Below are 109871 nucleotides of genomic sequence, written 5' to 3' on the forward strand. Positions count from 1 at the left end.
GACTCCTCTGAACCCAGGAACACCAAAGTCCACACCCACCAGGTCCACACCCAGAAGTTCTAACTCAATTGCTCTGCATAGGGCTCAAGAACACCATTTGTAACATTGACTATTGTAGTGTGTAGCATCATGGGAAACACGAGACTCCTTCCTCATCCCACTGCCCTTGACTTCTCTTTCCCTCCTGCTAATTGATGGGTGATAGGATTCTTCCTGAGATGCCAGGGCATGGGTTTGTTAGCATTTCTTTCTTAAAAAAAAAAAAAAGAAAGAAAGCATCATTTGCATGTGTATGTCTCGTGGGTGCCGGAAGGATGTCACACCCTGGGAGCTGGAGTACAGGTAGTTTTGAGCAGCCTGCTGTACTGGGAAGTGAGCGCTGGTTCTTTGGAAGAGCAGTAAGTGCTCTTAACTGCTCCGCCCTTTCTTTTTATGTTGGTACTGGTGATTGAATCAGGGCCTCTCAGCAAATGCTCTACTTTTGAGCTATAGGCATCAAAAATATATTCTATATATTTTTTTTGTTCTTCATGTTTTTGAAACAGAGTCTCGCTAGCCTATAACTAACTCTGTAGCCTTAAATTTTCAATCCTTCTGTGGAAACTCCCAAGTAGATAGGATGACTGACGTGTGCTACCAGGCCTGATTTTGTATTTCTAATCAAAACAAGCAATTGTGTTTAATTCATAAGTAAATGTGCTGGCTGGTTTTGTATTAACTTGATACAAGCTAGAGTCTTGAAAGGAGGGAGCCTCAACTGAGAGAATGTCTCAATAAAGTTGGGCTGTAGGTGAGCCTGCAGGGCATTTTCTTAATTAGTGACTGATGGGGGGGGGCAGGTCTGCCATGGGTGGGATCACCCCTGGGTGGGTGGTCCTGGGTTGTATAAGAAGCCAAGCCGAGCAAGCTAAGGTGAGCAAGCCAGTAAGCAGCACCCCTCCATGGCCTCTGTATCAGCTCCTGCTTCCAGGCTCCAGCCCTGCTTGAGTTCCTGTCCTGGCTTTCTTCAGTGAAGGAAGCCAAATAAACTCTTTCCTCCCATACTTGCTTTTGGTCATGGTGTTTCATCATAGCAATAGAGACCCTAAGATTTTATATGTGTGTGTGTGTGTGTGTGTGTGTGTGTGTGTGTGTGTGTGTGTGTACATATACATATGTATATATGGCTGCTTTTCCTGAGGACTTGGGTTTGACTCCCAGCACCCACATGGATGATGGCTCTAAATTGTCTGTTTAACTCCAGACCCAGGAGATCTGATGCCCTCTTCTGGCCTCCTTGGGTACCAGGCACCTACATGCTTCTCAGATACTCACACAAACAAAATATCCATACACATAAAATAAATCACATTTTTTAAAATAAATAAAATAAAATTCTAATTGGAGGAAAATAATATAAGATATATAGTTATATATGTGCAGACTATTTAATTGTGCATAATTATATAAACAATATATAATGCATACATATTTATAATTTCTATCTAGATATAATCTCTACATATCACTCTTTTTGTTTGTTTTGTTTTGTTTTGTTTTGTTTTGTTGTTTTGAGACAGGATTTCTCTGTGTAGCCCTGGCGATCTTGGAACTGCTCTGTAGACCAAACTGGCCTTAAACTCGGGGGATCCTCCTGCCTGCATGCATGCTTCTGTCTCCTGAGTGCTAGGATTAAAAGCGTGTGCCAATATCTCCCAGCGTCATTCACTTTTTTTTTTTAAGATTTATTTATTTAGTATATATAAGTACACTGTCATTCTCTTCAGACACACCAGAAGAGGGCATCAGATCTCATTACAGATGGTTGTGAGCTACCATGTGGTTGCTAGGATTTGAACTCAGGACCTCTGGAAGAGCAGTTAGTGCTCTTAACCGCTGAGCCATCTCTCCAGCCCCGTCATTCACTTTTAAAAGGATCTCAGAAAGCACTGTTCTTACCACAGCCTTCACATTTGGGGAAACTGAGGCCCAACGAGAGGAAAGGACACATCTGAGCTCAACTCGGAGCCTCAAGGAAAGCCTTGGTCCTCTAGAATCAGACTCTTCTAAAAGGACTGTGTCTCTTACTCCTGGCTACACTCAGGCTCTGCTTGTGTGGAGGTTCCCAACTAGAATGCTGCTCTTTAAACGCCCCCACCCTTCTACCTTCCAGGTAGCTGTCAAGAATCCTTGCTGGAGGTGACCTTGAGTGGGAGCTCAAGTGGCAGGAAAGATTTTGATGGATCACGATAAGGTAAGACATGTGGGCCCCAGAGGCAGCCACCTGAGACTATCGCATCTATAAAGTAGCCTGCGGGCTCTCTCCTGCCCTGAGCAGGAACAGGGCAGAGAGAGGAGAAGGTGGAGAGGTCAGAGGGGGAGGAGGGCCGGGAAGGGAGGGAGTACGATGGGGAGGCATGGTCAGTGTGGAGGATGGGGCAGGGTCGGGAAATGCCCAGTTGTGTTTTAACTGGGTGACCTGGAGTAGCAGAGCCTTTGGGTCAACTTCCCTTCTAGGAATCAATCAGTCAGCCATGGGCATTCAGTCCCAGCTCCCTTGCTACCTTACTTACTACTCCTCATTCTGACACAAGGGATTCAACACATTCTTCCTTCTGACCTCCATGGGCACCGCACCCATGCTGTGCACAGCTACATGAGCAATCAAACATTCGTACACATAAAATAAAAATAAATACATCTTAGTGGGATGGCGGTGGCACACGGATAAATAAATAAACCCTTAAAACTGTACAGCTCTGAGCAGGCCTCTTGGTCACTCTGACAACCAGGTCTAAATGGGCGCACGGGTGTATGACAGGCAAGGTGCTATGCTGGCCTGCTTGACTTGCCACTTAGATCAAAGATGTGAAGATAAAGTGGGTTCTTTGCCCAGAGGACCGAGGGGAAGAGATGAAAAGGCTGTAGGTGAAGAGAGAGTGTGCCTGTTACCTGAAGCATGTACAAGGCAGACTCCCAGAGCATCGCTGGACCCCACTCAACCTGTTAAGGGTCCCCGAAGGAAAAAGGGTGTTAACTTTGAACATGGCACAGAATTTCCTACCTTTAGGGAATAGGCTGCCTGAGGTGGGAGATAGGTACCTGGCCAGTTCTCTGGGCTACATTTGATGTGTGGCCTTGTTTCACTTGAGGTCAAGAGCCAGGGTCAAAAAGGAGATCCACATCCCCAGCTCTGGAAAAAAAAAAAAAAAAAGGAGATCCACAGTCAGGGCTACCTAGTGAGACCCTGCCTAAAAAAGAAAGAAAGTTAGAAAGCTTGGAGCTCCTGAATCCACCCACACACTCCTGGCTGTGACTAGCAGGGCAAACGTTTCCCATACAAGTCCTATCCTCATCCAGACATGGGGCAGGCTGGATGCTGAGGACTGGGATATGGGGTCATTTGGCTCAAACAGAGGACCTGCTATGTAAAACACATCCATATATGAAGGCTTTAAAACCAGTGAGGAGTAAGGAAGTCGTTAAGGACAAAGCTCTCATATGACAGAATTGGTGTCTTTATGAGAGAAGATGCCCGAGAACTAGCTGCCTCTCTCCATTGTGGGAGACCAACTACTTCCATGACACCTGTCTGGAAGCCAGGAGGAAAGCCCTCACTGAGGAACTGGACAGACTGACACCAGCTGTAAGGCATACACGGACGTTGTTTAAGCTACCCAGTCAGCAGTATTTTACTATGGTCGCTAGAGGAGGCCGAGACAAAACCAGCTGCTCAATGGCCAGAGATGCTGACCAAATGAAGGAAGGGATCTCTTTCTGTGGACTGTTGTTCTGCTCAAACTGCCAGGGCTAGAAGATAACCAGAATAACCATCATCATTACCACCAGAGTTGTGATGACTATTCACTCACAGTAGCCACGGCTACTGGCAACAGTCATAAGACAAAAGATAATAAAAGATACTTAGACTGGTGGAGCCGCCCCGGACCTCACACCCTCAGTGTAAACACCTCATGAGAAGACAGCTGCACAACAGGTACTGTCCGCTAACTTGCACGTACGGGCATGGTGAGTCTGCATCCCTGGGAACATATAATGAATCCCTGGCCCCAAAGCTTAGTCAAGCCCCTGGTAGCTGGTGGTCCATGGCAAGTAGGACTATGTGAGAGGCTCTTTTTTTTTTTTAAAGATTTATTTATTTATTATATGTAAGTACACTGTAGCTGTCTTCAGATACACCAGAAGAGGGCATTGAGATGGTTGTGAGCCACCATGTGGTTGCTGGGAATTGAACTCATGACCTCTGGAAGAGCAGTCGGGTGCTCTTAACCGCTGAGCCATCTCTCCAGCCCCGTGAGAGGCTCTTAATAAAAAAGTTGACTGTTGGGGCTGAAGAAATAGCTAAGTGGTTAGGAGCACTGAATATAATTCCCAGCACCCACATGGCGGCTTACAACAGCCTGTAACTCTAGTTCCATGGGGTCTAAGGCACCAGGTATGGACTTGGAGCACATGTATGTATATATACATGCAGGCAAAATACCCATACATATAAAATAAGTCTTTAAAAAACACAGAAGCTGAGTGTGTAAACCCAGAGCTAGGGAGGCAGAAGCAGGCAGATCTCTGAGTTCAAGGCCAGCCTGGTCTACAAAGCAAGTTCTAGTACAGCCAAGGCTACATAGAAATCCTGTCTTGAAAACAGAGAGAGAGAGAGAGAGAGAGAGAGAGAGAGAGAGAGAGAGGGGGAGGGAGGAATGAGGGAGGGAGGGAAAGAGAAGGAGGGAGAGAGAGGGAGAAGAAAGAAAATATTAATTCTTTTATGGCTTCAACAAGTAGTACAAATGGTGGCCTGGCTGAGTCCTCTGCCACAGTCTAGTTGTCTAGTTGTGCTAAGAGCAACTCTGGCTCTGCTAAAAGTCAGTGACCCAGACCTCTAAAGACAAGCCTCCAACTATGCTGATGACAGACGGCAGCAACAGAAAGAAGCAGGGGAAGCTGTTTAGACTAGTACTTCAACTAAGTACAAATCAGAACTCAACCAGGCTGTAGAAAATCTTTGTTCCCATAAGATTTCTGCAAACTTGTATAGGAAGCTGAGACAGATCTGTGAAGATCACAGCAAAGCAGATTTATCAGTTTAGAGGGGATTCGTTGGCCAGGGTTCTTTTTCTGAAAACAATGAACAGATGCTGGGGAAAATAATCATCATAAGCAAGTGATTGTGACTGGGACCATTTTGTGGTTGTTCCTGATAGAATCTATGTTCTTTAGAATTCAGTGCCACTCTCTATTTGGGACACAAGATTGGAGTTATTTAGGGCTCATACTCTAAGTGATCAAAAAGTCAAGATGAAAATTGATGATGTCCTTGATTCAGAGACCAGAATGGTGGAACAATTGATGGAAGGTTGCTAACAAACTAACTGGATCTAGGCATCTGAAGGTCAGGAGTAAATACAAGGAAGAGGATCCCGAGTGTCTTCGACCTGTTAATACACACCTAGCAGAAGCAGACACAGACTTCTTACTTAGATCAGACCACCCAGAAGTCACTATGAGCTTCTGTTGAACAACTTCTAGGTGAACATTTAACAGTGAGTCTTTAGAAAGGGTTAAATAACCTTGACAAAGACAAAATTCAAGCTTCGTCTCTCCTCTGTCGGCTTTTCAGTAGAGTTTGAGGGGCATTCAGATTCTCTTGCAGCAGTGGGTTGAGTATATCAAGGCCTTGGAAGTACTATTGCTATTAATCCCTCAAAAATGGTTGGACCTTAAAGACAAAGATGAGCAGACACATGGTGGTGGTGCACACCTTTAGTCCCAGCATTCTAGAGGCAGAGGCAAGTGGATCTCTGTGAGTTCGAGGTCAACCTGGTCTATAGAGCAAGTTCCAGGACAGCCAAGGTTATACAGTGAGACCCTGTTTTGTAAAAACAAAACAAAACAAAGAGATAAAGTTGATCCTATAACTCATACTTGCTCTCTGAATAATGAAAATGTTATCAAGGGTATGTTATCATTAGGGGCTGGAGAGATGGTTCAGTGGTTAAGAGCACTGACTACTCTTCCAAAGGTCCTGAGTTCAATTCCCAGCAACCACATGGTGGCTCACAACCATCTGTAATGGGATCCGATGCCCTCTTCTGGTGTATCTGACAGCTACATTGTACTCATGTATATAAAATAAATAAATCTTAAAAAAGGAGAAACCTTTACCAGTCAAAGACCAAACAAACCAGCTGAACTGATAGCAAAGTGTGCGGAGTCAAAACCTCATGCAGACAATAAAGAAGTTACAGATGAAAAGCTTGAGATAATGGTCAGTCGTATTCAGATATGTCTATAGATAAGATGTTTTTGAGGCCTTCTATAAGAAAGATTTAGCCAAACGCCTGTTACTAGACAAGACCCCATCTGTTGATACTGAAAAATCACTGCTGCCTAACAGAAACAGGGGGTGGGGCTTTCACCACTTGAGGGGGTGTTTAAAGACATGGGGCTTTATAAAGACATCATGATTCAGTTCAAACAGTTGTGGAGAGCCAAACATGCCTCACAATATCAGTTAACTGTGAATATCCCAACATTGGAATACCGGCCAACATATGTGTCCATTTGCTACCGGAGATAGTAACGCTTCCGGAAAATGTGAAGACATTTGACTTAGGCAAACATGGTGGCCAGAAATCCAATGGCAGTCAACTTTGGAACGCTGTGTGCTAAAAGCCATATTTAAAGAGGGTAAAAAAGAAGTTCAGGTCTCTCTTTTCAAACCCTGGTCCTTTGATGTTGGATGAAGGGAGGAGTCAGTGTAGAAAAGATCAAGCAGGCTGGCAGCATAGAGAATGGAGGATTAGGGAGAAGCCTGCAGTTGCTAGCCTGCGGCAAAGGTAGAGTTCTCGCTAAAAACCCAAAGGGTAAATATATCAAAGATGGTGACAAATTGGTTTGTAATGATGGTTTCAAACATAGCGTATTCAGGATAGAGATCAACCAAATCCACTTGAAAGAAATAGCTGACGAAGAAGCAAGCAGGACAGAAAGAACATTTCAACATAGTGTCAGATTGAGGATGTGACTGTCCCAATTACAGAGAGGAGAAAATCACTCAGTCTCCTTGTTTCAGAAGTCTACAACCAGCTAAAACTTCCAGTAAGACCTGCCGATCTAAAGAGGAGAACAGGATCCCTGACTGACTGAGACTTCATGGAAAGAGAGAAAGAAAACACAACCTAGGACAACTGTACTGCAGAGAGCATTGGTTGTGGATCATCTGTTGTCACATGCTACAGCCAGTGGATAAACGTAACTTGAAGTTCATTTTACTTCATTTCAGCTTTCCAAGACCAAATGAAGCAGTGTAAGGGAAAGAGTTGTGTGGATTTTTGATATATTTGTTTCCAGCTCCCCCATGACTTCCTTATAGGAGCTCTTCTGAGAAGGAAATGTGGCCGCCATGTTTATTGGGCCATCAACATCTGCTCTAGCCCATCCCTGTTAGTCTCTGGGACATGGAAACTATTTCATCCCTCACTGGTTGCTCTTAAGAAATCTTTAGGGGGGTTGGGGATTTGGCTCAGTGGCAGAGCCCTTGCCTAGGAAGCGTAAGGCCCTGGGTTCGGTCCCCAGTTCTGAAAAAAAGAACCAAAAAAAAAAAAAAAAAGAAATCTTTAGGTAGAGTTGTTCCTACTAGGGGGCTCTTGGTACCATCCTCATTATCTTGAAAGAGGATACCTTTCCTGAGATCCTTAATTCCTTGAAAATTTGATGCTGTTTCAGCTGAAAACTTAGCCACACTGTGAAGGGAAGCTTGTTAACAAACTGAAAAGTAACAGCAATCTACCCTGAATAGTTCCAAGTGTTGGTTATTGTGTAAGAGTTGAAGCTCTGAGTTCTTTTCCCTGTGTAGGCGGTGGTTCTACTTCTCTCCTATAAAATGTTTATTTATTAAGAGGCTGGGAGAGATATATCAGTGGTTAAGAGCACTGACTGCTCTTCCAGAGGTCCTGAGTTCAATTCCCAGCAACCACATGGTGGCTCACAACCATCTGTAATGGAATCTGATGCCCTCTTCTGGTGTGTCTGAAGACAATGACAGTGTATTCACATAAACTAAAAGAAAGAAAGAAAGAGAGAGAGAAAGAAAGAAAGGAAAGAAAGGAAGAAAGGAAGAAAGGAAAGAAAGGAAGAAAGGAAGGAAAAAAGTTTATTAAAAGCAAAAGCTAAATTCTGGATTGCTAAATAAAACATTAAGCAAAGTGTGTGTGTGTGTGTGTGTGTGTGTGTGTATGGTTTATTTTTTAATTTCTCATGTATATGTGTGTGCATGAACATATGCCATATGTATACAGTTGCCCTTGGAGGCCAGAAATTGGATCCTCTAAAGCTGAGTTTCAGAGCCCACTGTCAGTGCTAGGAACCAAGCTCAGGTCCTCTGGCACAGCAAGAAGTGCCCTTAACCTCTGACCCATCTCTCCCACTCTGAAAAGTGTGTGCGTTCTATGTTAATACTTATTCTTATTTATGTGTATGTGTGTGTAAATGCTACATGTGTGTAGATGCTCTGGAGCTACAGACAGTTGTGAGTCACTAGTTGTGGGTGCTGGGAATGGAACTCCAGGCCTTTAGAATGGCAGGAAGAGCTCCAACTCCCTGTACAAGCCATCTCTCTAGCCTTGTAGCCCTGGCTGTCCTGGAACTCTCTGTGTGGACCATGATGGCCTTGAACTCACAGAGATCCACCTGCCTCTGCCCCCTGAGTGCTGTAAGGTGTGTACCACCACATCCAGATGGAAAGTTATATTTTTAAATGTCTCACTGAACTGACACAGAAATACATCATCCCCTGATTTCACAGTTCGGGGCAAAGGAGCCCAATCCAGCTAGTCAACTAAGGATTTGACAGAATACCGGAGACCTTAACCTTGCATTTTGATGAATGCCTCAGATGAATGGGTCCACCCATGACATGAGGGGAAAATATGTGACAATGTACACACAGATATAAAGCCATTGGACATTGCAAATAATACTGATAAAATACATGGAAAATTGATTATTGCAAATATACTTCTATTTACTTATTGTGCAACTCTTGTACCTGCAGCCAACCCCTGCTTATTCATCTTCATTCTCACACAAATATTGGTTGACATTTTTATGTTAGGGAGGAAGAGGAAATAAGACAGCTGGACAGGTTGGAGCTTCATTAGCTATAATGGAAGACACACCTATGCTGAGTCAGAGTCATTTTCGATCAGGAAAACACTTCACCATGCATGGATAGCTAGTCATGATGTCGTGATTACAGAATAGCACAATTTAAAATTGAATTTGAGTGATTAATATTTTACCATCACTTAACCCAGCCAATGAAGAAACAAAGAAGCCAAGACTTAATTTATAGCATTTGCTATGAATGCTGCCACCGTGGCTGATGACAAGCTTTCGAGAAGACATCAGCTGGAGAAGGATGTACACCAGCTATGACTCGGTATGTCCATCTCCACATGGAACAAGAGCCACATCACGTTGGCACATAAAAGTAGTGGAGATTAAAAATGGAATGAATGACCATGGTGACCAGATGCCTTATGGAGCAGAGATGAGACCTGGTCTCACTGAAACCGGCTATGAGGAAGATCTGTCAGCAAAACCACGCCTCGGCTCTTCTTGGAGCTGATAAACGTTGGGGTGTTTTCTTAAGAAGCAATTAGGTAGCTGGAGCATATTCTGAAACACTTTCTTTCCAGATGAGGTGGGGAAGGGAAGGGTGGGGGGCCTGTGAAGAGTGGCAGAGGACACCCTAAGAGATCATGCAGTGAGTATTCAATGGTGGTGATGATCCGTGGGTTCTTGTCAGGCAGCAGTTAGGGATTTACTAGAATATGCTAGCTGGGTGTTACAGAGCACACCTCAGATTCTTGCACTTGGGTCTTTGAAGGAGGATTCTGAGTTAGCCACCACCTTTGGTTATACAGGTGTTATATATAGCTTTTGTGTGTGTGTGTGTGTTTGTGTGTGTGTGTGTGTGTGTGTGTGTGTGTGTGTGTGTGTGTGTGTGTGTGTGTGTGTGTGATATAGGACAAGGACAAGTTTCACTCAGTACTTGTGACTCCTCCAGCGCTTCTTGCCCCGCCCCTATCCTAACCTCCCTTTCCCAGGGGCTGGACTTCTGCTTCCCTTCCCCTGTTTTGGAGGTGATGGGTTTCTTGGCCCGGGCCACACCTCTCTTAGTCAGCAGCTCTACTCTTTTTTTTTTTTTTTTCCTTTTTCCTTTTTTCAGAGCTGGGGACCGAACCCAGGGCCTTGCGCTTGCTCGGCAAGCGCTCTACCACTGACAGCAGCTCTACTCTTGCTGTCCCTCCTCCTCTCTCCTCTCATGGTCCAGTTTAGTCTGATGGCCGTATTCAGCCCGGAACCTTCCTTCTGTCGGTTTTCTCCCTACTACCTACAACAAAAATCCCCACACGTTAGGAGTAGTCACGGCTTCCTCCCTTTATTCCACTTTTCATTTCTCTGATACCAGAACCATGGGTTCCTTTCCAAGGGATGTTGCCTTTCTGAACCAAGCTGCTGATTTGATTCTTCTAAGGTATCTGTGGGTCATTTGTTTCCTTATTTGATTCTAAATTCTAGAGTCTGCTTCTTCAGGGGCTCCCCTCCGTTTGCTCTAACCATCCTGTTCTCTTCACCTACTCAGTAAGTGTTCTCTGTCTGGCTCCTGGAACTTACTTCATCCTCCAGGGATAGTAGGCCTTTCACTTGGCCATTTCTCTGTCTCTCAAGCTCCTGGACCCTGCTATGCCTTCCAGGATGCCTTCCTATGACAGAGTTCATTTCACAGCCCATCCCCCCTTTCTCCTCCTTCCCGCTGTTGCTGTCCTCAGACACACCAGAAGAGGGTGTCAGGTCCTATTACAGATGGTTGTGAGCCACCATGTGGTTGCTGGGAATTGAACTCAGGACCTCTTATAAACTCCTAAGGGTATAAAGGTCTACTCAAATTAACAAAAGCTGCTTAGAGATGTATATCTAATTACTTATGTCTTTGCCAACTGTTCTCAACACCAGGCTTTAAGAAATTTTAGGTAAGAAACAACGTATGTTTGAAAATAATATATATTTGAATTTTTTAAAAAAAGGGTTTATAAATTCCTAAAGTCTAAAGTATAAAAAAAGGATTTATAAATTCAGGTTAACAGTAACTGACTTGAAGATATATGTCGGGCTGGAGAGATGGCTCAGCGGTTAAGAGCACTGACTGCTCTTCCTGAGGTCCTGAGTTCAATTCCCAGTAACCACATGGTGGCTCACAATCATCTGTAATGGGATCTGATGCCCTCTTCTGGTGTGTCTGAAGTTACAGTGTACTCACATACATAAAGTAAGTAAATAAAATCTAGAAGAAGAAGAAGAAGAAGAAGAAGAAGAAGAAGAAGAAGAAGAAGAAGAAGAAGAAGAAGAAGAAACATGTTTAGCCTCTTCGTCTTTGATAACCTTGTAAATGTTTTCAAGGCTAAGCCTAAATAAAGCAAGAAACTAAAAACAAATAATGGTTGCTTACAATCTTGTATACTTCCTAGATAATGGTCCACAAACTCTTCCGAGATCTGCTGAATATGTCATTTAACGTGTTTAGTAAAAAAGCTTCACAGAGGGTGATGGCCCATACCTTAATCCCAGCACTTGGGAGGAAGAGGCCAGCCTGGTCAACAGCTCAAGTTCTAGGACAGCCAGGGCTACACAGAGAAACCCTGTCTTGCAGGGGCAAGTTGGGGGTGATGGTGGAAACTTCCCATGATAGACAAGTACTAGCTCTAAGCGGCAACTCTAAGATCTCCAAAGAAAACAGGTGGAGCACTGAAGACTTCGCCTGGATTGTGGTGATGCTAACCCTGGGGCAAAACTGCCCATGCCTCCCCTGCCACCAGAGCGCTGCTCATCCTGAGGACATTTTTGGGTTGATTATCCCACCTTGCTTGACCAAGGTAGCTCAATTTTCCCAAGTTCCTTTTCCACAGGAAAGATCTCTGAGATCCTCTGGGTCCGGTAGCCAAAGGCCAATGTTGTCCTGTGCAACAGCTGAAGTCAAAATGCCGTCTGGCATGAAAGCCAAAGACAGTCTTTCCCTACCAAAGCCGCCCAGGCCATCCAGGAGCCTAGAGTAACTGTCCAGTAATGCCAGAATGGTAGTAAGTCTGCCATTCTAACTGATACAGGCCATTTGGATAATAGTTTATAATTTATATATTTATATTTATAGTTTATAGTTTATAATTATTATTGCTATAATTTATCCTCAGATCTCTGATGATATCGACGGCTGACTGTACCTTTATATTAACAGCGGCAAGCAAACCAGCTCCTTCCCACAAGGCCATGGCCACCTCTTCAGGCCGTGTGTAAACTCAGGGCTCAGGCTGCTCTATCCTAGAACCACTAGGTCTTCTGCTGAGATCATGGTTAACTTGCTTGACAAACTTCACTCTGAAAGAGATAGACTCGCTAAACAGGTTTAAAATGTTTCAGGCTTATTTCTCTCTGTGTGCTATGGTTATACCAAGACGTTCAGACTTTCAACATTAATCAAGGGAGTGCTGATAAACCCTTGAGTTCTGGTAAAGCACTGCTACTATTGTGGAAGTCACAAATTTTGAATTTCCTTTGGTTGTCTTCTAAGTACAGACTTAAAATTGCTTCTCATTGTGCTGAAATGAGCGTTCAGGTTTTCAACCCAGAATCAGTTCTTTGGGTCCCCAAGCTTTTACTGTGACTCAAATGTTTGACTCTTGTTTTTTTTTTTGTTTTTTTTTTTTTTTCTACAAGGTGGATTTCAGTACAGATTAGAAACAGTGGTAATACTAATCAGTATTTTTTATCTCTTTTTATAAACTTAAAAAAATTCATGTAAGTTTCAGGGAGTCAAACTTGGATCTGCCTTTCCCTGGTCAAATGGATTCCAGATAAGTACTTTGAAGTCCCCCCTCCCCCACCCGAGGGTAGCATCTTTCCTGAGGGTGGCAACTCTTACTCCTCCCCTGCTCTTGAGTTTCTCTTGGACCATGGGACTAAAAGTGTCAAATGTACACCCAAGATAAAAAAAATTTTCCTAAATTGCTTAACTTTACCTTTTCTCCCTAGTCTCTCTGTCCTGGGTGAAACTGCAGACGGTTCCAAGGCTGCTACAACATGCCAGCACCAGGTGTTCCTTCAGACTCTGGATCCTTGGTGACTCCACAGCAGCTAGCCACAGGTGGTCCTGCACCGTAGACTGCTCCAAAGTGGCCTGCACTTCACTAGCCCCAGGTGGCTCTGCAAAATCTGGCGTTTCGTAAGCAGATACCCCGAAGCCCGTATTCCTCTCTCCCTTCCTGTATTACTTCAGGTTTCATTGCTGTGAAGAGACACCATGAACAAGGGGACTCTTATAAATATTGTCTTATAAAGGACAACATTTGGTTGGGGCTGCCTTACAGTGTCAGAGGTTCAGTCCATTATCATCATAGCAGGAAACGTGGCATTATGCAGGCAGATGTGGTGTTGAAGGAGCCAAGAGTTCTAGATCTTGATCTGAAGGCAGCCAGAAGGGGACCTCTCTTCTGCAGGCAGCCAGAAGGAGGGTCTCTCTCTTCTGCTCTATGCAGAGCTTGACCAGTAGGAGGCCTCAAAGCCCACCCACACAGTTCCTCCAGCAAAACCACATCTATTCCAACAAGGCCACACCTCCTAACAGTGCCACTTGCCATGGGCCAAGCATATTCACACCACCACAATTCTCATTTTTGAACATCATTCCAGCTTTTCTGGGACTTTATAACGATGCCCCAATTTCAGCAGGAAATAGTTACAGAAGAGATTACATCAGCCCTCATAGTCAACAAACTTCTGGACAAGTCTTACTCACTACCCATGGCTCCTCCCAGCACTTCTTGCCCCACCCCTTACCCTGACCTCTCCCTCCCAGGGGCTGGGCTTCTGCTTCCCTTCCCCTAGACTGACCCTATACCTCAGCCATTTGGTCTATGCAGGTCTCTTGGCCCCTCTCTTGGTTGTCAGCTTCTCTCTTGCTCTCCCTCCTTCTCTCTCCTCTCACTGTCCAGTCTGCCGGCCATGTTTAACCTTGACTCTTCCCTCTGCCAGCTTTCTCTCTTAAATCTACAATAAAAACCTTCTCCACACTTTAGGAGTAGTCACATCCTCCTCCTTTTCTTTCTTTCTTTCTTTCCTTCTTTCTTTCTTTCTTCCTTTCCTTCCTTCCTTCTTTCTTTCTTTCTTTCCTTCTTTCTTTCTTCCCTTCTTTCTTTCTTTCTTTCTTTCTTTCTTTTTTTATTCAATAGGGAAGTGGAAGGTAACCTGGGGTACACTAGACTGAGACCCCTGTGATGGTTTACATATGTTTGGCCCAGGGAATGGCACTATTAGAAGGTGTGGCCTTGTTGGAGGATGTGTCATTGTGGGGGGTTGACTTGGAGACCCTCCTCCTAGCTGCTGGAGGATGCACAGTCTGTTCCTGGCTTCCTTCAGGTGGAGATGTAGAACTCAGCTCCTCCTGCACCAGGCCTGCCTGGATGCTGCCATGTTCCCGCCTTGATAATGGACTGAACCTCTGAACCTGTAAGTCAGCCCAATTAAATGTTGTCCTTATAACACTTGCATTGGTCATGGTGTCTGTTCACAGCAATAAAACCCTAACTGAGACACTCCCTCTCTCTCAAAAAAAGAAAGAAAAAAAAAAAAAACCCAACAAAAAGGCAAACTGAAAGAGAAACAATGTTTTCCCTGCCTGCAATGCTGAGGACTGAATGCAGGCCTGAAGCAACTTCCTTCACATTTCTTCTTCAGGGACCCTCACCAGCGCCCCAGCCCCAACTCTGTCAGTCTCTACTTTAAACCCTATGATTTTGTTTGTATATCTTGGATGCTTTCCCTCCCTCTCCCTCACCCTCCTCCCTCCTATTTTCCAAGTTCTGAGAATCATACCCAGGGCCACAGGCATGCCCAGGTGCTCTGCCGCTGAGAAAAACCATCAGCACCATAGTTTTGAAATTTCAATAATATGAAGTTTACACTTTTTTTTTTTTTTTTTTGGTTCTTTTTTTTTTTTGGAGTTGGGGACCAAACCCAGGGCCTTGTGCTTCCTAGGTAAGCGCTCTACCACTGAGCTAAATTCCCAGCCCCGAAGTTTACACTTTTAATCGTTTGTTTTGTTTTGTTTTATTTTTTAATTATCTTTATCTTTTTTTAACAATCCAGTTGTAATTGCCACCCTCGCCCTCCCCCCTCCCCCTCCCCCCTTCGACAGTTCCTTATCCTACTCCTCCTCCCCCATCTTCAAGATGATATCCCCACCCCACCCCACCCCACCCCACCCAGCCAGACGTCCGCACTCCCAGGCCTCATGTCTCTCAAGAGTTGGGTGGATCTTCTTTCACTGAGGCCAGGCCAGGCATCCTCTGCTGTTTATGTGTCGGGGGGGCCTTGGACCAGCTCCTGTATACTGCCTGGTTGATGACTCAGTGTCTGAGACATCTCCAGGGTCCAGGTTAGTTGAGACTGCTGGTCTTCCTATAGGGTCGCCCTCCCCTTCAGCTTCTTCCAGCCTTTTCCTAATTCAACCACAGGCGTCCCCAGCTTCAGTCCATTGGTTGGGTTATTAGTAACTGCATCTGTCTCAGTCAGCCGCTTATTGGGTTTCTCAGAGGACAGCCATGCTAGGCTTCTGTCAGGAAGTACATCAATCCCAGTGTCAGGCCTTGAAACCACCCCTTGATCTGGATCCCAATTTGGGCCTATCACTGGACTTACTTTCCCTCAGACTCCTCTCCATTTTTGGCCCTGCAGTTCTTTTAGACAGGAGTAATTCTGGGTCAGAGTTTTGGACTTTGGGACAGCAACCCCATTCCTCCACTTGATGCCCTGCCTTTCTACTGGAGGTGGACTCTACAAGTTCCCTCTCTCCACTGTTGGGCATTCATCTAAGGTTCCTCCCTTCGGGTCCTGAGAGTCTCTCACCTCCCAGGTCTCTGGTACATTCTAGAGGGTCCCCCCATCTCCCACCTCCTGTGGTTGCCTGTGTCCATTCATTCTGCTGGCCCTCAGGGCTTCACTCCTGTCCCCCAGCCCCAATACCTAATCATTTTAAGGGTATCCCAGTTCAGTGGCAATAAGTATATTCACACAGTTGTGCAACCACCATCCCCATCCACAGTCAAAACAGCTCCAGCATTCCTTATCACGGTTTATCTGTGTACGAGCTTGGCTCGTGTGTGTGTGTGTGTGTGTGTGTGTGTGTGAGTGTGTGTGTGAGTGTGTGGTGTGTGTGTGTGTAGAGCACATATTTTCTAAGATGAAACTGATATCAAAGGCTGAAGTAGATGGAAGGAGATTGTACAACAATGTGACTGTGTATAGTGTTTTGGGGGTTCATGCTGCCCTTGAACTCACTACATAGCTAAGAATGGCCTTTAACCCCTTTTCAAGTGCTAGGATCACAGACTAAATGCAGTTTGTGGGGTACCGGGGTGCTGGAGAGTTCATCAGGAGGAGGGACAAAGCAGACCAAACCCAGGGCTTTCTTGCAGGCTTTCTTGCAAACTGAGCTATATCCCCAGTCGGCTTTGTCTATGCTTTTGAAGAATGAATTTGAAAGGGATTTTCCAACCCTGCTTCCAGACCACCTGGTGGCCATGGGATTCAGACTTGGATGACAATTGGGTCTCAGGGCCCTCGGTACTGATTCAGCCCTCACTGGCTGGGCCCCCCCCTCCCCCACACATCCACACAGGGATTTACTCTTGAAAGGGGAGATGTGGATTCCTCTGCACCACACTAGGATTTCCGATTTACTCAGCCCTTCCTCAGGCTCTGGCCATGGCTCATTAAGGGAGACTGCAATTCTGCCCAGTCTCCAACTATCTGAGGTATCCGTTCCTTTTTGTTCCTGCACTCAATACCTGACTCATTCTCTACAGGGAAGGACCAAGGGCCGATGAGAACCAGGCTGGGGAACCTTGCAGTACGGTCAGCTTTGGAGGGGTCTGGCCTCACAGAGACTTTCAGTTCTGCTCAGGGGTCCCATGTTGCCCGTCTGATCTGGCTTCTCTCGTGATGGGCTCCAGAAGGAGATGTCGCCCCCCCATTCCACTACCTTTAGCCCTTGAATTTCCACATCTGTAAACCAACACTGTGTTCCAGGCCATGGTTATAGCACCTGATATGAGGGGTTTCTGGGCTCTGTGCCATCCTGATAAAGCAGGACTGGGCCATGCCTCACTGCCTTCAGTCACAGCTTGCTCCTCTGGCCAGAGAAGGGAGGGGTAGGCCCACAGAAGTCTGGGGCCACACCAGCCTGTAGACGACAGGTTGTACAGTGAGTACTGCTGGGGTCCGAGGGGTTGGGGTTGAAAGAAGAGCAGGGTCTTTGGCCTCTAGCTTGCAGGAATGTCCCCCAGGCTGCCCTTCACAGCATCTTTAAATCACACACACACACACACACACACACACACACACACAGAGTCCATTCAATCAGGTATGAGACATTCAGCAATTTATTTAACCTTCTTGAGCTGTACAAATGGGGAATCAAAAGAAATCACCCTGAAAGCTTTTTGGAGAATTAAGTATAAATATTCTTGCCCTTAACCCCCATGTTCAGAAAGTGTTCATTTTAAAACAGTTCCTCAGCTGGGTGTGATGGTGCACACCTTTAACTCTAGCACCCTGAAGGCAGAGGCTGGTAGATCTCTATGAGCTAGGGGCCAGCCTGGTCTACAGAGCAAGTTCCAGGATGGTCAGGGCTACATAATAGAGAGACCTCCCCAAAACAACAACAACTAAACCAAAATGCTGTTTCTTGTTGCTTTCTTCTCAGGTTTGACAAGTAAGAAGTGGGCCGGAGAAGCCATTGTCGTCTCTTCATGCCCCTAAATATTACCACAAACAATGGCTTCCCTGACACCAGATACTCAGCACCAGATAATCATACAGTGCAGAGCTGCTAGGCTGGGTGGAACCTTGGACAAGCGGCTTGCACAGGGTGAAAGTTTTCCCAGAAGACCTCCCTTTTCCAGAATGTACTAGGACTCATTGTCTGCATCTGCCAGTTGAACATCTCACACGGGAGGCCTCCTCAGAACTCCTTGCTCAGCTGCGTCCCCCATGTAGAAATGACCCCTACCTGGGTGGCTTCTTCAGAAGAGGAGGGCATTTTCATTCATGTCTCACTTGTATAGAAACAGAGGCTCAGAATGAGGGGTAATGTTCTACCAGAGGTAATGTTCCCAAACCTATGGGGTTGGAATCTGTGGGGGTGGGGCAGCTTTAAACACTCATCTAAACATCTGGAGGATTTCTAACTTGTAAGCAGGGTTAAGCTCAGGCTGGAGAGATGGCTCAGCCATTAGGGGCACTGACTGCTCTTCTGGAGGTCCTGAGTCCAATTTCCAGCAACCACATGGTGGTTCACAACCATCTGTAATGAGATCGATGCCCTCTTCTGGTGTGTCTGAAGACAGCGACAGTCTGAAAAATGAGCTACAGCATACTCATATAAAATAATAAAATAAAATTAATAAGTGAATCTTAATAAAAGAACTATTGCTCTAATCCTATTTGTTTGTTTATTGTTTTGTTTTGTTTGTTTGTTTGTTGTTTGAGACTAGGTTTCTGTGTAGTCCTGGCTGTCCTGGAACTAGCTCTATAGACCAGGCTGTCCTTGAACTAACGGAGATCTCCCTGCCTCTGCCTCCCCAGTGCTGGGATTAAAAGTTGTGCCACCAACCTTTAGTTTAGCTTTTGTGTATGTATGGATTTGTGCATGTGAGTGCAGTGTGTTAGAAGACCAGAAGAGGGCATCAGATCCCTTGGAGCTGGAGTCACAGGCATTTGTAAGTGACTGGTGGGTGGGTGCCGGGAACAGAGCTCAGATGCTGTCTTAGTCAGGGTTTCTATTCCTGCACAAACATCGTGACCAAGAAGCAAGTTGGGGAGGAAAAGGTTTATTCAGCTCACTTCCACGTTGCTATTCCGTCACCAAAGGAAGTCAGGACTGGAACTCAAACCGGTCAGGGAGCAGGAGCTGATGCAGAGGCCATGGAGGGATGTTTCTTACTGGCTTGCTCACCATAGCTTGCTCAGCTTGCTTTCTTATAAATCCCAAGACCACCAGCCCAGGGACGGCACCACCCACAATGGCCTGGGTCCTCCCCTCTTGATCACTAGTTGAGAAAATGCCTTACAGCTGGGTCTCATGAGGGCATTTCCACAGCTGAGGCTCCTTTCTCTGTGATAACTCCGGCTTGTGTCAAGTTGACACACAAAACCAGCCAGTACAGATGCTCTGTCAGAACTGTGCACTCCGCTGAATCACCTCCCCAGCCTGAGACCAATATGCTTAGAAGGAACCAGGGCTTAGTTAAACAGTCCAGTGGCTCCACCTTGAAATGCTCAAGCTTTACTGCATTTGTCGTTGTTATTTTGGAGGTTTTCAGACAGCATCTCGCTCTGTATCCTAGGCTGCCATCAGCCTTCCCAGTGCTGGGATGCTAGGTGTGAATCATAATATACATGAAATACTTGATTTTATTTTGATTAACTAATGAAGCATTTAAAAATTGCTTTTACATGTATTTGTCTTGTGTGTGGGGGTCTGTGCATGTGTATGTATATATGTGTACCAAGCTTTGTGTATGGCAGAGGATAACTTTTGGGAGTTGGTTTTCTCCTCCCTCCGTGAAGATCCCAGGGATCAAGTCAGGTAGTCATGTGTGGTGGTAGGTAACTTTACCCACGGAGCCATCATCTATCATATCTGTCTATCTGTCTATCCATCCATCTATCAACTATTTCATTTGTTTTTTTTTCTTTTTTTCTTTCAACTATTTCGTATGTATGTATGTATGTATGTATGTATGTATGTATGTATCTAACTACCTCCCCATGTATCACCTATCCCCATCCATAGGCCTATCTATCCATCCATCAATCTCTATCTTCTATCTATCTACCCATGTATCATCATCTGTCTGTCTATCTGTCTAATTCTCTACCCTTGTATCATCTATTACTATCTATCAATCCATCCATCAATCTCTATCTTATCCATCTTTTTATCTATCCATATCTGTCTGTCTGTCTGTCTCTCTACACATACACACACACACTCACTCACTATTTCACTGTACCATATTAACCTGCATCTCACCCTGTATCACAGCCCATAAGGATCTGCCTGCCTCAGCTTTCCAGGCTCAACCTGAATTTACAGGTGTAGAACATGATGTCAAACTGAAATTCTTTTTTTTTTTTTTTTTTTTTTTTGGAGCTGGGGACCGAACCCAGGGCCTTGCGCTTCCTAGGCAAGCGCTCTACCACTGAGCTAAATCCCCAACCCCTGAAATTCTTAATTAAAAAAGTTTAGCCTCATTTTATTTTTATGTGTATGAATATTTTGCCTCCAAGTGTGTATGTATCTGTGGAGGTTGGAAGAAGCCATCAGACCTCTTGGGACTGTAGTTACAAATGGTTTGAGCCACTAGGTGGGTGGTGGAAACCAAATATGGATCCTCTACAAGAAAGCCATCTCTTTCACTCCACTGTAATAAAATATTTATTTTTATGTGCATGGTGTTTCACCTGCATGGAAGTCTGTGCACCACATGTGAGCCTGATAACATAAGGAGGTCAGATAGCCCGGGACTGGAGTTACAGACACTTGAGAGATGGGAATGTAGGTGCTGGGATTTGAACCTGGGTCCTCTGAAAGAGCAGCAAGTACTCTTCAATGGTGAGCCATCTTTTCATGCTCCCCTCCCCACTTTCTTAAAGGGGCTTGGCACTTTATTTTGCACAGGTGTGTGCAAGTTCCACAGCTAATCCTGGCCCCTGACTACCCAGCTGTTAGAGTAGCAGAGTGAATAATCCTCCATTAAGGAAAGGCAGAGATATGTGTATGGTGTAGGCTTCCTGGCTGTCCAATCAGGAGGGACAAGGCACAGTTTCCCTGGCTAGTATCCACAGCCAGCCCCTCCAAGCCTCTGGAGCACCAGTGCTGGCTGGGTGGTGGTGGGAGCATAGAGACTGGAGGGGAGGCTGTCCGCACGTTTTGAGGGAAGCAGTGAGAACTTTGGCGGAGACTAAACTCAAGCCTGGGTCTCTCTTGCTAGCTACGGGAATTAAACCGAGCCTCAGTTTCCTCATTTGTAGAACAAAGAAAATAATGCCTGCCTTGCAGAATAACCATAAGGCACGCCCAACTTCCTGACTGTCTGGCTAGCGCTAGAAATACTTCATTTCTCTATTTATGGGAGAGAAAAGGAAGTATCCATCTTTCTCCAAAAGAAGGGGACTCACGTGTCCCAAGTGCACCCAATGTCTTTTGAGGTTGTATGAGGATGGGTTGGGGGACTTAAATCTCCCCTCCCCCTGTTTCTGCTTTTCGCAGGCAAACTAAGGACAAGCAATTCTTTGGAAAGCAGAAGTCAGAGCCCTTAGTGGAGGGCTGCCACCGCCCCCTGCTGATACTTTATGGTATTGGCCTGCACTTCTAACCGGAGAAATACATTCTAGAATATGCATTCTGCTGGGTCCTGAGGATACAGAGAAAAAGATGTTGCTTCTTACAGTTTGAAAATGAAGTGTTTACCACAGTCTCATGTGTGTGAACACTTAGTCCCCTGTTCAGTGGTGGCTGTACTTAATTTATTTTTTGAGTTGTAGAACAAGGTGGGTCACTAGGGCCCATCTCATTTCTTCCCAAGCACACTGCTTCCTGATTCAGTGAGAGGCAAGTTTCACCCCAGCCCCTGCTGCCAGGCATTGAGCTGCCCCAGCCTCCAAGTCCTCTCCACTGTACAGATGTGTGTGGGCACTTGTATCGAGGTTTGAGAACAACTGTAGGGAGTTGGCTCTCTCCTTCCACCTTGTTGAGGATGGGTGTCTCTTGTGTCCACCTTGCTGTGTATTCCAAGCTAGCAGTCATTCAAGCTTCCAGAGAATTCTCCTACTCTGCCTCCCATTTTGCTGTGGGAGCACCGGGATTGTAGATAGAGTCACGGCTTCCTGCTGGGAAGGGATTGAACTTTGGTCATCAGGTTTCCCATACACTGAGTCATTTCACCAGATCAGAAAAAAAAAAATGAGTATTTCTTTTTATTTATTTATTTTAGATTTTATTATTCTTAATTTTATTTCAAAACTCAAGTTTACCCTAAAGCATTGTTGCAATAGTAGTTTGTCATGCACAGTTGTACCCCATTTCTCAGAGCAGCACTGGGAGGCCAGCAGGCCCAGTTCACCCCACAACCAAGAAAAACTCAATGTTTATCCGCACTGCTGATAGGATGTGCTGTAAGACCCCGACCCTAGGTCAGTGGTACTTACTTCAAGATGTCTCCAAGTGAGACACTGAGACGCAGATCAACACAAAAGCAAGAGGTTTATTTTCCAGCAAGTTAGGGTCAACCTTCAATTAGTCCCTCAAGGTGAGTGACTAGAAGGTGACTGCAAACAGCTATTACAAGCAGTTTTTATACTTTTTAGGGACACAGGTTAACTCAGCAGGGTTACAGTTCAAACTTACTGGCTAAGCATTTTGACCTTTAAATCTATGGGCTAGGAAGCATCAGTCAGTACATTCTGAGAATTTCTACTCAAGAATGTTCCTGCGGTTTGGAGAATGGAACCTGAGGCGGGTGGGTATAAGGCTGGCCCCTCGGGTCCTTCAATGCCAGTTTACTTTCTAACAACGAGAAATGGATACGTACCTATCTCACCTTGGTTTTCTGAAGTTGGCCAAGGGAGCTCTTCAGCATAGACCCCTGTTACCATGATATACCTTGAAAGGAGGCAGACTGAGGATTTATTGTACTGGTCATCAGAGCCAGCAAGTCTGAGTCAGCCATGGTGGTTGTGCAATCAGCCTTCTTATCTGAGTTATGGAGCCTTCCTTCACTCCCACCGTCAGGTGGGAGCTACCCCCACTCCTCAGCCCTGGTGTGATGGTTTGTATATGCTTGGCCTAGGGAGTGGCACTACTGTGATGTGTAGCCTTGTTGAAATAGGTGTGTCTCTGTGGGCGTGGGCTTAAGTCCTTCACCCTAGCTGCCTGGAAGTCAGTCTTCCACGAGCAACCTTCAGATGAAGATGTAGAACTCTCAGTTCTGCCTGCACCAGGCCTGCCTGGATGATGCCCTGTTCCCACCTTGATGATGGTGGACTGAACCTCTGAACCTGTAAGCCAGACCCAATTAAACGTTGTCTTTTTTAAAACGTATACTGGTCATGGTGTCTGTTCACAGTAATAAAACTCTAAGAGTCTGGGCTACCCCCACTCCTTATCCCTGGCTGCTCCTACCCCTTACCATGGGTTATCTCACCCCTCATTCCTGATTAGCACCCAACCCCTGGGTATCCTCACCTCTCACCCTTGGTTAACCTCACCCCTAGGGTCATCCTTCACCTTGAAGTGGGGGGCACTTTTTTTTTCTCCTGTTGTTTTCCAAGCTTCTTCCTATCACCCGCAGATCTGGCGGGAGCAGCCTCAATCTGGGGTATTCTAAAGGAGTGGATATGTTGGGTTGGTTTTAGTTTGTTTGTCTGTCTGTCTGTCCAGCATGACAACTGCAGCCCCTACAAGACTGAAATAATTTTTTCTTGCTATTCTGGAACTCACTATGTGGACCAAGCTGACCCCAGACTCACAGAGATCCATTTGCTTCTGTTTGAATTAAAGGTGTACACCTACACCCTGATAGAAAAAGTATTTTTTTTAAGGAAAAGGAGTTTGGTCTGGTGGCTGTAATGAGCAGAACAAATGCCTTTAGACAGGTAAACACAGGTTAGTCAGGATCCCCACTACACCCAAGGCTGGGTTCATAACTAGAATTCGGTGACATCACTCACTCAAGACAACCAGGCACAGGCCTAGAACATCATGATGCCCACTGGACAGATATAAGCAGAGACCAAGAAAAATACTTTATACATCTGAAAAGACGCTACCTTGATTTGCTCTGTGGCTGGAGTCTCCCCCAGGACCGTGGCCCTTGAATTGAAGACTTCTGTTAGAGACTAGTCCTGACCTTCAGCTAAGATACATCCAGCCTTAGGGAGATAGGCTTAGGACTATGGTTAGGAACTTACAGCATGAATATTATGTGATGACCCTCCAGTATAATAAAATACAACTTTTGCTATACTCACTACACGTACCTACTTTCTTGCTCACAACAGTGGTGCATACCTTTGATCCCAGCACTCGGGAGGCAAAGGCAGATGGATCTACATGAGTTCAAGCCCAGCCCGAAAGCGAGTTTCCGAACAGCCAGGGCAGTTACACAGAGAAACTCTGCCTCAAAAAAATGACAACAACAAAATTATAGTGGGGTCATATACACACACACATAAATAAATAAATAAATAAATAAATAAATAAATAAATAAATAAATCTGAAAAAAACCCACAGACTTCTATTTTGTATAAGGTAAGTGCATATAGAGGAGCTGGAGAGATAGGTCAGTGGTTAAGAGCCCTTGCAATTCCCAGCACACTAGCCCACAGCTCACAGTAGGCCCAGCTCCAGAGAATCTGAAGCCTCTGGACTCTGTGGGTACCTACACTCACCTGCACACACCCACATGCAAGCGTATACACCTATTTGTGATTAAACATAATAAAATAGATCTTTAAAAAATACATACAGAAAGGTGTTGAACCTGCATCCCCAACAAATGGATATTTCACCAGCAAATTATGTATACTTTAAAAAAATATTTATGGACTGGAGAGATGGCTCAGAGGCTAAGAGCACTAACTTGTTGTCCTAAGTTCAATTCCCAGCAACCACATGGTGGCTCACAACCATCTGTAATGAGATCTGATGCCTTCTTCTGGTGTGTCTGAAGACAGCTACAATGTACTCATATATAATAAATAAATAAATAAATCTTTAAAAATATTTATTTTATGTGTACAAGTGTTCTTCACACATGTATGTATATGCACCACAGGCATGCCAGGTACTGAGGTCAGAAAATGGCATCAGACTTTTTTTTTTTTTTTTTTTTTTTTTTTTCCGGAGCTGGGGACCGAACCCAGGGCCTTGTGCTTGCTAGGCAAGCGCTCGGCATCAGACTTTCTGAAGTTATAGTTGTGGTTGGTTGTGAGCCACCAATGGATACTGGGTAAGAGGAACAACTGATCTTAGCCATTGAATGGCTACCATCCTACCATCCAGCCCTACCACCCACCTTTTTGAGACAGAGTCTCACTATGTATCCCTGAATGGCCTGGAACTTACTGTATAGAGCTAGTTAGCTTTAAAGGCGAAATGTAACATGCCCAGCTCTTCTATTACCACTGCCACATTTAACCAAGTGAAAAACAGAAACTTAGAAACAACGACATAAACAGGTAGTAAGAAGGTTTTGCATGCTTAATTGTTATCTTTTTTAAGGCACAGTTTTATAATGTAGCCCACCTGTCTCAGACTGACTCATAAGAACATGCCAATGTGACCGGCTTTCATATTATCCCTAAAGCTAATATTTCAAACTACAATAAACATTTAGGTTAAGGCCTATGGTTCTTTATCCTTATTTAAAAAAAAAAAATCTGTTTCAGATAACCTCCCGTGGCGTGGTGGTACATACTGTAATCCCAACACTTTGAAGTTTGAGACAGGAGGACCTAGGAGAGTTTAAGGCCAACTGGGCTACATATTAAATCCTTTTATTAAAAATAAAACAATGACGACAGAAATCTAATAATTCTCATTAATTCTGAGATTTATCCAGACAACTAAAGTGTAAGATTTGATCAAACTATTCTCTTTTAGGGGGCTGGAGAGATGGCTCAGTGGTTAAGAGCACTGATTGCTTTTCCAGAGATCCTGAGTTCAAATCCCAGCAACCACGTGGTGGCTCACAACCATCTGTAATGAGATCTGATGTCCTCTTCTGGGGTGTCTGAAGACAGCCACAGTGTACTTATATATAATAAATACATAAATCTTTAAAAGACTTGTTCTTTTTATTTCAAAATATGGCTGACAAGGTATCATTCTGGAAATGGTGTCATCTTCATTATTTCTATGTGTTATGATTACATTATTAACATTAATAATATGTGGCTTTATTACAGGAGTTTTATTAAGGCCATAAGCCTTTTTAAAGTCACTTAAATTAAAACTCAGATAATCCAAACTCTCCCTAATCTGGTATCAATATAAGAAACACATATGAGGGGCTGAAGGGATGGCTCAGTGGCCTAAAGAACTTGTTCCACTTGCTGAAGATCTGGGTTCAATTCCCATCATTCAGTGCTGACTCACAGCCAGCTGCGACTCCATTTCCAGGGATCCTATTCCAATCTCTGAGCACAGTATGAACATATGGGCAAAGCACTCATACACACAAAATTTAAAAAAAAAAAAAAAAAAAGTAAAAAAGCCACTGGCCAGAGATGGGACTAAAAGGGAGCATGCTTGCCAAGAACATGCCAGGCTGGGAGTTCCATCCCTAGCAACACTCCCATGATCCTACATACAATAAAGTTAAAAGGAAAGTGGTGGGGTGGAGGAGTGGGGGTGGGGGGCACATATGAGTGTTGGAGATGTTGGTTCAGCGCTTGGCTGTCCAGCATTCAGGAAGCCTTGGGTTTGATCCCCAATACCCCATAAACCAGGTTTGGGGGGGGGATGTCTACAGTCCCAACACTGGGAAGGTGGAGCAAGGTGATCAGAAGTTCAAGGTACAGTTTGAGGCCAATTTGGAATATAAGAGAAAGTCACAAAAACAAGCACGCAACAAAATCAAGTAAAAAACAACCCAATATGTCACAAAAATACTAATGTCTATTAATGGATGAGATGTAAGAAGGCAGGTGCTGGGAATCGGACGTTCTAGTGTGATTTTTCAGTACCCATTGAACTGGCTTAGGTACTCTCTGGTGTGTTCACTCCTTAGTTTGTAAAACAGCCTCCCAGGTGCTCTGCAGACTCCTGGTTTACCTCGCTGCTTCTGTTTTAACTCTTTTAGGTATCTTTAATATTGCATTTTCCCACCTGGGACCCACAGTGCTCTTTCTGAAACATGAGATCTGTTACTTCCCTTTCTTCCCTACAACTCCTCCCTGCCTTCCCGTCCTTTACAATAGAATATCCGAGTGCTAAGTAGCCTTGCTAAGTACGCCCCCGCCCCCCGCTGGCCTGGAATCCACGAGTCTCACCTCCGCCTTCTGAGTTTGGGGATTTTTGAAATGTATTTTTCGTCTTTTTACAGAAAAAAAATTAAGCCCTCGGTTAAAGGATTCTGTTCCCTAAAAGGCTTAAGAGTAGTTAGTCTAAAGCGAGTTTGACTCATCCCAAACCCCTTCCTGTGCACATCCCAGGCTTCAGGGTTCTAGTAAACATGCCCCGCCTCTGGCAGGCGACTTATACTCTCACACGCGCGCGCGCGCGCACACACACACACACCCCGACCAACGCGCACTCACACGCGCACACACACACAGACACACAACTCTCCCCACCCCTCCATATACATTCACACACTCACACACCTCTGTGCACAGTGGCCCAAACGCGGGCTTCCGTGCCCACCGCCACGCCCCCGAAGTACCGCCTCTTTAAATTTTAAAACGAAGGCTCAAGCCAATGAGAACTAAATTTCTCCCGGAACTCAGCGCCCCGCCCACCGCCACACCCTCCACCAATCAAGCGGAGGCTTTCCACACGCCTTCCAGTTAGGCTTAAAAATGGAAGTGCTTACGTAACTTACGTTCAGCCGGCAGCCAATAGGAGCGGAGCTTGGAAACCAGCTCCTCCAATAGCAGCAGTTGTCGGAGAGCGCGGGAGCCTTCGGAGCAGGGCCTCAGAGGAGCGGGCAATGGCGCTGGTTCTCTGAAGAGAGTGCTTTACCCCAGGAAGGGCAACGCGGGGCCGGGCGGAGGGAGTCCCGTGGCGGCCGAGATGGCCTGCTGTCACAAAGTGATGCTGCTGGTGGACACTGCGGGCGACGCTGCTCGCCATAGCTCCGCCCGGCGCGCCGCCCTCCGTCTCCTAACTTACCTGAGCTGCCGCTTCGGCCTGGCCAGGGTCCACTGGACCTTCAAGTTCTTCGACTCTCAGGGGGCGCGAAACCGGCCCTCCCGCGTGTCCGACTTCCGCGAACTGGGGAGCCGCTCCTGGGAGGACTTCGAGGAGGAGCTGGAGGCCAGGCTCGGGGATCGCCCTCCCGGAGCTCACCTGCCCGGCCCCACGCCCAGGGCCACCCACACGCACGGTGCCCTGATGGAGACGCTGCTCGATTACCAGTGGGACCGGCCGGAGATCACGTCGCCCACTAAGCCGATCCTGCGAAGTAGCGGGAGGAGGTTGCTGGACGCCGACAGCGAGGCCAAGGAGGCCGAGACCGCGCTCGGGGGCTTTGGGAACGCCGTCTTCCTCCTGGCGCCCTGTCCGCACTCACAGAGGGAGCTGCTTCAGTTCGTGTCCGGGTGCGAGGCCCAGGCTCAACGCGTGCCGCTCACCCCCAAGCAGCTGATGGAAAAGGTGTTGCCCAAGAGAGTCCAGGAGGTCATGATCGCCCGAAATATAACCTTGTACTGGGTGGACACCACCGAGCGATCTAAGGTAAGGGGAGAGCAGTCTTGATCCAGTACACAGCTCCTCGACAGCTGAAATTGTCAGGCTCTGTAAAGTGCCATAGACCCAGAATGAACCCTGTGTTCTTTCCGAAGGAAACCCTTGCGGGTCACAAAGGACAGATTTTCCTCCACCCAGATCTCCATGGGTAGATTCTGGGTACCTACTAAATATAAGTGGAAGAGCTTCTGCGCTTTGGTACCAGTGTGCTTTTGCGTACTTAGTTTTACACAGCATTTGTATTCCAGCATGTGGAAGCCTGGTTCAGCCAGGCTACAGGGCTTGACCGATTGTTTTGTCTTGTACTGCTGTGTCTTCCTTGACCTCTAATCCTCTCACTCTAAGGCAATAGAAACTTCTCTTAACGTTTGTTGTTGGCTCGCCCTGATGGCCACCCAGCCCCCCACCTTTAATCCCAGCACTCAGGATGCAGAGAGAGTCAGGTGTATCTACCCCCTAGGTCTATGCAGAGAGACCCTGTCTCTAAAACAAAAACAAAACCCCTTTGTTGTTGTGGCTGGCGCTCTTTCTCTATTCTGTTCCAGTTGGACACACCTGTCATTTTCCATTCATTCTAAAAATGCTACCTCAATGGTAGTGGCCCATGGAAAGCTGAAGCAGGTTAGCCACAGTTCAAGCCAGGGCTGCAAGGTCTTGTCTCAAAAAAAGCAAACAACAAAAATCTCAAAGCCAGCTACCAGGTCTTAACTCCGTTTTCTGTTTCCCCACAATTGAACATTGTGAGTGTTAAGTAAATATTTGCTGATTAAATTAATCACTGTTCTACAAACTTAGTCTTAAAACAGCTAATAGTGTGTGTGTGTGTGTGTGTGTGCGTGCGCGCTTGTTAGTTTTGAAACAGACTGGTGTAGTGTAGTGGCCTGGAACTCTGTGTAATGGAGGATGACTTTAAACTCTTGGTCTCCTGCCTTCATATGTATATAAATTTTTCTTTCTGTTACATCATTTGGTAAAGATATATGCACTAATGAGCTACTCCATTAGGTACATCCTACCCTGTTTTAGGTGCTAGAGATATGGTGGGTAAATAAAGTGTATTTTCTAGTTCGGAAGATATATTAGGCAGATGAGCAAATCAGTGACGATTTCAAAACTTGTTCCAAAGAAAGGCTGGGTGAGGGGAGGGAGCTGGTTCTCGTACTTAGAGGTGTATGTAGGGGAAAAGGCCTTTCTTGCATGCTTGGATAGTGAATGAGGAAGAATGTGAAGCTGGGAAAGACTATTCTAGACTTAGAGAAGGTGTGTGTAAGGGTATGAGCTAAGAGTGAGCTTCGTATTACATACAGAAAGGCGAGGAGCCCAGAACCCAGAAAAGCAATGGGGAGATCGGCGAAGTTAGAAAGAAGTGGCCAGTCCCCCAGGCCAGGCTTGAAACGTTGGTTTTGTTCTGATCAATGAGAAGATTTAGAACGTGGTTTAAATGGGTGAGGAGCTTCCAGTTAATAGAACTGCGTAGCTCTAAACCAGGAGTTGGTTATACAGCAAGATTACAGATGAGAAATTAACAGTAGTCATACAGAATGTTAAAATTTAGGGCAAGAATTGGGGGTAAGAACATTTCCAAGAATTAATTTAAAACTTTAATTTTATTTTGCATGTGTGGGTGTTTTGTCTGCATGTATGTCTGTGAATTACCTGCAAGGCTGGTACCTATGAGAGCCAGAAAAGGGCCAGATTCTAGGGACTGGAGTTATCTGTGGTTTTGAGCTGCCATGTGGGTGCCAAGAATTAAACCTAGTTCCTCTGAAAGAGCAGACAATACTCTTTAACTGCGGAGCCATCCCTCCAGCTGTAATAAAAATATGTTAAAGCAGGTTGTTTGATCCATGCCTTTAATCCCAGCACTTAGGCAGAGGCCAGTGGATCTGAGTTCAAGGCCAGCCTGGTCTACATCTTGAGTTCCAGGATAGTGAGACCCTAACTTGAAAACAAACAAACAAATATTAGGTGTATTAGGGCTGGAGATGGCTAAGGTTAGGAGCACTGATTGCTCTTCCAGAAGACCTGAATTCAATTCCCAGCACCAATGTGGTGGCTTACAACCTTTTGTAATCCCCCCTTCCCCCACCCCGGAATTTGACACCCCCTTTTGGCCTCCGAGGACATCAGACAGGCAAGTGGTGCACAGACATACATACAAGAGAAACACCTATATACATATAATAAATTTGTACACATAAACTAAAGATTTCCAATATAAATTGGGTATGGTGGAGTGCTTGGGAGAATTGTGTATAAGTAACACAGGTAAGTGAAAAGTCCTCTGTTAACTTTGCCTTTTATCAACAGACAGCCCCACCCTACCCTTCCAAGCTGCTCTTCTGGCTGAATCAGTTTCAGTAGATTTGTGTCTAGTGACATCTGAACTAGTTTGCTGTTCTTTCACATAACAGTGAACTACATGGATGATAACAGATTAATCAATTGGTTAATTAATTTCTATTTACTGTTTCAGCACTTCGAAACTTCCAAGATTGCTGTGCATGACTGAAAGAAAACTTTGAGACCAATACATCCCTGGTTTTTTGTTTCGTTTTGTTTTTAAAGACAAGGCCTGTGGTATATATAGCTCAGGTTGTGATTTAGCCTCCCAAATGCAGTGGCATTTAATTGACCTATCAAGGTTCATGAAAGTGTCATTTTTAAAAACATCAAGTCAGTTTCATTCTTGGTGGATGTCTCTGTCATCGTCTTGCTTGTATTTGTGGTCAAGTCCTGCTCCTCTTTGAACTTGGATATAATGGATGGTTGGGGGCTGAGTGGGATGACCTTGAAGACCCTTCCAGCTCGTATCCTCACATGTCTATGGCAGTTATAGTTTAGAGTTACTAACGGTGGTGTAGGGTAGTTGATCTGATTTCATATCCCATAATGGTATTGCCATGTTACACAATGCTACCAAATAGTTTATGTTGCTGCTGTTTAATTCCACCAGTCTGTTTTCCTTCTATTTCCTGTGTAGCCCGCCTGCATTATGTCTGTGCATTACTTGTGTGTTTGGTGCCCTGGAGGTCAGAAAAAGGTGGAACTGAGTTACAGACAGCTGTAAGCTGCCACGTCCGTGCTGGGAATTGAATCTAGGTTCTTTGGAAGAGCAAACAGTGCTCTTAAGCATTGAGCCATCATCTCTCCACCCCCAAGTTCACCAGTCTTAAAGGAACTAGAAGACACTGTGTCTCAACCATTCTTTGTCACACAGAGGTGGCACAATAAAAGTTTGTTGGAAAATGTTGCTTGATTATCAGCATTCTCTGAGTGAAGCAGAGAGGCAATGTTTTGACAAAGCAGGAGTTTCCACTGATAGAGAAGTATAATAAGCACCCAGTTGGTAAAGAGGCACAGGAGGTACAACCGGAAAGACATTTCGATGTTACACATTTCCATAACATAAAATGTGACTTGTTTAAGACACAAAGCTTTATGCACCAATGGTTGATGGAGAAGTTGCTGAGTTTGGTTTTAAAGGGCTTTATGGCAGTGCTAGAGTTATTTTTCCCCAAAGCAGGAAGCGTAAAGGTTATTAGCATGATGAGATCTCTGATCCAGATGGATACACTTTAAGTCATAGAGGCAGGAGTTAGAGGCAATCTGTGTAAGACTTCATCAAGGCCAGGTGTTTTCTTAATTCCAACACTTGGGAAACTGAGGCAAGAGGACTTTAAGTTTAGGCCCTTTTGGAGTATACGGAGAGATCCTGACTCAAATTAGCCTAAATAAATTAATATTAATTATTTTAAAAGATTTAGTTGAGCCTAATGGTATAGACCTGTAGTCTATCTAGGCTGTTTTCAAGGCAGATGGAAAGTTCAGATCCTTCCTGCTTTATATAGTGAGTTCAAGTCTAGCCTGGGTAACTTGATGAGACCCTGTTTAAAATGGAAAGTAGTTGGGCTAGAGAAGTGGCTCAGAGGTTAAGAATGTTTGCTGCTCTTCCCTGAGTTCAGGTTCTAGCACCCATGTTAGGCAGTTAATAACTGTATGTAATACTAGCTGGCCTCTGAGGATACCCACACACACTGCATACAGGTATTACATATAAATAAAAAATGAAGTCTTTTTAAAACATGAAAAGCAGTAGAAAGAGGGCTAAGTTTTGAAAAGCCAAGTTTTGTCTTTATGTGTATGTGCATACTCATTAGTGTATCACGTGCATGGGAAGGCACAAGACAACAGGGTGTCGTTCCTCAAGTGGAACTCAGCAAGTAGGTTAGCCAGCCAGAGCATATCAAGGACACATCTGTCTCTGTTTCTCAGTGCTTGTGTCCCTGTGCTTGGCTTTTTTACATGGGTTCTAGGGTTTGAATTCAAGTCCTGTGATTAAAAGCAAGCACTTGATTGATATGTCCCTAGTACTCTAGTTTCTTGAAGGTATATTATGTGGTAATTAAGTTCTTGAGCTATGTAGTAATAGATTATAGGTGTTATTTGTACTTAGGTCAACAGACACATTAATTGTGTAATTTGACCCTTTAATAATATTTCTCTATTTCCTCTAGTTTATTCATTAATTTTTTTCTGTAACTTATCTGTTTCTTTGTCATGTTTATTTTAGTTGTGGGCTTCCCCAGACCACACTGGATACTGGACAGTTTGTGAACTGCTCCACCACGGAGGAGGCACCATCTTGCCTGCTGAAACTTGGAACCTGGGTTTTACTAAAGCCAGGGAAACAGTGCTGCCATGTGGTGGCGAGCTGTCACCTGGACCTCACCTCTCCCCATGGATCTCAGCTCTGCCAATAGATGCCACTGTAAACTGTTTGCTATATAATTCTGAGTATGAAGCCTCATTTCCACGAGTTGAAGGAACATTATTTCTCCCTGTTAAAGGTAAGCATATAAATTCTTTTTTTTAAAATCTTTTTTCTTTGAGGCATACTTATCAATTTCTTTAGTATTTCCTATAGCCTGATACTCAATTAATGGTTATAATTGAAAGGACTAAAAGATCTGTAAGCAAAATCAGACACTACAGGAAGCCTAAACTGTGGTGCGACTGCCAGTGCATGCATTAAAAAAAAATGGGGGTGGGGGCTGGAGAGATGGCTCAGTGGTTAAGAGCACTGACTGCTCTTCCAGAGGTCGTGAGTTCAAATCCTAGCAACTACATGGTGGCTCACAACCATCTGTAATGGAATCTGATACCCTCTTCTGGTGTGTCTGAAGACAACTACACTGTATTTATATACATTAAATAAGTCAATCTTAAAAAAAAAAAATGGGGGTGAGGGTGATTACAGAGGATTTTTCAGTCTTTCCAAAAGAAGGGTAATATTGGTCAGATACCCAAACACATGGGTATTAGGATATCATTGCCTTGTAGAAGAAATTGATAAATTAGAGATCATATAGAAAGAGAACGATTACAGAAGAAAGAAATTATAAAGCCTCCAAATGGTACAGGAAAAGCCAGATCTTCACAGATTTGTTTGCCATGATTGCTGCATGGTGAGGCTCATTTCTGAGTATATCATAGATTCACATGGAAATACTGCATAGAGATGTAGTCTTTAAACTACGTTGTAATTATGGGCACCTTGAGGATTTTTAGGTTTGATGTTTTGGTTTTTTTTTTTTTTTTCCGGAGCTGGGGACCGAACCCAGGACCTTGCGCTTCCTAGGTAAGCGCTCTACCACTGAGCTAAATCCCCAGCCCTTTTGTTTTGTTTTTAAGGTCTCAAGCTGGTTTTAGATTCGCTAGCTTTGAACTTCTGGTCAAATTGCCTCCACCTCCCAAGTGGTGGGCTTACAGGTATATGATCTAAGAGTTGGCCAGTTTAAGAGTATTTTGGGGCTTGGTCTTAACTCTTCTAGAGGTCCTGAGTTCAATTCCCAGCAATGACATGGTGGCTCACAATCCTCTATAAAGGGATCTGATGCCCTCTTTTGGGTTGTAGGTATACATGCAGACACAGCACTCATACATTAAAAAAAAACAACAAAAAAAAAAAAACAAAAAACCCCTCCAGTTCCAGGAGATCCAATATCCTCTTCAGACCTTCAAGGGCACTAGGCACTCACGTGGTGCATATACATACACATAACATGCATGAACACTCATATACATAAAGGGGAAAAATTAAAGAGTACTTTTGTTTGAGTAATTTTCCATTCATCTTTAGAATATATCCTTTTTTTCTTTCTTTTTTGAATAAGATTTATTTATTTTATGTATGTGAGTACACAGTAGCTGTCTTCAGACACACCAGAAGAGGGCATCAGATCCCATTACAGATGGTTGTGAGCCACCATGTGGTTGCTGGGATTTGAACTCAGGACCTCAGGAAGAGCAGTCAGTGCTCTTAACCACTGAGCCATCTCTCCAGCCCCAATATATCCTTTTCATAAAATATAATAAATACACTGTCTTTTAAAGGATTATTTTTCTCATGGATCCCTTGGTACTTAACTCAGAGCCTACATATTAGACAATTACCTACCACTGAACCATCCCTAATCTTGCCAAAGTAGGTATTATTTCAGTTTTGTTTTTGAGTCTTTTCTGAGACAGGACCTCAGTGTGTAGCCCACATTGGCCTGAGCCACTCTCCTCTTCCCACCCAGGTACCCGAGAGCCACGATTGTGGACATTTACCACCACACTAATCAGAGGCTCTTGTTTTTTGTTAGTACTACTTGAGTACATATTTCCAAATCATAATTGATAAGTTCTGATACCATACCTATTTGTATAGTGCCTAATGAATCTTCTTTGATAGCTTGCAGACAACAGGCTAAGGGTTGATATGAAAACTGAGTGACAGTACCCATTGTCTGAACTAGAAATCTTGTTTCTTTGATTCTTACTCTGACATCTCTTTTAGAAATTTTCATATGTTAGAATTTTAATACTCTTTATTTCTAACAGGCAAAGAAATTCAAGAAACATGGGCAATCTGCCTGGAGCCTTTAGCTATGCATCAGAGACATTTTCAAAAGCCCGTCAGAATTTTCCTAAAAGGCTCAGTGACACAGTGGTCTCTCCCAATGAGCAGTGCTTTAGGCACTGACAACTGGATGCTACAAAGTCCAGAGGAACACAAGTCAACTCAAAGGCTGCTGTTTCAGGAGCTGGTAAGCAGGCTGACTGCTGAAGAATTCCATCTGGTAGGTGTCCACATGTCAGGGATTCTGTCTAATAGCACACTGGTGAGATGAGATGTACTTGTTCACAAAATGCCAAGGATCGCCTACCTAATACAGTCTCACTAAAACTGGTGGTGATTTTCAGATAATAGTGTTTTCACGGAAGCATATGACATGAAATCATTGTAAAATTGCATATACCATGAATCCAATTGAGTTAAAGACCCCCTGGGTTGGGGATTTAGCTCAGTGGTAGAGCGCTTGCCTAGCAAGCACAAGACCCTGGGTTCGGTCCCCAGCTCCGAAAAAAAGAAAAGGGGGAAAAAAAAAAAGTTAAAGACCCCGAATTTACATAGGAGAAAAGGTAGTTGGCCACACAGGATGGTTGTATGAGAATGAAATCATGGGTGCTTTCTCACTATTTAATAAATACTTTGATTTTAATGTATCTAAGAAAAAGCTGCTGCTGGGGCTGGAATGATGGCTCAGTGGTTAAGAACACTGACTGCTCTTCCGAGGTCCTGAGTTCAAATCCCAGCAACCACATAGTGGCTCACAGCTATCTGTAATGAGATCTGATGCCCTCTTCTGGTGTGTCTGAAGACAGCTACAGTGTACTCATATATAATAAATAAATAAATCTTTTTTTAAAAAAAGCTGCTGTCGTGTAAAAATAAAGAATAGTTACTCAAACTTGGAACTGTTCCGAAAAGGAACACAAGTGCACCCAGCTTTGTCTTTAAAATGATGGCTTGTGTGTTTGAGACAGGGTCTCAGCCCTATCTGGCCTGGAACTTGCTTTGTAGACAAGGCTGGCCCTGAATTCATAGGCCTGCCTTCCTCTGCCCCCCTGGGCTGGGATAAATGATATATAGGCACGACCCCCAGTTGTGATGGCTGTTTTTAAAGATGTATCTAGTAACTTCTTCCTACACCAATAGGTGCTCTTGAACACAGAGCTTTTTCCTCAATCTCAGTCCGTCCTCTGAAGTGGAAGTAACAATCATTTTAAACTGAGAGGTTGTTAAGATTGAACAAATGTGTAATGAGTGTATACTGTGCTTACTTGAGTTGCCATATACAAGATGGGAAAAAGGTGGGTGTGGATCTCTTTATTCTTTTCCCCACTGGAATAAATTTTGTTTTCCTGCTTTTCACTTTAAAACAAATACAGTTGGAAATATGCAGAGACAGAGCACGTGGTGGATGTCACCAGCAGTGTCAGCTTTTCTTATAGGCTGAGACTTGGGGACTCTATGGTTAGTAAATTTTCTTCTGTCTCTGTCAGACAACTGTTATTTAGTCTGCTCGTAGGCCACATTCTTTTAGGCATTTTGACCGTAAAATTTTCAGCTAATTAGTGTTTCTTTGTAGGTGGCCAGTGTGGATCCTGGTGACGGCTGGCCCCCCATCACGGGAATTATCTCCCCATTCTCTGCCAATGCCATGATTCTCACAGTGCTCCGAGCCAAAGAAGCTGAATTTCAAAGACATTTTCTCCAGACAGCTGTGACTGAAGGTTCCCAGGATGTAACTTCCCTGTTCTCAGATGCCGTGGATAGTGTACTGAATCAGGTTCATAATTCATTTGAAGATCCTGCTTCTTCTGGTACGTTTTTCCACCAGTAATTAGCATAGCAGGGGTAGTTTGCAATCCCTTCTAGCCTTTCCCATCATGTGTTTGGTGGAGTGCCAGCATGTTGTAAGTCAAATAAAAGTGAGCTGTAGGCAGTTCAGGTTGCTAGTTTTAGAAATCCTGGGGGTCTTCGGCTGAAGGTACTATGGAACACTGAAACTGGTGTAAGATGAGGCTAGCTCCCAGTACAGCTTATGACTATAAATGCAGATGAATGGATAGGACATAAACGGTGAAGGGAGATTTAAAAACCAAACAGGAAAAGAGGTTTAAAGAGAAGGGATATGGGTAATAACTGTACTAGGAAAGGATTAAAAGAATCCATATTTCTCTCATGTGGGATCTTTCTATATACAAGCATACATAGACGCATACATACATGCATGCATATGCACATGTGACGTGAAGGCAGGAGAACTGTTTGAAGGTGGGAAGGGACAGCAAACAGTTTAAGAAGGGAGTGATAAATATGAGCAAAGCTCAGTGATACATATATACAAGTGTCATAATGAAAACATTTTAAAAACTGAAAATACAGTGAAACCCATATTTTATACACTGAAGAATGAATTTCCTTTTCAAGATAGGGTTTATTTTTGTATCCCTAGCTGTCCTGGAGCTCGCTCTGTAGACCAGGATGGCCTCAAACTCACAGAGATCCACCCGCCTCTGCCTCTTGAGTGCTCGGACTAAAGATGTGCACCACCACTGCTGGGCTTGAAATTTTAATTTTAAAGCTTGGGGTGGAGAAGACTGCATGAGGACTGGAGTGATATGCTAGTGCTTGCTTAATAGCTGCCTACTCTTCTAGAAGATCTGGGTTTAATTCCCAGCACCCATATGGTGGCTCACAAATATATGTGACTCTAGTTCCAGGGGATGCAACACCTTCTTCTGGCTTTTATAGATACTACACAGAAGTGGTACACAGGCACATGCAGGCAAAAACACCCATATACATAAAATTATAGACACACACACACACACACACACACACACACACACACACACACACACAACTTCAGGCAGGGCTATGGACATCTCAGGGGTTAGGATGGTTTCTGCCAAGCCTGAGAATATGAGTTTGATCACTGGACCATGTACAGACAGAACTGACGTGAGAGCACATGCACATTGTCACATGTGCATGCATACATACACACAGTGATAATAATGAACAGCCTTTTAGAAAGGTATATTAAATTGTTAAGTAAACTGCTTTCTTTTGACTGAAAAGAATCACTTTATCATTCTTAAGAAATGAAAGAAGCTGGGCTGGAGAGATGGCTCAGTGGTTAAGAGCACCGACTGTTCTTCAAAGGTCCTGAGTTCAAATCCCAGCAACCACATGGTGGCTCACAACCATCTGTAATGGGATCTGATGCCTTCTTCTGGTGTGTCTGAAGAGAGCTACAATGTATATAATAAATAAATAAATAAATAAATAAATAAATAAATAAATAAATAAATAAATAAATAAACCTTTAAAAAAAAAGAACATTTAAAAAAAATGAATGAAGCTGTAATAGAAGGAAGTGAAAGCAAAGGTTGAGATTGGTTATTATAGAGATATGGGTGAATGACAAGAAAAAGAATAGTCAAACAGGCAGGAGTATGGGTAGGAAGAGTGTAGTAGATAATGCTGTGTTCTCTTGTATTTACATTAATTTGATTTAAATGTTACTGTTGCTTTTTGGGTAGGATAAAGTATTGGCATATTTAAAGCAATCACATATTAGTTTATTATCTTATTTGTCAATTGTGTATAGGCTATTTATTTGTAGAGTTTTGGAAACAGGTCAGAAAACTTTTGCAGTACTGTAAAACAGCACTGTGAGGTATTTTGCCAGTGTTCCATGCTCTAGTGTGGCTTGGTTTCTTGGAATATGTAAATCAGTTGATGACTTCATCCATACAGATGAGGTCCTACTGAGCTTATTCTGGTGCTGTAAACACTGTCTAACAGGCCTGTTCTAACAGAGTCTACGAGTCTGTAACTTAAGGTCGCAGCTTACTGGCTCAGATTTACCCACTTGATGCAGATGTGGCTCTACTCTGTTTTAGGCTGCTATTATGTTATTAGCACATTGTTTAGTAACTTTCCGAGAAGAGAAAAATAGTGTAGGATTTAGCCAGGTGATGGTGGTGAATGCTCAATCTCACCGTTCAGGAGGCAGAGGTAGGTGGCTCTTTCTGAGTTCCAGAGCAAGTTGCAAGATATCCAGGGCTACACAGAGAATCCCTGTCTTGAAAGAAAAAAAAAAAGAAAAAAGAAAAAGAGAAATAGTATAGTTCTAAATACATTTAGAGGAATATTTCAAAAATAAGATGAAGGGTTATGTTAGTGATCAGAGCAAAGAGCTTCAAATTATGTTTACATTCCCACCCTCCACTCCTGCCTCAGACGAGAGAGACCTGGAGGAGTTGGAAATGAGAATGGCAGATGTTGTAACAATGAGCATTTGAAGAGAGTCAGTCCAGGGGAAAGCATGAGCTTGGATTCTCTCCTTGGCTCTGATGTCTTCTTCTGTTTTCTGTTCCTTTAGTCTCCCGTGTTCCAGAATGGGTCCAGCAGGAGCTTAGTCGTACCAGTCCCTGGAGTCCAGCTCTTGTCGAAAAGTGGTTTCCTTTCTCCAATGTCTGTGGTGCCACTTCAGACTTGATGGAATCATTTTTGTAAGACTTTATACATCTCTTTGTAGATTGGTCTTTGAAGTCAATAGTCAGATGTCAACAGGCTTGTTCTAAAGGAGTAATCACATCCTATAACAGTGTCACTACTTACACTGCAGATTTACCAACTTGGCGCAGTATGATGGGACTCTGTGTCTTTAGACGGCTTTAACATTACTGCTTTATTTCTTTTCTTTTTTTTCTCTCTCTTTTTTTTTCTCTCTTTTTTCTCTCTCTTTTTTTTTTTTTTTTTCTTTTTGGAGCTGGGGACTGAACTGAGGGCCTTGTGCTTGCTAGGCAAGCGCTCTACCACTGAGCTAAATCCCCAACCCCTGCTTTATTTCTTCTAAAAGGCACTTTTAAAATGAAGGAGATCTCTGAGAATAGAGAAACAACATAATTTAAATGCATTTAGAGGATTATTTCAGTCAAATATAAATAAACACTTACATAGTATATAAACACACATCTCTCAGTTACTATTCTGTTGCTGTGAAGAGATACCAGGACCAAGTCAACTTATAAAATAAAGCATTTGCTTAGCGGTTTGTAGTTTCAAGAGTTATTAGTCCACGATCACCATAGTTTGGGAGTATGGTGGCAGGCAGGCAAGCCTAGTTCAAGAGCAGTAGCTAAGAGCTTACATGTGATCACAACTTGGAGGCAGATCGAGAGAGATGAGACCTGGTGCAGGCTTTTAAAGCCTCAAAGCCTACCCTTAGTGACACATCTCCAACAAAGCCACGCCTCCTAATCCTTCCTTAAAAGTCTACCGACTGAGTACCAAGCATTCAAATATATGAGCCTATGGGGGCCATTCTCATTGAAACCACTGTTGTTGTAAAATATAAAAAATAAACAGTCTTTTTTCCCACTCTAGGTCCGGCACTGCAGTGCCCCAAGATATCTGGTAAATATCTTAACTTCAGTCAGCAAATGGTCTCGCCCGCTCTACTCCATTCCATATCACTGCCAAAGGCCTCTTTCTGACCTGGCAACAATCTCTCTACCCATCCAGTTCCCAAGGCAGGTTACCATGCCAAAAGCACACATCCCAATCCAAGGCAGCCCAGACTCTAGCCTCACTCTCTCACAATTAAGTCGCTACATGAAAGAACACACAACACGATAACCTTTGATCTAATTGATAAGATATAGTTGTCCGCCTCAAAATACAAAGCCCGATACACATCCATCCCTCAAGAACATTCATAACAACCTGTAAGTATACAGAGCGGAATCTTAACGTCAGCCTCCATGTTCTCTCTGCTGTGGCTTCTCTGTGTCTCCTCTTCTCTCCTCCTCTTCCCTTAAACTTCTCCCACCCATGCCCTCACCTGAATTTTACAAATTAAATGGGGAGAAGGTTCTGGTTGTCACCTGAGTCCTGAGTATGTGACTAGGCAGCTGTCCTTGGGGCAGTGGAATTAGCATCAAAATACAGATAGCTCCAGGGCAAACCACAACAAACCACACTATTTATCTCTCTCTATAAATTATATAAGAATCAGGAAACATTTAGAACTAAGAATCAATTACAGCAGAAATTCAGCAAACTTGGATTGGTGAGATGGCTCAACAGGTAAAGTTATCAGCTGCCAAGCCTGATGATTTGAATTTGATCTTTTGTATCTACATGGTTGAAGAAATGGATAATTTCTACAAGTTATCCTCTGACCTTGATATGTGTGCTTTGGCACATGTACACACACACACACACACACACACACACACACACACACACACACACACACAAATAAATGCAAAGAAAATAAATATCAAACTGTAAAATAGGTGTGGTAGTTTGACTAAAAATGGCCCCTGTAGATTCATATATTTGAATGCTGGGTCATCAGGGAAGGGTACTACTTGAGAGGAATGAGGAGGTTGGCCTTGTTGGAGGAATTGTGTCCCTGGAGAGGGTGGGCTTTGGGGTTTCAAAAGCTCAAGCCAGTACCAGTGTCCTTCTCTTCCTGTGGATCTGGAGCACTCAGCTGCCATGTCTGCCTGTGTGTGGTCATGTTTCTCACATAATGGAAACCTCTCAGCTGTAAGCAAGCCCCGCCCCGATTAATTGCTGTCTTTTATAAGAGCTGCCATGCTCATAGTGTCTCTTCACAGCAAGAGAACATTGAGTAAGGCAATAGAATAATTTAAGAAGTATTTATAAATTCACTGGTTATTTCTCTAGAGAGAAAACTAAGAACTAATTAATAAGAATGAAGTACAAGCAGGGAGAAGGACCAGGTGGTGCTTTCCTGGAATCGCAGTACTTGCTGAGATGGAGCGTTGGAGGCCAGTCTGGGCTGCCTTAGCAGGGCTTGTCCAGAAGCAAAGAAAAAAGTTAAAACTACCTCCCACCTCAGATGTAGGAAGAGAATAATAGGGATGAGAACAGGTATGGATTACATAGAGAATAAATGACAACAAAAGATGGTCAACAGAGTAAAGTTGGTTTTTAAAAACGTCAGGCAAGGGCCTGCAAGGTGGAGGTGCTTGCTGCATAGACCTTGTAGTTGAGGTCACTTCTTGGAACCTGTGGAAAGGTAGAAAGATGGAACTGACTCCACAAAGCTGTCATCTGACCTACACACATCATGCACCCATGTCTGCATACACACACTCAGAAGTAAACAAAAGAGAAAGAAAAGCCAAAGTAGGCCTTAATAATCTTTAGTAATGTAGAAGATACAGTAGAAATTCAAATTATTATTAAAAGGTAAAGTTGAGGTATTTTTGCTTTTCCATATAGTTATCCATTTGTTCCGAAGTCATTTGCTAGAAGAATTCTCTTCCAATTGAATTCTTTCAGTCAGTTGACCACCATTGTTCAGATACCTTTTTAGATAGAAAGTCCAGAAACTGTTTATACCACATTGTCTAAAACATTGTGCCAAGATACCTACCATATACTGTAGCTTTATAGCTCCAGTCTCTAAATCAGATAGGTTAGGTAGTCTCAACTTTATTTTATTTTCTACTTACTTTGATTCCAGATTTCTTGATGTCTTTATGAACTTTAGAATCTGTCTATTGGGGCTGGGAAAATGGCTCACTGGGTAAGAGCACTTGCTATGAGAGTAGGAAGACTAGAGTTCAAATCCCCAGCACCACATAAAAGCCACGCATGGCCACACATGACACTGTCTTACATACAGTAAGGTGTAGAGCAATAGATAAAGGCACCAAGCTTTGTCCTCTGGTTCCTGCATGCATGTACACATGTGTATACATTCCATCACACACACTCTCAAATACTCTCAAAATACTAAAAGGCAAAGAATCTGCTTATTAACTTTTCTCAAAAAAAACCTTGGGGGGTTGGGGATTTAGCTCAGTGGTAGAGCGCTTGCCTAGGAAACGCAAGGCCCTGGGTTCGGTCCCCAGCTCCGAAAAAAAGAACCAAAAAAAAAAAAAAAAAAAAAAAAAAACTTGGAATTTTGGTGGAGTATGTATAGACTCATAGCTAAATTTGGGGAAGAACTGGAATGTTTAGTCTTTGATCTAAAAACTTAGTCTATCTGTTTAGACTTAATTTTCCATGATATTTTGTATTTTTCAGTGTACAAATTTACTCTGCATTATTTCTGAAAAGTATCTAAGTATTGAATGTACAGGTATTGTCATAGGCTAAAAGATTTTACAGGTATATAATGAAACAAGAGAACACAGCCATGTTGCTGCATACAGAATCAATGTATAAAGTTAATAGTATGCCCATCACAAACAGAAACTATCATTTATGAACTATAGACTTAATCCCTTGAGACTGTAGTCTTAAAGGAATGGATACAGAAAATGTGGTACATCTACATGATGGACTACTACTCAGCTATTAAAAACAATGACTTCATAAAATTCATAGGCAAATGGATGTAACTAGAAAATATCATCCTGAGTGAGGTGACCCAATCACAAAAGAACACACATGGTATGCATTCACTGATAAGTGGATATTAGCCCAAAAGCTCGAATTACCCAAGATACAATCCACAGACCACATGTAGCTCAAGAAGAACGACCAATATGCAGATGTTTCAGTCCTTCTTAAAAGGGGGAATAAAAATATTCATAGGAGGAAATATGGAGACAAAGTTTGGAGCAGAGACTGAAGGAATGGCCATTCAGAGCCTGCCCTACCTGGGGATCCAGCCCATATACATACAGCCACTAAACCCAGACAATATTGATGATGCCAAGAAGTACATGCTGACAGGAGCCTGATATAGCTGTCTCCTGAGAGGCTCTGCCAGAGCATGACAAATACAGATGCTAGCAGCCAACCGTTGAACTGAGAACAGGGTCTCCATTGGAGGAGTTAGAGAAAGGATTGAAAGAGCTGAAGGGGCTTGCAACCCCATAAGAATAATACCAACCGGGGTTGGGGATTTAGCTCAGTGGTAGAGCGCTTGCCTAGGAAGCACAAGGCCCTGGGTTCGGTCCCCAGCTCCGGAAAAAAAAAAAAAAAAAAAGAACCAAAGAATAATACCAACCAACCAGAGCTCCCAGGGACTAAACCACTACCTAAAGAGTACACATGGGTTCCATGGCTCCAGCTGCATATGTAGCAGAGGATGGCCTTGGGCACCAATGGGAGGAGAAGCCCTTGGTCCTGCCAAGGCTGGACCATCCCCCCACCCCCCACCGCCAGTGTGGGGGAATGTCAGGGCAGAGAAGTGGGAAGGGGTGGGTGGTTGGGCGAGGCAACACCCTCATACAAGAAGGGTGGGGGGAGATGGTATAGCAGATTTATGGAGGGGAAACTGGGAAAGGGGGTAACATTTGAAATATAAATTTAAAAATACCCAATTAAAAAAAAACAATATCCAAGAAAAGAAACATTAACAAGTGACTAAGAAGACTTAGGGTATAGATCACAGGTAGAGTGCTTTTCCTGCCTCGGGTTTGACACCCAGCCCTGGAAAACACAGTAAAGTGCTCAGTAATAAATGTAAGAGAGGATGGATAGAGATAAGTCTAAGATCAAAACAAACATTCCTCTCGTGACTTGCAGGTTTTCTGTAAAGCTGCAGTGCATAAGGCAGTCTGGCATAGTGCACAGGTAATCCAAATCAGTGGGAGAATGTAGAGAGCCTACAAAATGACTCCTGCACCTACGGGGATGTGCCATATAATGGACAGGGGGTACCGTGTGAGCCCCCAGGGAAGACAGATTCAGTTTAATAAGTAATGTGATAGTTGGCTATCCAAAAGATAAAAATTTATATTTTAATCTTTCAGAAAACACAATAAGAAATTTCTAGAAGATTAAAAAATTGAGAAAAGCATTTTAAAATTATTAGAAAGATATAACCCAGTGTGTGTGCTTGCATGGCTATGTCACATGAATGCAAATGCCCTAGGCAGTAGGACTTGTCCCCTGAAACTGGAGGTAGAGATGGTTTGAGCTACCTTGTGGGAATCAAACTTGGGTCCTCTGAAAGAACGGTAAGTGCTCTTAACTGAGCCATCTCTCCAACCCTCATATACTTCTGTTAGAACTAGTAAAGATGAGTAAAGTAAAGGTATTTACATACAAGTGAAAAATATGCTGAGTGTGAGCAATTGTAAGAGGTAAAATTGTAATATCATTTATATAAAATTTACAACGTGGGACATAGAAATCGTGTTTGTGTTTATACATAAAAGGCAAATGTAAGTCTAGAATACTTGTGAGGGTGGATGGGAAAAGATGGAGCGGGGCTTTAGCTATGTCTGATTTCTAAAAATGTCAAAGCAGCTATAACTGTTAACAAGAATTTAATCTTGATGATTTTCTAGTTGAAAAGTTCATATTTTCAAATTAATAGCAAAACTTTAGAAAGAACAAAAGGGGAGAGGGGATGACAAGCCTTCTCTACCATCCGACTCCCATGGCATAAGGGATCTGCTGAAGTCTAGACTGTGTGACATTGATAGCCCTGCACATGTTCTGACTCTCAGGGTTTGCTGAGTTGGAATTTGGCCTTATACTGTGTATCTTGTCTTATAGGTTGTTGCACGCTGCCTCCCCTGATAATAATGAATCCTCCAGAACTGAAAGTGAGCTAACACGCTGCCTCTCTGAGCTCTACCAGAGAAGATCTCACGAAGAGTCTACTGTAGTTAATCAAGAACGCAGCAGAAAGAAACGTATGCACATAGAAGGCCTGTTTCTTAAGGCAGTCTTCTTTTCCTTTAGAGACTATACATTTTATTTAATTATTTTATCTTGCTTTTGTTTTTCAAGACAGGGTTTCTTGGTAAGAGCTCTGGCTTTCCTAGACTCACGCTATAGACCAGGCTGGCTTTGGGCTCAAAGAGATCCACCTGCCTCTGCCTCCTGAGTGCCAGGATTAAGACGATGCGTCACCAAACCTGGCCAAGATTGTATATTTTAAAAGACTTATTCTTTCTAAAAAAGAAACAAAAGCTTGAAATGGAAACTAAAGGCAGATTTTTATATTTCATATTTTAAAATAATTGTATTAGTTCAATATTGATTAAATCACTGATGTTCTTCCTTCCTAATGAATTGACATCCTTATTTTAATTATAATATAAATATCAATACAAACTTTAAAAAAAAACAATTTAAAAATATTTGCTAATCAGTTTCTTTGCCTCCCTGACCCTTGTGCTGGGAGCTAAACCCAGGGTATCAGACATGTTATGCAATGCTTTACCCTGAGCAACATCTGCCTGACTATAATCATCCTGCTTCACTCATGTTGTCCAACATGTAGAGTGTTTTCAATTTCTGTCACTATAATATTGCAGTATGTATCATGAGTAAACTCTGAGAGATTTCCTTCATAGAGGTTTCTACGAATGAGCTACTGTGTTAAAGAGTGAAAATTGGCTTATAATGTAGATTGCTAAATTGTTTCAGAAAAGGCATGTGCTTGTCTAGTATGCATGAGCTATGAGCTCTATCACTAGCTCTGCAAAGGAGAAAAGTCTCCTCAACACTCTTGACTGTTGGGCAACACAAAATTTTTGAAGTGTGTGTATTGACTTTGTATAAAAATCATTGAGATGGGACTGGAGAGACAGCTCAGCAGTTAAGAACACTTGTTGCTTTTGCAGAGGACCCAGGATTAGTTCCCAGCACCCACATGGCAGCACATAGCCGTCTGTAATTCTAGTTCGAAGGAATCCAGTGCCTTCTTCTCATCTCCCTGGGTATCTTTAAAATAAGAAAATGATTGTTGAGATAATTTAGTTATAAACTTCAGGAAAAGGAACCTGTTTACTCTGTATTGTAGAAGTAGATAAAAGAACTACCTGGTTTAGATCATTTCTGAAGGAAGATATTTCTGTTCAGCATTCTTTCATAGTATTTGGAGACTATAGTTCTCAATTCCATAGATGTAAAACTTGACTTTTCTTTTCATGCTGATGTTTTGGTAGGTGGCATCCCTCGAACTCCGGTGAGACAGAAGATGAATACCATGTCCCGCTCCTTGAAGATGCTGAATGTGGCGAGGCTAAATGTAAAGGCTCAGAAGTTACATCCAGATGGGAGTCCAGACATGGCTGTGGAGAAGGGGCTCCCAAAGACTGTCATTGGCAGAACAGCAGACAAATTGGAAGATAGAGGAAGAGTATTAAGAAGTTCTAAACTTAAAGGTATTCATTCATCCTCGAGCATTTGGTGTCTGTGCTATTATATAAGACGGGTGGAGGCTGGGGAATCTAGCCCAGTTGATAGAGTGTTTACCTAGCATTCATGACATCCTTGGGTTGATTCCCCAGAACCGCAGAAAACCTAACATATATAATCTCAACACCAGGAGACAGAGGCAGGAGGATCAGAATTTTTGGTGTCATTGCATCTATGTAATAAGTTTGAGGCCAGCTGGGCTATATAAAGCCTCATGTAAATAAATATACAAATAAATAAAATGGAATGGGGGAGGGGAGAGGAGAAATAGATTGAAATGTTTTGGGGGAATTGAAGACTAGATTACAACCTGAGTTGTTATTATTCTTTAGAAGCCATCCACCTTTAAAAAAATTTTTACCTAATTAATTTATTTTATTGAAATAAAGTCTGATGTAATCCAGGCTATAGTCCAGTTCAAACTCTCTATATAGCTGGTCTTCAACTCCTGATCCTCCTGCTTCCACCTCCCCAATGCTAGGATTTCAGGCATGTGCTACTATGCCCAGTAGAATCTTTCCTTGAACTGGAGCTTGCTGAGAGAGTAGGCTGGCTAGCTAGTGAGCCCTAAGGATCCACCCGTCTCCACTCCCCCAGCATTGGGATTATAAGTGTGGTCCACCACATCTGTCTTTTTAAAATGCTGGTACTGGGAGATGAGGTCCCCATAGCTTGCAACTGAGCCATACTATTGAGTTTTAAATACTTTTTTACACTACTTTAATTTTTATTTATATGTGCACGTATGCAGGTATGCGTTATGGCGTACACATGGAGGCTGGAGGACAGCTCATGGGAGCTTGTCCTCTCTCCACCTTGTGGGTCCTAGAGATCAAACTCAGGTTGTCAGGCTTGGCAGCCGGCACACTTAGCTGTGAATCCCCTTACTAGATTGCTACTGAGTTTAAGAGGGCTTTGTATGTTTTGGATAATGGGCCTTTATCTGATGTCCATTGTAAATATTTTCTCCAAATCTATGACTTATCTTTTACACTCTTGTCAGTATATTGGTAGAACATTAGTATTTAATTTATTTTTAGTTGGTTAGGTGTTTGGAGTTTTGTTTGTTTATTTTAAATCTCATGTAGCCCAGGCTAATCTCAAGCCTACTGTGTGACTGAGTCTTGTCATGAACATCCTTCCTTTCTCCAGATCACCTAGATTTCTTTGTTATATTGTAGGAGTCTGAGACCTTTTCTTTTCAAATTGTGACTGATTCACTTTGATTAATCTGGAGCATAACAGGTTGTGTCTGAACCTAATATTCCCAGTTGGATGTTCAATTGTTCCAGCACTGTTTGTTGCTCTTTTATTCAGTGTATCACCTTTGTTATTTGTTAAAGGGCAGTGACTGCTAGGCCCTGTGGAATGTTCACATCATCCTGGCATGTTCACACTACATGCCTAGTGTCAGTCATGGCCATCCACACATAATTAGATTTCTCCTTACATAATGCACAGAGTTGCTCTGAATATGATAACCAAATGTTCTTTTTCCCCACAGAATTTAAAACTGAAGAGGAGCTTCTGGCTTACATACATGACAACTACCAAAAGACTGTGGCTACAGGAGAAATTACATTACATTCATGTGCTCAAAATACGGTCTCAACCATTAAAATTTTCCTGAAGTCCAAGGACGTCAAGGAATTAGAAGTAAGAAAGTCTAGATAATAGCACCATAGATCTAGTATTTGATGGTTGGTTGGTTTAGTGCACATACCTTAAAGAATTTCTGTTTCACTGCACATGATTGAAAAATGATGAATAGACTAGAGAGATGGCTCAGTGGTTAGAAGCACTGCTTTCCAGAGGACCCAGGTTCAACTCCCAGCTACATGGTTCAAAGCCTTTATAGTAACTCCAGTTTCAAGCCATCTGATGCCCTCTTCTGCCCTCTTTGGACACTGCATGCATATGATGCACAGATGTACATGCAGTCAGAATACCTATATATGTAAAATAAAATAAAGATTTGTGAATATTTAAAAAGAGAAAAGTGCTGAGTAGAGGATTGGGTATAATTCCAGGTTTTAGAATGTGAACCTGATAAACTGGAGGTCAAAAATTAGTGTGGACCTCTGTCCTAATGAGAGAGACTGCTATAATCTGTGTTGTGTGTTGGCTGTGTGAATTAAACTAATGGTTTTAACCCCAGTTGCTCTTCAGAATGACTTTGTTGTTAACTATCTTATGATTTATCTGTTTATTTATTTTTTGCATTTATGAGTATTTTGTCTGCATGTATGTCTGCATATCATGTGCACCGAGTCCCCTGGAACTAGAGTTACAGGCATTTGTTAATTACTATGTGATCGGGGTTGGGGATTTAGCTCAGTGGTAGAGCGCTTGCCTAGGAAGCGCAAGGCCCTGGGTTCGGTCCCCAGCTCCGAAAAAAAGAACCAAAAAAAAAAAAAAATTACTATGTGATTGCTGGGAATCAAACCGAGCAGACAGTGCTCTTAATTGCTGAGCCATCTCTCCAGGCCTTTTGGATTTTATTTTATTTATGTAAGTACACTGTAGCTGTCTTCAGACACCAGAAGAGGGCATCAGATCCCATTACAGATGGTTGGGAGTCACCATGTGGTTGCTGGGGATTGAACTCAGGACCTTTGGAAGAACAGTCAGTGCTTTTAACTGCTGAGCCATCTCTCCAGGCCCCTGTTGTTTTGTTTCTAATGTTAATGTCTGGTCCTTCTACAATGACGGACTAACTAACTCCAAGTCTGTTTGTGTTGGGACTTGAACATATATTTGTTTTTAAAACTTCCTACATAACTCTATTGCAAACCACTGTTTTAGAATAGTCTGTTGCCATTATTCATATGTAATGGCAAAAGCTGGGCTCTTTATAGTGGACAAGAGCTGTTTATGGTTACCACTGCTTTGTGGACCTTCTTTTTTTTTTTTTTTTTTTGGTTCTTTTTTTTCGGAGCTGGGGACCGAACCCAGGGCCTTGCGCTTCCTAGGCAAGCGCTCTACCACTGAGCTAAATCCCCAGCCCCGCTTTGTGGACCTTCTGTTTTAAAAGTAAGTGTATATAGCCGGGTGTGGTAGCACACGCCTTTAATTCCTGCACTTGGGAGGCAGAGGTGGGGGTCTTTGTGAGTTCAAGGCCAGCGCCATCTACATGTTAAGTTCCAGGACATCCAGCATGAGAGAGGGACAGAGACAGAGACAGAGAGAGAGAGAGAATCTTAGCTACATGGTTTCAAGCCTGACTGTGAGCAGTCTAACATTGGTGTTAGCTAGCAATCTGCAAGAGCAATATCTGTACTTAACCCTAACCACTGAGCCATCTGTACAGCCCAAGGAACCTTCCTTTAACAGGTCAAATCTATAGGCTTGCTGTGTCTACTTTTTTTTTTTTTAAAACTACATTCTCTTTAAGATATCAAAGGAAGGGGTTGGGGATTTAGCTCAGTGGTAGAGCGCTTGCCTAGTAAGTGCAAGGCCCTGGGTTCGGTCACCAGCTCCAAAAAAAAAAAAGAAAAAAGAAAAAAAAAGAAAAAAAAAGATATCAAAGGAAAACATAAGTAATAGTTTTCTCCCACATAATTATTTTGTGCTTGCAGATGACTTGCATGAATCATATGAATAGTAACCTCTTAAAAACCAGCAAGACCCTCCGACAGAACCTAGGGGGAAAGACGGATAAAGAAGACAAAGTCAGAGAGTAAGAAACCACTTTGTACCATTACTCCAGAACAGCTGTGAGTTTGTCATGGTCTTTATGATGTTCTGAGGGGCAGACGGAGTCACCTGATTGCCTAAGGAACACACCAGTAGTTAGAGAAAGCGCTGGATTCTACTGGACATTTCCCTCCATCCCTTCCTTCCTTCTTTTTTTTAAAAAAAATTTTTTTTTTAAAAGACTGTATTATGGAGCCCAACTAGCCTCAGACTTGCTATTTAACTGAGGCTGGCCTTGAACTCCTGGTCTTCATCCACCTCGTCAGTATTGAGATTCAGACACGTATCACCATTCCCAGTTTATCTAGTGCTGGGAACCAAATGCATGGCCTCAAGTGCTAGGCAAGCACTTCCCCACATTTCCTCTACCCACGCACTGCTTTGTGTGTTTTTTATTTTTTCCCTCTTTTTCAGTCCTGGAGATTGAATCCAGGGCTTTGTATATGGTAGGCATATGTTTTAGCACTGAGTTACCTTCCCATTCCTGGTCATTGTTTCTTATAGTAATAGATCTTTGCTCTAAGAAAGAGTTTCACTACACACCAAAGGAATGTGTGACCAGAACTCTGTGTCCTCCAGGTGCCAGCTCCAGGTATTTCTTCGTCTGGAGATGTGTCAGCAGTGCCCCTCAGTCCTGGACCGGACGGAGGAGGTAGAGCACGTGGTGGAGGAGGTGAGCCCACGCTGCTGCCCTGAGCATGCACTCCTGCTCTCAGCTCCCCAGCAGAGCCTGTGGCAACTTTGTGCCATGTCTTTCAGGTGACAGATCTGCTGCGTGTGGTGTGTCTCACTAAGGACTCAGCATACCTGTCAGAGTTTCTGGAGGAGATTTTGGGATTGTAAGTTCAACGAGTACTGGCTTAGTTTAAAAAAATGTGGTGTTGTTTTTTAACAATGACTGCACATGGTGTTATGTTAGAATTCTATGTTTACAAGGGTGTTTTTTCATGCTGGGTGCAGGGACAGAGAGATGAGATGGAAACTCAGTTCTGTCTAACCAGTATATTCCACAGGTATATTGACTCCATCCCAGGGACAATTGGACAACTTTACCACAGCCTGGGGTTAAAGATTCCTCAGAAGCTGGCTGGAGTTCTTCCTACAGACTTTTTCAGTGATGATTCTATGACTCAAGAGAGCATGTCACCACCTCCCTCATCAAGCACTCACAGATCAGTGTCGGCCATTACTGAGTCTGAGCAGCTGGAGGAGCTTCGGACCAGATCAGCCAAGAAGAGAAGGTAGGAGCGAGCAGCAGACACTTGCACTGTAGCTAAGTTTAGAGTAGCAAGTCTGAAGACCGTCTTGCCTTTGTCCATCTAATGTACAAGTTGCCCTTGTATCAGAATCAAGACAAAAAACTCTCTGGAGTTCCCTCCAAGTAGCATCATATAGTTTATATTTTTTTCCTCAGGGAATATGTGGTATTTACTTTGGTTTACAAAACCCTGTACTATCTACAAGGGTTGTCTAAGAACTAGGAACCTGTTGTGAGATAAGATTAGGGTTTCAGGGGCTGGAGGGATGGCTCAGTGGTTAAGAGCACTGGGTCCTGAGTTCAAGTCCCAGCAACCACGTGGTGGCTCACAACCATCTGTAATGAGATCTGGTGCCCTCTTCTGGTGTATCTGAAGACAGCTATAGTGTACTTATATATAAAGTAAATAAATCTTTTTTTAAAAAAAAGATTAAGGTTTCAGTTACTTAGAACATTTCCTTGCTGCCTTTTATTGCTGTTAACTAGCTCAATCTGTATTAGCCATTTTTTGTAACTCAGGACTTGTTATAAATATAGGCCAAGCTCAAGATAACTAACTGGCACTTATTTAAACAATGTATTTTAGATGCTGTTTTCACTCAAACCTAACTACATATTTACTTTATTTGGTGTATTCTCTATTTTCTATTTTTAAAAGGAAAAATGCACTAATAAGACATAAAAGTATTGCAGAGATTTCCCAGGCTCTTCGACAAATTGAAGTTCCCAAAGTGTCCAAGAGAGCTACAAGGAGTGTAAGTCACTAATAGATCGGGGTTAAGTTACTGCTGTTAGCTGGGGTTGACAGTGCAGAGGGATAGTGGTGTTTGTTTCTCCTGTTAGAAAGTCACCTAATGGGGGCTGGAGAGATGGCTCAGCAGTTAAGAGCACTGACTGCTCTTCCAGAGGTCCTAAGTTCAATTCCCAGCAACCACATGGTGGCTTACAACCATCTGTAATGGGATCTGATGCCCTCTTCTGGTGTGTCTGAAGATAGTGACAGTGTCATATATGTTAAATAAATAAATCTTAAAAAAAAAAAAAAAAGAAAGAAAGAAAGTCACCTAATTTGAAATGACATTTCAGAGATTTTTGGATTTTAGAGTGTTTAGAGTATTGACAGTTAAAACAAGAACAACAAAAATCTTTGGGGTTGGAGAGATGGCTCAATGGTTAAGAGCACTGGCTGCTCTTCTGGAGGTCCTGAGTTCAATTCTCAGCATCCACATGGGGCTCAAGACCATCTATAAAGGGATCTGAGGCCCTTTTTGGCTTGTAGGAATACATGAAGACTGAATACTCCAACATTTTAAAAAAATACATAATTTTTTTAAAGTGTCCAATGAGACTGTTGAGCTGGCTCCTATCAGCTGCTCTTTCAAAGGATCCAGATGGAATGCTCAACACCTTCACACAGACAAAGCACCAATGCACATAAAAGAAATCATTTTTCTTAAAAAAGCTGGTCTTGATGGTACACACCTACAGGAAGATCACTGCATCTGAGGCTAGCCTAGTCTGCAGAATAAGTTCTAGGATAGTAGCCAGGACTATACAGGCTAATCCCTTATCCAAAAAAAAAAAAAAAAAAAAAAAAGCCCAGGGATTGGGGACATGTTTAGTGAAACTGTTTGTTGCCATGCAGCATAAAGACCTGAACCCATGCATAAAACACCTAGCGTGGTAGCACATACTTGTAATCTACCACTGGGGAGACAGAGAGTCCTTCCTTCCTGGGTTTGCTGGACAGCTATTTCAGTACAGTAAGAGACCCTATCTCAAAAACAAAATGTCACCAGGTCCTGGTGGTGCACACCTTTAATCCCAGTACTTAGGCAGGCAGATCTCTGTGTTTGAGGTCAGCCTGGTGTACAGAGCAAGTCCCAGAACAGCCAGGGGTACAGAGAAAACAAAAATGTGGATGGTACCTAAAGGAATGCTACCTTAGGTTATTCTCTGGCTTGCACACATACATATGGACCTGTCCCTACATAGATCCACACATCTGTGAGCAAACAAACATAAAGACTGTAATATTTATAGTAATATGAAGAAAACAAGTAAAAGCTAGGACTGGGGGCTGGAGGGATGGCTCAGAGGTAAGAACACTTGCTTCCCTTTCAGTGGCTCTGGTGTTTGGTGTTCACAACCACACTTTGACACTGGGAAAGCTCACAGCCACCTGTAACTCCAACACCAGTCCTTGTGTAAGTCCTTGTGTGTGCTGTCTCCCCAACAATACTTGTCAATATATTACACCTCATTTCAACAGCCAGCTGGGGAAGAGGCTGGCCATTGACATGAAGCCTAGTGGTAATTGGTTTTCTGTGGCAGCACGTGATTTTCCCGTGCGGGGAAACAAAGAAGTGTACTTAGAGTCTGTTAACTAAGTGTAAGTAACATCCTGCTAAGGAAAGGACGGGAGACTAGAGATGCAGCGACACTTTGGAACATGGACTGTTTGAGCAGAGGTCAAGTCTGAGCTGGAGCTGGCTTCAGAAGCATCCTCACTGTGGCTGTGGCTGCTCCTGTCTAGACTGCACTTAGCATGGGAGGCGGCTTTCTTTTAGAGGTCACAGCATTTACTTTCATACCACACCTTGCCTGTGGATAAGATGCCAGTCTTACAGACCTTGCAGTCATGTCTAAAGGGCAGGAAATCCAAAAGCAGAGGAACAGAAGGTGGAAGAACTCTGTTATCACCAGGTTTTATAGTGATTTATACTTTCTAGCTGTCTTTGATATTTATTTGTTTATTTATTTATTTACTTATTTATTTATTATTTTAGATTTTCCAAGGCAGCTATGGCTTGGCATAGTGACATATTCATTTAGACCCAGCACTCGGAGACAGAGGATCTCTGAGTTTGAGGATGGCCTGGCCCACATTGTAAGTTCTAGGCCAGCCAAGGCTACATAGTGTGACCCTGTTTTAGAAATTCAACAACAACAACAAAACCAGAGCAGACTTATGGAGATGAGGACTTGATTTTGATTAAAGAATGAATTTCATGCCAGTTGGTAGTATAAATAATGACAGATAATAATAATAATAATAATAATAATAATAATAATAATAATAATACAAAGAAGAAGAAGAAGAAGAAGAAGAAGAAGAAGAGTCAGATTCTAAGTTTGTGTGTATGAAATTTGAGAGTTTTTGTTTTTTCAGACAGTTTCTCTATATAGCACTTGCTGTCTTGAGGCTTTTTAGACCAGTTTTGGTTTTTCAAAGCAAGTTTTCTCTGTATATCCTTGGCTGTCCTCTAACTTGATTTGTAGGACATGTCCTGCCTCTGCCTCCCAAGTGCTATGATTAAAGACAACTGTGACTGAAACTAGGCTGAAATTTTTGAAAGGCCAATATAGTTAAGTAAGGAAGTAAAGAACTTGTAGTGTAAATGTAGCATTTGTTAATTATATAAATCATATTAGTGTATATTAATTTCTTTGCATATATTAATTCCTAAAGATTAGAATGATTGGGGAACAATCATTCTAGTACATTCTAGTACATCCTACATACAATCTCTTAGACTTTTTTTCCTTGTTTCTTTTTCTTTTTTTAAGTTTTTTTTTTTTTCATTTTATTTTATGTATATGGGTGTTATGCCTGTGTGTATGGAAGTGTACCATGCCAATGCCTAGTGCCTATAAAGACCAGAAGAGGATATCAGATACTCTGGCACTAGAGGAAAGTTGATAATATATGACGGTACAGAAAAAGCAGGTCATGTTTTATTTCCTTGCCTGTTTGATTGTTACTTACTTAATATGTATGGGTGTTCTGCCTGCATGTCTGTCTGCACAGTCATTCCTGGTGCCCAGAGAGGACATTTGGTCTGCTAGGACTGGAGTTAAAAACAGTTGTAAGTTGCTATGTATCCAGGTGCTGGGAGTCAAACTCAGGACCTCTGGAAGAACAGTCTGTGCTCTTAACCAATGAGCTGTCTCTCAGCCCATTTTGTTTTTTAAACAGGAGTTGGTTCGAATTTTTTTCTGTGTGTTTTAGTTTCCTCATTAGGGACTCTTGTTGAACTCATTTTCATAGTTGTGATCTAGATCATTATAGAAGACATTACTAACCAATATAACTAGCAACTACCATATGTAGTCTTTCCAGAAAGACCCTGACTATGATCCTGAGATCATTTATCACGTTTTTCTCTGATTGCAGGCCTCTAATCCCAGGACGTGGAGCACTGAGGCAGGTGGAATGCAAATTCAAAGCTTTCAGAATGCAGTCAGGAGACTAACCTGGGCAACCAAGAGAGACTCAGTCTCAAAATAAAACCCAACAGGGCTGGGGTGTAATTCACTAGAGGAGTCCTTGCCTACCATGTTTCAGGACCCTGGGTTCAAGTCCCAGTGCTGCTTATTTAAAAAAAAAAAAGCTATTATGAGAAATGGCATAACTGTAATGCTGACAGACAGGCGGAGAGACAGCTCAGTAGTTAAAAGAGTACTGACAGGACCTGGGTTCAATTCCCAGCACCCACATGGTGACTCAGAGCCATTCATAATTCCAGTTCAATGGGGATTCAGTGCCCTCTTCTGACTTCTGTGAGCGTGTACCTGGTACATATACAAACATGCAGGCAAAAGACTCATATACACAAAATAAAATAAATAAATCTTTTTTTGGTTCTTTTTTTTTTCGGAGCTGGGGACCGAACCCAGGGCCTTGCGCTTGCTAGGCAAGTGCTCTACCACTGAGCTAAATCCCCAACCCCTAAAATAAATAAATCTTAAGAAAGAAAGAGCAAATTGAAAAAAATCTTGAAAAATGATTCCCTTATTTATATGCACCTGGAATTTAGTCTCTTGATTCCTTTACGAGGCTAATAAGCTGAGTGGTTTGATACAGAAGCATTAGGCCAGTATCCTAATCAATCTGTCCCTTTCTATAGGTATAGAATGTATGTGTGATCATCACCAAAAAGTTAACGTGTAACTCGGACAGTATCTCTTCCTATCCACTCTTCAAAATGTGTAACACCAGTTATATGTACTCTGCTGTTTATAATCCTAGACCCTGTTCTGTATATTCCTAAAATAGACATAGGCAGTTTATGTTTGTTTATACTGTACCCTCCTCCACGTATGTAGCCGGCCTGGACTACATAGAGAGGTTCTTGTTTTTAATGAAACCAAGAAACAAGAAAGAAAACAAAAGACTACTGTGCTTACTTTTCAGAATCACACACACACACACACACACACACACACACACACACACACACGTTACACATCTTATCTCTCTGATGGTATACACTAGTCTTCCATGTGCTTTCACATCCCCTTTGGTTGGTGAGCTCCCTGTGTCACTCTTTATGTGCATCCCCTGGATTACTAGTGTGTAGAGGAGTCTTTGGAACCTGGCCTTCAGTGCATTTTCCTGTGTGCGTGTGCATCTCTGAATTGGCTCAGAGGGTTTCGGGTAGAACTGTTAGCTTTTATCTTGGATGAATCTCTGTTGATCACCCTCGTTTCTCATCTCCAGGAGAGCGCCCACCCTGCTTCCGTACAGCTACCACTCCCGAGAAAAGACACAGTACAGGGTATGTTTTGTTTTTTTCAAAACCTAGTCACTGGATTGACAAATTTATTATGATTGGATGTATTTAATGTAAGTTACAGCTCTGTATCATCATTGGTTAAAAAAATAACAAATTCCATGTTTTAGGGACAAGATAGTTCATAGGGCCTCAAAATACTACATCTAGTAAATTACTGACCTAAAATATTTCAAAGTGTCATTAGCATGGAATCTACAATTAGAAAAAAAAAAAAGACAAGAAAGAAAAAAAAGAGAGAGGCAGTGAGCTAATTTAGACAAAAGGAGCTTAAGTATGTTGGCTAAAGTATATTTCTTTTTTTTTTTTTTTTTTTTTTGGTTCTTTTTTTTCGGAGCTGGGGACCGAACCCAGGGCCTTGCGCTTCTTAGGCAAGCGCTCTACCACTGAGCTAAATCCCCAACCCCTAAAGTATATTTCTTAAGTTAACTTTTTTCTCTCTATTTTACAAATAAAATATAATTTCATCACCTTTCTCCTTCTTTTTCCACCCTCTAGTCCTGCTCATGAGCCCTCCTATCCCTTTGGAAGCCGTGGTCTCTTTGTCTTTGTTATTGTTATATTTGTGTGTGTGCAGCACAAACCTAAACATACAAATACACAGTGTGTTTAGCTTGGCTTGTGTGCATGATTTCAGGACTGGCCACCTGGTGTTAGATAACCAATTAGGGGCTCATACCTGTGGAAGACTATTTCTCTTGAGCTCATAACATATTTTCTGTTTGTGGTTTGTATTGTTTTAAGAAAAGCTCTCACTATTTAGGTCTGGCAGCCTGGCACTCATGTAAACCAGGAAGGCCCTGGAGTCACAGAAATCTGTGTACCTCTGCTCTGCTCTCTCTGCTCTGCTCTCTCTGCTATGCTCTGCTCTGCTCTAGGATTAACAAATAGAAACATTTAATAAATTTCTAAGAGAAAATATTAAATTCATTATTAGAGAAAATACTTCCTACAAAGAAGTGTCAAAGATTAGATGATGGCTTCACTGCTGAAGTCTACCCAGCATTTAAGAATAAGCACACCAGCTTGGATTATTTCAGGTGATAACTCTGGACAGTTCACTGAGGAATGAATTACCTTGAACAGTGATGCTGAGATAACTGTATGCACGAGGAAAAGAATAATAGTGAGGGGGCTGGAGAGATGGCTCAGCACTGACTGCTCTTGCACAGGTCCTGAATCCAATTCCCTGCAACCATATGGTAGCTCACAACCATCTGTAATGGGACCTGATGCCCTCTTCTGGTGTATCTGAAGACAGCTGCAGTGTACTAATAGATAAATCTTTAGAAGAATAATATTGGGCCTCTACCTCATTCTAAAGTCTATGTAAAAACTTTTGAAACCTGTAAGATCAGTAGTTTTGAGGTCCCCCAGGAGTGTGCAACCCAAAGGAATCATTTTAATGCATATGGCTACAGAGTGGCTTCCCCAAGCAGCTCTCTCTCTTTGGATCTGGCATGCTCAGTTAATTGATACCAACATAAGATTTTTATCTCCTATCTCTCCTCTGATTTTAGAAGTGACAAAAGTTCGAAGAAACCTTTTCAACCAGGGAATGCTTTCTCCTTCAAAGAGGGGGTTGAAGAAAGGGCTGCCTCGGAGCCGTTCTGTTTCAACTTTGGAATGTCTACAGCATAAGCAGGACAAGTTGAAGAAAACCAAAAGCAGTACATTCCAGGGTAACTAGGGAAAAGCGTTTATAACAAATCTGTTGGGAGCATTGTCCCCGTTTCTATTCCCAAATTAGTAATTGCGTCTTTCTGGTTTAAAGCACTTCCTGCTTTTCCAAAGGGCCTGTACTCATGTTGTGTAGCTTACTACCATCTTTTACCCCAGCTCCTGGGAGATCTGATGCCTCTAGACACCAGCAGCAGCAGTACTCACATGCACACAGCACTTAAAAATTAACAACCAATCTACTGATAGGTGCTGTGAAACAAAGCCATTGATGTTTGAGAGGGTTGGAACTGATCCAATGTCTGTAGCCATCCCACAGATCTTTAAAATATTTTACGTTGGCTTATGTCTTTTTGAGACAGGGTCTCACTGTAGCCTTGGTCAGCCAGGCCTGGAGCTTGCTTAGCAGACCAGGCCTCAGCTCAGAGATCCTCCTCTGCCTAAGACATTGGTCAGGCAGGCTTGTGTCTTTTAATCAGGCTGATGAACTGCTGCTGTATTCTGTTGAGCCCTGGAGGCTTAGGGTCTAGTTTAGAGTTTAGCATCCTCTCTAGCCGGGTAATAAAGCCTCATATAAGTTTAGACAGCACCCTTTCCCTTGCTGCTGCCGAAGAAGGTTAAGTGAGATTTATAGTCAATACTGTTTTTGCATCTTAGGTTATAAACTGCTGACTAAGAGTGTGGCTGAGACCCCAGTCCATAAGCAAATCTCCAGGAGGCTGCTCCACAGACAAATCAAGGGCAGGTGAGTAACAGTCCTATCCAGATCCCTGCATACTCCCAGGCTACCTTCAGCACCATCTCACAGGCATCTCTGTGCCGTCTCTTGAATTTCATGGCTATTTCTTTTTTTTTTTTTTTCCGGAGCTGGGGACCGAACCGAGGGCCTTGTGCTTGCTAGGCAAGCGCTCTACCACTGAACTAAATCCCCAAACCCTCATGGCTAATTCTTAACCCTGTTGCTTATATTTTATTACAGTCAAACAGTATCCACTATTTCACTCTTTCATTAGGCATAATTAAGACTTACGCACGTTGCCTATATCAATCCATTTCTTTTTATTATTGATCAGTATGTCATTAAATCGGTCTTCTGCATTCTCCTGTTGACAGGAAAGGTGAGCCCTTTTTCCTGACAGGGAAGGCTGGAGACCCAGCTTACCTGATAGAGGTACAGCTGTGGTTTATTTTCTGTAGTCACTAGTTGGACTAGGGTGATTTCTGTTCCCTCCCCTAACCCTTACCCCCCCAAAAAAAGCCTACCTCTCATGGGAGTAAATTTTGTCTTAACCTTTTGGTATCTGCGGTATCAGCGTCTCCAGCACCCAATCTAAGATATAAGCAGCAAAAATAAAACCCAGGGAGCTCACTGACCCTCCTTCAGGTCCCCAGTTGAACTGCCTTTCTTTCCACATCACAATACAAATGGGGGGGGGGGAGGGGGACTCAACTACTATATATTGTCACAAGTCCACTTAGACGTGTGCAGATTTTACACACTATGAACGTTACAGGATAATTGTGAGAAGTGAGAGTGACAGTCAGAAGTCCTTGACAGCTGACAGACATCGTAGCTCTTTGGCAGAGGTGTAACCATTGCTGCTAGGACTGTACAATGTTTAGCTGTACTTTTTTTTTAATGCAATAATGGACAAAAATAAACCCTCTTCTATTTTTAAGCTAATTTTGATATTGTCAAAATACTTTCTACAGTAAAAACATTCTAGGGTGGTTAAGAGCATAGTCTATTACAGAGGACCTGAGCTCAGTTTCCACCATCCAGCACCCATGTAATTCACACCAGCCTGTAATTCTAGTTCCAGGGGATCCAATACCTCTGGTCTCTGTGGGCACCTGCACGCGCACGCACGCACACACACACACACACACACACACACACACACACACACACAGATGTGCAAGCACTTTTTTTTTTTTAATTTTAACCATCTCACACTCTATAATTCTATATATTTGAAGCATAGCTTGGTGATGGTGTAGATTCTTAGCTTGTGCAAGATTTGTGGTTCAGTCTCCATCTTTCACACACAAAGTCACAGTAATCATGGATGTGATGAGGGCTTACCAACTGGCATTGGTAAAATATTGTCAAACACAGAGACTTTTAATCTTGTTAGTTCAAATATTTTCTATCTTTAATGTGTTTTGTTGTTGCTTTTTATATTTTAAGAGAGAGGAAGAGAAGGGGAGTTGTGTGTGTGTGTGTGTGTGTGTGTGTGTGTACTTGCACAACAGTGCATGTGGAGGTTGAGGATAGTTTTTAGAATTGGTTCTGTCCTTCTGTCGTTTGGGTTCTGGAGATATAGCTCTGGTTGTTGGGCTTGGCACAAACACCTTTACCTCCTGAGCCGGCCTGCCCAGTCATGAGTGCATTGACTCTGTGCTGGTTGCTCTTTAAGGTCTTCTGATCCTGGTCCTGATATTCATGTAGTTGAAGAGTCTCCTGAAAAAGAGGATGGTGAGTGCACCCTTTTGCTATATTCTATCCAGTTTCTCCAAAAGCGTTTCTGGGTTTGTCACTCAGCATATTCTCAAATGGTTTTCAGAAATTGGCACCCCAATTCTGGATCAAGCATACACATGGCTAAATGTCGCTGTACAGGAAATGTACTAAGTTTCTGTGGAAGAAACACTTTTACATGATAGAAGTAGAGCTTAGTGTAAGGATTCAACTTCCATGTTATACAAAGTGCTAAGACGTACTTTAAAATGTGTCTCATTAAAGGGCAGTTTTTAAAAAAAAATTGTTCGAGTATCTCATGTTTTTGTCAGAAAAATTAGAATCTAGAAACACATCTTTTTAATGACTTGATAATCTCAGGACTCAAAAACACGTTTAACATTTTACCATGTATTCTTCCTAGACAAAATATACGTATTGTGCATATAGAAAACCTAGTTGAACTGTTCATGGTGGCACTTGCCTTTAATCACAGCTCCAGCACTTGGAAGGCAGGGGCAGGTGGATCTCTGTGAGTCCAAGGCAAGTCTGGTCTGCATAGACAGTTTCAGAGCAAGCATAGGTATAGAGGGGAGAGAACCTGTCTCAAAAAGCAAACAAACGAACCTAGTGTTTTGTTTTGTTTTGTTTTAAAATCACACTATTTGTACTTTTTTGTTCTTTCTGCCATGCTTAGAGATGGCCATTTATGAAACTTGTAAAACAAGCAAGCTCTTGGGTTGGTGGTCTCTAGTGTCCTGGTGGGACTGATGTCTCTTTGATTGTTCAGAAACACTTCAGATGCCTCCTAAAGCCATTGTTGAATCTGGTGGCACAAAATAATGCCTGCTTAGACACCATGGAAAGATGCTAAGTCTGAAGGTCCTTCTATTTACCAGCTCTGCTTCCGGTTTTTCAGAGATGATTTTGAGAAGAAGTCCTCGAATCAAGCAGCTGTCATTTAGCAGAACAAATTCTGGCTCCTTCTATTCTGTATCTCAGCCAAAGTCTCGAAGTGTGCAAAGAATCCACTCCTCCCAGCAGAAGTCAGGTAATGAGGCCTGGCTGTCAAGTGTAGGTCTGTTGACTTGGTGGAATGTTTTTGGGGAAAAGAAGTATACAATTTTGACAGTTACCTACTAGAAGCCAATAATCCAGGTGATAATAGATAACAGTCCTCGGCCTATAACCTTGGTCTCTGTCATTAACTGTCATTAGCTTGACTAATATGTGTTTTTACATTTATACTTAAAAAAAACACAGTATACTTACACTAAAATAAGTTACTTCAATTGCCTACATCCCCTGAAATAAGAGTAAAATCCAAGAAGACAGGGCCTAGAAAGACAGCTTAGTAATTAAGAACACTGGCTACTCTTACAAAGGACTGAGATTCAGTTCCCAGCACCTACATATGGCTGACAACACTCTAGCTCCAGCTCTGGAGGGTCTAGTACTCTCCTCCGGCTTCCTCAGGCACTGCATGTATGTGGTGCATACTTGTCAATTATATAGGCAAAGGCCTATGCACATAATAAAAATAAGATCTTTAAAAAAATTTTAATTCATCAGTTGTATACTTTTGCACATTGTCAGTTGGGATTTACCACCCCAACGGCTCTAAAACATTGTCTTTTCTTGTTTTCATAATGTTGGGACTGCTCGTGCATGCCTTAAATACCAGCACTGGGATGGCAGAGGCAGGTGGATCTCTGCAAAGTTGAGGCCAGCCTGGTCTACATAGTGAATTCCAGGACAGCCAGGCTATACAAAGAGACCCTGTCTCATCCCCCATCCCTCCATCCTCCATCCCCCATCCCCCATCCCCACCTCCCAAAAAAAAGTATATTGGGAGGGCAAGTCTTGAGGAAGAATTAAATGTTGTTTTTGACTTGCAGACCAAAGAGAAAATTTTCCAGTTCAAAGTATTCGGTCTCCTAAAACACTTCTTTTTGGGGCATTGTCTGAGACACCTAGCTCCTCCAAGAAAGGTTCACCCGGAATTAAGAGATCCTCAAGAAGCATGTTGGATTCTGAGATCTCTACAGCTTACGAGGTATAAAAGTCTTTAATGTTTAAAATGGCATAGTCTGGGGGAACATAGAAACATGGCTGAGGAAGCAAGTGTCTAGTAGAAGATGAAAGCCAGGGTCTGCAGAGAATAGAAGACCAGGGTACAGTGGCCTGGGGCGCGCTTTAAGCCTAGCACTTGAGGCAGAGGCAGGCAGATCTGAGTATGAACCCAGCCTGGCCTATAGAGTGAGTTCCACCACAGCCAGGCTACACAGAGATTTTGTCTCGAAACCAAAATAACCTGGGTGGCCACATGAGGGGTTACCGGGAGCATGGCAGCGTAAAGCAGCAGGCTTGGCTGAGGTCAAGGTAGCAAGGAAGAGAAAGAGGTGTTCCTGACTTTGGTGGCTGCATCTACCATGTGAGTGATTACTACAGAGGCTTTTCTAGCTTGGACCTTCTTTCATCCAGTCCATTTGACTGCCTATCACTGTTCAAAACCTGGCAGTTGCTCTTCATTTCTCTTTCAGGACAGAGCCACTGAGTTAATTCCTGCCTGTCATATTTACAGACTTTTGTGCTCACCAACTCTCCTCCATTCCCATAGTTCTACCTGGAATATTTTATCAGCCATCTTTAATTTCTTTCTGAAAGGTCCATCTGCCATCTGGCCTTACTAAAGCAAAAAGAACCCTTATGTTCAGAAATGATCGTCTTGGTCTGAAAAGCATTGAAACTGCTTCATTGTTAGAGGATACCACAGAGCTACTTGACCAAAGCCAATCTCCCTAGGGCAGATAGTCTCCCATGTTCTCAGGGGTCCACCATGCCCACATACTGGCCTGAGCCTTCCATAATTGATATAATCCTCTCTGCCCCACTCTTCTAGTCTCTTCCTTTACTGCAGATGCCCATTCTTTTTTTTCTATTAGTACTTATTAATTCGTGTGTGTGTGTGTGTGTGTGTGTGTGTGTGTGTGTGTAACCCCTTTGCCTACTGAGCTATCCTAATGGCCCCAGGCATCCATTCTTTAATACCTGATTCATAAGTCTTTTTTCCTTGTCCCTCAGTTGGGTTCATAGCCTTCTTTGTGCTCCTGTGTGCTGTATCTCACTGAACACAAAACCTGTTAAATTGGGCTTCCCTTGAGACAGTCTAGTAGTGTTATAGAAAGATAGGTGTTTGACTTCCCCAGTTTGTTAATAAAAAGGAAGGAAATTTTTGGTTTGGAAGAAGCCTAAGTTGTTGTTGTGGTGGTGGTGATGGTAATGCCTGTGTATTTGTATATTCTGCTCTTCCCTCCCCACCCCCTTTTTGATCCTAGGAAAAGTGTACCAGTAAAATCTGAGTATGTTTGGGAGAGGGAACAGGTCACTATTCTAGTTTCCAACTTAAGATCATTCTTTCAGCTGACTTTAAATTTCCGGCTTGGTTTTCTAATGGTCTTAGTCTTTACTAAGGCAATCTTTAGAGAATATAAATTATAATATTCAAGTTCTGAAATAGGCATTTTTTTTCCTTTCAGACTCCCAAAAAGAATAACCAAAAATCTCCAAGCTTTTCTAAAACTACACCAAGAAGTTTCCCTCGTACAGCACAAACCTTACTGTACACTCCAGAAAGACTACAGAACTCCTCTACAGAAATAACATCAGCTGAGGGGACCATTTCTGAAGTAGCCATAAAAACCCCCTCTTCCCACGGTTACAACTCACCATCTGCATCAAAAGTCACTCCTCAGAAGAGAGCCTCCCCAGCAAAAGAGGAGACTTCTCCCCTCACAGAGCTACCCAGCATACCCAGAGAGTCTGATGTCCAACCACCTCAGTGCTCGTCAAACTCAGTGAGCTCCAGTTCAGAAGGTCCCTGTTGTCCAGCATCCCCACCTCCTTTGGCTGGCCAGGCCAGGGGTCAGTGTCTAACCCCTGTAAGATACTCCTTCAGAACTCCTCCACGTACAGCCCTTGCTGTCACATCTACGTATCAGGAGCACCAAGAGCTCCCTCTCCGCAGGGCCTCTCAGGCACGAGAACCTCCACAGAGACTGGAGGAGAAAGCTCTCAAAATCCCAAAGAAACCAACAGACACAAGTACTTCACCTCTTTCTCCAAAGGAACATTTTACTTCTCCTGGATGTAATGTCTCCCCACATCAACCTAGCATCTCTTCTTTGTCAGCCTCCCCGTCTGGAGAACTGAGTTGGAAAGAAAACCAGACATCACCTAGTGTAACTACATCTGTCTCTTGTCCTGTTCCTTCAACTCCTCCCAGAACGCCACAGAGAATGATCTGCCCTATACCCCCTTCTCCACCATCTAAGCTTCGGAGACCATGTAGAAAGAAGTCCTGTCTTCCCCAGGACTTCCCAGAGTGCCAGCCTGGACCCTGTGCTGTTCCAGTGCTTGGCACAACCACCAGCCCAGGGACTGTCAGAGGCTCTAGAGAGGAGCAGTCTCAACCTTCTGAAGGGCACAGTTACCTGGGCACTAGCTTCGGGAGTGACTGGCATGTGTCCTCTCCTATGCTCATTGCAAGTGACACGGAGTGCCTTCCTCTGATTGATGAAGCCCAACTCCATAGGCTTGAAAACCAAGAGGTAAAAAGTGGCGTCTTGCCAGGGGAAGAAGGTGAGGAACCAGAGACCACCACTGCTGAGCCTCCCTCTGTGTCTGACCTTGGGATTCTTGTACCTGCTCCTTCCTCTGTGTCTAACTCCCCTGAGCTGCTGTCCTACACCCTGTGCCGCGTAGCAGATGGAAGGCAGAGTCACGATGCTGCTCAGCAGGAGAGTCCACCAGCCTCAGAGGCCACTGACAGCCCTCAGACCTATGACGTTGAGCTGGAGATGCAAGCTTCTGGCCTTCCCAAGCTCCGAATTAAAAAAATAGACCCCGGAGTTCTTTTGGAACCTGAGGCCCTAGGAAGGGAAACCCTCCTGGGAGAGGAGGGCACTTTCCCTGCTCTCTCCATGCCCAAGGCCAGTAAGTCCTCTGGTAGAAGTGAGCACACTTACTTGTCACCCCCTTGTCTCCTCCCCTCACACAGCACGCCTGGCAAGAGTGGGGGTCAAACCTTCATCTGCCAATCTTGTACTCCCTCCCGCTGCCCACCCAGTACCCCCTCTCCATTTCAAGCAGATGTTGGGGTTTCTTGGACACCATCCCCTAAGCAAAGTGGAAAGACCACTCCTGAAATCATCAAAGACTGGCCCCGAAGGAAGAGGGCAGTGGACTGCAGTGCCGGACCCTCAGCTGGAAGAGGCGAGGCCAGTATGGACCTTCCTGGGTCTTTGTCACTACTTGAGCCTGAGCCTGAGGGAAAAGAGCAAAGCCTTGAACAAGACCTCTGTAAGGTTCTCATCTTGGAGGATTTTGAACTAGAGGGTGTGTGTCAATTGCCAGACCAGTCACCTCCCAAACACAGTGTGTCTATGGCTGAGGAAACCTCCTGGGAACAATTTGGCTTAGGCAGAAAGAGACTCTTGTCTGCCAAGGAAGAATCTGAATATAACGGCAAAAGGCTCTGTGATTCCCCGAGCGAGGATCCCCAAGCTAGTGAGCATAAAGAGTGCTCTCCATGTTGGAGTGCACCACCAGTCCCTTCTGTAGGGGATGATGAGGTGTTTGTTTCTGGTGAGTTTATTTTTCAAACCAATATGGCATGATTTTTGTCAGATGAGGTGTTTGGAGCTCTGGGTGGCTTGGAGTCTTGTGGGACTACACTTACCTCATGGCATCTTTTTAGGCTCCACTCCACCCTCTGGCTACATGGTTCGGAGCTGCCTCTCTGCGAGTGGTCTGCAGGCCCTGACCCAGTCTCCACTGCTGTTCCAGGGAAGAACGCCCTCCTCTCATAGCAAAGACACCAGAGGTAATCTGCCTGCTACCAGGCTGAGCTCTCCCGTGCATGCCGTGCAGAATTCTCTTGAGAGTACAGAATGTGGGAAGATGTTTTTGACCCTGCAGTGTTGTGTGCTCTTCCCAGAAAGGTTTCATGGTAGAACTTGAAGAGAAAATTCTGCAAAATCTCACCTAAGTAATTCAGATGATGGAACTGGTGTGCATGCCATGAGACTGGCAGCACGAGTGGATACTCAGAGCCAGTCACCTCCTAACAGCAGGTTTACATCCACATTTATCACAGACCCTAGGCTTCCCCATCTTCTGGCCTTCCCATAAAAGCCCAGGATCTGGCTGCTCATGACACTGGTTAGAAACATTTAAGGTGAGGGACTTGGGTCACTCTCTTATCACAAAATCATTTCAGCCATGCAGGGTAACAAACCTTATTCATCCGAGACCCAAAAGAAAGCCTGTGCAGACACACATGCAGGTCCTTTGCATTTTCAGTTGCTTGTCACTGCCAGCACATGCATAACCCTTATAACAAGTGGAGGTGACATGCCCGAGTCTACTCTTGTGTGACCCTCTGTGGCTATGCTGTCTTTTATTCAGACCTCACTGATTCTGCTTTTTCCTAGATGAGGATGTGGATGTGTTTCCCTCCACTGCTGAAGAATCTCCTTTCAGCCAAACCCTGTCTCGGAAACGGCCTTTCAGAACTTACACAAGGAAGAAGCTTATTAGCTAGCTCTGGTACAACATCACCGGAGGACTCAAAACAAGGAACACTGTGAGCCTGGCCAGACTCATCGCATCAATCCAGCAATGCGCCCAGAACAAGAGTAGCCAGGACTTCATGGGACTGAGAAAGTTCACAAGTAAAGGTTGACAGCAGCTCGGTTCCTGTGGACTTTAAGAAACTGGAGACTATGCAGGGTATGGTAGTAAGCCTATCTATAGTCCTAGCACTTGGGAGATGGAGACGGAAGCATCAGAAGATTCTGACTACGTAGCATGTACAGCCTGGGCTATATGAGACCCTGTCTCAAAAACAACAAAAGACATTAAGGGCCTTAGGCCTTTTCCCCATAGCCATTGTTCAGATTACCACTGGAATGCCTCATGGTCTTCAAATCTTTCTTGTGGTCTTCATATGAGGCCAGGCCCTGACCCTTTTGGGGGAAGGTTGGAAATCAGGTGGGCAGCTGATACTATATATAACTCAGACAGCCCAGGAGTCTGATCCCAATCAAAGATCCCATTCCAGGCCTTGGTGGTTCAGAGGACCACTGCCACACTGTGAAATGGACAAAAGAAACCCTTGACATAGTCTCTTGAGGTGTTAACCAAAGCTTGAGTGCTTTGACACAAGCGGTCCTTCATAAAGTAAGACCCCTAAATGAAAGACTACAGCAAGAAGCGAGGTAACAATAAAGTCATCCTGGTAACTTAGTATTTGGCATTTTTGCCTGGGAGTAACTGGCCGTAGTCCAGAGTGATCATGCTGCAGGGTCTGCCCTGAGAGCCAGCCACCTCATTACAGTCTTACCGGAATGTGCTCCACACCTGTGCTGCCCTCTAATCAACTAAACCAACTTGCTGTGGAGTGTTGGCCGGAGCCTCATTTGCAGTGATTTGGCTGATTTGGTACCTTCTCAGTCTCCCCAGAAGATTCAACCCTGTTGTGGTCTCAGAGATATTCCTGTTGTCAGATTCCAACTGAAAACTCCCATTTCTCCTCTCAGAGATGTGTTCACTTTGAGGTAAACAACTAAAAAGGAAGAAAAGGCAGCCCTGGAGTGCTTGCATGGGTTCGATTCCCAATACCACTGATGAGTAAAGAAGCAAGGGAAGGGCTTCAAGTTGGCTCTTCTATTGTCTTAAGTGGGAGCCTGTGTGCAGGCAGAAGTAGAGAGGGGCAGAACTCCAATATGCCCTTCAAGGATGCTCTCTAATAAACTAACTCTGATAGGCTCCACTGCCTCTCAGCGGGGGACACGTTTAAGACGTAAGCCATAATGAGATTATTCCTGTTTATTATCAAATGATATTTTTTAAAGTCTAAAAATGCTAATAACTTTCCCAGCTCTCCCACCCGTGTAATTGAAGCTGTAACCCCATTGCCACTGACTGTTTTGTGACAAGCATTGGACTATCTCCAGAACTCTGGGCACACAGGCTTAAAGCCAGAAATGTCCCATGAATGAAAAGGTAGCAGTCAGGTAGTACAGCTTAAAGGAAGTGGGTAGAAGGAATTTGCATATATTAAAAAAAAAAAAAAAGACTGCTAAGTACCGTAGTAGGGAAAGGCTAATTCTTTTGGGTGTGGCCCATATTTGCTGACTCCAATTGATGTAAAGATGAGACTGTATATACAGTGTGAGGTAAGGACTGTCCTTCAGAGAAGCAAAACAGGCAGCCTTTCCTCTCAGCAGGACTGGAATCAAGGTCTGATCAAAGCCTACAAGGGGTTTTTCCTGACGTCGATCATCCCTGGGCTGGTTCTTCGGGGTTCCCACCGAGGCTTAGGCAAGGGTCCAAAGTTCCAGGAGAGGCTCACTTCACCCATGGGTAGCACCCGCCCTACTGGGGGTTCTGTTGTTTCCCGTGCCCTAGGCTCCTCAGAGGAGCCCTGTTCACTGCACAAGCTTGAGCGTTTCCATGTCAGAGGTAGCGGGGCGTGGACCAAGTCCCGGGACTCATCCCACACACGGGGTGCCCCTTCCAGAAGGGAAGATGGCCAGAGAGGTTCCTGAGCTGCTACATGGGGCCCATCTTCATTTCCAAGGCCTTGTCTATTTTCCAGGCAGTGGCTTCTCCTCTCACAACCTGTCACAACAGCATCTTTGTCAGACATAGAGGCAGAGAGAGGTATTCCCAAACCCAGCTTCCTAAAGCCCCTGAACAGTAAGCAACTTGAAACAAGCTAATAGAAGCACACGCGAGGCACCTGGGTGTGGCAGCACAGGCCTATAAGCCCAGAACCAGGAACTCAAGATCATCTTTGGCTAAGTAGGACTTTGAGGCTATCTTCCTTCGACTTCCCAGTAGTGTAGACCCAAATTGGACACCAGTGTTTACCCCGGCTCTGGCCTGCAGTGTTTCCCGCACTGAGCTTTTGTTTGAGCTCCTGGTTTATCCACATGTGTCGACCTAGTTCCTTCTCCAGAGCTTGAATCCGGGCCTCATATTGCCTCTTGCTGTCTGCTAACCCCTCGCCAAGGTGGTCTGGTACGGAAAGACAGATTGGTAAGAGTCTGTGGGCAGGGCAGATAGCACCTTGGGCTTGGGGCAACCAGCACCTCCAGCCCTCACCTCGACCCTGCTGAAGGAGCAGCTGCACGTTCTGCTCATGCTCCTTCTGCTGCAGCGTCAGCTGGCGGTCCATCTCCAGGCGCTGCCGCTCCAGGGCCACCTCCAGCCAATACACCAGCCGCTGCTGCTCCTCCAGCTGCATCTCCAGCTCCGAGAAGGCAATCTGTTGCTGGTGTTGCTCCTCTCTGAGAGTCACCACCTGTCCCAAGATTGCCAGCTGGTAAACATGGTGGCAGGGAAGTCATATCCGGTCTTTCCTGCCTCTGACACAGGGCTAGACAGTGAGTGAGGTCCCAACAACCAGCTGGTTCTCCAGGTGGAACTTACAGTGAAACTGGAATTGCACTCAGACCAGGATTTCTCAACCAAAGAATAAGGTATTTGGCAGTGGGGTGATTCCTGGTTGTGGGACCTGTCTATTATATGACATCTGGCAACATCCCTGGCCACTACCCCTCTTACCATACCATGGCAAACAAAAATACCTCCAGACATGTCCCAAGGGGCAAAATCATCCCCTCTAGAATTCCCCAATGTAGGTGAGGGCCTTCAGACCATAAGCTGAGGGAGACTGAATCTTAGCTTCCCCTAGATGGCTTCAAAGAGACTGGAGAGTAGAGCTGACCCTGATCCTGTCCCCTCTCTGGGAGAAAGGGACACACTTCTTGGAGATGCCAGCAGACCCTCCAGCCAGCTAAAGGAAGTGAAGGCAAGGAGTTTGTGCTGGTAATCCACCTTGTCAAAATACTTGCACAGCAGGGCTCTGGTCTCTGAGGAAGAAAGGTAGCTGAGCTTGGCCATGAGATTCATCTCACACTGGGACAGCAAGGAGGCCGAGGCCCGCAGCACCCGCTGGCGGCATGTAATAGCCTCATTCTTGTACTCGATGGCAGCATCCAGGGCCTCTATGGCTTCATCCAGCTGGAACAGTGTCCTCTCCTCCTGCAAGAACAGGCTCTCGTGGAGAAGGGGTATCAGACTTACTGAACCAGAGTCCTCCAATACACATACATACAACCTGGCCTTCAGTGTCCCCTCAGCCTGAGAATGTCTTGACATATCAAAAGTGCCCTTACGGCAGCAGAAACAGGGATACTCGGTCACAGCCTGGCGCGGTATGAAAGACAATGCTGTGAGGCTATGACCTCAGGTGCTTAACCACTTCAGGGTAAGCTTGGGGAGCTCCAGAAAGCCTAGGGTCCCAGGCAACCAGGGGTAAGTTTCTGTAATGCAGGCTTTCTGTTCAGAGGAAGAGCGCTTCATATGCAGCCTGGGTGTCTAGTTCCAGTGGAAAGGAGCTGAGAAGTCCACACAGTCCTACATGTATCAAGGGGGCCAAAGGGGCAATCTCACTCTACCTTGCAAGGCTTAACACCCATCGGGTATGTACCTTAAAGCAGCAAGGCCAGCACTGATGGAGCCAGGGCAAGGGGCAAAGGGGAGCAGAAGGACAGGTGGATGAGGGGTGGGTCAGAGAGCTGAGGTACAGAGAGACAGCTGGTGGCCCCCAGTGGGCCTACCTCAGGTGACAGCAGGCTTCCCTGCCTCAGCTTGCTATCGATCTCCAGGCGTTGCTTCAGCAGCGAGTCCTTCTCCTGGCGCAGGGTGTCTATCTCCCCTCGGATCTGCTGTTGGTTCAGGGCGCTGCCTTGCCGCAGCTGACCACTCTTCTCAGATAGCTCCTTCTCCAGGTGTTCTAGACGGCTGGACACGCGCACGATGTCTTCATTTAGGGCCTGAGGCAGGACAGCCAAGGTGTCAGAGAAGGAGCAGGTACTGTCCTCAGAGGGGACACAGAAAGGGCCTATACTGCTCACTGCATGCTAAGGAGGATGTGGGTCTTTCTCTTGCCTACATGTAACTCTGATGTTTGTTCAGGGATCAGGACCCTTTAAGGGACCAAAATATCTATGGAGGAGACAGAGGAGGATCATGCAAGCAGAAAGGCTCTAATGTTAAGGGATGATGACAAGACAGCTGGTGTGTGGCACGCTATCAGTACAGACACTTAGCTGGAGAGTAATTGAACTATGTATGGGGATGTCTGGCCCTTCCTGCAAGCCAATGTGGAAGGAAGCAAGAGTTCCCGTGTCCAAGGGATATTATAGTTGACCTAGTGACTCGGAGCCCTTGTGCTCCAGGATGGCAGTGACAGGGATCCTGGTCTTCGTGTTCACAACCCGTCAGGAATCTGGCTCAAGCACCTGGATTAGAGCAGTCCTGGGTGTGGGTGTGGGCACATTCTAATCCCATCTGGAGAATGAAGTGGCTCAGTAGCTGGCCTTCCTATGAAAGAGGGGGTGCCATACCAGGTGCAGATGGACCCACAGCCTACCTTTCCAGAGGGAATCTAGTTGGCCAGACCACTTACATACATGTCCCTCAATTTGCTTATGTAAGCTCCAAAGAAGTGTTGACAAGTGTGAAATGGACTATGGGATGAGTGCCCATGCCCCCGACATTAGTTCTTGTGTCATAAACAGCCTTAGAGTTCTTGGAAATCCAGAGGACAAAGCTTCCTGTCTTACCTGGCAAGAACACCACTTCAGAGAACCTCAGCTATCTATACCCTGCCGTGCAGGGCCTCACTTGGCCAGGAATCTCCTGTTGGGTGCTCACCTGGCTAGACCTCATGCGCTTGCTCTCTAGTCCAGTCTTCTCCTGCATCAGGGCCTCCTTCTTAGCCAGAATGACCTCCCGCTTGCGGAGCTCCTCTCCCAACTCCTCCAGCGCCCGCCGCTGCTGTAGCACCTTTTCCATCTCCTGGTCCAGCCACTTCTTCTGCTCCTCAATTTTCTAAGGGACAGTGGAAGAGGCAGGAACCTCAGTACCTGCCTCTAGTGGGAACCACTACCCGAGGGCCCAGGGAGAGCAGCAGATCCCCCGGGAGATCCTCAGTAGACCTTGGCAATGAACAGGTCACCCAGCTGCCAATATCACTGGGACATAGGCTCAGCCTAGCCGCACCTGCTGCTGCTCCAGGCTCACCACAGAGCCATTGCTGCCACTGCGTCTATTCCTCTGGAAGGCTGCAATCTCTTCTGTCTTGATTTTCAGGATCTTCTGCTGTTGCTCATGCTTCAGCTCCAGCTCCTGGGGGAAGAGGCCCAGTGAGGAGGGAAGGAAGCAGAGTAGGGACAAGGCCACGGCATTCACCCACAGCCTCAAGCTTCCTATAAGTTCTTGATAGTAAGAAGACAAACCACTCTCAGAGAACCTACAGGAACCTGGTTCCAAGATCATGTAGTTTATATGAGCAGTGGGAACAGGACAGACCCTTCGCCAGGCCAGCCAGAGCCTGACCTTGACACGATGCTGTCTCTTGTTCATCTCCGTCTCTAGACGCCGCTTCTGCTCTGTCTCCTCTCGGAGCCGCCTCTGCAGCTGCCCCTGCTGTCGCCGCATGAGCTGCACATTCCTCTCCAGCTCCTGTAGCCGAGTCTCACTTTGAGCCGACAGTGACACCAGCCGCTCTGTTGCCTGCTTCTTCTCCCTCAGTACCTGGGATGCACATAGCAGCCACAGGGCAATGCACAGGGGTTATGGAGCCTGACACAGTGCTTGGCATTTATCAAGGGAAGGTAGGGCCAACAGACGGGTGAATGGAGGGACACAGGAAAGGGGAGTGGGTAGGTGGGTATAGGCTAATAACAGAATATCAACAGTAGCTACGTAACTCTTACTATTCATGAGGGAATTATGCTACATGCTTTCTCTATAGTAAATGATCCAACAAGCCCATGTGTAAAGGTGCTTGCTGACTGACTTGAGTTTGATCCCTGGGACCCACATGGTAGAAGGAGAGAACCAAAAGGTATCCTCTGACCGACACACGCACACACGCGCGCACACACACATGCACACACTGTGGCACCTTACACATAGGACACACACAAAATAAGGAAAGTGTAAAGAAAACAATTAAGGTGGCTGCTATTATTCTCACGTTACAGATTAGGAAATTAGGCTAGGCAGGTTGACTAAGAACCCACAGCTAGAGGCTGGAGAGATGGCCCCATGGCTAAGAGCACTTGCTGTCTTTGCAGAGGACTTGGGTTGAGTTCCTGGCATCTACCTGGGTTCACAGGTGTCAGTAACTTCAGTTCCAGAGGATCCAATGCCCTCTTCTGGCTTCCACAGACACAAGCACACATGTGTCCAGGCAAAACACTCATACACATAAAAATAAATGTCTTAAGAAAAAACTGGGTTTTCCAATCAGACTGCACAGCTTCTCTTCTCAACCATTCTGCCAGCTCATCTCAGACTAGAACTGAGGAAGGAAGGAAGAGGAACATGGCTGGAAGGGCAAGTAGGCGGGTGCAGAGGCGGCTGGGGTCATCTCAGGTAAAAGCCAGGCTCTGGGCAGAACTGTCTCTCCCCACACTCCCTGCACCCGAATGTGACTTTGTTTAGAGATGGAGTGGCCTTTGAGCTGCTGTGAGGTCCTTGATGGTGACCCTGACCTAGGATAAAGGCATCCTGTAAATACCAAGAACGCAGGTGCACAGGAAAGGCGGACATGGAGGCGCTGCTGTGCCGCGCCGTCCCTCCCACCTGCCGAGTCCTGTTCCAGCAGCACTAGCAGACTAATGTGAGTTGCTCAAGGGGATGGAAGGTGGGCACACACAGGCACACGAACACTCATGTCAGAAGGCTAAACCAGGCCTTGGGGACCACGCTCAGTGTTTCTCCCAGAACCAAAAAGAAAGCAAGCTAAATGAATGAGGGTCAGGCGGACAGCTACACTGTCAAATAGAGAAGGGTGGGATGGAAAGTGAGAGAAGAGCAGCTGGGACTGTGGGTGTGTGTGTGGAGTGGAGGTGCTGTAGGCTGAAGGAGAGTTTCTTTAGCTGTCCACCCTCCCTTGGTTGGCGGGTAGCAGCCACCTCTATTCCTGCCGTGTTGAAAGCTAAACTGATTATAACATAACATCCCTATGAAGCCGGCCTAGATAGAGGTTAGGAGGAGTGACCCACAATCCTGTTCCCAGGGACCCCAGCTGGGAACCCCAACACTGACCTGCACCTGGCTTTGGGCTGCAGCCACTCTCTTACGGAATTCCTGAAGCCTGGACCTCTCGCTGGCATCCTGAGGCTCCCTGCCCTCCAGCTCACGAAGCTGCCTCTGCCCTTCACACAGCTCCCCCCGCACTCGCTCGGCCTCCTGCTCCAGCTCCCGAATGCGTTGGCTGTGCTGGCGGTTCAGGGCCTGGGCCGCCTTCCCTGGAAGAAAGTGGAGCCACAGTGTCACAGGCAGATCCCCTCCCAGATGAAGGCCACTGTCCCTCCCCTCGGAATTCTGTTTCCCAGGCCCTATCAGTCTGGGACACTACACGGGTTGGTCAAGCTCACACCATCATCTTTTTTTTTTTCTTTTTTCTTTTTTTCGAAGCTGGGGACCGAACCCAGGGCCTTGCGCTTGCTAAGCAAGCACTCTACCACTGAGCTAAATCCCCAACCCCTCACACCATCATCTTAAATCCATTCTATCACCCCCACCCCATCTTGCTTCTGGTCCTGGTAGCCAGAACTCAGAGTAGACCAGGCTGGCTTTGAACGCAGAGATCTCCCTGCCTCTGCCTCCTGAGTGCTGGGATTAAATACCTGCACCGCAACTCCCAGCCCCCTACCTGTTTGAGTTTTACCCACAGGAGTGACCTGAGTTATCAAATTTTATCTTTACCTTGCACATGACATGACAAAAATCTGTACACTGAGCCTGCATATATTACTAGCTTCAATCCGCAAGAACACACAAAGGGGAAGAGTTCAACCGTAAGCTTAAGAGATGCTACTGAAGAGAAAAAGTGGTTCTGGAAAGGGAGGGAAAGGAGGTGCAGCTTCTGGGAGTGACAGTGCTGACAAGAAGTCGCAGGGTCCTAAAGATGGTGACAATTCAGTAAAGTTCAGACACATTCTATGTGGAAAAACATGGGACAATCATGGAAGGCATGGAAAAGTTAAAAGTCTGGGATGAGACGCAGTGAAGTGGCCACACAATCTCATGAAGAAAAAGCCAGACAAGGGGGTGACTTGGGTTGGATGACCAGAGGATCCATGGTGGGGCCATTTTAAGAAGCAGCATTTGGTTGCCTGTAAGTGGGATGGGTAAGCCTGTGTTTACAGACCCACCAGGTAAGACAACATTTGGATGTCATATTATTATGGTTGAAGGGAGAAAATAAAATCACATGGAAAAAAATACAAAGGGCAGAGGGAGTAAACAGACAAATCCTGGCAGAAGGACTCAAGAGCTGAGAGACGGGAGATCTCTCAGAGGCCTATGAAACCAACTGAGTGTGCCCAGGGCCCAGGTACGAAGGCTGGCTCAAGCCTAAGAGGCTAAACAGGATTGCAGATCTGGAATCACTGGCAGCTGTCATTCCCAGCTTCTCTCGAGGCTGGGGTCATGGGTATCCTGGAACCAGCTTAGCTTTCAACCACACAGGAATAGAGAGGTGGCTGCCTGGCTGCTGACCAAGGGAGAACGGGTCATCCAGGGACAGTGCCTGGGCTCTGGGTACTCAGAGCACAGGAGGAGAGTCTGCAGTTTCACCCCCAGCACTGATGGAATAGAACAAGCCAGTACGTGTGCCTGCAATACCAGTACTTGGACAGTGGAGGCAGGAGGATCAGGAGTTCGAGGCCAGAGTTGGCTACACAGCACCTTTAAGGCCAGCCTGGGCTACATGAAACCATCTCAAATGAACAAGTCTAGAATACACCCAGGGCGAGGCATGGTGAGTAGCAGGAAAGGGTCCAAGTTGTGTGTTTGCTTTTTGAGAAGTCATTACAAGGGAAAGGATATGGTAGCTTGAATTTGCTTCAAAATATAGCAGTTAAGAAAAATGGGCACAGAGGTCAAGGTGGGACTCTCAGTGACTGCGAAGTCTGTTTAATGACCTCTGTACTAGTCTTTCCCTTTAACCAACTACTTCAAAGTCTGAAAAATGAACTGGTAATAAATTCACAACTGTTAAAGACATGCAAACAGGCAAGCAAGATGGCTTAGTGGGTAAAGACACCTGCGGCCAAGACTAATGACCTAAGTTCAATCCCCAGGCCCCATGGAAGAGAAAACTGACTCCTGTAAGTTACTTTCTGATTTCTACACATGCACTGTGTCATCTACGTCATGTGCAAACACACACACACACACACACACACACACACACACACACACACACACACACGGAAGAGGAGGGAATGTATTTTAAAAATGTTTTTGAAAAACCATCGAATGGCCACCACTTACAGTTGTCCCCATTTCCCCTGCTAATCACCAGTATCAGATGTGGCACAATCTGGGAAAACTGCTTTCTCATTTACACTGTGACAAGGACTGGGTGTTACCGGTCCCCAACACGATACCTCCAATGTAACAGAGTTGGTAGATAAGCTCTGTTTACTGAGGAATATTCAAAGCATGCCACCAGAATTGACTCATTTTCCCTTCACAGCCATCCTATGGAGTAGGTGCAAGTCCCTTCAGACAAGAGGAAACAAACAGGGAGGAGGCCGGATCTCGGGCTCAGCCCTCAGCCCTGAGGCCTGTGCCACTAAGCAGTACTGTACTGCTGAGCCCTCTGCAAAGCCGCACAGGAAGAAGGCCGAGCAGGAGACCCACCTGATGCCCCCACTGACCTGTGCGGACCAGCTCACCAATGAGCTCCTCCTTCATGCGGATGTTGATGGCCAGTTCCCGGATCTTCTGCTGGGCCTGGGCCAGTCGCCACTCGGAGGCCATGGCAGCTGGGGCCTGGCGGGTCTGACCCGGGGCCTTGCTACCACCGACTGCTACGACATGCAGATTGTCAGGATCAGCACCCCGACTGAGTGTGGAGGAGGCAGAGGAGTGGGGTAGAGGGGTTCCCTCGGTGCTCCCCACCCAGCCTACCTTGTGGTGCTGGGATGGCAGCAGCTGGCTCTTCTGGGCAGACCTCTGGGCCCTTCCTGTCAGGTGGGCTCCCAGGACGCACCCCTGCCCTCTGACTCCAGTTGCTGATTCCATTCCTAGGAAGCAGCAGCAAGAGCCAATCCCTCTCCCCACCCCTGACCTAGCCCAGTCACCTCTTAGCCTGGAGGGAAGAAGAGAGGCCTTGGGACCCTCCAACCTGCCCGATCAACGTTACCCAAGATAGAGATGGGGCAGAGCTTAGATGAGGGAAGCGCAGGTACCAAGGGTCATCTTGGAAACTGAGCCTCGGGAAGGAAGTCTGGGCATTTCCTATCACAGCCACCCACTGAAATCTTCCCACCCAGAGCCTCCCAGGGCATGGTGAGCATGAGACAGGCAAGAGCATCTTGAGCTGAGAGAGGCCTCCATACGACCGCTGAGAGAATGACCAGGTCTCTGACAGCCTGGAGCAACCCAGAGCTGACCCTGCAAGTCCAACACATTGGTTCTTCCTCACCTGCGCAGGTGTAAGGTCCTCCTGGGTGGCTCCTCCTCCTCCTCCTCTTCCTCCTCTGATGTAGTGGAGGAGGCACTGCCCAGCTTGTCCACCTGGGCCAACAACTCCGCCTTGGCTTCCTTGCCATTCGCCACCTGCTAAGGGAGCATCGGGCTCACGATGAGAACATGAATGCCCACAGGGCATCCTCTGAGCCATTTCCCACGGCCGTTGCTGAACTGTGCCTTGGCCAGCACACTGTCCTCTCCACAACTTCCTCCACCCCATCTTCACCCTCAAGCTCTGTCAAGGGACACATTGGGAAGGGACTCACCCTCAGCCCTCGGGGAAGGATGGGATCTGGTTCTCCTCAGGTGACAACCTGCCTTTCTAGTAGGCAGCTCGTGTGCACCCAAGCCCTTTTTTTCCTGCCAGAATGACCCAACCCAAGCCCTCGGCAACTGCACAGCTGAGATGACCCAGGGTCCTGAAGCAGCACAGGACGCAACTTTGTCCAAGCTGCAGAACCTGTAGGCAGGGGAGCAAGCCTTGGGGAGACAAAGCAGAGCTCGTAGAAGAGTGAGTCTGCAGAGAGCTACCCCCAGAACCTGTGTAAGGGGCTCCATTCTTCGGTGGGCCAGAGTGTCACCTCGCCATCACTGATATCCTTATTCCAAGCAGTCTCCAGCTGCCTCAAGATGCTCACTGGCCCTGATCACTTCTGAGAGGCCCCACAGTCCCTCATACTTGGTCCCTTTCTCTAGGGACACCTGAAATAGGAATCTTCTATCTCGCAGTTGGTGCCACAGAGACACGAACAAGCGACATGTACCCCAGTGCCGCCCTGACCTACCAAGCCTCGCTAACCTCCTCACCTGCTCAGAACTAACTTCTTCTCCAGGGAGACATGTCCGGGGCATCGTGCCCGTCATGTGAGTGTGGGCACCCCCCAGGGGGGCTGTGTGAGGCCGGGGTACGAAGGATCCTGGTGACAGGCCCTGCAGGAGCCCCGGTGCTCCCCAGCCAGGCTGTGCCAGCTCTAGGCGTAGCCGAAGTTCCACCATCTCTTCCTGCTGCTCCCGCAGGCGGTCGCTCTGCAAGACAGCCCAGGAGCTGATGGCGACAAGGATGCCAAGGGTGGCACTGTCTGCTGAGCAGCGTGATCGTAAGAGACTGAAGAAGAAGTCTGAGGGCATCCCACCTGGGATGAAACTGAAAGGTTTGAGTACCACCAACCCCTTTCTGTCTGAATAACACACACCAGCTGGTTCCCACCCAAGCGCTCACCCTGTCCTGCCCAATGTTCATCGCATTCCCACACGCCTGCATGCCACCCCCTACCCCCGACACCAGCCGGGCAGAGTGCTCATCTTGTCAGCAGGCTCCCACGTGCATCCCGCTGCCCTCAGATGCCAGCTCCAGTCAAAAGGTGCCAGGCATGGCTGTCAGAGCACTTCCTTCACTGTTCTGTCCCTCGCCACAGTGAGGCACCACACACTCTGCAGAGCCCTCCACTAGCTGCCCTTGGCCCAATTCTCCATTCACACTCTTCCTTCCATTCTGGGGAAAGCCTCCCTCCTCCAGAAAGCCTTCCTGGTCTGCAGAAGGGGAATCCTACCTGCAGTTTGTACTGCTCCATGGCGTCCTCCAAAGCCGCCAGGAAGTCTCGATTCTCCTCCTCTAGCCGGGCCACTTGGCTCTGCAGGATCAACAGCTGCTGGGCCCCCTCATCTCCCTATGGGCCAAGGAGAAAGGGTTTAGGGGTGGTGCCTGGCAAGGTGCTGTGATAACCTAACTTTCTCTGACTTGACCCCGGCTCACCCAGTCTTACACTTTCTTCTAAGATCTGCTCTACAACCTTGGTGCTCCTGCCCCCGACTAGTCTTAGGTTCCTTCTGCAAGGAACCATTTGGGTCATCTCCCGCCACCATGATACGTTTTAATACGGCTTATCACTAATATTACTTTTGTTTTGAGTTAGGGTATTGCCATGTAGCCCAGGCTAGCCTAGAACTGATGATCCTCATGCTTCCACCTCACCGAGTTGGAATTATGGATGTGGCCACAATTCCCACAGATCACGGTTGTGTCCTTGTTGATTTAGGTTCTTCAAGACAGGGCTTCCATGTAGCCCTGGCTGTTCTGGAACTCTCCCCCTATAGACCACCCTGACCTTAAACTCAAAGATCCACCTACTTCTGCCTCCCTAGTGCTGGGATTAAAGGAGTGCCCTACCATGCCTGACGTGTTTTTATTAATGTTACTATTATCAAGAACACCTCCGTCTTTGCCAGTGTGCTTGACATCCATTACTGCTTCTGATCTAACAAAATCCTTATTTAACAGACCCAGAGGCTAAGCAAAGTTAAGTTAGTGACATTAGTCACTAGAAGTGACAATGAACCCCAGCATGACTGCCTGGATTAAAACCCTCTTCCCTTGATCCCTAGGGAGCCCGCCCCAGGGCCACCTTTCTCCCGCTGGTCCCCTGTGCCGCCTGGTCATCAGCTGGAGCGCTTTCGATGCCGCTGTCGGGCCCAGAGGCAGAGCTCAGGGCGCTGCGTTCACCCTCCACCGCGCACAGCCAGTCCCGCACTTTGCGGGCAGCAGCGCCCGGTAGCCCAGGCTCGGCCTGCAGCTCTCGCAGGAGGCTGTAGGCGGCGCTGGTGCGGGCCCGGCAGCGCGCGCACTCAGTGCCCAGCCCCGGAGCGACTGCCGCGGAGCCCACCCCTGGGCAGAGCACGCGCCGGCCACGGTGGATGATGCGCGTCTCCGAGCGGTGTCGCGGCGGCCCGCGCGCACCCGCCGCCTGTTCCTCAGGGACACGCTCGGCTTCTGGACGCCAGTTGACTGTGGCACGATTGCGGATGTTCTGGGCACGGCTGGCGTAGTTTAGGGTGTTAAGGGTTTCATCGAAGTCGGAGGAGGAGGGGCTGACGCAGGCGATCATCACTGTCTTGGCATTCCCTCCCAGAGAGTCTTTGAGGATCCTGCGAGCGAGAGGATTATACTCTTCTGAGTACTGACCTGGGATCACCGGCGTAGGTTCAAAGCTACCTTTCCTGGGGGGTGGGGGGGAATCCATGATCCCACCCAAGCCCAGAGAGATGGGCCATCTCACCGGGTGATCTTGGAGTCACGGTAAGGGATGTGGCTGCCTCGGCGCTGGGGGTCTCCCAGAGCACTAATGACATTTCCCAGGGCCAGCAGGGTACTGTTAATCTGGATGCTCTCTTTGAGCCGTTCGCCGGTGCTGCCGGTCTTCAGAACCCTCTCAGAGCCTGCCAGGTCCACGAAGTGGAATTTAGAGACCAGCAGGTGGCCAGCGCCAGGTCGAGGCAAGCGGGTAGGAGCCCGTCCTCTCTGCTCCAGGGTCACAGTGAAGACTGTGTGCGAGCGGCTGGAGAGGCGGTTGAAGTGTGTGGCTCCTGTGTGCCGCGCAGCGTTGCCCATCTCCAGGAGGCTCAGCACCTCGTCCAGGCCTTCCACGTCCACTTCTTTCACCCCACAGAGCACTGTGAAAACAGAAGACTGTGAGTAGCTCCCTACAGACAGCCAGAAGACAAGCAAAAACAATCTAGGATTCCTACCTGTCCTTCCTGGCCCAGAGCATTGACTCATGCCCCAGAGTCCCCAGATCTCCCGCAATTACCTTAATGTTTCACTCTGGATACACACAGATGAATATACTGAACTCACTGGAGATGGCAAACAAAACCATCATCCAGGGCCTGCATTTCCCTTGAGGAAGTGTCTCTTCCAGACAGGTTAAGCCAGCCTACCCTCAGAGCATAAAGACAGGCTTTCCTGGCCAAAAAGGCCTCACTCCCAGTCCTTGGAGGATTCCCAAGACTTCTCACCAACATTTCCCCGATCATCTTCCCGAAGCTGGATGTCCCGGCTGGCAGTGCCCACTTCGAGCAGATCTCGGAACTCTTCCTTGTACAGTTCCAGGTAGGATACGTGTACCAGGCAGTCCAGCAGGTCATTCTCATCGATGAGCTTGAAGGCCTCAGCCATGGCCCTTGGGATAATACCTTGCTCATCTTCATGCAGGGAGGCTGGGGAGATACCATGGAGTCTCCTGCAGCCATAACCCTCACCCCTCCACCACCACCCCTGCGCCCCTCTGGCCCAAGTATCCAACACCAGCAGCAGCAGCAGCAGCAGCAGCAGCAGCAGCAGCTAGAGAATGGGGCTGTAGTGTGGAGAAGACAATGACAGAGGTCAAGGAGAGACAGCCTCTGCTAGGCGGTGCTTCAGGCTAGTGAAGCAGAATTAGAGGTTCCAAGCAACCTCTCACGGTTTAATCAACTGCTTTCATGATGCACCCTCCTTACACCTTTCCCAACAAATTATCAGATACCCTAGACTTGATTACTCCCTGGGACAGGGAAGTCACTACCATGGCCCATACACAGCTATCCCGTAGGAAGTTTGCTTAAAATATATTTGCAACAGAATGCCAGGAACTTATCAAATAAAAAGAAGGCTGAGGGCTGGAGAGATGGCTCAGTGGTTAAGAGCACCGACTGCTCTTCCAGAGGTCCTGAGTTCAAATCCCAGCAACCACATGGTGGCTCACAACCATCTGTAATGGAATCCGATGCCCTCTTCTGGTGTGTCAGGAGACAGCTACAGTGTACTCATATACAAAATAAATAAATAAATCTTAAAAAAAAAAATAAATAAAGGCGTTTGCCACCACCACCGTGCCAGGGTGGGATTTTAAAAAAAAAAAAAAAAAAAAAAAGAAGGCTGAAAGACTAGGGGTGTAACTTTATGGCAGAACACTTGCCTAACATATGAGCCCCGAGTTCAGTACACAGCAACAAACAAACAAACACACACACACACACACACACACACACACACACGACTGAAGAATACTTAATGATAACTGTCCCTCGTACATATACATGGTCTTTATTACCCAATTCAAAATAGATGGCGCCACGTATTAGGTCAAGAATTAAAATAGGGGTTGGGGATTTAGCTCAGTGGTAGAGCGCTTGCCTAGGAAGCGCAAGGCCCTGGGTTCGGTCCCCAGCTCCGAAAAAAAGAACAAAAAAAAAAAAAAAAAAAAGAATTAAAATAACATTTTGTGGCCAGTAAATTCAGATGCTGCCAGGTGTGGTGGCGCATAGACCATGAACATTTATAATTAAATATCGTTCATTTGTGTCTGTATGTGCATGTGTGTTGGGAGGGGGGGTTGTTGAGGATCAAACTCATGGCCTTAAGTGAGATGGCAACTCTACCTGTGAGCTATGCACAACCTCCTGTTGCCCCTTGTCATATTATTGAAAAAATAAAGCAGGATGGAAAAGAGTGGATATCAAATAATGCCATGTCTAACCAGGCATGGTGGCACATGCACACCTCTGGTCCCAGAAGACAGAAGGCACAGGCAGGCAGATCAGACACTAGCCTGGTCTACAGAGTGAGTTGCAGGACAGCTGGGGCTACACCGGGAAATTCTGTCTCAAAAGATGAAGGCAAAAAGAAAAAAAAATGTCATGCTTGAAGTATAAAGTATAATCGTTTTCACAGCAAAACTGAACCGCTCAGGAAGGTGATCACCAAGCCTGCTGTTCTATGCGTGTACTCTCCTGCATTTTCTTAATTTTCTACAACAATTATGCCTCTGTAATTGCTATGGTCTGTGTATGTCTCCCCAAAACTCATGCATTAAAATCCTCACCCATACTGTGATAATATTAGGAAACAGGGTGACTAACTCATGACTCAGAGCCCTCATGAATGAAATGAGTGTGTGTGTGGGGGGGGACAAAAAAAACCCAAAGCACCTCTGTGAAGTTGGAAAGGTTGCTGAGGGGTTAAGGCCACTTATTTCCAAATTAAAGGCTTGAGCCGGGTATGGAAGTGCATGTCTATAACCCTAGCACTCAGGAAAACTGAAAGAGACAAAGTTTGAGGTCCCTCTGGACTACACAGTAGATTTCAGGCCAGCCTCAGGCAAGACCCAGCCACAAAAGACAAGAGGCTACCTTGTAAGGTTATATGGAAACTATTATCCTTAGTTTTGTTGACAAAACAAAACTAAGGCCATGTTTCAGGCTAGTGAAGCAGAATTAGAGGTTCCAAGCAACCTCTCACGGTTTAATCAACTGCTTTCATGATGCACCCTCCTTACACCTTTCCCAACAGATTATCAGATACCCTAGACTTGATTACTCCCTGGGACAGGGAAATCACTACCATGGCCCATGCACAGCGGTGAGGGTTATGGTTGTAGGAGACTCCATGGATACTTAGTTTTCTTGGCCTTGTCTTTGGAAGCCCCCAGAACCAATTTCTGTTTACAATCCACCAGCATAGCGTTGTTAGATGCATTAAAACAGTAGCTAAGAGAAAATAGTTAATCTTGCTTAAAAGAGGACAATTCCTGCCATTTAACTGGCCAAAAGAGTCTTCCCCAGATGCAGAGGCTCTGATCCCAACTGCTCCAACTGGAACACAGATTCCGAGCCCTTGGTGGCATCCTAAGACACATTTGGTCTTCCTCGGCTATGATTCCAAAAGCCATCTTGAAAAAGCCTTTCACCCACATGCCCTACTTCCTGAACTTCCCAGCCAGCTGACATGGCTGGGCCCATCATAGAGTCTGGTCTCTGCCTAGGAAATCCCAGGTCCCTCCTAGGCATCCTTGCTTTGGAGTGGGGGGTGGGTTGCAGAAATTCAGGAAGACCTTGAGGCCTTTTTTTTTTTTTTTTTTTTTTTTTTTTTTCGGAGCTGGGGACCAAACCCAGGGCCTTGCGCTTGCTAGGCAAGCGCTCTACCACTGAGCCAAATCCCCAACCCCGACCTTGAGGCCTCTTAAAGTGGTCAAAGGAACATAAGGATCACTCACCCACGCTGGCCTCCCCCATGGTATACGTCTTCCCAGAGCCTGTTTGACCATAGGCAAAGACGGTGGCATTGAAGCCCTCAAAGAAAGCCTCGAGGAGGGGCTGCACGCAAGCCTGGTACACAGCCTCTTGCCCGGCGTCCTCTCCCAGTACCACATGGAATCCAAAATGGCGGTCACGACCCAGGGTGATTCGACCACGCTCAGGCTCCACCTGCAGGCAACTCTGATGACCATGGAGCAGCTCCTTGGGCAGCAAGGGGCGAACTCGAAGGGCCACCCTCACTGGGGCCTCCTCAGCCCCCGACAGCTTCTGGGCCTCCAGCCCCATGTTTAAAGAGAGTGGCTCCGGGATCTGCAGAGAAAAGGGAAGGCCTTTGTCATTGACCTGCACTACAGGTGTGTGTGGGGTACCACATAGCTCTAGACTTTGGGGGAGACTAAGGGAGGGATAGTCAAAGTTTAGAGCATTTGCCCAAACAGGTACCTAACTGACAAACCATAAAACCACAGTAACTTCTCTTGACTTCCTCCCCTACCCCCGCCCCAAAGCGCCCCAGCACTTGATATCCCAGGTTTTGTGTTCCAGCTGGTCCCTTTCCCTGTGACCTTATCGAGAACCACACACAGGAGCTCTTTCCCTTCATAGCCCCTAGGCTTCTCAGTCGCTACCATTGCCCATCCCTGAAACTGCTTAACACCTGCCCATCTTCTTCAAAGAAACCAACAGATCCTTCGAAACCAAGTTCCCATTGCTAAACTCTGCCAGTTCTAGCTCCTAAATAGCTCTCAAGACTATCAGCTACACTCCTCATCCTGTTGCCAAAATCAGTCTTGCTCCTGACATCCTGAAGGGATAACTTCTGCCAGTCGCCATTCCGAGTCACAATCTCCCTGCCCTCTCCAACCTCGCAGTCTGAAACTTTTCAAAAACACTGTGACATTCTCCTTTTTACACCCCAACAAGAAGAAAGGGAACTTAGAAATGACACCCCTCCTTCCCCATCGTCGTGCCTTTCCTCCCCTCTCAGGTCATCAATTGTGATGTTACCATCTTCCTCCACCCACGCTTGGGCTGGTCCCACCTTCCCCACAGGGAAGCTGCTCTGCTCTGTCCCATCACCACTACAGGCAGCCCTTTGTGCTGCCCACATCAGACACTGACCACACAGATGCCACAGCCAGATTCTCTCTCCCGATGTCTATTTCGAACTCTCTCATCAGCACCCAGCACAGGGGACAACACTATCTAGTAATCCATGATGACCCCATCCCCATCACGTCCCCAATCTCCTACCTCACCACATTCCTTAACCCCAGCATCCCACGCCACACTTCAGTGTTTTAGCATTTACTGTTTAGCATCTCTGCAAGTATAACTGCTCATTCATTCGGTTCTGGTTAGGTGCCGGGGCCTGGGTACACAGAGGTAACAGTGCCTGGCAGCACTCCAATCCCCAGGTAGACTCTGGAGCTGTGTGTGGTCCCGGCTTCTCTTTCCCCACAATCAATGCTCCAAGCCTCAAAGGCGCCCTGACAACTCCACCCGCGCGATCCGACGCTGGGAACGGGCCCTCCCAGAAAGTTTGCAGAAGTGATTACAGACGTGGACCCTCCTGGCCTAGCGCGCGCAGTGAGGGAGCTCCGGGTAGGCTAAGGGGTACCGATGGGGGGCTACTCAGACGCCTCCCGGGTGAGCCCCGACTCGCCCTCCATCCCCTCCTGACCCACACCCACCTGCCAGGGTGCGAGCGCAGTCCCGGGACGCGTAGACCAGGTCCGCGCCCCGACGCGGCGCGCTCCGATGCCGTCATCGGGACCCCCGCCCCCCAAACATCCCTCCCTTCACCCGCAACTCCGCCTGCCCTGGCGCTCGGGGGCGGAGGCGCAGTCAGGGCGCCTCCAAGTCGGTCCGCAGAGGGGCGGGGCGGGGCGGGCCCTCCTATGGGGGGCGGGCCTCTGCGGGGGGGGGCGGGGGCGGGGGCGGGGGAGGGCGTGGAGGGGCAGGCCTGGAGAAGCAGCTAGTGGCGTCTCTTCAGGTCTTATAAGTCTGCAAACTCCACACCAGACATCTGTCCTCTCATAGACCCACTTCTTTCTTTCTGCTCCCAGGGTTAAGCCATAATCCTCATTAAAAACAAAACATAACAACAAAACCACCTTCCCTCAATTCAAAAACTATCACATTTTAGAATTTCTGGGATTAAATTGCATTTTAGAGTCACTGTCAAGAGACTGTCACTGTCAGAGAGGCGATGTGGACAGTCCATCTCTTTGATCTCAAAGGGCTTGTTCCCTCTGGAAACACCACGCACTGTTGAATTTTTATTTCAAATCTGGAACCCAAACTGGGATGAGTGGCCCATGCCTGTAATCCCAGAGCTCAGCAGAATCCTTGCGCAGAGGGACAATGAGGAGTTCAGCATCATCTTGGGCTACAGAGGCGTTGTAGCCTCTGGACAAACACAAAAAGGAAAAAAAAAGTCTGGAAGTCAGACTGGGACAGGAGTAGTAGGGCATTTGCCCAGCATGAGGGAGGCCTTGGTTTCTATCTCAGGTACCACAAGTCACCATCACCATCTCAATACATATTTATCACTTAGAACAACACTAAAGACAAATTTTAATATATGTATTCAAATGGCTGCCTGTTATAGGCAGGCAGCATAATTAAAGGCTACAGAAACTTCCAGTTCACCCAGATCTATATGAGAAAACCCTCAGCCCCAAACAGTAAAAACACAGCCTGAAGGGAGGCCAATACTGAGGCCATGTGCTGTCTCACTGGTAAGATAAGCAGAGGAAGGGTCCCTGATAGGCACATTCTCTCCTTCAGTGACAAAGATACAGACCAGATGAGACCACATGAAAAGTAGACACAGGCAGGTTTATTAGGAGGCAGCTCTCGGGTGGGTTCATCCATCTCATAGGTGGAGGTCAGTGACATCACACACCCAGGCTAAAAGCAAGGGGACTGTATATAGAGTTTAGGCGAGAAGTGATGGCATGACAGCTAGGAGCTGGGATGGGGTCCACACATGGTCAAAAACTGAGCCCCCAGATGGGCACTCTTGTGTGGGTTGCTGGAAACGGGAAGTCAAGGAGAGATGGCATGTTAGCCTGGGATTTTCTCTGAGGGCAGGGCTGGGGGAAGGAGGGCGGACAGCTTCCCAGCTTGTTGCAGGGCATGAGCAGGAGTTCCAGCCTAACAGTCCCCAGCAGGTTGAGGCAGGGGAGACAGTACCTGCTCTTCCACATGTATGATCTGTCATCTACAGACTCTAAGCACCCAGAGGAATAAAGGAGCATCAGGTGGTGTGGAGTGCTCTTGGGATCTGTGTTCTTTCCTTCACTTCCTGTATGCCACACAGTTAGGTCTGTTCATCCCTGAGCTAATCACTGGCAGCTCTCCCTTAGATGCCCAGGAGCTAATGCATGGGAGCTGCCAGAAGCAGTGGCACTTCCTATAAAGCACATTGCAGTGAAGGAGACAAAGCTGTGGAATTGCACTGTGGGTCCCAAATACGCTCAGCCAGTTGGAGGACTGAGCAGGGGTAACGCAAAATGCAAAGCAGCCAGCCACGGAGACAAGCAAAGAGGTTCATTTAGGCTGTGAATGTGAAGAAGCCAGCCACTGGAGCTGCATACACATCACAGAAGGCGATGGATGGAGCAGCACGTTTTCCAGAGGAGCTATAATTATAATAGCAATTACAGTAATTAAGCTACCGAGAAGGTAACACTAAAGTTACAGTAAAGTCGTGGAGTTCTGCGGCATTAGACGTCACTGGAACTGTCTGTACAAACCCATGACTTTACAAAGAAGTAACCTTTTCCTAACCCTTACCACGGGGCAGGAGATGGTATCCACCACCCACGTGGAACAATTCAGCACTCCCATCCCAGGGCTCAAACTGTGGTCTTTATCACCATCCCCAGTTCAAAACAGATAGTTCCACATATTAGGTCAAGAACTGGAGTGTGTGTGTGTGTGTGTGTGTGTGTGTGTGTGTGTGTGTGTGTGTGTTCAGAACATTGAGGTCTTGTTAGGTGTGGTAACGTGCCTGTAATTCTAGAACTGGGAAGATGAAGGCAAAAGAAGAATCAGGAGTAGGCACTTCAGCTGCCCAGCAGGTTAAAGGTCAGCCTAAGCTACATGAGAACCAAGAAAGAAGGGGATGGGGAAGAAGGAGTGATGAGGGGGAAGGGAAGGGGAGGGAGGGTAAAGAGGATGGTGTGGAGGGAGGTTAGGGGGAGGAAAGAAACATCCAGATGCTTTGAAAGTGGTAGACCTAAAAGTCCAAAGGAGTCTGGCAAGCTGGTTTCATCACTGTGGTGGTTTGAATATACTTGGCCCAGGGAGTGGCACTATTTGGAGGTATGGCCTTGTCATAGGAAATGTCACTGTGGGCATGGGCCTTAAGACCCTCATCCTAGCTGCCTGGAAACCAGTCTTCTCCTGTTTGCCTTCGGAACAAGGGGTAGAACTCTCAGCTCCTCCTGCACCGTGCCTGCCTGGACACTGCTATGCTCCTGCCTTGATGATAATGGACTGAACCTCTGGACCTACGAGCAGGCCCCAGTTAAATGTTTCTAAGAGTTGCCTTGGGGGGCTGGAGAGATGGCTCAGAGGTTAAGAGCACTGACTGCTCTTCCAGAGGTCCTAAGTTCAATTCCAAGCAACCACATGGTGGCTCACAACCATCTGTAATGGGATCTGATGCCCTCTTCTGGTGTGTCTGAAGACAGCTACAGTGTACTTATATATAATAAATAAATAAATCTAAAAAAAAAAAAAAAGAATCGCCTTGGTCATGATGTCTGTTCACAGCAACAAAACCCTAAGACAATTACTTACATGAAAAAGCAAAGTGCAGGGTGTAGCAAGGACACTCTTGCCAACGGGCAGTGTGCGGATGCCTATGCAGGTGTAAAAGCTGAACCATTGTGAGCCAGATACTCTGTCAATCCTACAGAAATAAGATCCACTGGAAGCTAGACTTGTATAACAGGACACTGATCAATGGCTGCCCAAGACATCAAACAAACCTCAGTCTATTGATTCCAACCAGGCACCAGACAGCAGTAGGTCAGACATTTCCAGATGACCTCCAAGAAACTGAGAAGCAGTTGAGAAGCATGTAGCTCTCCAGTCGGTTCTGCACATGGATGGAAAAACTGAATCTCCACTTAAAAGAGTATTTTAAAAAACAATCAAATGGGGGCTGGGCATTTAGCTCAGTGGTAGAGCGCAAGCACAAGGCCCTAGGTTCGGTCCTCAGCTCTGAAAAAAAAAAACAAAAAACAATCAAATGTAGAAAACCACATTGTGAAAATATTTGGAGAAATACATGTGACACTCCTGTGAGATCTCCACCAGTGAAGACGCAGGTTTAAGTCCATAGACAGTCTTTATTAGGAACCTGCTGACTACACAGGGTGTTCCGGACCTGGGTGAAGTCCTGAGCCCTTCTCAGGGTGGTCTTTTAAGTGCATGCACACATGTGCAAGCACATGTGCATGCACACACACACACACACACACACACACACACACACTGGATTAACACGACTTATTTATCAATAACAGCCAGACGTGGAACTACAGAAGCCAAAAAGCAAGGTTAGTACCTGAGGCTCTTCCCCAGAACTGCAGGATTTGATGGATTAGATCTTTGTTCTCATTCTGGATGATGGTGCTGTCTACATGGGGGTGACAAGGCCCATGATGGCGTAGTACTTCCTTCATGGTGCCAGTCCTGCTAAGGGCCTACTAAGGTCTGGAACCCTGTTACAATATCACAATGACTTTGTATTAAGGAATATTCTGAAAGTCATAACTAAGAATTAAAAGCTATAAAAGAAGAAAAACAATCAATAGACTAAATTTAAATAAACACATTGAATCAATTTAAGTCAATTCAAACAGTGCCCAAGAACACAATGTTGCCTTTGCAGAGGACCCTAGTTCAGTTCCTAATACCCACATCACTTAGCTCACAGTCAATGTGACTCCAGACCCACAGGATCACATACCATCCTCTGGCCTCCTGGGGCACTGCACTCACGTGCACAAACCCACACAGACACACAAACTTACACACATAATTCAAAATAAAACCTTTTCGAAAAGAACTCCTTCACATTTAAGAAAAAACTCATGCAGAAACCATGAGGCAGAAGTTGAGGGCTGGAGAAAGATACAGAACTTGCAAACAAGTAAGTTACCGAGGGAAAAAAAAATACTTAAATGTTCTGACTGCCACTCACAGAAGGGGAAATACAGACAGTCAATAAATACAGCAGGACTTCTGTGGTTTGTTTTGCTTTGTTGCCGTGTTGTAGATAGAATCTCGGAGTGAGTAGGAGGTTCAACTGGGCTAGGAGGTATCCAGGGTAGGTGGAGGAGGTCCAGGGTGGGTGGGGATGCCCAGCACAGAATAGGAGACCCAGGATGAGTCTGTATTCTGTCTGCACATCCAGCTGCTGTCCATGGAGTCCTGCCAGAGATAGGCTGCTTCTGGGTACCAGTGTCTAAGGACTTCTCTTGCCAGGTCCACTACAGTCCAGAGTGCACGTGAGTGTGGTGTCTACTTGGGAGGGGTATACTAGTCACATTCACATGTGCATGCCCCTGTCCACTCCCTGTCCCTATTCTTGGCATCCTTGAACCCCAAAACCAAGGATTAAGGTGTAAAACTCATTACAACAAAGATCTGCCAAAACCCAGGGGTCAACCATAGTGTTCTGCATAGCAGGGGCCAAGAAGGTACTCATGGGCCTGAGGGTCTGCTGTATACCTGGATATCTAAATGACAGGTGCGTCCTGATGGTTTATGGACATTTCTGTGGCAGCAGATGACAATAACCGAATAAAATAGACTGTCCTTTAAAAGCTACCTGGAACCATCAGTATTGCAAAGTATATATTATTTCATCAAGAATGTCATAGTTTCCGGGGTTGGGGATTTAGCTCAGTGGTAGAGCGCTTACCTAGCAAGCGCAAGGCCCTGGGTTCAGTCCCCAGCTCCGGAAAAAAAAAAAAAAAAGAATGTCATAGTTACAAGTTATAATTTGTACACACACGCGCACACACACATACACACATACACATGAATGAGATTTTGCGTGTGTGTTGCTCGAGATCAAACCCAGGGCTTTGCACATGTTAAGCCAATGTTCTACCAATGAGCTACTTCCCAGCTTTACTGTTTATAGGGGGTGGGGGTGGGGCAACCTAAAAGTTCATCCTTAGGAAGGTAGCTACACCAAATTATCCATATTAAATTCACAATACGAATTACCATTCAAAAGAGCAGGTAGGGCTTCTGATACCAAAACCAAAAGATGGGTGAGATCCATAGTTGAGGGGCTGGAGAGATGGCCCGGAGGGTAAGGGCGCTCGTTGCTCTTGCAGAGGACCAGGGCTTGACTCCCAGCATCCATAATAATCTTTTTTTTTTTTAATGACGAATTGGACAGAGTGAAAAAAGTCAGGGAGGCCACCACTCACAGCTTGAGTTAGTAAAGATAAGGATTTATACACATGGGCTAGCTGAAGCACAATGTATAGCTCGAAGGATACACCGAACTGAGGCTGTTTTTATGGAAAAGGACCGAGAAATCCATAAAGGAAAACACACACACTTTGTAATATTCGGACGTTACAAGCATATATTATGAATTTTCTAGATTGACAAAGTGTTGGTATTCTAGGAATGGGATGTGCTCTATGTGATATACACCGTTTAAGCAAAAGGGGATCACTGCTGGTTCCCAGCATCTGGGGTATCAACCTTCCAGGGTGACCACACAAGCAGGAGTGATGCCATGGAAAAGTGGTTGTGAAAAAGTTGGCGCTACAGAGGACGGGCCTGATGCTCCACCTGTGCAGGGGAGAAGGACTCAGGAACTGGAGATGTTATCTAAATAAACACACAAAGGCTTTGGCAACTCTGTTGCTCTTTTCAAAGCACTATGCTGAGAGCTAGGTAATCAGAGGGTCTCCCAACTCAGTGCTAAAAAATGCGCTGAGAATTCCTGACATTCAAATGGCCAGAGAGGGGATCACCTAGCACTGGAAATGGAACCAGTCTAGACTATGTAGGGAGACATGATTGAAAAAAAGGAGGAGGAGGAAGAGGAGGAGGGGGAGGAGCAGGAGGAGGAGCAGGAGGAGGAGTCAGGTGGGAGAGGAGGAGGAAAGGAGGAGGAGGGGGGAGGGGGGAGGAGGAAAGAGGAATGGAGGGAGGAGAAAAACAAGAGAAAAGAAAGAAGAGAAAACAGTCAACTGACGCACTACTTTTTGGCAATAAATACGTGTCCACAGAGAAGGGATCTACATTTTTAGAACTAGTCAGGCCAAGTTTTGTTAAAGAAGTGAGAAATCCAATTAAGCAATTGCTTTTATAGTTAAAAAAAAAAAAAAGCCATGAGAGATTCAGCCCACGAGAGAGGAAAGAGTCGACAGCCGCTCGGGTGCCCCTTAAAACCTGACTGTGATGGTCAAGCCCCAAGGATGCCTTAGAAATGATGTGGGTCTCGAGAACATCGTGGGGTTGTGACTCGGGCTCCCAAGAGGCCACCCTGAAGGAGTGGCCCACTTGGAAGTGTGGTTTCTGTTTCCTTGGGGAGAGAAGCGACCTTCCGGTGAGGGTGGCGCCAGGGCGGTTAGGGGCGCAGGCTACTCAGCTCTTCTTGCGCAGCTGGCTGTACTGCGTGCGGCCCAGGATGGGCTCCATGACGCTGGGCCGGAAGAAGCTGTCGCTGACCCTGCGCGCAGGCTTCTCTCTGGGCATAGCCAGGAAGCCAGGACGCGCTGATGTCTCGGTTTTGTCATCCAGATCGGGGCAAGAGGGCGCGCTGAGACCCCGCACGCTGCGCAAGCTGCCGCGGGGCTGGCCCGGGCGCGCCGTGGACTCTGGGCTGGCGGGCCGCGACCCCGACCCTTTGCGCTCCACCTCTGCTGGAGGATTATCGATGTCTTGGAATTCGCTCTCGGGCTCCATCAGGGACAGCCTGGGAAGCTGACAGCCGGGCACCCTTGTTAGGGATCCCTCTTCTAGGAGTCACCACCGCCCTTTTTGTGGGCTTTGACCTAGTTCTCCTGGGGCTGCCATCATATGGACACAAACTGGGGTGTAGGCCATTAGGATGGGGAGCGGGGGGGGGCAATCTGGGAGACTCCTGTGGTTCTAAGGGCCTCTGATCACCTCTGGTGGAGGGAGTAGTCCCCTTTCTTGAAGGGTGCCACCTCTCCCAGTTTCCATATAATTGGGACCAAATACGAATTAGCTTGACTACCAAGCTCTTGGTACCAATGATTGAGTAACCTTTCCCCTGGCCAGACTAGGGCCACCTGTTGTACCAAGCTCTCTTTCGGCCTGCTCAACCTGTAACAGAGGGTCTCAAGTACTCCCAAAAGGACAGCGTTAGCGTCCTTTGGCTTTTCTTTCTTTTTTCTTTCCCTGTTGGTGACATAGGGCCAGCTGCTGTCCCCAGATGTATAGCCTGCTGTTCAAGGTGCCATGAAAGCCTATTGAACAGTGGCATGTAAATTTACCAGGCCCTTCCTCCAGGATCTGAGGCCGGAGGTCTGAGCCACTAGAGACTCACAAATGATTCTATCATCGAGTGGGAGGCACAAGTCGGAGGGTGGGGGCTAGGGGCTAGGAGAGGGGAGGTCTGAGGTCAGGGCTGTGAACATTTGCACTTTGGGCTGGGGAAGATCAGTGTATAAGAAGGTTCTGGGCCCAGGGACTGGATAAAAGGGGGTCTATATCTCCTTCAGTCAAATCTACCTTGGGAGTCAGAAGGTGGCCCTGGGGCAGGACTCACCGGGACATAGTGTACCACAGTGTCTACCACGTTATCCGTAACACCCTTCAGGGCATCGGATAGGGACATGGCCCTCCCTTTGGTGGAGGAGACAGCCTGGGCTGGTGTGAGGTGTAGGATCCTTCCCACCGTGCCCAGCACAGCCGCAGGTGCCCATGTCACCGCCGAGATGGTGTTCTGCAGAGTCTTCTGCACGGTGTGTACCACACCACCCAGGAAGCCGAGAGGGGTGGGCAGGGCTGTTACCTGTGGGCCAGAGAACTGTTAGCCCCTGCCCTACATCAGCTCCTCTGACCCTTTCTCTAACCACCAGCCCCAGCTACAGAAGAAATGTGGACATGGAAGGAAGGAAGGAAGGAAGGAAGGAAGGAAGGAAGGAAGGGAGGAAGGAAGGGAGGAAGGAAGGGAGAGAGGGAGGGAAGAAGGGAGGGAGAGAGAGAGGGAGGGAAGAAAGGAGGGAGGGAGGGAGAGAGGGAGGGAAGGAAGGGAGGGAGAAAGAGAGGGAGGGAAGAAGGAAGGAAGGAAAGAGGGAGGGAGTGTGAGAAAAAGGGAGGGAAGAAAGGAAGGAGGGAGGGAGGAAAGGAGAGAGGGAGGGAGGGAGGGAGGGAGGGAGGGAGACAAAAATCTAGGACTGGGTCTGTACCTAGTCGTGGGGGTAGCCTTGGTCATGTCACTTGGAGCAACATCCCTGCCCTGACTACTCTTATGGATATGTGACACCCACTGAGTGGCATAGTGACACTTTGTTGGCTGTGGGTTTGGGAGTGACCCGAGGACAGAGACCTTTATTCTACCCCATTTCCCTCCTTCTCACCCCCCACCATGGGCTTCGAGGCCTTGTGCTCTCTCTTCGTCACCTCTCTGAGCACGTTCTCCTCGGCCTCTGACTCTTCTTCTTCTTCCTCCTCATCTGTCTCCTCTCCCTCTGTGTCTGTCTGGTCTTCATGGTTCTCATCCTTGGAGGCTGCCAGGTTGTGCAACCAGGGCACCCGTACCTCACTCTGCCGCCGGGACACCACCTGCATGGCTGCCGATGCACCCCACTGGGCCAGGCTGCTCTGAGGGGGGCGGCAACAGACAGCTGCTCAGCAGACCCCTCTGGGTGAAAAGCCCTAGTCACAGGGGCAGGATGGGGTGGTGGGCAGAGCCTGGCCTCGCAGAGGGATTTAAATTTTTTTTCTTTATTTCATTTTATGCGTATGCATGTGCACCACATGTGTGCCTGGTGCCCACGAAAGTCAAAAGAGGGCCTCAGATTCCCTTGAACTGGAGTTATGGGTGGTTGTGAGCCACCACGTCTGTGCTGGGAACTGAACCTGGGTCCTCTGGGAGAGCAACAAGTGTTCTTAACCACTGAGCCACTCCCCCAGCATTTTAATTAGTAAACGCTTATCACTGAAGGCACACCTCATTAGCACAGAGCTCTGTGAATTCTTTTTTTTTTTTTTTTTTGGTTCTTTTTTTTTTTCGGAGCTGGGGACCGAACCCAGGGCCTTGCGCTTCCTAGGTAAGCGCTCTACCACTGAGCTAAATCCCCAGCCCCTCTGTGAATTCTTGTAAGCACACTCTATGTAACCATAGCAGATCAAGATAGAGACCATTTCCACAGCACAAAGGACTCTCTTAAGTGTCGTCAGCCTGTATTCCCCGTCTGTGACCTCTGTCTGACTTCTACAGCCCCATATTCTTTCCGGCTACTTCCTTCCCTTTTTCGGGTTGGGACGGAATCCAGGGCCCTTCTATACAAAGCTGGAGCTACACCCCCCAACCTCTGTGCCCATTTATTTATTTACTTATCTTTATTTTTATCTATGGAAACAAGGTCTCACTATGTAACCCTGGCTGGCTGGAACTTACTATGCAGACCAGGCTGGACCCTGAACTTGTAGTGTTCCTCCTTGCTTCTCCAGAGAACCAACTCCTGAGAGTTGCTTTTGACCGTGGCACTAGTGCCACCATGATACACACCCACCCCTATCTCCTAGGGTGAAGGAGATGACACACGGGGTAATGATAACTAAAACAAAACTTGAAAAAGAGAACCACTCACACCCATGTGTGATGGGAAACACTTGTAATCCCAACACTTGGAAGGCTGAGGCAAATTCATGGCCACACATTCAAGGCTAACCTGGGCTACAGAATGAGACCTTATCTCAAAAAAACAAATCAATCAATGGAGGCTTTCTTACGACTGAAAAGAAGTCATCGTTTCCTGCTAACTTCCAGGTTTTCTCTTCTTAAAGTGCTGTGGATATGTGGTTTCACGTATGCCCAGGCTAGACCCACCTCTGTGTTCTAATTTTGTTATTTGTTTCTGGTTTTCTGTTTGTTGTTTGTGGATCTTCTGTTGTCTTTTGAAAAGACATCTTACCATACAGCTCTGTGTGGTCTGGAACTTGCTCTATAGACAAGACTGGTCTCAAACTTGAAATCCTCCTGTCTCTGCCTCCCAAGTGTGGAGATTATTAGTATGTCCTAACACATCTGACTTTTTTTTTTCTTTTTTTTTTCAGAGCTGGGGACCGAACCCAGGGCCTTGCGCTTGCTAGGCAAGCGCTCTACCACTGAGCTTAATCCCCAACCCCCACATCTGACTTTAATGTTGCCTTTTTCTCCCTTGTTTCCCTCCCCCCCTTTTTTTTTCAATTTAGTTTCTCACTAAGTTCCTTATTTTTTTTTTAAAAGATCATCTTAACTGTATCAAGATGAACAGGGAAGCATCTTTGCCTGGCTGTGCTGGGGCAGCCAAAAACCCTAGAAATTCCTAGACTGTAATCTGCAGTCAGGATGACAGCTAGTGGGACTCGCATCCACTGAACGGGTTTTATGGGTTGGTTTGTTTGTTTGTGGGTGACACTTCTACTGTTTTAATAGCAAATGGGGATGGGGGAGGACCACATGGGGTCCTGAAGGCTGGGAGTCTGAGAGGCTCCGAGGGAGGCTGGTGGGGCAGGACCACCTCTCCGTTTGCGCCATGTTCTTCCATGGCCTGGACAACTAGCCCACCAGCCTCTTAGGTCCCCTGGCTTTATGTCTAATGTCCCAGTCCAGCTTGAAGGATGTTTCCAAGACAGAAGGGACCAGGGCCAAGCAGAACTCAGAGCAGACACTCACCAGGGGTGCCACACCCGGGATCCACATGGCCAGAGAGTGACCCCGCTTCAGGGCCCGTGCTGTGGTCTGCATGGTGTGTCGAGAAAGAGTGTTGGCCAGGGTGCTGACCCTCCTCAAAAGGCTTGGTTTGGCCTTGGGAGCCTTCTGCATCTTTTGCCGTCCTGAAGAAGGGGCTATGGGAGGAAACAGATCAAAGAGGGACTGAGGAGCCTGGAGAGAGACTGCTCAGCACTTGTCAATCCTGTAGAGGACTCAAGCTCAGCTCTCAGCACCAATATGGTGGCCCTCAACCATCTGTAGCTCCAGTTCCAGGGGATTCAATGCCCTTCTCTTGCTTTTGCAGACAGCAGTCTCTCTCTCTCTCTCTCTCTCTCTCTCTCTCTCTCTCTCTCTCTCTCACACACACACACACACACACACACAGAGAGAGAGAGAGAGAGAGAGAGAGAGAAAGAGAAAGAGAAAGAGAGAGAGAATACACAGATACATGCAGTCAAAACACTCATACACATGACCACATGACATTGAAAAAAAGACAAAATCGGAAATGGACTTAGGGTTGGAAAACAGTTACCTAACTTCTGCCATGACCCCACTGGTGATAGCCAATGCTAAGCTCACTCTCTCTTACATTTGGGGTGGGGAAACTAAAGGCCTGGAAATCCTCTGAAGATTTTGAGGGACATTCCCTATCCCAGAGCAGGGCCAATAAGACCTGTAGCCTCCCAGCTCGGGTGCTGAGCGGCCAGCTGGCTCCCAGGGTAACCAGTCTGAATGGCAGCTACCTGACTCCACCTTGTCTGGTGGCAGGAGATATTCTACCACCTTCTCGATGCTTCCCAAAGCCAGATCAGCCCCTCCAGAGGCCAGTCGGCCAACTCGGGTGTTGGCAGCATATTCCGCTGTCTCCTTGGCCATCCCCAAGGCAAGCTCACAGCCGGCCAGAGTGGCCCCCAGAACCTTGTCAGAAGTGCTTGCAATGGGCACGCTGATGCTGTTCCTGGCGCTTCGGAGGCGGGTAGAGATGGTGCCCTTCAGTTCAGAGGCGATCTGAGGAGTGTTGGGAGATGGTCAACTATGTGGAATCCCTCACAGGCCCTGAGCCCAGAAGCTCCCTGGAGAGCCCCCTTCAAAGGCCCCAGGCCAGGCATGGCAGCACACACCTGTAATGTAAGGACTGGAGGCTGGTACAGAAGGGTCACCAAGAGTTAGTGCTACCTCTGGCTACACAGTGAGCTCCAGACCGGCCTGGGCTACATAATGAGACCCTGTCTCAAAATGCCAAAATAAATATACAATAATTTTTTTAAAAAAGGACTGAGGGGGGGTTGGGGATTTAGCTCAGTGGTAGAGCGCTTGCCTAGCAAGCACAAGGCCCTGGGTTCGGTCCTCAGCTCCAGGAAGAAAAAAAAAAAAAAAGGACTAAGGGACCAGCAATAATATGTGTGTTTTAGGGGGGAAGACCCACCTTTGCTGTCGTGGCGACCTGGGTCACCTGGCTTCTCCACTCTACCTAAAGATCTGGACTTAGAGGATAGCCCCAAAGCCTTGCCTGTTGGCACCTGTCCTGATACCTTCACACAAGACACCCCCTCTTCTGAAGCCCTACCCTCACTCCTCTGTCTTTCCCTCACACACTGTTCACACTGATTGGTAGATATGGCTGGCCCTCCTCCAAGTTTTATAGTGGCGTAGTTAGCCTCCTTTCTCCTGAGACCCTGGGAGCACCTCTGTGGCAATGACAAGTTGACCATCTGGAGCACTAGAGAGGGGGTGACTAGCAGGCCTGCCCCCATGGTCTATACCTCAGGCTGTTTACTCCTCTGCACAACAGGGTCGCAAAGTCCGGTACTGTTACCAAGGATGACCCAAGGGCGCCACGAAGCCTGTGCTGTGGCTGTTGGCAAGGGCAGGGTGCAGGGGGGATTTGTAAGAAAGATGGGTGGTGCTCAGTAAAACACACGAGGTCACAGGCCTTACTGAAGCCAGCACTGAGTAAAGGTAGATAAAGGTGTGACCAGGGGGAAGTAACTTCTTTAGTCTCATGGTATATAAAAGGTTGGACCTCAAGGCCATGTGGGTAATCCTGAGATCTCATTGAGTGGGACCCAAGATCTTAGGTAGCTGTTGTCAACAACTGTGAAAGCCCACAGAATCCCAGGTTTAGAGCCACGGTGTCAGAAAGCTGTGCAGTGATGGGAGGGCCATGCCGGGGTTAGCCCTTCCTTCCCTTTGAGGATCATAAAAGTGTCTATCTGAGCTTGTTGGAGGCAAATACCTGTTATCCCAGACACCCCAACTCTGCCTGGCCCCACAGGAAGAAGAGGAGTCTCTTCTTGCCTAAAAGGGTGCTCACCCCATGAATACAGAAAGCTGCATAGTGGGCTGCTCTCCTTCATGGGAAGAGGTCCCGACAGAGTACAGGGAGCATTGAGGAAGAGGGAGGACTCACCTTTTCCGGAGGGTATTGAAGAGCCGGGATCTTTTCCTCCAGGTGGTCCAGGCCTCTGCAGGCCAACTCATTAGCAGCTGTGACTGAAAGGGAAGGGCCATGTTGGGGTGATCCCTGCCCGCTCCTGAGGAGCTAAGAGTGGTCTCCGTCTCAAAGAAAGTACATTGGGGCCCACAGATTCCAGTCCTGCTGCTTCCAGGGCATTTGGGGACCAGAGAGTCTTTGCTATATTTAGCCCTCATGTACTTATGATTCCTTGAGAGCAGAGTCATTTTGGAGTCAGTGGGACCTGCACTCAAGCCCTCGCACCTCCATCTGCACAGCATGTGGCTTTAGTAAATCCCATCTGCCTGTTAAGACTCATATTATCCCTATACTTTAGCTCTAGGGTCCTGGGCAGGAGCTCTCTGCTGCCCCCTCCTGTCAGGAGTCAGAACCACCAGCTTCTGAGGTTCTGCGGTCGGATGAGCAAGCCTGTAGTGATGGCAGCCCTGTGAATCATGTGGAAGCGAGGGAGGTGGCACCGGGGCCTTTGCATTGACCTCAGTGAGACCAGGCTTGCTTAGTTCTGGAAATGATGAATTCACAGCCACAGCCAGAGACGCTCCAGATGGTCCCTAGAACCAGCTTTAACCCCCAACTACCAAGATGGCAGAAAGCTGACGGGAGCCACTGGGAGGAGAAAAACGTTGTCCCTGGGGAGTGGGACAAACCACAGAGGATGCAGACGTGTCAGGGGAGACTGCCCACGGTCTGCTGAGGATGCAGGCTCTGTGGTCAAGGCCATGGAAGGCACAGATTCAAAGGGTATTTATAGACACTCTTTCATATTTCTTTCAAGTAACAAAAAGCCCAGAGGACTTGGCTGTCTTTTGGTTGAACAGAATGAAGGCTTTTGGGAGGGCTAGCCTAGGGCCTGAGACATTTTTATTATCTTATCAGTAATTGAATGTACTTTTTCTTGGACAACCGTATTCACGCATGTGGTGTATTTTCTACTCTTATCCCTGCGTCTTCTCAATCCCCCTCCCACTTCTGTCAACCCCTATGTTCGTGTCTCATGTTCTTATCATTTCGTTTTGTTTTATCGCTCACAGAATTCAGCCAGGGCCATCTATGTGACCACAGATTTTAAGTGGAGCCTTAAAGTCTTCTTTACCTGGTTGCTGGGTAGAATCCTCACATTACCCGCAAGCCTCTATCAGGATGATAGAAGGTGCTAGATTTCTCGGTGCTGCTGAGAGTTCCCTCAGCCCTGCCAAAATAAGTCTTAGAAACCATACTTTCAGATGGAGGCAGAATGACGCAGATGGGGCGAGCCTGATGAGGCGAGCCTGGATGGACCCTTGTTTCTGCCGCCAGTCGCTCTCTGCTGCCCCCACCTGTCGGGAACCAGTATCAGCAGCAGCTGGATGAGTGGGCCTTCTCTATCCCTGAACCTTCAGCGCTGCTAGGCCAGTTTTCGCGCGAGATTCTGCTGGTTCGGGATACTGCTGCTTTTCTTGCATATGGAGTTGGGGTGGCTAAATGTCCTGCCACTGGCCCTACTCTCACCGCTGCTCACAGATCGTTGCTCACCTTCCCCCTCTCTTACTCCCTCAACCCCCTAGCATTTTTTGGCTGTTAGGCTGGGCTACAACTGAGGCAAATATAGACATATGTCTGTAGCGGAGAAGACCAGGAAGTTGGATATAGATAAGCAAGGGAAGGAGTCAGGGAGGTGGACAAATGAGTTGTGAGATGATCAGACAGACTGACAAGCAGACAGGCAGACATGCGGGGAGTATCAGTGGACGGGCAGGATGCCACGGAGTTCTCTGAGGACTCACACTGGGTGGAGAGCCGGCGGACCACCGGCTCCATGCTCCAGGCAGCCAGGTTGCTGGCACCCTGTACACCCTTCTCATAGGCATTGCACACAGAGGCCACCAGGGGGTGGGCTTCTTTGGTGCTGTTATAGGTCTTCTGGAAGCACTCACAGGTCCCGCTCACCACAGGCAGCTGCAGGACTCTCTGGAGCACATTCTCCTGTTCCTGTCAGCAAAGAAAGAGTCAGATACTCCCACCCCCACTCTACCTCCCAGAGAGCTGACCCTTGCTAGAACCATGCAAGGGTCACGTTATCGAGGCCAGCCCAAGTCTAAAGGAAGCAACGTATCTCCAAATGGCCTGCTCATGAGAGCACGAGGAAGCCAACAGAAAACATGGGACCCAGCCTGCTATGCCTTCCTGGACTCTGGAGAAATTCTCAAGCAATCCGTGTTCTCTGGGAACCAAGCCAAATCCCATCTCCTCCCAACTCATCCCTCTTGACTGACTACAGAGAGAAAGATAATGCTTGGGAAGTTTAGTCCACCTTCAACTCATATCTTCATCTAAACATTTTCAAGGTCCTTCTGAGATGCTGGACCTGCGTCTGGATGCTGGACCACTGCCAAATAGGCTCTCCTCCCCTCCCCCATCCCTTTTGGTGTAATAGAATATTATTCTCTTCTATGACCTCCTCTGTGAGACAGGTGGTGCACATCTCTTGTAACCCTGGATAGCCTTGAACTCTATATATATAGTTGAGGATGACCTTGAACTCCCAGTGATGGGATTAAAAGCCTGTGTCGTGTGCCGCTAGGACCAATTTTTGGCTCTCTGCCTTTATGATTATGTCTGCCCTTGGGCTGTCTTCCTCTGCCACCCTGCTCTGGTTACCTTTCTCCCAGGAGAATGGCCGCTAGTCCCCAGTACCTGTTTTGATACAGGGTCTCACTGTGTAGCTCTGGCTGTCCTGGAATTCACTGTATAGACCAGGCTGGCCTTAAACTCACAGAGATCTTTCTGCCTTTGCCTCCCAAGTGTTAGGGCTAAAGGCATGCACCACCACCGCCTGGCCAGTTCCTGTCTTAGTTTATAAATGGGTCACTGGACAGACCTGCGATCCTTTCCTCTTGACACTCTAAAATTTGGCATGGCCTTCGTTAAAATACAACACTCCATGTTTAAGCTGATAGTCCGATGAGCCTGGTCCTGTGGGACGTGGTGTGGACATCTCTTCTTATTTGGATGCTATGTTATCAAAGCATTTTGCTTTGTCAGCACTTGCATGATTAGATTTTAGAAAGGCCCAATCTGTGAGTGAGAGAGTGATTCTCGTCGTGGGGTAGGAAACAACATTCAGTGGAGGCTATAATGCTCTAGGATACTGCCTTGAGCTCTCTTAATCTTTACTGTAGTTTGCCGTAGATGCTACCCTACTTGCAGGAGGAGTTAACAGAGCCATCAGGGAAGGCTGCCTGGGCTCCTGAACAAAGCAGCCCACACGATTTTAGCTTTTCATCCTGCAAGCGAGTCAGATATCAGAGGGAGAAAGGGATTCTGACTACAAAAGGAAACACCCTCTTCAACGTTTTGGGCAGAGCATTCAAGGCTTGTTTCGGACAAAGCTAAAGGAGAAACGAGAGGGAAATGGAAGAAACCACTAATCGTTAGTTAGAAGGGTTAAGGTTTCTTGTGACCCACTGACACCTCTCTCTTGATTCAGTACAAAACAAGGCAGTCGCCCCTAGTGCGGAGCTTAGTTAGATCCTAATAGAATGAGTTTCATCTCCTCCAGGGTCACATGCCTGAATTTCACTATCTGAACTCAGCCCAAAGCAAAGAGGCAAAAGATATCAAGAACACATAAAAGTATCAGAATTACTCAAAACCAGGGCTAGAGATAAAAACTGGACACACTAAACTTCCAATTCATTCCCACGCATGGTCGCACAGGCTTCGTGCTGCAGATGAGGGTCACGGGCTCAAGCTGAAGCCACAGAACAATGGACTCTCTAGGACATGCACACTCTTCTGGGTTTAGGACCAGGAGGTTTCTTCCCCTTGTCTCTCCTGAGGCCCCAGCCCGCATTCCTATTCTTTTCTCCACAGTTCTTAGACTTCTATAGCCACCTCTTCTCCCCTCCGTTCTCCCAAACACCCGTGAAAGGTGGCAAGGACAGGAATAACAGAGACACTGAGTTCGGAACCTAAGGTAGACAGACATCTTACTTGTTCATCCCTCCCCCTTTGGTGGCCCATTCCCCACCTCACAGGAGTCCAGGTCACTTACAGGGAGGTCTCCATCCAGCAGGGTCGGGCCCTTGTTCATGGACATCCTTACTCTTCACACTGCAAAGCAGAATCCCAGATCCATCAGAAGCCGGCAGGCTTGTATTCCATGGGTTCCCTCCCTACCTCTCACAGCTGTCCTCCAGCCATCCTGAGCTCAGCTGGCCTAGGTTGGAGGGCAAATATCATCTAGGAAAGGCTGCTCCTTGGAGTCCCAACACAAGTCCCCCAGTCTGCCCAAAATGAGCTCAAAAGTGATCTTTTTTTAAAGGGCTCAAGGTAGATGAAAATGGAGGCAATTAGACAAAGAGAATGAGATGGGAGAAACAGTTTAGAACAAAATCTGGGACTCTTAAAAAGAGACACTGAAAGAGACTAAAGAATGAGTGTTGGGTAGAGTTTAGTCTTTTCTTCACAACAAAATTCTAGTTAACCCCTGTTTCCCTCTATTGCCAGCTAAGTTAAGCCTTCTCGCAAAGAGCTGTCTTCTGGGTAAGCCAATGGTCCCCCTGTGCCCCTGGTCTTTTATTCTTTTCCTCAGGGCTCTCCCTGCAGATCTCTGCATCCCTTGGTAATTTCCCCAGATGCTCTCTCTCCCAGCTCCTTGCCTTTAACACTGAGAAAGCAACCAGGTAAGGCAGACACCCAAGGACCCTACACTCACTGCAGCTGAGAGCCACCTCAATCTCAGACAACCCAGCTGTGGATGGTCTCCTCCCCAGAAACACTTCCAGCCACTCCAGGGAATCTTGGGCAATGCCTCTCAGACCTCCCAGCTGGAGGAGGGCAAAGAGGAAGAGAAAGCTGGGCCAGCCCGTCACCATAGCTGTCTGAGCCAGGGTGTCCCCTGGGCTCACCCTAACTTCTATGGAGGATACTTAGCCAATAAAGAGGTGGTTCTCAGGGCTGAAGGACTCATTTGTCAGAGCCCAGAGATGGTAGTTCCAGAATATTTCTGGCTCTCAATTGACAAAAAAAAATTGCTTTCCATAAAGAAGCCACTGCAATGTGGCTCATTAAACTCCTAAACTCAAAGTTCCATGTAATTCTATAATCTTTGGTCCCTTTCCAGAGAAGTTTTTATGGGACAATATTCAATCATTACCCCATCCTTTCTTGTTTGCTAGCAAGGATGACTATTGAACGGCATGATTCAAACCCACACAGGGATAGGGTTCACCTTAATGTTTAGTCTACCGCTATCAAGATTAATTTCCGGCCAAAAGAGAGACAAGATAGAGCAGTGAGAGTTGACTTCTTAGCAACCTGGGTTCTGAGGAGTAGTTTCATCCTCTGTAAACCTCCAAAGCTAGAGAAAACCTCTTGAAGCTGGATACCATGGCACGAGCCACAGAACAACTCCCAGAACGCAGGAGGCTGAGGTGGAACTGACAGTTTGAGGGTAGCCTGAGCTGAACAGCAAGCTTGTGTCTCAGGGGCTGGGGGGTGGAGCACCATGGCAGAGGGCTTGCTTGTTTAGTGTGTGGAGGGCTCTGGTTTTGATCTTCAGCACTGAGGAAAGGAAAGGGGGAAGGAGGAACAGAGAGAGGGAGAGAGGGAAAGAGGGACGAAACTATTTGGTTTTGTTCACCTAAGTCTGGACAAGTAAAGGTGTTGACAAGCTGGGTTTGTTTGTTTGCTGTTTGGTTGGTTGTTTTTGCCAACCAATAGCACCTAGGCAGCCAAGAACTATCTGCTGCCATTCCTTCCTCAACAGGGACTCGGGGGTTGGGGATTTAGCTCAGTGGTAGAGTGCTCGCCTAGCAAGTGCAAGGCCCTGGGCTCGGTCCTCAGCTCCGGAAAAAAAAAAAAAAAAACAGGGACTCAAGCCAAGCTCAAATCTTAGTTCCTGATTAAAGTTGATGGAACACTGTGGTGCCAACCGGTGTCTTTACACCTCTTAATCACAGTGAATGAGAGCACAGCATTAATGTTAGTCCCTACTTAGCAGATTTGCATGTTATTGAGTCTACTAAGTTGTTAGTGTGGGCAACAGGATAGAAAGGCACTGGGCAGGGTCGCCAAAATGGCTCAGCAGGTCAAGGTGATTGCCACCAAGCCTGACCGCTTGAGTTCAATCCCTGGGCCCCCCAAAGTTGAAGGACAGAAGTAACCCTGGCAAGATGTCCTCTGACCTCTATATGCATGCTGTGACATTTGAGCACGTGTATAAGTGTGTGTGTGTGTGTGTGTGTGTGTGTGTGTGTGTAAGTCAGAGTACATGCCACACACATAATCCAAACACATGCATAAATGTAATAAGGATCTGAGAAACAGCTACAGATAGATCCTTGGTGGTAAATTTTATCTTTAGTATATAATAAAACAGGGAACAAGATGCCAGGAAAGGGAGGGGTGTGGAGCAAGGAGCTTCCAAAAGAGGTAATGAATGTGTGCAGCATTGGATACTTTTTAATCTTGGTCTGAGCTGCTGCTGTCTTCTTACAGCAGTGGAGGAGGCGGCAAGCGTGTAAAGTGGCCTCTCCCTTTGCTTCAAGGTTCAGGACGGGTGATCTGGAGGCTCGCATCTGGGCACAGCCCAGGCTAAAGGACAGTCTGTCTTCCCCGGGCAGTGGCTCTGGGCCAGAGAGGATACAGGGCACTGTGCCTAAAAGCTCTGCTGACAAAGCTGGTCCTTTGGCTGCTTCGGTACAGATTCTAGAATGTGGGTAAAAGGTGACCAGGGAAAGAACCAGGCAAATCCTGAGGGGGAGGGGGAGAGGCAGCTCTCCAACTATAGGGGGATGGGCGGAGACGAGCTATCTCATGCAGCTCCCCTCCCTCCACTACAGGAGAGCAGGGCTCTTGGCCATTCTGTGCACAGGCGGGCCCCCAAGCCAAGCAGGGTCCCCACTGCTGAGTCAGTGCTCGGCAGCAATGCTCAACTGTCAGTGTGCTGCCCTGTGCAGTCTTGTCGACAGTGTTGGTTTCTTTAAAAACCACAGGAATAGTACGGGAATATTTTCCTTTTAATCCCAGGTTTGGGGATTTGGGGCTGCTTCAGAGCCGGTGACTATGATTTACCTCATGCCTGGATGCTGCTGGTTGCAGTTGGGAATGGTTGGTTGTGGTTTGCCAAGTAGTTGTGTGCAAAGAGACGAAAAGAAGAAGTTAGATATCCTGGGTGAAGATCAAACACACCCTGAGGAACTCAATGCCCCTAATCGGCAGGGAGCAGTCTAATAATATGGTTGCCCTTCTTCCTACCTGACTTTATTCGGGGATTTATTTCTCTCTTACCCAGTGTTAGGGGGTTGAAGGGGAAGAAGAGAGGTGGAAAAGTGTGGAAAAGAAAAGAACTCTCGGGGCTGGAGAGATGGCTCAGAGGTTAAGAGCACTGACTGCTCTTCCAGAGATCCTGAGTTCAAATCCCAGCAACCACATGGTGGCTCACAACCATCTGTAATGGGATCTGATGCCCTCTTCTGGTGTGTCTGAAGACAGCTACAGTGTACATACATATAATAAATAAATAAAAATCTTAAAAAAAAAAAAAAAGAACTCTCGAATTAGCCGCAAGTCCAGTTACACAGCCCCTCTGGGCTTTTCAGTGTTTGAAACCTCTCATAAATGTGGACCCAGGTAGAGAGGGTTGAGGAGAGACATACGATATG

The 109871-nt window shown here is 46.2% G+C and overlaps 3 protein-coding genes, 2 long non-coding RNA genes and 2 pseudogenes across 15 annotated transcripts; 4 read left to right on the top strand and 3 right to left on the bottom strand.

Moving 5' to 3' along the window:
- The first annotated feature begins 4762 nt into the window (after positions 1-4762).
- Cul4b-ps1 (cullin 4B, pseudogene 1) lies at positions 4763-5366 on the top strand (annotated as a pseudogene).
- A 16254-nt stretch (positions 5367-21620) lies between these two features.
- LOC120099869 (uncharacterized) lies at positions 21621-28142 on the bottom strand. 4 transcript variants are annotated; one of them, XR_005499268.2, is made up of 3 exons: positions 28011-28142; positions 27721-27916; positions 21621-22002 (listed from the first exon to the last, which is right to left on the bottom strand). It is a non-coding gene; the product is annotated as an uncharacterized LOC120099869 (long non-coding RNA). The 4 variants fall into 4 exon arrangements; XR_005499267.2 differs by having other exon boundaries at positions 21621-22005; XR_010060623.1 differs by having other exon boundaries at positions 27721-27919; positions 28011-28136.
- Ticrr (TOPBP1-interacting checkpoint and replication regulator) lies at positions 27778-69625 on the top strand. Of its 2 annotated transcripts, XM_218829.10 has the most exons (22): positions 27778-28574; positions 33160-33436; positions 35475-35713; positions 37067-37301; positions 39875-40004; positions 45994-46133; positions 47394-47612; positions 49151-49302; positions 51225-51325; positions 51922-52015; positions 52102-52181; positions 52356-52583; positions 53259-53355; positions 58104-58161; positions 59697-59858; positions 60514-60601; positions 62277-62335; positions 63237-63368; positions 64216-64373; positions 65857-67963; positions 68076-68201; positions 68812-69625. In XM_218829.10, the coding sequence occupies exons 1-22, from the start codon at positions 27912-27914 to the stop codon at positions 68919-68921; spliced, it is 5655 nt and encodes a 1884-aa protein (XP_218829.6). In that variant the 5' UTR covers positions 27778-27911; the 3' UTR covers positions 68922-69625. The 2 variants fall into 2 exon arrangements, with proteins under 2 accessions (XP_218829.6, XP_038956971.1); XM_039101043.2 differs by lacking the exons at positions 58104-58161; positions 59697-59858; positions 60514-60601; ... (4 more) ...; positions 68076-68201; positions 68812-69625 and adding an exon at positions 56778-58095.
- Kif7 (kinesin family member 7) lies at positions 61995-88662 on the bottom strand. 6 transcript variants are annotated; one of them, XR_010060620.1, is made up of 22 exons: positions 88492-88649; positions 86758-87109; positions 83744-83944; positions 83005-83398; positions 82354-82873; positions 81502-81618; positions 80759-80977; positions 79905-80041; positions 79388-79503; positions 79135-79287; positions 76511-76713; positions 74792-74989; positions 74456-74581; positions 74108-74284; positions 73009-73224; positions 72224-72430; positions 71489-71687; positions 71255-71401; positions 70469-71002; positions 69825-69944; positions 63214-63404; positions 61995-62320 (listed from the first exon to the last, which is right to left on the bottom strand). XR_010060620.1 is itself a non-coding variant. In XM_006229415.5 (19 exons), exons 2-19 carry the CDS (start codon positions 87083-87085, stop codon positions 70635-70637), a joined length of 4023 nt encoding a protein of 1340 aa, XP_006229477.1. In that variant the 5' UTR covers positions 87086-87109; positions 88492-88662; the 3' UTR covers positions 70193-70634. The 6 variants fall into 6 exon arrangements, 4 of the variants coding, with proteins under 4 accessions (XP_006229477.1, XP_063134994.1, XP_006229476.1 ...); XR_005499265.2 differs by lacking the exons at positions 61995-62320; positions 63214-63404 and having other exon boundaries at positions 69599-69944; XM_006229415.5 differs by lacking the exons at positions 61995-62320; positions 63214-63404; positions 69825-69944 and having other exon boundaries at positions 70193-71002; positions 79905-80038; positions 88492-88662.
- Positions 76710-79140, top strand: LOC134483741 (peptidyl-prolyl cis-trans isomerase NIMA-interacting 4-like; annotated as a pseudogene).
- LOC120099868 (uncharacterized) lies at positions 80966-84379 on the top strand. The gene is made up of 2 exons (XR_010060621.1): positions 80966-81102; positions 82334-84379. It is a non-coding gene; the product is annotated as an uncharacterized LOC120099868 (long non-coding RNA).
- A 5738-nt stretch (positions 88663-94400) lies between the features above and the next one.
- On the bottom strand, positions 94401-106988 carry Plin1 (perilipin 1). Of its 2 annotated transcripts, none has more exons than XM_008759499.4 (9): positions 106866-106988; positions 106259-106317; positions 103989-104193; positions 102160-102242; positions 100493-100757; positions 99708-99880; positions 97448-97648; positions 96591-96836; positions 94401-95779 (listed from the first exon to the last, which is right to left on the bottom strand). In XM_008759499.4, the coding sequence occupies exons 2-9, from the start codon at positions 106301-106303 to the stop codon at positions 95441-95443; spliced, it is 1557 nt and encodes a 518-aa protein (XP_008757721.1). In that variant the 5' UTR covers positions 106304-106317; positions 106866-106988; the 3' UTR covers positions 94401-95440. The 2 variants fall into 2 exon arrangements, with proteins under 2 accessions (XP_008757721.1, NP_001295074.1); NM_001308145.1 differs by having other exon boundaries at positions 95003-95779; positions 106922-106937.
- Positions 106989-109871: the final 2883 nt, after the last annotated feature.

Source organism: Rattus norvegicus, chromosome 1 (genome assembly GCF_036323735.1).
Source record: "Rattus norvegicus strain BN/NHsdMcwi chromosome 1, GRCr8, whole genome shotgun sequence".
Taxonomy (NCBI): Eukaryota; Metazoa; Chordata; class Mammalia; order Rodentia; family Muridae; genus Rattus; species Rattus norvegicus.

Excerpts from the sequence above, each read along its gene's own strand:
- Ticrr (XM_218829.10), top strand. The coding sequence starts at position 27,912 with ATGGCCTGCTGTCACAAAGTGATGCTGCTGGTGGACACTGCGGGCGAC. Across the intron at positions 40,005-45,993 it reads GACTTGATGGAATCATTTTT|GTTGTTGCACGCTGCCTCCC; the intron begins GTAAGACTTTAT and ends CTTGTCTTATAG. Across the intron at positions 51,326-51,921 it reads AAAGAAGACAAAGTCAGAGA|GTGCCAGCTCCAGGTATTTC; the intron begins GTAAGAAACCAC and ends TGTGTCCTCCAG.
- Kif7 (XM_218828.11), bottom strand. The coding sequence starts at position 87,085 with ATGGGGCTGGAGGCCCAGAAGCTGTCGGGGGCTGAGGAGGCCCCAGTG. Across the intron at positions 80,042-80,758 it reads AAGAAGTTAGTTCTGAGCAG|CAGGTGGCGAATGGCAAGGA; the intron begins GTGAGGAGGTTA and ends ATGCTCCCTTAG. Across the intron at positions 74,582-74,791 it reads AGAGACAGCATCGTGTCAAG|GAGCTGGAGCTGAAGCATGA; the intron begins GTCAGGCTCTGG and ends CTCTTCCCCCAG.
- Plin1 (XM_008759499.4), bottom strand. The coding sequence starts at position 106,303 with ATGTCCATGAACAAGGGCCCGACCCTGCTGGATGGAGACCTCCCT. Across the intron at positions 100,758-102,159 it reads TTCAATACCCTCCGGAAAAG|ATCGCCTCTGAACTGAAGGG; the intron begins GTGAGTCCTCCC and ends AACACTCCTCAG. Across the intron at positions 96,837-97,447 it reads AGGAGAACGTGCTCAGAGAG|GTAACAGCCCTGCCCACCCC; the intron begins GTGACGAAGAGA and ends TCTGGCCCACAG.